Below are 144,179 nucleotides of genomic sequence, written 5' to 3' on the forward strand. Positions count from 1 at the left end.
TTGGAAAGATTAGAACATTTACATAGCACAACTCCCACTCAATCTAATTGGTCTGCTTTATGCCATGCCAGAGCCGAACTAAATCTTGATTACACCAATCATATTAAAAAATTATTGTTTCTTTCCAAACAAAACGATTATGAACATGCAAACAAGTCTGGTAGACTGTTAGCATATCAGATTTTAAAAAATCATGCTGAGAGAACAATTAAGTCCCTAAAGTTGTCGGATGGTATCACTACGTACGATCCTGCACTTATAAACAATGCTTTTGAATCCTATTATGAATCATTATATTGCTCACAAAACAGTGCTACACAAGTAGATTTCGAGACTTTTTTTTTAACAATATTTCTCTCTCAGTTATTTCAGATGAAGACCGAAATTACCTTAACTCGCCTATGACTTCAGAAGAGGCCATCTAACAAATCGCCAGGACCTGACGGTTTCCCCCAGGAATTTTATAAATCATTTTGGCCTGAACTTTCTAATATTTTTATGCCTGCTTTACAAGCTGTTTTAGATCAAAGTACAATACCTGAAACATGGAAAACGGCAAATATCTGCCTAATACTTAAGAAGGACAAAGACCCACAAGACTGTGCATCATACAGGCCAATAAGTCTTCTTAATGCAGACACTAAAATTAGGCTAAAGTTCTTGCATGTAGACTGGAGAGCATACTACCTAAGATAGTTAAACCAGACCAGACAGGGTTTGTGAAATCCCGTTACGGCACTGACAATATACGCAGACTCTTAACTGTTATTAATTTTGTTCAAAAGGAAAGGCACCCTGCACTTGTTCTCTCCCTTGATGCTGAAAAAGCTTTTGACTTTTTGTTTGCCACACTGAAGAAATTTAACTTGGGGGATAATTTTATCAGATTGGTGGAGTTGCTTTACTCTAATTCTAAAGCTGCAGTAGTTGCGAATGGTCTCACTTCGGCTCCGTTATGTATAGGGAGAGGCACAAGGCAGGGTTGTCCCCTTTCATCCTTGCTATTCGCTCTAGTTATTGAACCCCTAGCAGAACTTATTAGACAGAGCAAAAATTTCCATGGCATTACAGTGGGAGGAGAAGATCATCGAGCATCATTATATGCTGATGACGTATTGATATTTATGTCTAAACCAGATCAATCTATTCCTGTATTATTGGAATGTATTTCTTACTACAGTAGTCTCTCTGGCTATAAAATAAACCTTTCCAAATCCATTGCATTACCTTTAAATATCTCTTCTTTAGAACACCTAAAATTAATCTCCCCTTTTCAAATATCAAAGAATGGCTTCAGATATCTTGGCATTTTTATCACAGCTTCACTTGATGATCTTATAAACAATAATTATAGTCCTCTTATAGAAAAAATTAAGGTTAATTTGAAAACCTGGGGTTTACTTCCAATTTCGTTTCTAGGGAGAATAAATGTAATAAAAATGAATATCCTACCCAAGCTTTTATATTTATTTCAATCTATACCTAGTTATTTAGCAAGTTCTTTTTTCAAAGACTTCAATAAACACCTTTCAAAGTTTATATAATAAAATGCCTCAGATCAAAATTTCCAAATTAATGAATCCAACAGACAAAGGTGGAATCGCCTTGCCTTATCTCCAGTTATATTACTGGGCAGCCCAGATTAAAAGCATGATTAGCTGATGCAGTGAGAGGACCAACTCTATCTGGTATAATATGGAAGCAGAAGCTTGCTCTCCACTATCAATAAGATTTTTTACCATTTGTTAAGAACTATACAAAGCTAAAAAATATCTCAGAATCTTAAACCATATCAAACACTCTTCGGGCCTGGAGAGATATTAAATCCTATTTTAAAATATCCGCCTCTCTTTCCCTGTCCTTTCCACTATCTTTTAACCCAGATAACATTACAAAATATTGGTCTTTCGGTGTGGCTAAAACTGGGAATTTCTCAAATCTCTTGTCTATTTTCAGAGGGCACACTAAAGTCTTTCCAACAGATTGTGGAACAATATAAAGTCCCAAAGTCAATTTTTTACAAATATCTTCAGTTGCGACACTTTTTCAAACTAAAGATTGACAAAGGAGAGTTAAGAATGGTTATAACCGAGATAGAAGACCTATTACTAAACCCAGTCTGTTTAAAGGGATCAATATCAAGGACATATGACATATTGTCTAGCAATTGTACCTCTGCCTTGCCGGGAATGAAGGGTGTCTGGGAGAGAGACATTGGTCAAAACATTGAAGAGAATGACTGGGCTGTTGTATGTGATAACGTGTACCCTAAATGTACCTCTCTTGGGATCCATGAGCTCAATTTCAAATTCTTTAAAGCAGCACTAGGTAGGTTTTGCTCTCGGGGTCCCCCTACAGTTGGGAAACAGTATTGTCCTCTACTACTGTTGTAAACTCTGTCATTCTACATCAGGGGATGCATCGCACGTGCATTTGTTGACATGACAACCATGATAGCCCTGAACACTGCAGCAGGAGTTCGCATGCAGATGTTCTGCTTGCGTCGCGTGTGAAATGTCTTCATCCCAGGTACAGTGGCATATGTTTCAGCATGTCATATGAATATAATTTCATGGGTTTTATTTTTTTTTCAAACGCCAAATGATCGTGATGCTCACGTTTACAAGCCAGCGTCATTATAGTAGCCTAGTCTATTGGTTCCCGTTTTACAGAATCTATATGATACTTCAATTCAATGTTTGAGTGGTAGGTAATAACCATATATCGTCAATATTATAATATCAAGCTACCATAGATGAATCTGCAAATTTGAAAAATCGATTTGCATTATAGCTTGAGGCAAGACAAATATCACAGACATGTTAGGTATCCTAAAATATGATTTTGTACGTCATATGTAAGAATGTAGCCCCTCCTCCTTCAGCTCACGCCAACGAGCAAACGCTGGCCCAATGTTGATCCTCGTCCTGCCTTTAATCCGATCACTTTCTCGTTTCCTCTTTTTGCTTTCCTCCGACAAAACCTTTGCTTTCTTATTTGTCTGTGCTGCTTCGGCCATGACTAACATCCGGCAAACAAACGATAGTTGGGCTCGCACGCCAAATTTAAGGTGGTGGAAGTGACGTATATGCCGTAAAGCAGTCGAATTTTATAGTTCTTTTTGTTCTCGGGTTACTACCCGAAACACGAAGTTTAAAAGTACAATTCACGAGTTCACACTTACATCAAATTAAATAGAGTAAAGATTATGCGTATTTGGCGTGCTGTCCAGGGGAGGGCTCCGGGCTCGGAATTTTGGCCCGAACCCAGAGTATCCCCCCCGTGATAGAGATAGTCTATAACTAGACTGTATTTTATTTTGGATTGTGTTGATGTCTAATAACAGTTTATTAAAATCAAAGTGAGGAGATGGGGTGGTGGAGGGATGCTAAAATAAAAACGGTCAACGAAAGAAGGTAAATATGCTGTATATATACACACCTCTTATCGTTGATTAAAGCGATTAGCTTGATGTGCTCCACATGTGTTTAATTAGGTATAATTATCTGAGGGTGCTACACTTGTGTTTATTTAGTTTTAATTTTCTGAATGTGCTTCTCCCGAAATTTGTTTATAAAACATCCATTAAAAACGATACAGACCCCGTCAGGCTATGGCAGACGTGTCATTCAACCTATTGTAAGTCGATGTATCATCACAAGAGTCTTGAAAATATATTATAAAGGTTGAAAAGTTACCTAATGCTGCTTTAATAGGATATATCTTACACCGATGCGTATTAAGATGTTTATTAATGCTACAGGCCTGTGCTTCAGGTGTAATAAAGACAAAGGTACTTTCATGCATTGTTTTTGGCACTGTGATAAAATTTTGTCATCCTGAAAAAAAGTACATAGTGTAATGGAAGATCTTCTTGGACAACACTTCCATATGACCCCAGCTTTGTATTTACTGAATCTTAATGTGAACAGTTTGTTTAAAAAAGATGTAATACAACTATTTTTTTGTCCTGATATACTTAGCTAAAAAATGCATTCTGTTACTTTGGTCTGCATCACAGGCTCCATCCCTTAAAATGTGGACATCTCAGATCGCTACATGGTTACCACTTGAAAAGCTTATTTACGATCAAAAATCTGATCAATTTTGGCTGATATGGTCTACCCTTTGGGAATATATAAAGGGACTCCCTTAATTTGTATACCAAACTGCTGTTATCTCTGCTAATCCTTTTTTTTTATTTCCTTTTTAAAAGATGCTCTAAATCACTGCTACTGTTTAACTGTGGCTGTTATTGATTTATTATTTGTTTATTTTTTACTTCCTGTTTCACATGAAACCATGTAACATGAATAGAACTTTATGTTGTGTACTGTGATATTGTTAATGTTAATCTTATACTGTGGGCAAGTAATAATAAAAAATTAATAAATAAATAAAAAAGTCACATAACACAGTCTCATACGTTTCAATAATTTGTCTAGTTTTATGGTCTGTAAGAGGAAAAACTTAGATTACAAGAGAAATTGTTATTATTGTACATTTTTCTGACCTGCAATGAACAAATGTAATTTACACCACAGCTCAATATATAGCTGTTAATTAAAAATAGAATAACTTATGCCACTCAAGAATTCAATCATTTTTGTATCTAGTTTGACCAGTTTGTCCACAATGTACAATAATACATTTGGCATTGAGATAAATTAACTGCCCTAAGAACCAAATGCTGTAAACTGTACACCTGTCACACTCTGAAAGGTAATATTGGTTTGGGTAAGAGCTTATTAGAAAATAAATAACTTAAATTTTTATATTAAGTAGAGCATGATCTCATAAATTGTGGATACATTTTAATGTGTGATTAGAACATTTTAAGTATTTTTTTTAAATACTTTTTTGTGTTGTGGAAATGACAATGAATTAACGTGAATGTAGAGAAACAGTAGATAAATATGAAAAGTAATGTAATATATTATAATATAAAAATTATTACACAAATCTACTCTGACAATCCATATCAATTGTACTTTGTAATCATAAATCTAATTTCCACCACATGCTGTAATTTCAAACAAAGAGGGCAGTGTGGTGGAAATGACATTTCTGTAGTTTTTTGTGAAAAAATGGAAGATAGCTTCACTGATTAGCTTTGAATTAATACTTAGCATGCAAAATACTCTTATTTAACTTAAAATGTTTCGCTTTTTAAAAACACCCTTGAAGGTACAGCATGTTTGGAAATGACGTAGAATAAATAAATGAACTGTTCAAACCATATTTAGCTTGATTTTTCTTCATTTGTTGTTGATGAAAATGTGAATTCCCTCCATGTCCAACATGTGCTCCGATGTCACTGAATATTTCCATAGAATCACCTAAACAATCTTTCATACAAACTATTTAAAAGGTATTATTTACAGTGCTGTGGTGGAAATGACACCAATACTGTGCGACAGCTATATTTTGTATAAAAAGTAATATTGATAGTGGTTTCACATTAAATATTATAATGTATCTTAATTATTTTACTAGTGCTTAATTCAAGTGCATTAATAGTTACCAGATGAGTCATATTTTTAAACTGTATATTTGTTGTTGAAGTTAAAAAGTCTGGGTGTGCGACAAGGAGAAAACAGTGATTTTAACACCTATTAGGAGGTTAAAAAGTATGGGGGAAAACAAATCATAATAGAAAGGTAGTAAAAAACTATTTAAGGTGGTTTTATTGTTAGCTTGACAAAGAAAGAGGAATTTGTCCAAAATGATATGTATTTTTAAAAATAAAGAATGCACCCCACAATACAATAATACAAAATAGTAAAGCATGTGTGTGTGAAGCTATTAAAGTCTACTTGGGCCCTGCCCCTGTGTATACAGTTACCTGTCACTGAGTCCAAAGTAAATGAACTTGTAGAAGGGTTTCACCGAGCCCATGGCATCCCCCAATCATAGCGTGTTTTTGCGTTTTCATTTCGACAGCGATTTTTTTAAACCGTGCTTGTGTGGACACGATTGTTTTTTAAAACGAAAAGGAAAAACTTGTAAAATACCCGTGTATGTGTGGACTAGGCCTAATGCTGCCTTCACGTGCTCTCGGAATTATCGTAAATACGAGTTTCCTAGGTAAACATTGCACATGAACGCCCTCACATATTGAATCTTGAATGCAATGAGCTCGTAATCACGACTTAAGAAATCGGAATTATCAAATTTCCGATAGCACGTGAAGGCAGCATTAGCTACGCGTTTGAATGAGTGAGCTATTCATTTCCTCGCTAGATTTATTCAAAACAAGAGTTTTGGGGGGTTTTGGTTTCAAAATAAAGGTCTATAAAACTATGTTTTCAGGCATGTCCATCTAGGGCATTAGCTAGTTGGTATTTGATGCAGAAAATGGCCTCTGGTCTTCTTTGCAGTATGAACATTTAGGGTTGCAGAGCACTGCTTTCTTAACTGGGCCAAATCACAATTCATCAACAAGACATATTAAGATATTTTTGAATAAATGTATCAGTTTTAAAATAAAAAAACAGTTTAAAACTTTGCACATGCAGTGCACAATACGTTTTAAATAACTTTTTTTTAATTAAACATATTTAGTCATTTTACATTTAACATTGGTTTTATTGTGACATCACTTTAAGTCTCAACATAAAACATCCTTCAGTTTTCAGTCTCAATCATTTTTCAAATAAAACAGACTGGTTCCTAATTTTTACTCAAGAATCCCTTTGTTAAATTGTATTTATGTAACAGACCCATTTTCAATCATCATAGCCTACATCATATTTAACCATAAATGAACATACATCTAAATGTGTTAATGTTAAAAACATTTAATCGAAATGACATAATTAGCAAGGCATATAAATTAAATAATCTTGTTCAGATATTGTCTCAGTCCCACTTATCTCTATTGCTCTGCAGAAACCAAAATATTATATTAAATATTATATTATACTGTTTCAAAAGGTAATATATTTATATACTATTATATATATATATTAAGTGAGAAAACATTAGCCTGGTTAAAACCAGACCATTCTCAGTAGTAACTAATTCTCAATTTGCCGGAAGTTGTCCGGGTTTTCCCAGGCTAAAAAAACAAGGGAAAATGAAGAAAACGTACTTGGCCAGTACGGGGATCGAACCCGCGACCTTGGCGTTATTAGCACCACGCTCTAACCAACTGAGCTAACCGGCCACGTTCGCAAAAGCTTCCTATACATATTTTGTTCATTTCATTCAATGACATAACGTTCAATTTGTTGTGTCCAAGTGCATTATTTCCTTTTAAAATAATTTGGTAAATGCATAACATATATCACTTTATTCTATGAAACCTATTTAGTTCGAATACATTTTTAGTACATTTAAATTACATTACATACAAACATAAAAACATTACATATTTTGTTATTTTAAACCCTCAAAAATTCAGGTGGTGCGACAGTATGAACAAATGAACAGACAAAACTATTAAAAAAAAAGATTTTTAAAAACACATTTTTTAAGCTTTATTTGTCAATGACCCAAATATATTCCCAAGTATCTTTTATATGTCTTAAATTACATCTTAAAACATACCTACATATATATAAAAACTACATACGCTTACTTACTTGTATATATAGGTCATAGTCCAGTTACGGAAGCATCATTGCGACCGACCTCGTGGCGCAACGGTAGCGCGTCTGACTCCAGATCAGAAGGTTGCGTGTTCAAATCACGTCGGGGTCAATGATTTTTTTTTTAAATCTAAGAAACGAAAAGGAATAGAAAAACACTTGCTCATACTGATGAGACATAGAGAGCTGCAATACAAATTATTTACAAAATTCCAAATCACATGGATGGACCTTGCATGTTTTTTCAACACAAAGAGGCTTTGTAAATACATACGAGTGAGGATGATGACGACTCTGAAATGAGCGTTGAAGGAGCATCAATATGTTATTAAATCATTTTTTTAGAAAAGTAAAAGGAACACACTTCAATGCCGGAACGTGTGGTAAAGTGAAGAGTAAAAGAAAAAAGTAGGGCTCGTCCGGGATTTGAACCCGGGACCTCTCGCACCCTAAGCGAGAATCATACCCCTAGACCAACGAGCCGACATGCATACAGAATCAAAAAACAGACTAAGTCCTTCATATTTATGTAAAGTTCCTACGGAGAATTTGAAAGATGTTTTTACTGGTAGTCCGCAAAGGTGAGCACAAGTATGCTTTTGTAACCAGGGGCGTCGGACTGGGGGGGTAAAGGGTACCGAGTACCCAGGGCCCGAGGCAGAGGGGGGGCCCTTAGAAGTCAGTTTTCTATACATACATATACATACACTAACATTTGTATAGCATGTACGTATAAAAAATTTCCTGTGCAAAACGAAACTTGTAGTTAGGCACTGGTTTGGTTTTTTAAAAAAAAGTCATTTTCATGCTGTGCAGGGCCCCACCACCCCTCTCGAATCAATGTAAATGGTACGACCCGCAGGTCAGGTGCACCTGCGGTGAATCAGTTAATATAGGTGTGTTCGACATCGGCTGCGGCCGGATGCAACTGATCGGCGAGAGTAGCCGCGTGCAGGCGGAGAGGAGCGGCAAACGGAGACGTGAAGTCGGACACTTTCTGCTTCCCGCAGTGACGCTCGCGCTGTGTTTGCATACTTTATCAGCTGAAGTGAAATAAATGCAATATTTGGCTCCGTTTGCCTTGTCTCCGTTTCTCCGTTGTCTCCTCTTCTGCTGCAGTTCTCCCCAGAGTCAGAAGTTTACATGAAAACACTGTATATGTCCCTCCATTGTCAAAATCTAACACCCTCGAAAACACAGATCGTTACCGCACGCTCTTACATTAAGTACAGGATTGTTATATCTTAATGATTGAAAATTACTTATTTTATTTTACGGAACACACTTCAATCCTAGCTCCCACTCGAACATATAAAGTATTCAGTCCATTTCATCACGAAATTCAAACGATAAATGCTGTTTTGACGCTCTTTAATGTGACGACTGATCACTGTATAGGCGCGCGAGTGCGCGAGTGAACGCGATCATCTCTTCCAGAAGAATAAACATGAATTACTATCTTAAGGTATGTTGAGGATAACACTTACTGAAACGCATCATATGTCGTGTAATCTCAATCAGTGTCTCAATCGCGGAAAGACGTCAAACAGCTTGTAAACAATGTCACGCACGCAGCATCATTTACCTCAGAGTCAGTAGTCCTTCAGTGTCCACAGCTGTTAATTCACTAGAGAAATCAACAATCAACTCTTTCACTAAATATATGCACTATATTAGCCTATATATATATATATATATATATATATATATATATATATATATATATATATATATATATATATATATATATATATATATAATTAGATTTAGGAGTTAATGCAAAAACTAGCCTGATGTGAAGTTATTTGCACACAATGTGTTATTTGAGTGTTGCTTATTATTATATCTAAACATGAATATCAGCTGAATATAGGCTCATGGTTTGGGCTCTGTAGTTAACCTTTAATATTGTAGTAATAATGTGCAAGTAAGGGCTCCCTATATAGTTTACAGCATCTTTAAGAAACTTTTAGTTATAATTTAATTCATTTAAGGACAGACACAATTTTTTCAGTAAACCACTGTTTAATAAAAAATAAATAAAAAGCCATTTTTTAAAACTGCTGAACCGAACCCGTACCGAACTGTGACTTCAAAACCGAGGTACATACCGAACCGTCAGTTTTGTGTACCGTTACCCCTAGTAAGTAGTATTACTTTTGACAATAAAACAAAAATATATTAATTAGAGTGTGGCTTATTTTGTTTACATTTTAAGTGTTTTTATGATAAAAATGCAATACCCCATTGGTATATGGTATTTGGTACGGGGGCCCAGCAAGATGGTTTGTACCCAGGGCCCAAAATTTGGAGCTACGCCCCTGTTTGTAACATCCAATGTTTTTTCCTATTTCACTCAGCTACTTTATTTAACTGTGTGCCACAGACTCAAAATAAACGTCAGACATGGTGACAAACATTGTAACGTTATACAAACTAGATTTTCATTTTGTAATGTAATGCTTGGGAACTATCTATGTTAATGTAACGTTAGCTACTAGGCTACTTCTCCTCAGCATAACCTACTACTCTAATATCGGTCACATTTTACAATAAGGTCTCATTGGTTAACGTTAACTACATATTTGTTGCAGCATTTATTAATACTGTGATTATTCACCCTCGTGTCGTTGTAAATAAAGAGGCAACAACATGCTAAATAACTAATTATTTTGCATTATAACAAATTATTTCATAAAATTGGAAGCTTAAGTGAAAGAAACCACTCTTGGAGGAGGATTAAACATGGTCTTTTAATCTGTTCAGTGACCAATCACAAGGTGACACACAAAGGCATCAGTTTATTTATAAAAGTTCAGTTAAAACACTCACTCTCAAAGACTGCTTTGATTTCTCTCAACACACACACACACACACACACACACACACACACACACACACACACACACACACACACACACACACACACACACACACACACACACACACACACACACACACACACACACTTTATCTTAAACATGATCATTTTACAGAAATCAATGGCAAAAAAATGTATTGGAACTTGGTATGCATTAGAAAAACTGTGGGAAAAAACTGTTGCCCATGAATGGTAAACTATCTTAATATGTCACTAATATCAATAATTTTAACTTCTTTTGAAAATAAAACTACAATCTTTCAGTCTAAACCTAATTACAAGAGGATATCAACATTGATAATATGGTCACACAAAAAATGCACCCATAAGTTCTCTTGATTGCAAGTGCCCTTTTGTTCAGCCTCAGTCTGGTTTGCTTTGTCTTGAGTTTTCATCTTAAAAATAAAGGTTCCACAAGGAAGTTTTCACAGTGATGCCATAGAAGAACCATTTTAGGTTCCTCAAAGAACGTTTCAGTAAACAGTTCTTAAAAGAACCATTTTAATAATCTAAAGAACCTTTTGTGCAATGGAAAGGGTCCATGGATGGTTCTTCATGCCAACAATGACCCTTTATTTTTAAGAGTATACAGGAGAAAGAAACTACAAAACATGCCTCAGAGGAACAGTAAAGAGCAGCTGCAAACAACCATTTCATGAGGGACCTGCCACCAATGAGTTCAGATGGAGGAGAGGAAAAACAAGGAGAGCTAAGAGAAGAGATGAGACTGAGGAAGGGAGAAAATGAAAACACATAAATGTCCCTTCCTAAGAGGCAGTGAACTTTCTGAGCGTGATCACAATGAGAGCGAGAAGAACCGAGGCTCCGAGGAACACCGCGATGACGATAGCTGTGATGGCACCTGGCCCCAGCACAACTGAGAACAGAAATAATACAACTGTCAATCACACACCATAACATTCACTTAACAAAGACGTATACCATATTCAATGGAGAAGGATTAATAACCAAGCCATTTCTGAGCTAGTAAAAATATATAATATGCTCTATTACAGTAAGTGTGATTCAGTATGTGAACACATGTGGAATAACTTTACCGTCCTCATCCAGGGTTTCTGATTGTGTAATTTCATCATAGTCCATGGTGTTTTCCGGCGGGTCCTGGTAAGGGACTTTTGTTGTCGCGTCAATGGCTCCAGCACCGGATAGTGTGTCCTGGTTATCATTCTGCAGTGTAGGGGAGGAATCAGCCACTGTTTCTGATGGAAGGAAAAAACGAAGGCGAATCAAAATGGAATCAAAACAATATATTTAGTTGGAGAATGTTCTTTAAGCTATTTTCACGGAATCATTCCAAAACGGAAAGGAAAAGGACATGGAAACAACATAGTATCATACATCTAAATAATGAAATAATATACAAGTAAGAATACAAAATATATACACTATATTGCCAAAAGTTTTGCGACGCCTGCCTTTACATGAACATGAACTTTAATGACATCCCATTCTTAATCCATTCCGTAGGATTTAATATGGAGTTGGCCCACCCTTTGCAGCTGTAACAGCTTCAACTCTTCTGGGAAGGCTTTCCACAGGTTTAGGAGTGTGTTTATGGGAATTTTTGGCCATTCTTTTAGAAGCGCATTTGTGTGGTCAGGCACTGATGTTGGATGAGAAGGCCTGGCTCACAGTCTCCGCTTTAATTCATCCCAAAGGTGTTCTATCGGGTTGAGGTCAGAACTCTGTGCAGGCCTGTCAAGTTCCTCCACACCAAACTCGCTCATCCATGACTTTTTGGACCTTGCTTTGTGCACTGGTGTGCAGTTATGTTGGAACAGGAAGGGGTCATCCCCAAACTGTTCCCACAAAGTTGGGAGCATGAATTTGTCCAAAATGTCTTGGTATGCTGAAGCATTAAGAGTTCTTTTCACAGAAATTAAGGGGCCTAGCTCAACCCCTGAAAAACAACCCCACACCACAATCCCCCCTCCACCACACTTTACACTTGGCACAATTCAGTCCGGCAAGTACCGTTCTCCTGTTACCCACCAAACCCAGACTCGTTCTTCGGATTGCCAGAAAGAGAAGCGTGAATTTTCACTCCACAGAACACATCTCCACTGCTCTAGTGGCGGCGTGCTTTACGACACTGCATCCGACACTTTGCATAGCACTTGGTGATGTAAGGCTTGGATGCAGCTGCTCGGCCATGGAAACCCATTCCATGAATCTCTCTACGCACTGTTCTTGAGCTAATCTGAAGGCCACACAAAGTATGGAGGTCTGTAGCTATTGAAATATATATATAAGTATTGTCTACAGGTATGAAGGATAATACATAGATGGATGGATGTATGGAGAGATAGAGAAAGATGGACAGATGGACGGATGAATAGAGGGAGAGTGATGGATGGATGTATAAAGAGAGATGGATAGATGTAGAGAGAGATAATAGATATTATATGAATAATGATGGATGGATGGAAAGATGAATGGATGGATAGAACTTAAGGTGTTGCAGATACACTGAAGAACCTTTACGTTAAGAGTGTAAGAAAAGTCTTGTTATTGGCTAAAGTGAGATGGAAAATATTTTTTTCCCCTAAGCATTAAGTACAGGGAATCCATAGGTCTAGAAAGTGGCAAATGTTAGTCGCATTCTGTATGACTCAATGGGCGTCTTTATGGAGGATTAGCACTCGCTTCTCACTATGGCATCCTGTCCATGCGCGTTCCTCCCCTCTTCTCCTCACATCTCTCACTAACATTCCACATCTCCCACAGGCATGGAACAGCCATGCGACTTTTCTCACCAACACCATACTCACGGAGCACAAAGCCCATTTCCTATGTTACTGCTTGCCCACCGTTCCCAAAGGGCACCTTATGGACAAAGGTTCTGACCTCAAAATGAAGGGACAAAGACAGTGAACATGGAAAACGGTGGGATATCTTGACCGGCCCTGTTTGAACAATCTAATGGCACAGGTCAAAACTAATCCAACAAGCAAACACACATAACAGAGTGCTCATTTGTGCAGTGAAAGCACACTTAGGTTTCAAAAATGGAGGTAATGTACTAGCAGCGGACACTTATACAATTTTTCCATGCAATTAAACATAATTAAACATAAACAGAGAGTTGCGGGGATGGCCAACGTATGAGTATTTTTGATAAGTAAATAATAGCTACAAGGAAGAGTACTAAATAAATAAAAAACAAGTAAATAAAAAGATGTATTTAAATAACAAAATAACCAAAGCAACAAGTAAGAATACTAAACAATAAATAAATAAATATGTGATTTATAACTACAAGAAATAAAAAGCTACAAGAATACTAAATGAATAAAAAAAGTAACTGAATAAAAAGAACCCAGGATGATATATTTAACCTCTTAACAGTCACCCCCCTTTTTGAGAATAGTCACTATACAAACTTAAAGTGCTGCAATTCAAGAATGTTTTGGAATATATATACCTAAATTTGGTCTTGTTTTAAAGAAGATTATTATTGAAGCAGATTATTGCTGAAGTGAAAGCATTTCGAAATATGAAAGTATGAAAAAGTTATGGAAGTTTAAATATACTGTAAATTAAAATACTGTACTAAATGTTTTCTATTTTATATAAAATATATATTTTACAAAAAATGTTTTACTCTATCAAAGCCATATGTCTAACCAAGTTGTGTTCCAAATTTGAAGTTGATATCACAAAAATTTAAGTCCCCATGAGATTCTGTGTAGGCGCCATACCAAAAATAGCCACCGGGTGTCACAAATTCCATTGATCTTTTTTTTTAATGCATTTTCCTGTACATTTCTGTAAAAAATATCACTTCCATCACGAAACAGTCACCAAAAATGTAACCTTGAGACTCAGACCTTTCCGGCGATATGTGTTTTGCAAGATTAGAAAAGATTTTGATCATAAAGTAGTTAAAATACATTTTGTAATATGAATAATGACAGCCCGGTAGAAGAATTTAGAGTACCAGTTCCATGGTAACTCAACCTCTGATTTCAAAACGGATGAATTTTGAGTTCATAAGCTTTCGAATGATACCTAATTTATGATAATTACTGAAATATTTGATACGAAAAAAAGGCGATCAAAAAAAGAGCGCCAGGTGACAGTATAGCTACAAGTAACAATACTAAACAAATCATAATAAATAAAAAGAAACTATGAATATATTTAAATAAATAATAACAGCTAAGTAAGAATACTTAAAACATTTTAATAAGTAAATAAAAAGAACCAATGATATATTAAAATAATACAAGTAAGAATACTGAATAAAGTAATAAAGCCAATATATTTAAACAGCTAAATAAGAGCTAAAAGAACTAAACAATGTCAACAAACATAGAGCGCTCATTTTTGCATCGAAAACCCTATTAGGTGTCAAAAATAGACGTATTTACACGTAGCAGCCACTTATACCACCTTTTCATGCCATTAAACAAACTAAAATGCTCATGTTCCACCTTAAATCTTAAAATGAAAGGTTAATATTTGGAGTCATCAAGTTGGGGATGGCCAACGTATGAGTATTTTTAATAATAGTGTGTTTGCTCAGCGAGACACACACTTTCTGGACTTGAAGCAGGCTGTAGGTACGGCACACGGGGCGCTAGGCCAGCGATACATCAATGAGCCCTTCACTCGAGGGTACAAAAAGGTGCTTGTGTGGTCAGAGAGGACGGCTTGAGGCAGAGCAACCAACGGCCTAAACACAGCCAGTGTACTGCAAGTGAAACAAGCTTGTTTATGAAGCCAGTCTGTGGAAAAGCACGCACGTCGGCGTCAGCATGCGCGACCTGTTGATTTGAAAAAGTACACTTTTTTTTTGTGTGTGTGTTTGTCACTTCATGGCCTGCTTAAATATTTATTAAGCAGTGCTTAAACATTTGGCGATAGGAAAAGGCCAAGGACGTTGTCTGGTTTTTTTCTATTTTAACACACAGCAGAGAGATGACAACATTCAGACAGATGCGTGCGAATGACACAATCGTGCGCCACAGTGCGTGTGCCAGGGTGTTGCCTGTGCCCATGTCCTCATCTCACCGTGGTAAAAAAAATACAGAAACGCATTAGTAATGCTCATTTTATGGGGTTTAAGCCCAGCTAACAAAAAAATATTCTAAGGATGTTTTGCTTATGTTCACATTCAGTTATGAAAATGTTATTTCTGAATGTTCTCTGAACATTCAAAATGTCCATTATTTACCGCCATAATAAAAAAAAATTCTCAGCCACCCTCAGCATTTTTTGATAATTTAAAAAAAACTTGCATGGTCCCCAGGATATTTTTATTGTATCATTATCTGTACTCTACTTTTAAACAAAAAACGGTTTTATTCTAGCTTAATGTATGCTTTTTTTATCAACATGTGAATGTGGATATGTTTAATAAATAAAGTTCAGTTCAGTTCAGTTCAATTTTATTTATATAGCACGTTTAAAAACAACCATAGTTGACCAAAGTGCTTAACAAAATTCAAAATCAAAGAGGTAATATACACAAACAATACACAGTATACAATACAAAAGAACCAACAGCACAACAACAAAGTCAAGGTCAAGATATCAAAGCTCAACTTGATTTGAAAGCCAATGCATAGTAATGGGTCTTAAAAATAAAGCCACATTTTGAACAAAAAGCTGAGAAAATCAAGTTTTTTTTATGCTTTTATCGCTTGTTTCTGCTCCTTCGCCTGTTTGCAACCTCTCTCTTGAAGCCAACACGGAAGTGACTTAAACTGCAATTCATCGACTGGCCGCTAGAGACAGGCTCCAGAAGGGAGTCAATCCCATAGAACCCCCATGTTAAAATGCCCAACTTTACCGCAGAAAAAAAATATGTTTACAGCCTGGTCCAAAAAGTGGTTTTGGTCTATCTAATTTTGCCCTTCATGACAACTGTGAGGGGGTGATTTTTTTTTATAACTTTAAATTATAATAAGTTTAAAAGTTCTGCATAATTAAAGGTGCACTATGTAACATTTTTTCAGTAAAATATAAAAAAAAACACTTGGCCAGTGTTATATATTTTGTTCATTTGAGTACTTACAATATCCCGAATGTTTCCAACTATTTGTAAATCGTGAGAAAATTGCTATTTTAACCAAGGAACCGGGACGTGTGAGGGAGTCGCCTGTCAATTGCGTCATATCTGCGTTACCTTCGGGTTCTGGTTTTATTTTGCAGAAACGCTTTACTCTTACTGCAGTGTGAACAAGTGTCATAGCAGCCGCCGAGCGAACGCACAGAGTAACGTCATAACATAATTTTCAACACACTCAAATGTCTCTAATATGATAAACAGAGCTGCGTTACCTCATACTCATGACCGGAAAAGCGGCGCGACTGTGGCATAAAAAAAGTCCCGCCGGCGACTATGCCATAATAACAGTCCCGCTGCTCGCGAGGCGTGTGTTCCGCTCTTCTTTTTAACAATCGCTCCTGCGGCCATGCTCAGCTCCACAACACTCGGTCCTGCTCTGCTTCATACTACAGTAACGTTAATAATCGCATCCATGAACATGATTTCTGCCCGAGTCCTATCCCGATTCTTTTCCCGATTCCCCACCGGCTGTGAGGTGAAGACCACATGTCCCAAGATTCTGCGCTCACACTTGGCGTCATCAAACCATGCTTTTGTTTTGAATAGGCGACCTCAACTGGAGGGAAAACTTACATAGTGCAGCTTTAAGGGCGTGGCCACTTGAGCGATAGGTGGATAGCCGCTGCTGTTTGCAACCAGGCACCTCATCTCCACCCAGGTTCCGCCATTTTTAGTTATCCGTGAGTGACGTGCTGCCAAGATGGCGGTGGCTGGCACCGCCCACTTTGGGCTTCAAAAATACTCTTCAGAAACCTACGGGTGATGTCACAGACACTACATCCATTGTTTTATAAAGTCTATAGTTTTGACCCAGAGATTCTGTACTCTTTCAGAAGATGTGTAATAGCACCCCCTACCGTATAACACTGAAAACACGGAAAGCCTGAAAATTCTGTCAATGCCTGGGAAGAGTTGTCTCATAAATGACGTAAAATACCGTCAATGGCGGGGAAAGAGTAAAAATGTTTAAAACAAATGTTGTTTTCTTGTTTAAATGATTGTCACGGAATTGTTTTAGGAATGTTAACCTCCCTCAGCGGAAACCTCCCTCAGTCTCTCTTGAAGCCAATACGGAAGTGACTTAAACTGCAATTCATCGACTGGCCGCTAGGAACAGGCTCCAGAAGGGAGCAGAATCTCACTTTACAGCAGAAAAAAACATGTTTACAGCCTGGTACAAATTGTGGTTTTGGTCTATACGGCTAATTTTGCCCTTCTCGACAACTGTGAGGGGGTGAATGTTTTTATAACTCATTTGTTTACATTATATAAAGCTTTAAAGTCCTGCATAATTAAGGGCGTGGCCACTTTGAGTGACAGGTGGATTGCCGTTTGTCTGCTGTCTGTTAGTGGTCACATCAGCTCCACCCACGTCCCGCCTCTTTGCCCATTTTCAGTTACCCGGGTGTGACGCGCTGTGACGCGCAGGCAAGATGGCGACGGCCAGCTCGACCCTACTTTACGCTTTAAAGCGGCTCTTCAGAATCCTATGGGTGACGTCACGGACACTACGTCCGTATTTTTTTTACAGTCTATGGTTCTGAAACAAGACATTAAAAAAAACAAAACAACATTGAACGTTTAAACATTTCAGAAAAAACACTCTATGAACAGTGTATAAATGTTTTTGTGCTAACGTTATGAGAACATTATTAAAGACCAGATAACTTTGACCAAACGTTCTACTAACGTTATAGGAAGATATTTGTTCATTACTTTGAAAGAACCTTGCCAGAATGTCAGCTAAAGTTTCGGAGAATGTTCCCTGTTAGATGGTATTATTGATATTATTGATTTTGACTTCTCAGAGGAAAACAAAAATTAAACTGAACTGAGCTGGATGTCGATTATTGTTTTCATTAGAGCTGCTTTACAGCTGAATCAAATTTGTTTTTATAATTGATCAATTTAGCGACATTGACATTGTCATTGAATCAGCATCAACTGAACTGAATCAACATTGGATTGACTTGAGCTGAATAATGACAGTCCTGTCTTCTGTAGAGCTGCTTATAGCTAAAATGAACTAGTTTCTATTTTACAGTTACTGAACTGAATCAACACTGAACTGAATAATGATCGCTGTAGATCTGCTTTACAAATCTCAAATGTGAAGAAGTTTGCATCATTGATTCTGTTATTTTTCTGTTTTATCACTGTGAAGCTGCTTTGAAACAATCTGTACTTTACTCGACTTGATGAACACTGTTCAGCATTACAGAATAAAATATTTTTACTCAATAAAATATGTAAAATAAAGTACAAAATAGCCAATAACATGAAAGTAATGCAAATGAACAGTCGTTATGGTTGCGAGTAAGCATCATGCATTAAAAATTCAGAAACCAAAATTGGCAATTGCCAAAAGAGCAAATTATTATAATGGAAAAAAGACTATTAATATCTTCAATTAATTCAAAGACATATGAAAAGTTCTTCCTCCACAAATTCTGCTATGTACTGGGAATTTATCAAAACAGACAGTGACATCATGATCATCCAGACTTTTTGGAATAATTTCTGCTGCCATGACATCAATGCAAATAAGTTCACATAAAGAAACTGCTCCATCACCACTTGCTTTGGGTCTTGAATGTGTAACAAAACCGTATTAAATCATGTGTTCTGAGTGTCTTCAGCTTATTTTCTCCCAATTTATGAGCAGGTTTGTGATTTTGAATAGGTCTGTATCTTTTGGAAGGTCCTATTTTAGAGATGATGCTCGAAAAAGGCAAATTTTGGTTGTACAAAGAACTTTGTGCTCAGCTGTATATATACATGCCTTGGTTTTCCCCAAGAGTCTAACAAACGAACTCTTTGTCTTTGAACGTACTGAACCCAAGACTAAATTCAGGTTTGACACCTGGATGTGAAAAAGAAAAGGTCTGAGTCATTGAAGACAGTGTGACGTTTCAGTCTGCAAGAGTCTCGCACACTTACGCTGCTGTAAAGACTTGATCCTGCACGGGATTGGTTCAGTGAAACATTTCAATGTCATTTTTGACACTAATGAACCAACCGTTTTTGCCTTTTTTTCATTTAGTTGCCCATGGAAATGATCCTAGCATTTAGGAAAGTTAAGTAAATTTTCTATTCAGTTTTGAAGATCTCACTTTCATGCTCAGCAATGGCTATTGGAAAAGGGCCTTGAAAAACCAAGAGGGTCAACATGCGCCATATGCCCAATTAGAGATTTCAGAGATGAGGTTTTTCTGAACCTTCATAAACATGGGCTCAGTAAAACATTCATCTACACCTCAAGTCAAGAAGCAACACAATTCTCACTCACTTGTCAAAAACCCATTTAAGCTTTCCTAATAATTCAGCACATTTTTGAGAAGTCCATGATTGATTCGATGGGAAGATAGGGATGTTACCTGTCTGCACAAAAGCCATGCAGATGGCCAGAGCAATAAAGAAGGCGAGCCGAGATAAACCTCTTGAACTGCTGCTGACGCCCATGGTTCCTGGTCGGACACTTCTGTTCACCGCTCCTAGACTGGTGCGTTAATGAAAGGACACAGAGAGCAAGTGAGAGACTGAGTGAGAGATGTAGGGGTAGCTGGGTTTAGGTGGGAGGACTCTGTATGGACAGTGCAGACTTTTGTCAACTCTTCTGGTAACTGCCCACCTTATTCAAACCCAGTCTTTCCACTCCTGCAGCACGATGCAGACGGCCTTCATGTCCTAGGCTACTTTTCTGTGGGATCTCGGAGTAGGTATGGAGATGACCAGTGTTCGGGAAAGTTACTTTTCATGCATTACAATATTGTATTACTCAATAAAAAAGTAACTAATTCAGGCCCGGTTCCAGAATCAAATCACTGAGGGTGCTCTAGTAAAGTGCAAATGTAGGCTAAGCAACCATAGCAGTGTAGCCTACAGTGAGAAATGTATGATTATTTATTTACACGTCATCACTTTTACCAATAATTGGAATTTCAAAAATATTTTGCTACAAATGTTTGTCTATTAATCTGCCTTTACATTGCTTTAATGCAATTTGTTTTGTTTGGAGCATAAAAACAAATGTATATATATATATATAAAAAAAATTATATGCTCTGTAGAGGACACCAAAACTATTTATTGAGAAAATTAAAAGACATGAATTGACAAAAACAATGTGATTTTTTTTTTCATTCACCAATCAATTTTTATGCTTTAAGCTTTTTTTTAAAATCCAAACTTTGTATAAAGATGATTCTTAATGTTATGAAAGATAACAGTATAATTTGATATAGCCTACCATTTTACTTTGTGCAATAAGTGTGTAAACATGGCCATAAATGCCATTCCCATTCTATGAAATGTAACCCCTCCAGTTCGACCCGCCCACTCCAAGCGGGACTCGAACCCGGATTCGCCGACACTCTAACAAGGAGGCTAAAGGCTGCAACCTCTAGCTTCAGTCGCTAGATCGTCTCTTGAGATCAGAGGAGTGAGGTTTACTGGCCTCCGTTACAAATGCATCTGTATCTAATTTGCTTATTAATGTGTTTTGGGACAAAAAGAAAAAGACATCTGTTATAATATTTTCATAAAAATGTCTCATATATTTCATCCAGACTTAAAACTGTGTAGCCTATGTTGTCAGAGAAATTCGCTAAATAAGGTCCTCTACAGAGGCAAAACCTCTATTCTGGGTCCGGAGGATATTTCTGTCTCATACAGAGTGGCATTTATATTTAGATGTCACTTCCGAAACTTTGGCCGTCGGTCCTCTTAGCAACAATAGTTTTATTCAATGAATTTTATAGACTGTATTGCCTGGAAAGTGAGCCAAGATCGCTATACGAACACTAAAATGCTGTTGCTTTGTCAGTTCATCGCGATTTCACAAAGTTACGTTATAAAAATGTCAACAATAAATCTATTACTTACATCGCGTCTTGACTTTGTTTGATAATGAGAGGTTTCGCGAGCCTGCATTAACTCAGTAAATATGCATTTGACGCTCTCCAGAGCTCGGACACAAATGTGCAAATCTGCCAAAACTGTTTCGACAAATATTCTTACAGTATCAACTGAGGGTGCTTTTGCTTGCGTTTGAACCGTAGAACCGGGCCTGAACTAATTGTGTTACTTAGTTACTTTTTATGGATAGTAAGGGCTGTAAAGATTTGACCAAAAATAAAAATCTCGATTAATTGAACATTTTTCCTCGATTACGATTAATGAACAATTATTTTGCTCTTCTTTTTTTTGCTTTCCATATTTGCCCTCATAGTTCACTGATAAGGTTTGTACCCTCAATATTTTTTACTGGGATATTTTTTTCTAATGAAAAAGTGCATTTCTTTGTGATTTTAAAATACTTGAAGGAAATGGTTCACTTTCAGCAGTTATTGTCTATGGGGCAGATTTCTGTTTGTTGTACATCAGATACAGATCAATTAGCACAGTAGGCCTACATTACATTTATTTGAATGCATTAATGAGAGAGTTATTGTGTGTGTGAATTAGTCATACCGTCTCTATTAATTATGAAGCTGTGGTTTGTACTTCAAAGGAAGACAAATCTATGCTATAACGGTTGAGTTTCTAAGCTACTTTAGTGATAAATCACAGGGCAGCGTTGACAATGAGTTTCTGCGCGCAATCTTCACGTGATGTGCGAGCTACTGAGTGTTCGTGTGTCACAATATATCAGGCATTAGTTCAACATAATACACATCTGATGGTCTAAAATCGCTTCAATGTTTAAACTGGCAGACCATAAAACACATGACAAAGCTTCATGAGGACGCAAGTGAAAGTGATCTGGCTTAGGGGCTTGCACGCGCCGTGTGTGTATTAGCGCACATAAGAACGGCGATTAACTTACCTGTATAAACTGTGTAAAACATGCAATTACCATAGTAATTGTGAGCATCTATAAACTATATAACTGCACTTGATGTGACTGACGGGGCGGAGTCATGTGACTAAAACCGAAATAACCGGCATGGAAAAATAACGTTGCGGTTAAAGGTTCTACATTTCGGTTTCGATTACTTTTCGATTAATCGTCCAGCCCTATTACTTTTGCGTAACTTTTTCTCACCTGCATGGGCTGGGCTTGCTTTTCTTTTCTTTTTTATAGCATCAAAAAAGTTATATTTTTGGCAAACGTAAAGGCCCTTTTTTCACACAAAAGTGAAATGAGTAAGCCTCAGGCTGAAAGAAATGCAAATTCAAGCCTAGAGGCCGCAATTAAAAAATAAAATAAACTTTCAGCTGTACTGTCATTCTTAATTGAAGAAGAATAGGACACAGAAGAAGAAAGTTCAACACACTTACTTCAGAAATTAAAGATTTAAAAAAATGAAACAAAAATGTGATGTTCAGTATGATTGAAGTGAATCATCGAAGGTCAGCCGCAAAGACATTGGTTGATAAAGTGAGATCAAATACCTAAAGAATATTTGTGTAATTGAACATTTAATTATCGCAGGTTTGCGTAATATTTGCAAGTGAGATGAGTAAATGCCTGCTCACATTTATTCTAGAACTACAATAACCATCATATTCACACACACACACAACACAATTTCTCTCAACATGGGGACAGGAGAGCCGTCAGTCAATTAATGGAAAGCCATAAGTTGCAGTAACTTGCGTTACTTATTTGAAAAAGTAACTTGGGTATTTTGATGTAAATTTCTGAAGTAATGCATTACTTTACTAGTTACTTGAAAAAGTAATCTGATTATGTAACTCAAGTGACTTGTAATACGTTACCCCCAACACTGGAGGTGACAATTTGATTTTATTACAATTGATGTAATCAAACCGTGTTTGATCATGATTAAGTTTGATCATTTTGGCATGATTCATAATCAGGGACATTTTATGTAATAGTGGAATACTGACAAACAAGGTAACACTTCATGGTCCAATTCTAGTTGCTTATTAGCATGCATATTACTAGGATATTGGCTGATAAAACACATATTAGTGCCTTATTATGCATTACCATATTCTACATCCCTTAATCCTACCCAATATCTAAACTTAACACCTACATGCTAACTATTATAAGCAGTATGCTAATTAGGAGTTTATTGAGGCATAGTTAATAGTTAACAGTGAGAATTGGACCCTAAACTAAAGTGTGACCAAAAAAAGATTTACCGGGTCAAGAACTGTATTTTGAATATGCAAGTACATGTTTGGCATTACTATAGTTATTATAATCAATTATTACAAAGTACATAATTGGTGCTGAAAAACAAACAATATATTTATAGCTAGGACAATCTCATGGCATTTCGTAATAATAATAAAATAATAGTTTATGTTTTGGTGAATTGTTGGCTAATTCGTATCTCATTCATACATTTTCATGCGATCTTACTTCCCAGTGACGGTTATGTATAGGAGTAGACCTACATACTTACTTTTGGATGCTCTTTATTTTACAGTAGGCTATGTGTACTTACCTAAGAAAATAGCTACTGGGTAATAAAGTAACTACAGGGGTCAAGGACTCAAGGTTAGGGTATTGTAGTTATTGTATTGTAATACTGTAAAATAAAGTGGGTTACACTTTATTTTAAGGTGTCATTGTTATTGTGCAATTATATACAAAATATGATATCTCTCTATCTTAATAGCAATGTGCTAAATCATGTTAGAAATGTGTTGAATCATGCTAGCAATGTGCTAATCAAGCTAATAATGTGCTAAATCATGTTAGAAATGTGTTGAATCATGCTAGCAATGTGCTAATCAAGCTAATAATGTGCTAAATCATGTTAGAAATGTGTTGAATCATGCTAGCAATGTGCTAATCAAGCTAATAATGGGCTAATCAAGCTAATAATGTGCTAAATCATGTTAGAAATGTGTCGAATCATGCTAGCAATGTGCTAATCAAGCTAATAATGTGCTAAATCATGTTATCAATCCATCCATATCAATCTATCTATCTCTATATCTATCTATCTATCCTATCCTTTAAAACTAGAAAACTATTTAAAACTGAAAACCTTGAAACTTCCAGCTTTTAAAACTAATTCAAACTTTCTGGCTAGGCTTAGAGTCAAACGTAAAGTTTGTCTAAAAACTTTTTTTAATCTATATATTTAACTGAGTAATATTAATTAACAACATGTGGGTTTGGTTGAGGGTTAGTTGCATGTAATTATGCATAATTTACTGTTATTACTATGGTACGTACATGTAAAATATGTAAAATAAAGTGTTACCATAAAGTGCTACCTTACTTTTTATAGAAGTTTTATATTTTCATTGTGATTCACATCATACAAATTCATACGAAACCGCCACCTTGTAAAAGTTAAATTTTCTTGTGAGATCAGGTTGACTATGGCATGAAATAAAAGAAATCTTGTGAATTTGCTTAATGGAATGTTTTAATTAAAAATGCTGTCTTTATTATTATGTAGTAGCTGTTGATATTGTAAATAGAGTCAAGGCTGAAGGGCTTGCATAAGCCTCATAACGTTTTTTTGCTTTTTTAAAATCTGCGAGTTTTTCCTGCAAGGCTTTTTTCCACCCTGCCATCAAACTCCTCTACTGATGTTGTGCTATGGAGACATGAACTGAGTATATAGTACATATCAATATTAGTCTTAGATGCCGCGTCCCCCTCCATAAACACCAGATGGGAATAAACTGCTACAACACTGAACAGATTCTGAAGGGTCTCACTTTCTGCACACGACACTGTGGATTAACAACTTGTTGAATTTGCCTCCTTCATGCATCTCAGGGAATTAATTAAAGGAGTATTTCATGTTACATACAAGTTATGTTCTGTCACCAGAACCTCCTGTATGTCAATTAATAATAAAGTAATAATAATAATAATGCATTACATGCTTCTCTCTGCAATCAAAGCGCTTTACATAGAATGGGGGAATCTCCTCAACCACCACCGATGTGCAGCATCCACCTGGATGATGCGACGACAGCCATATTGTGCCAGAACGCCCATCACACACCAGCTTATTGGTAGAGAGGAGAGTGATAAAGCCAATCAGTATATGGGGATGATTAGGAGGCAAATGGTGGCCAGGGTTACATCCTGAGATTTTTAATCATCACAGAGTCAGGACCTCGGTTAAACGTCTTAACCGAACCAAGAATGGTGCTTTTTGACAGTATAGTGTCCCGTCAGTATATAGGGCGTTAGAACCCACAGGGTGAGCGCCCCCTGCTGGCCGCACTAACACCTCTTCCAGCAGCTACATAGTTTTTCCAGGTCTCCCATCCAGGGAATGACCAGGCTCAGCCCTGCTTAGGTTCAGTGGACAACTAGTCTTGGGCTACAAGGTGACATGGCTGCTAATAAATTAAACTAAACTCTGATCTTGGCTTGTAAAAACAAAAAAACAAAAGTCACATTCACAGCAATGTGTGAAAGGCATATATAGAGTGAAAGGCTTTCGTGGCAAGGCACTAAGGAGGATTAAAAGCAGAAAAGTGAAGTGACCATATATATATATATATATACACAGTATATATAGATTAATACCTTGGTACAAAACGGTCTCTTCAATGGTGGGACTACTGTTTATAAACTACAAATATGAACTTGTGTCAGGAGAGCATGATACAGATGAAATAAACTGACACTTTTATCATATTAACATACAACATTTAACTTGTAGCTATATATTTTTTTGCATTTTAACATGTATTCTGGTGCAGTGCCCCTTTGCCTTTATTTGTAAGTAAATTAGTCTAAACCATTTTCACTTCTTAAATGATAATGCACAAAAAAAGGGCTTAACCCTAGTCCCAGACTAAAATGCATATTTGAGCTGAAAGCAACTTGCACTGACGTCTTAAATTATGTCGGTGCCATTGTTTTGTCTCATGATTCACACCAGTAATGCTTTTTTTAAAAGGCACGTTTATAAAAGCTACTTCAATGTCCTAATAAAACTAAAGTCTAATCCTGACTGTGAAACCGGGCAATCAACTTTTTTGCAAGGGAAAAGGAAATTAAAGAGAAAGTATGTTAATTTAGGATGTAGGGTTTAAATTAAACTTTTCAAAAACAAATCTGACTGGGGAGCTATGAATTTATGATTTTTTTAGTAGGTCATAATTAATGGAATTTAAATAAAATAAAATAATTTGAACACAAGATACTGATAGCCAATTAAATACTTGAGTATCAAATATACTACGCCTGGAAACCACAACTTTAAAATTCCCTGAAATGTCCATGTTTTCCATAAATGTGTCTCATGCAAATTTGTAAATGGCAACTTGGGTAAACATTTGCAAGTCAACACTGCACAACCCTGCTTTGTGCATTAGGAGCAAAAGCGTGCAGAACAGCCCACACAAGAGACTGTTTGATTTATTTGTCGTACTGTAATAAAAAAAAAAATGACTCCACTGGTTCATCATTTCCATATATTATAATACAGATGCAGAATTGAAAGTTTATTCTTTAAACAGCCTAATATTTTACAAAGAAATGGATAAGTGTCTGGAACTTTCAAACATGTCCTTAAAACAGGACACTGTTGATGACATTTCCTCGAGTCCTACATTGTTTTCGATGTCCGTCAACATGGGGGCAGCAAAGCGGGAGAGGAGAGAAGGGAAGAAAATGGAAAACACTAAAAGAATAAGGGGAGGAACAAATAAATTAAAAAAGGAAGCTGTAATGGGGAGAATACATTATTTTTTTCCCTCTGCAATCCTTATATTCACGCTTAAAGACACATCGGTCTGGAGATGAGCATGATCGTGGGCAGACGTTCCATCTCCGTGGAAGGACACTGAAATCATTGACTCCTCTCCTGCAGAAGCAAGCCTCTCTCTTCCTTTACTCAGGGCTTTGTTTTTGGTTCTTTTCTTTTCATGGCCGTGGGGCAGCGCTGTTATTGCAACTGTAGTTTCCTCTAGATTAGGGAGGAAGAAAAACGTGCTGCCCCGAATCTACTCCAAATCAGAGAATTGACGATAAAAAAGAAGAAAAAAAAAAGAAAAAGAAAGGAGGAAACCGTTTGAGGGGAATATAAGGGCAGCTGTTCAGAAGGGAAGCAGTCGGTAGGGGGAGCCAGGTGATCAGCAGGCCTCAAAAGTCTTCCACGGTCTCAATCTCACCCATGTTGAGTCTCTCAGATGAGGCATTGACAGAAAAACCTGCAGAGACATTTGGAAAAGTATAAATAACCATTAGAGGGATTAAATCAAATATAGATACAGTGTGTGTGTGTGTGTGTGTGTGTGTGTGTTTATGTATGTGCTAGAAAAAAGTATATTTATTGCCTTTCATGAAAAGTATATACATTTCTTATATTTATTTGTGATGATTCATTATAAGTAAAAACATATACACATACACTCAAAAAAAAAAAGGTGCTATCATTGGCTCATAACCATAGGGCAGGGGTGTCCAAACTTTTTTAAAAGGGGGCCAGATTCGATGTTGTGGACATACCCTGGGGCCGGTCCCTTTTCTTATATATATATATATAAATAAATAAATGACATGTTTTGTTTCTTGGAAAAGCTTGAGCTGACAGTAGAGTAGCTTGAGTGAAATTTAAATATTAATTACTGAGTTAGAACTCTATTCTTATTTAAATTTAATAAGTGCTCTATTTAGATCACCACAGGTAAAACCACACTACAAAAAATACTTTTCTTACTTGGAATTTCTGTCTTTTTTCCAGTCCAAATATAAAAAAATTCTTAAATGAAGATGCTTTTACTAAGGAAAATTACATATTTTTTCTTGATTCCTGGGGGGAAAAAATCTAAATTAATTGAGTTTTTGCTTGAAACAAACTAAATTATTTGCCAATTGATTAGAAAAATAATCTTGTTTCTGTTTGGGACAGAAACAAGATTCCAAACAGAAACATTATTTTTCTTACCCCATTGGCAGATATATTTGCTTGTTTTAAGCAAAAACTCTTCAATTTCATTTTATTTTCCAGAAAACAAGAAAAAATATCTAATGTAACTTATCTAGAAAAATACATCTTGATTTAATGATTTTTAGATATATTTACACAAGAAACCAGACAAAAATACTAAAATGACAGCATTTTTTGCAGTGCACACAAGGCAAAAAGTAAAAAAAAAATATAGAAAAATGGCTTTAAGGTATTTAGTCTATAAACATATAAATACAAATGCACAAAACTGCAAGTTTATGACAAAAATAGTCTGCAATTTGGCCTTTATTACTCATTTAATACACATATACATTACAAATTAAATACAATTAGATATTAACCTACATTTCTGATAAATTACCACGGTTACAGTTAGTGTTACCACAGTAAATCCATGATAAATGTTGGTAAATTGTTGTTTGAAAAGTATTTTAACTGAATGGGCAAATTAAGTCAGTGCTATTTAACTGGATTTAAATCAAATCAATCACAGAGAGATTCGCAGCTCGTACCGGAGACCTCTCGCCAAACTCGAACTCGTGATCGAGACCCTCAGCAGGTAAACACATTTGTTCAGAGTCAGAGCTCGCAAGTTGCACAGAGCACAAGTAGCGCTGTTTCGTTCCGCTTTGGGCGCCGTTTCCCTGGCCTAAAATCTAGTACTGCCACCTTGCGTTGACATCGTGAACCTGCACGATTTGTAAATTATCTGTGGCGGGCCACATATAATATATTTTAATAGACACGCAGCGGGCCGTTTGAAATTCATCCCCGGGCCACATTTGGACACCCCTGCCATAGGGGAACCTCTTTAAGTGCTGTATAGCACCAATCTTGGTGCTTCAGTGGTTCTTCAGCCACCGGTAACCATATACAAAACATGTTAAGATATGTAGCTATATAGCACCAAAAGTGGTTCCCCTATGATTACGACGAAGAACCACTTTGAGTGCCATATAGCACCATTTTTTTTTTTTTGAGTGTACATGCTCTTATACCATGGTGTGTCTGAATACTCAATTCTGATTGGCTGTAAAGTGTATTAAAACCATATAATATACAGGTAATTCCAGTCAGATTAAATCACAATTCTATGTTAATGCAATTAATGTTATAATTCAATCAAATAGACGTTATCTTACACAACTATATGTGACCCTGTCTGTGAAAACCCAGCTAAAGTAATTTTTTTGTCATTCGCTGTTTTATACATAAAATCATCCTACATAATGTAAAGAACATTCTGTGAAAATATAACCTTGTTATCTTTAATATTGACTGAGTAAGATCATGTCAAAAGTTAGCTGAATTTCGGCCTCAGAAGATCATGATTTTGAGAAATTCCAATTTTAAAATCAAGCTTATTTTTGAAATTGTAAAACATTTTAACCATTATTATTCTGATAATGTGACATATACCACATTAAAGCTAAGATTCTCCCATTTTCAGTGATATAGGACACATTTATGGGAAAATTCTTAGTTTTGTAAAACAAGTCTATTTATTATGATGTGCATGTCCAAAAAGCGTGAAACATTGAAACGAATGGGGGCACCACAAGAGCTTGATTTACAAAGTCAGTTCACTCTAATGATTTGTAGGCTATAACTTTATTAGTAAAATGAAATCTCAGTAGAAAATGTCATTAATAGGCCTATATATCCATTAATATAACATTTGGAGTAAATCCAGGACTAGGCCTAATGCCCTACCAAGTTAACAGGTCAGTCTCAAACTTTGTGCAGATAGTTAGTCATAACTGTGAATCTTCACTTGTCTCACAATTCGATTAGATTATGATTCATTAGGATTTTTTAATGGCTAATTGTGCTTAACAACTCTTTTAGCCTACATAAAGTACGTCCTGCACTTTATGTTCTCATTCATACATGTTCTATTCGTATAGGTTTACAAACCGAAACCAAAACATCAGACGCAAGAGCTTTGCTTCCGAAGGACACACGCAACTTTTTATATTAATATATAATACGGGTTCTTTATTTAGCCTACAAAAAACAGTAGGCCTATATTAATCATTATTAATTAAACTATCAGCTGTTCTGTTCCTTGCGCTTCACTTGCCACGGCCGCCCTGTCAGAGAGCGAATTCATAAACTCAGCGCCTCAGCATCAAAAAAACTAACTATTTCGTCACTTAGCAGCCATTAAATGTCTTTAAAATAAGATGGATGTATAGGCAGAAGGTGGAGTTAGGAAACAAATAAACTGTTCCTGAAATGTCGGTGATGGCACAAAGAAATCCACACAGAAATCGGAACCCGGCTTAGGTCGCCGTTTTCTTGCCTTTCCCGACACTGATCTGATCCTTGGTCGTGCGGATTGATATTATGGTCTGTTTGCACTTTGTAATTGTAAAAAATACGTTTCTGAACCGAATGATATAAGAATCAGCAGTTGTTTCTGCGTCGAAAGTAAACATTAAATCAATATTTAAGAAGCCCACGACCGGTATTTTTTGGTGCAAAATAATAAAACGTAGCGTCAATAAAATCATTAATTTCAGTATTTATAATATTATAAATGAAAAATTGAGTACTGCATCTCAAAGCCCTTTAATATAATAGTATAATCTATCATTTACAGCAATAAACACAAATTGCCTGTTTTGGTCATTTTTATGGCCATGACTACTTTGACGCTCAATATCTCCTAATTAGATTATGCGACTTTAGCCGGGGTTTCACAGACGGGGTCACATGTGTGTACTGTGTCTGATGTAAAGTGGGCAGAATGTTAGATCTAATCAGCCATAACTGACAAAAATAACCACTATTTTCCTTTCAGTCAAATATTGCACTAATTAAAATCGTTTAATGCACAACTAGCTGTGGATTATCCCTTACATATACTGTAAATATAAATAAATGTGTAAATGTCAACAAGCAACTAATACGCTTTATTAAAATCTACTCATCAAATTTGAGTCACATCAAACGGTTCTGATACCATCATGATGAACTTATCTGGGGCTCAATAACACACTGTAAGGTTTCAATGAATTGAAGAACTTCAGTTCACAGGAATTCATACAACGCTGATGAGTAATTTCTCTGCAGATCATATCAATTTTTAAAATGACAACACAGTTTGTTTATGAATGACTTTGCCGACACTCACCTAGAAGGCTTGGGTCAGCCCGTACCATCTTCTGTTTCTTTTTCTTCTTGCCGGAAGTGACTGTCTCAAACCGCTGATGCTGCTGTTGTTGTTGTTGTTGTTGGTGGAGGACTGACACTTGGCTCATTCCCCACACGGAGTCCTGAGACACAAACATGGGGAGTTGAGCAGCTAATTGACACATGCACAACAGTGTTAATTTTGTTGACAAATAATGTTATAATAATTTTGCGCACACAGAAAGCCGCCTCTTGGACAGTGCACAAATACTTAATTGAGCTTTCTTTCGCGTCTTATTGTGCTTGAACAGACAAAATTGTCAAAATGTATGAGAGCATTCACACAAACACAGTCGGTTATGTCATTAGTAAACGTAAACAGTTGGAAGACTATTGAATGTGTACTAGTGTATTGTATCCATGCATTCGGCCTTAAAGTGACAGCAGCCTAATAAACCTGCTGCTGTCCGTCATTAATGTTAACCAACAATTCAATGCTCTTGACTGAATAACTTCAATGGCTTTAATAAGGATTCATCTAGATTTACTTTATACAAAATATGTCTGCTTGAAAGACTGAAGAATGCTAAATGCAAGTTGCTATAAAGAATGCATATATCATTAATTGAAAATAATAAAATGTTCTTGTTTCTTTATGAGAAGTGGTTTTATTTGCTTATAAGATAAATAAAGACATGCAATGGAGAGAGATTTAACTGCTGTGACAAATAACATGTTCAAATCTTAATATCATTGAAATGAACAGGTTTATAGAGGTTTTCTACACGTGTATATAACGAGCTTGGACATTTTAGAGAATTGCTTAACTGATGCATTACAATTTAACTAAACCCATTACATTTTAGTCTACTAAAATCTTGTGATATTTAAAATGAAAACATTCCAGTTGACTAAAATATGATTAAAACTAAATCAAAATTTGCCGTCAATTTGCTAGTGCGAAGACACACAAACGAACCTGCTGTTTTTGCTGCTGGACCTGCTGAGGTTTTTGCTGGTTAGCATTCTGTTTGGCACGCCGCTCCAGGAACTGCTTGGCGAAGTCCTTGGCCTGTGGAGTGTCGCCTAGGTAAGCTCGCACGTAGTCGTGCACCTCGTACGGCGAGTCCACTTCCTTCAGGAACGACGCAAAGGTGGGAACTGTGGCAAGAGAGGAAGACTTATGACTTTCAGAAAGCTACATTGTCTTTAAATCACTGATGCATCATTTTTTTGTATGCAATTTGCTTTTTCATTATCATATTACAGGCATTATTTCTGAACACACGCTGGTGGTTTTCACAGTAAAATGAACTCTTACGTCTCGACTTATGCTTTCTTTGGTGTGTAATGTTGCAGTTTGAGCATGAAAAAAGCCGGAAAAGTTACAAAAGCACAAAGTCACCCGAATATATACTCTATATCAGTGCGCATTGTTTCTGAATTCCCTGAAATGCCTCGATTGTAGTCTTGAGTCTTCTTAAGGGAACGTACACGTCACAATTTCCTCATTTAAATGATTCCCGGCAATGGCATGTGCAAAATAAAGGGGGCGAGGCCTGGTTGAGTAGTGTGTGGTCACGGTTTTGGTAAGGACTGTGGTCGTGTTTTTGGTAAGGACATTTTCCGAACACGCTTAAAGCGGCTGAACAAACACAATACAATACTAAAATATCTGAAACGGTATAAATACTCCTTTTTTGTCAGTATCGATACAAAGATACACCGCTGCATGTTCTTGCGCTCTTTTCTCTCACTCGTCTCATTCGCTCCAGTTGAATAATGCTTGTATTGTCCAACATTTTTGTCATTCCCGCAGGTTTCATGCTCATACTAAAAGCGTGTGCATCACTGATCTATACAAGTGGCGCTCTCATAAAGCCACCTCTCAAACAGCTTGTGTACCAAAATTTACTTTTTCATGGATTATTATGCTTAAACGGTCAAATATGTACAAAATTATTCCAAAATGCCTGTCTCGCAGTGTATTCCGGTAAATACAGTCAGTTTTGGAACTGTAAATAGTTGAGAAAACACACGCTAATCAAAGAACAAAAGACAAAAAAAAAAACACTCTGCTCTTGACTGAATTTCTGAAGTATTTCTTACCTTAATACTACTGTTAGACCCACTCGAAAAACTTGAAGCCATGTTTATTTCTTAGGTCTCTTATTCATTTGTCTCTTTATTCTATTGTATTTATTTGTACTATTGTTTGCAATTAGCTTATTTGCTCTGATTTTATTACTGACTGTTTACTTCTCTTCTTTGTAACCGATTCAAAAAAAGCCTCCCTGCGCTGTGTGTAAGCTGTTATGACAAAATGACCCAAATTAGCAAAAAAATTATAATGATAAATTATCTGTATGGCGGCAGGCAGTGGAATCATATCGAAGTTGGAAATTCCAGTATCGTGACAAAACTAATAAAGACATGAACATTTTAACGTCAGAAGCCACATTTGGTGTATACAATGACAACAAAACAAACATTCTCAAGAAAATGTGACGAGACAAGGAGGGAAGTGGCTTGTGGGAAGAATTATCTGTGCATCTTTTGCGCACTAAATAAATGCCAGGAAAGTATGCATCAGTTGACTCACCATCAAGGTTATTGGCTGTGTTGAGAGTGTGTAGAGTCTGTTCACACCACTGCATAAAGCCGTCCTGGTTCTTATTGGCTCCCTGGAACAGTTTCAGTAGCTTCTCTTCTTCCTCCACCTTTTTACTTGCTTTAGCACTGCTGCTATTACTGCAACAGATATTATTTGAGGTTTTATTGCACCTTTTAGAGTAACAGAAAGACAATTATATGTAGTGGTGGTTTACCTGAGGTTAGCGTTGCCCTTGTTTTTCTGATTGTGGCTCTTGCGTGTGGCCGGAGGCAGGGGGGCCTCCTTTGCTGCTTCATCCCAGAAGCCAAAATTAGAGTTCTGAGCATCTCCCCAGACACTGCTGGTGTCCATCATCCAATTTGAGCCGACATTATTGACAGAACCCCACACTGATGTATTGAGGGCCTAGATGGAGAAAGAGAGAGGTCATGCAATTTATTTTAGACTAATGTACTCAAGAGCAGATTTTCAGGGCTTCGGTAGAGTTTTTAAAATCAAATGTAAGACTTTAAGACCTTTTTAAAGATCTGCACAAAAAAGTAACACTGTATGACCGTAGAGAACAAACTCATAACATCTCAAAATAAATCATGCTTCTCAGATTCTTTTACTTGATTAAACAGGTACATATTCAACTACAAAACAGGGTAACTGCAAGTTTAAAATCTATATGCATATGTATAAAACATACGAATTAGAGCAATACTAGTAACATGTATACATTTTATATTCTTAGTATTTCCTTCCTGTGACAGGGCAGCCTAGAGAGAAGTCACAAGAGTTTACATTAAACCTCTTAACCTGCGCCAATATTTTTGAGAATTTTCTGAAAACGACATGCCCAAATAAAAATGTCTGCAGCTCTTAAACCCTATGGTCTATATTCATAAATCTGGTCTTATTTTAAACTAGACACTTGAAATTTTGTTACCCAAGAGTCATTATAACTCAAAGTAGTATAGGAACAGAGTAAAACATACATGTAAGTGACTTCACATAGGGAAAAATGTATGAGACTTTAATGTTAAGAGCCTGAAAATAACCTAAATATAAAACTGATTGTCTGATCATGTTTTGATTCAAATTCGAGGATGATTCTCTCAAAAATTTAGCTTCTGTAAGCTTTTATGTCAAGAAAAGTCTAGGCGTCCTTTCAAAATGGCCATTTATTTCAAGAACATTTGTAATTGTAAAGAGTAGTTTTCATTCAAATAAATCTGCAATAAACTGCTAATTATAATGGGTATACAGTTACTGAAAAACCAAAGCAACTATTTATAGAATATACAAAGTGTAAAAAACTAATTTAGTTGATAAGAAGTGTCAGTCAGAGTCTGCGCGCCCCAGTGCGTGTGTGCGTAAAAACTGGCAGGCGCGCACACGTGTGTCATGCAAACGTAAGCACGAGTAGTATTCACCAATAATGCTTACAAACACTGCGCAAGATGATGCCTTTTGATTGGTTACTACGTCCATCAATCAAACCTTTGCTGGCAAGGCATTGGCTGCCTTTATTCAACGAAAACCATGGGCGCTTTGACTGACACCTTCTGGAGCCAGTAATGCACTTCCTGTATATGATGACTCATCAGAAAGCCTGTGATTGAAGGACTGGTGGGATTCATATTATGCGGAAGAGACTAAGCTTGCAGGGGAGTTCGCCAGAATACTGATTAGAATCGATATTTCATTGATGGGATTGATTACTCTAACTAAAAACACTCATGCAAACAAAGGAGGATTTTTAGTTTTTCCCCTATTTTTTTCCCGTTGTTTTGGATTAAAAAGTGGGATGCATTTTGAAGAGTGGACCCTTACACTGACATGTATGCTGCTGTTTTTTGGTTTCGTCCGATCTGAACGACAGGAGATGAAAGATGAGTTATGCGTTTATTATGTTAACGTTTACATGGCCGGTCCTTTAGAATTTCATTTAACACTTTCCTCTCCGGTGTATTTATTGCAAAAAAATAAAAATAAAAATAAAAATTGCAGAACATGAATCTTGAGTGTTTTAGCTTTTAAATGATGCATAGTTTGTGATAGTTGATTAAATATTTTGTATAAAACAAAAGTAAATAAAAGTGCAGACACGCCCACTTCCATCAACCCCCTCGTGCTACAAACCACTGTGTTTACACTTTAAAAAAATATATATGATAACAAATACCAGTTTGCAACATCAAGCAGCATAACAGGACTGCTGTTGTATAACTAAAATAAAAGGAAGTGGGTGATACCAGAAGCCTACATTCAAGTTGCAACTGGCTGTACCCACACTTATATTAAAAACAAGGTGGATAACTGCATTAGAATGTGTGCAACTCACCACTCGGTTCTGCTGGGTGACGGTTGAGAGTTGCTGCTGCTGCTGCTGCTGTTGTTGTTGTTGTTGCTGCTGCTGCTGTAGCTGCTGCTGCTGCTGCTGCTGCTGTTGTTGTTGCTGCTGCTGTTGCTGCTGCTGCTGTTCTTTGCGCTGTGTCATCTGCTGCGCTTCCTCTCTCTGGATCTCCAGCAGGGACTTGGTAGCTGCTGGCTGCTTGGCCACGCTGCCCCAGCCAGAGAGCTTCGCCTGAGGTAGCTGCTGCTGCTGGACCTTTTGGAGCTCCTGCTGTTGTCGTCTTTGCTGCAGAAAAAAACGAAAACAGATAAATGTGAAAAAACGATTCTCTCTATGAAGGCCACATGGAAACCTGTTGAAAGCTTGGTCACATGAGAAAGCTTGAGTTGGGGAAGAAACCCTGGCATACCTCCTCTCGTGCTTGTCGTTCTCTCTCCTCCTCCAGTTTCTGGATCTCAGCAAGCGACAGGGCATTCTGAGACTGTGAGAGAGTGTTTGCTGTGGTTGACTGCTGGCCCCACTTGGAGGATGAAGGGAGCTGGAAACAAATACAATAATTGGGTCAGTCAAAAAAAACAACAACCTGTTTTAAGGTTATGTACCAAACATGTTACCATCATAAACCTATTTTCCCCATTCATAATAACTATACAATATAATAAAATAATAATAATACTTTTCATTACTTCTAATTACTACATTTATATTATATTTATACAGAATCATATTTTATTTCTTATTTAATAGATATTAAAATCAATAATTATATTGCAATTGCAATAATACAATTGCACTAAGAATTAAGTTATTAAGAAGTTATTTCTAATTACTATATTTGTAAATATATTTATATATTTACAACAGCATTTATAAATACTGAAAATCATGTTATTTAAATTATAAAAATTAAAAATCAATTGTGCAATAATACTATTGCGCTGTAAATACATTTAATAATAATTATTCTATTGTTTTATTTAACAAAAAAAGTTAAATTACATTAATATTATTTATGGTTGTCTTAATTCTTTTACTATTTTGGCAGAAAACCGCAGGGAGCCCATACAACTTCTCTTTTGTTGAGAGATTTATAAACAATTCTCCTTACAAATTTGGGAAGATGGTTGACGAGTAGTATACATGCATGAAATGCATGCATTCTAAATTTATTTGCTTAAATTTGAGGAGGCAAATGTTGCTTTTTCAATTCACATATGCCCAAATAATCCAAATAAATTCCGGAAAATCACTTCCCTGAATAATGGATTATCTATCAAACTATATCAAAATGACATCCTTTCAGGAAGTGAGACAAGTACAAAGACAAAATAAATATGTGCTCCACAGGATTCTTCACCTTCATCTGTGCGAGCTGCTGTTGTTGCTGCTGCTGCTGCAGTCGACGGAGCGCCTCCTGCTGCTGCTGCCGCTGCCTCTGTAGCTCCTGCTGCCTCTGCGCCTCCTGCTCTCTCCTTTTCTGCTCCTCCTGCTGTTGCCTTGCCAATGCGGCTGCTGCGGCTGCTGCCTCCTCTTCTAGCCTCTTCTCTTCCTCACGCCGCCTCTGAGCTTCCAGTTCTTCCTGTTTCCTCCGCTCTTCTTCCTGCTGGAGCAAAAATTATTAAAAGTTCAATAACAGCACTAAACCACACCAAAATGACATCTCAGCTATAATGCCAATCAGACCAATTCAAGTCATCTGTGGTAGACAGGCATGCATTAGTGATTTTACCATGGTTAATTGGTGGTCCAACCCTCTACCTACACCTTGGCAATAGAATCGCCATTGGCTAGTACATTATTTTTTTTTACTGACATACTATTTTATTTATATTTGTGCTTAAGATATTGTTGGTCATTCAGTGTTTCTGTAAAAAATTATAATAGTAATAGATAATAGTAATTGTTAATAAGATAATACTACTACTAATAACAATATACAACGCACTAAGGATTGATGAGCTGCTGGGTTCATGAATATTAAATCACGTTGTCTGCATTCACTCAAACTGATTTGCTGAAATCAAAAGAGTGAAGGTAATAGATGAACACCAGCCAATGAGATTGCTGTTTGCGCATTAGTCCCGCCAACTACCGGAAGAAACCGCTTACCTTCTGCTTGTTCTTAAAAGCTGATTAATTCCAAATGAACGGCGTTGTTTTGACAGGAAAATACAACAAAGAATATTGTTTACATGTAGCGCGTCGATTCCACGTGGTATTTAAGATTCTCTCTCTTTGCGTGTGTGTGTGTGTGTGTGTGTGAGAGAGTGAAACACAGCGCTCAGCAAAGCGACGGCGAGTTGTGCGCCTTCACAACTCGCGTAAACTTGAGTTTACGGTACGTCAAATACAGGAATGCTGTGCATCCATTGAGCTGAACTGAAATTGACAGATCGTTTGACGGAGAGCGAAACTATGGGCACATTCATAATCTTCTTACTAAGACAAACATAGTAACAGCAGTAGGCATGGATGAAGTTAAACTTTAATACTTTTTTGTAAATGTATTTTACAAATGCTTTGAACATGGCTATATCAATTACATTTTGGATCCATTTTACAATAAATGTTCATACACATGTAAGTCTTACCTGTTTGCGGAGGAATTCTTCCCTTTGTCTCCTCTCTTCCTCTTCCCTCCTCCTTTCCTCTAGCCGACGGAGTGCCTCCTCCTGAGCTAACCTTTCCTCCTCCTCTTTCTGCCTCCGCTGCGCCGCCTCCTGCTCCCGCTGCCTCTGGAGAGCCTCCTCCTACAGAAGACACAGCTTTTCTTATAATCAAAGCTTTTATATACAGTCTATTAGGGATGGGGGAAAAAATGGATTCACATGAACATGCAACAGCGTGTATATTTTAACTCCAAACAAATAAATCGGCCACTGATAAGCACTTTATTAAATAAATTCTGACTAGTGGTCGACAGATATATCGCCATGGCCAATATTTGCCATTTTTAAAATATAGATATCAGGCGACAAGTTCTGTTATGTATCAGTGGCGGGACTTTTATTTTGATGGCGCTGAGAACACCAGAGTCTGAGAACACAACGCTCCCATTCCCTTTTCATAAGTTTATGGTCTCTGTTTAACAGTCCTAACAACAAAAAGTCCTTAAAAACTATATTTCAGTCAGGTCCACTTAAGTCAAAAACACCATAGACAAACTTTTAGTCAACTTTTTATTGGCATATTTAGGCTAAATTTACATTTGCGAAATCCCCCATTTAGAACGGAGCATATATCAATGACAACAGAATGACATAGATTAAGTTTAACACAGTTTAAGGAGGAGCTGGGGTGGAGGTAGGTTGCAAAGCAGCGTGTAGTGGAAGCAGCCAAGTAGGCAGACTGAACTGAAGCTACGCTTAAGTAAGGCGCCCTGTTTGAGAGTTGCCAATTGAGTGCATAGGAATCGTATCAGCTGATATGGGCGGAGTTGGAATTTTTCCAATTAGCTGATAGCGGAGCTTGACTACGTGGCCTGCCTGAACTAACGCAGAATGCTTGATATAATAAGCAGACATGGCAAATATGTACATGGGGAAAAACTATAAATTGTATAACTAAGATTATCAATATCCTACATAATTAAAAAGGCAGGAATTGTAATTTATTACAAATAAAATAGTTCAATATATTTAATTTTTTAAATTGATTGATGAAGTAAAACAATAACATGAGATTAAAAAATAATTCAACAAAACTTCATCAATCGAGGACACAAGCACTGAACGTTTGCTTATTTTTTGGTTGAACTAATCCTTTAAATTAAACACATTTCATTACCTTTTTATTTTCAGTTTCTTTTTCATTGTAAAATAAATAAAATCAAATTCAACGTTTAGAATCAAATCTATTGTGAATCGATTTTGAATCGTGACATTCCAAAAGATTCCCAGCCCAAATATTAGGGGTGTCGAAATTAATCGTTTCTATGATGCATCGCAATGCAGATGAGGACGATTCGGTATCGGTTCAGTAATAGATCATAACCGATTATAATGTACTGATTCTTTTCTGACGTCATTTGTCGCGTACGTGCTTTGTCGCGGTAACATACAATGGCAGAGGGAGACGAGACGCGAGTGCGAGTAATTAAAATGCTCCAACTACTTTAAAAGCCGACATCTGGGCACATTTCAGCTTTTATGAACAACCTGGTAAGCACAACCTGGAAAACACAAGCGCTGTGTGTCAATCAAAGCTATCGGATTTATCAAAACTACATTTACACTTGTGCACATAAATGTATCTCCGCAAAACGGATATAAATCCGATCTTCAATTCCCGCACAATATGCAGATTTACTGGAGTTCACGTCACCGAAAACAACAGATATGAGCTGCATTTTATTAATCGTCAGCTAATTTCAAAATCAAAGACCGCAATAGGAGCAAGCGCAGCAACCGCACTGGTAAGTTCATTCAGTTTCTTTACTTTTAATGAATATGATTGCATGTTGAGCACCTACAACTTTACTTTAGTTTGTGCATTAGCTTGATAAAGAGATACGTGCTTGTCTGCGGCGATGCATGCTTCAGTAGTGTTGTCACTTCTGGCAATGCCATATAGCCCACACGTTAATTTTTTTGCATTGTTGCGAGGAGTAAAATTTACATATGTGGTTTCAACAACCAGATGCATTTAGAGTTTAGTTTTGACTAATGCGGCCCAGACCACCTTCTGAAGTGGCTTTTAGTATTTTGTGTATTTTTTCTAAATGCTCCTGTTGTCTTCTGTGCCCAGACTTGAGTTTTGTTTGATACATTCAAGAAGCATATTTTCTTTGAGCAGGTAAAATTAAAGGTTCAGTTCATGTAACTGACTGCCAAAATTGTAGAGCCCACATGAGGATGCAGTATATATATATATATATATATGTGTTACTGTATATATGAAGGCCCTCAATCACTAATGTCTCTATGAATACATTACAGTATAACTGAAAGCTCCCAATTTCAACATTTATTAGGCTTTAAAAAAACAACTTTTAATTTAAGTGAACATAAAACAATCCTTACATAAACCCATTGTAATAAATGTTATATTTACCCATGGCCTTCCCTGTTAGACATATACAGAAATGTAATGTTATCAAACACCTTTCTTAACTGCATAAATAATAAATGAAATATAGATTAATCATCATTAAAGCTACACTTTTCTCTGTTCCCGTTGTTCTTTGATGAACATTAATGACAGGCATCATCAGTGCTCCTGTCACTTTAAGAACGGCCACTGATGAACATGACGCGGATCTCACGCACTGTCCCACGCATCTCATTTCCTCAATACTCTTTAAGTTAATTTAAGACGTTTTATATATATATATATATATATATATATATATATATATATATATATATACATATACACATATATACATATACACATATATATACATATATATATATATATTTATTTTTTTTATTCACTAACTAGTTTAGGTTTGAGAATGTCAATGTGCTACTTTCTTTTTTAATGAAAGAACATAGAGCAGTGTTTAGGCTTGAACAGCAAACAAAAGTGCAATGTGAACATGCACAAGAAACATATGCTAATAGCAAAAATACTCTCAATTCAAATGGAAAGCTTTGTATTTGAATCTCGGCACAAATTTCCGTTCTCTACTGACCTGCTTGCGCCGTGCCAGCTCTTCTTCCTCCAAACGTTTCCGCTCCTCCTCTTGTCTAGCACGCAGCGCCTCTTCCAGTCGCTTCCTCTCCTCTTCTTCCCTTTTGGCCCGAAGCTCTGCCTCCCGTCTTTCCATCTCAAGCTTTAGCGCAGAAAAGACCAAAACATTTTTTTTATAAAATGAGACTCTTGCATCAGTCCAACTCTATCAGTAATTTTAGGTCACACAATATCTACTCGTATCTTTCTCACCTTCAAAGCTTTGGCTTTCTCCAGCTGCATCTGTTCAATGGAAGACGCTTGAGGCATGGAGTCTAGTGGCAGATCCCATACGCTACTCCCTTCCCATGCTAAAAAACACAAACAGACGAAGAATAAGCATAACATTTGATTTCTCGTGTTAGAGGATCAGCATATTTACAAACTTAATTATGGGTCAAGTGGAAATGATTATGAAAGTCAAGTAAAGCTCATGAATATTGTGAATGTAAATACAAAATCGCAAAAGCCAATGTTTCACTTAAAAGCAATAAAACGACTCTGTCAGATGCCACGTTTTTGTTCTGCTTAAGTGGAACCTAATTCAGCTGAGTCAAATCACTTGCAACAGGTTTACACCACGAGATGGGCATGAGTCATATCCAAAACTAAACGAGTGGCGCGTTACTGTAAGTGAAAGTAGAAAACAAGCACACCTGACTGACACGATACAAGAGCTGCAAGAGAACCGCAGCACTTTTTTCCATTTGAAACTACTGTGGCACTCTGACTCAACTGCTGATCTAATGACTTGAGAAATTCTAGACAACAAACAAGATGAAGTAAATAACCACCACCATCCTTTCTAAAACATCTAAAAGAAGTGAGACACAGATGAATGCATAAACTGACTCTGATTTTCAAGAATTTCCCTCTGGAAATGTACATTTCCCGTTCTAAATATGTCCTTGTTTTGATCTTATAATGCGCAGCAGAGCAGATCTCGTGTTGACGTACTGCTGGGAGTGGTGGGCTGCATGTTTGGAGAACAGGATGCCTGAGTGGAAGGGTTCTGCATTTCCCAAACAGATCCCGAGTCTGGAACGGACATGGAACGTGTAACGGGAGGTAAGAGGCTCTGTTGCGGCTCTGGCGTTCTGCAAGGGCACAACAAATCAAACTGTGAGATAGTGCCACAGATGCTCAACCACAATACCAATGCAGTGCATCACACCTCCCACGCTTTGCATTAATATGCTACTGTCCTTTGGTTGCCCTGAGGGAATGTGTAATTCTGACAGGGTTGCTGAAATGGAAGTAAATGAATCTCACCTGATCTTGAGTGCCTGATGGAGAAGAAGATTGAGCTGCTGCTGTTGTGGAGGAGGAGGAGGAGGAGGGGCAGAGCTTAAAACTTTCTGCTGAGCCAGAGCATACTGTTGCCTAAAGGACGAGAGAGAATCTTAACTTTTGTTCTGATTTAATGTCATTCAAAAAAGGTCATGTTTTTTCATGTTATAGACTTTTTTGAAAGAAATGCATTTTATTCAGCAAGGATGCGTTAAATTGATCTAATGTGACAGTAAAGACATTTATAATATTATAACAGTCTGATTTGATCTAAATGCCATTCACAGAATTTTCTATTCCAACTGTATTCAACATTGATAATGATAAGAAAAAGCAGCAAATCAGCATTGTAGAATGATTTCTGAAGGATTATGTGACATTGAAGACTGGAGTAATGATGCTGAAAATTCAGCTTTGCAATAATGAGTTAATAATTACATTTTAAAATAAAACAGGGCTGAAAATAACATTGGTTCAACAAATGCTGCGAGTTTAGGGCAGAACTACCTGTTTTTCCAAACAACGGATAACAGAAGAGTGGAATTAAGAAGTTTTTAGCCAATTCATTTTTGATGTTCTTGAAGCTTCTGCTTCAGACTAAATTACACATTGTCTGCCGTCGTACCTGAGTAAGTACTGATATTGCATCTGCTGTAGCTGATACATATTTAGAGCATTAATCTCATGTTGTCTCTTCATCCTCTCTTGATCTGCATCTCCCTATACACAGACAAATGCACACACATCAAAACGTTTAGGATGCTGAACAACAAGGGAAGTCATCTTGGGTTAGGCATTTCACACTCTTATTACCAGTATGGGAGGTAGTGTGGGGCCGGGTGTGAAGGGCACTCGCCCCCACAACTTCATCATCTCTCCCAGGGGCTGGAACATCTCGTCACATCCTCGCTTCACCTGCAAGGTCATGGTGAAATAGCCCGCCTGAAACCACTCAGACATCTCCTGGTTATTAAATGGTCCTGTGAGAAGACAGACAGACTGGGGTCACTGAATGTGGCTATTGAGAGCAACACGGTAACATTTTGAATTCTCTGAAGTTGAGAGGTTTCATCACAGGAATGGAGAAAAAGTTGTATGCTCTTTGAAAAGTATTCTTAAAGCTACACTGTGTGATATTTTCCCCCATCTAACGGTGAAAAGGTATATGACCATCCAGTGAATTTTAGTTTCTGTTCCTCTCAATTCCGATTTCATTTCAACTCCTACGGTGGCCGATTTAGTCCAAGATTAACATGGCTTCCAGTTCGACCTCGTCCACATTCGACACGGTGCCTGTGGGATATTCTGTGCGCAGTGGGATGGTTGGAACTCAACTGGCCTAATTATTCAGCTAGAAAGAACTGCAGCTAATCCAGAGTGAACTTTGATGATAGTAATGTTTATTCAGTCATCCAATTGCAAGGCATAAACAGGTTTGCGTGGATATGTACATAAATGTGGTTTCTGTGAGAGAAATAAGGATGGTAAATATACATACACAGTTAAGAACTGTATAACTATACTTATAAGTTACATTTGTATAATGTAACCGTAAACCAGAGCTTATTGTACCATATATAGGCGCTAAATGCAGCTGCATTAAAAGGAGTGGAGCTGCCGCTGCTGCTGCTAACAAGCGGTGTCGGGTTACAAAAGTGTGCGCGCCGCTTTAACGTTAGCACTGAAGTGCGCTCTGTATAACAATAGTTAATATGCCGATCAGACCTGATGCATATTTCCATCAACATACATTACAAGCAAATATTTTCTATAAACGAATAAACATTGTTGATAACAAAATAACTGAATGATTGTTCAAATAGGTGAGCATTATGCTATTGTATGTTGACACAAAAATACTTCTGAGGTGACATCAACTGAATTACGCGATGACACACTCTGAAACACATCTACAATGACAATAACTATTATTACTTACGGAGTTATTAACGCACAGAAATACCACACAAGGACTTTTGAGGAATAAACAAGCCAGGAAAACTCCGTATAACTCTGTTACTGGACGCTGCTGAGATAAACTCTCTGCACCTGCACCAGACAAGTCTGAACAAGTTGACGCGCACATGCGCGAGGCAGGGAATTTTGTACAGTGCCATCGAGTATTAAAACCGGTTAAAACGCGAAAGGCGAAGCTTGAATTTACGGGTATGTCCCTCTTTGGCTAATGTACTTTCAAGATGGAGGGGCAACATGGCGACCACCGTTAGATCCCATTACCTTATGTATTTTCAATGGCATATTATAAACTTACGAGAATACTTTATTACTTGAAAGAAGTAAATATACATTAATGAGCACATATATTTTTGAAAGAACTAAGTGTTTTTAGCTAAGAATAGACTAAAAAAGTTACACAGTGTAGCTTTAAGGTACAGGTTAACATACACGGCACAGATTTAGGCATTGAGTAATTTTGTCGTTGACGTAATAGATTAGGTCTAGTTGAAAATAAAAATGTTTAGAATGATGTACATGATATTAGGGATGTGGGACTCAAGACTGGAGTAATGCAGCTTTTTTTATTACAATATTTCATAATAAATAAAAATAAGCCTTGTTGAACATAAGAGAATTCTTTCAGCAACATTTAACATTAAAATTCTTAACAACTGCATTTATAATGCAGTGGTAAAATTTGTTTGGATCCTGATTTGCCTACCTTGGATCTCTCCCTGCGGATCTTTGTAAAACCATTTGAATGCAGCCTCATGGGTAATAGCAAGAGCTGTGGGTTTGGGACCAATCTTGCTGGCCAAACGCTCATCGTCCACACCGCCGTCCTGCAGGTATGCCACCATTTTCTCAGCTTCCTGTTTCAGTTAGGAAAAAGTCTTGTTCAAACATTCAATCTTCATTATAATGTGACTGACAGACCTCAAGTAGCTCTGATACCTTTAGTAGCATTTCATATCTATAACTTACACCATGTCTACACCAGACATTGTAATCAGTGACGCTGTCTACAACGGATGCGGTGCACTGCAACAACACATTAATCTATTTCGGACGTACTTCAAGTGCTCGTGCTACTTCTGACACAAAGAACAAATCGATTTGCAACAGTTGCTTTATCGCGTCCGATGTAGAGACAATGTTAGGCACCAATTTAATATTTATAAGCAATCACTGCTGTACAGTAAACAGCCATTCACACCTGCTCAAAGTGCTTGAGTCCCTCATCCTCATCCATATCAGAGGGCAGTGCAGAGGGCCGGCTGATAGGACCCACAATGCCCGTGGAGTGGGGGAGAACAGGAGCCACAGACACTGGCATCTCCAGAGGCTTGACCTGCTTGGTTTGAGTGGGCATTGACTGAACAGGGAGCACAGAAGGAGTAGAGAGCGGAAGATCTGGAAGCAGAGACAGGTTTAATTCAGCATTCCCTAAATAAAGGCTACAGGCTTTATTTCCCAAAATATCTTTAAGAGGAACTATTTTTGCATAAGTATTTGCATACGTTTTTACTCATTTGATTACTACCTGGGAGTGCGTTTGTGACATGTGGTATGGAAATGGCCTCCACAATGCTGTTTGGTAGGGTTGTGTGTAGTGGTGCTTTACTGAGTTCAGGTCTGTGTTCTGGTACTGTCGTTCTCCCCAATGGTCTCTCACTTTCTTCAGTCTGTTCCAGGTTAACAGATGGTAGAGGTGCGGGAGTCGCAGCCTTGGGAGGCGTTACTACTGCTTTAAACGGTACAGCAACCGGCGATGGCTCTTCCGATTTACTGCCTTCTGTACCAAAACCAAAAATAAAGCTTGATTAAAAACGATGAATTTGTTCAGATGTGAACTGATAACGTACAAGATTGAAGAATTAAAAATGGTACAATTACAATACCGTTAAAAATTTGGGGTCAGTAATTTTAAGATAAATGCTATTCTCATAAACTTTCTATTCATCAAAGAATCTTGGGAGAAAAAATCAGTTTCCACAAAAATGTTAAGCAGCACAACTGTTTTCAACATTGATAATAACAAATGTTTCTTGAGCAGAAAATCAGCATATAAGAATGATTTCTGAAGGATCATGTGACACTGAAGGCTGGAGTAATGATGCTGAAAATTCAGATTTGCCATCTCAGGAATAAATTACATTTTAAAATATATTAATATAGAAAACAGTTATTTGAATTGTAATAATAATCACAATATCAGTTGTACAGTATATTTGAACAAATAAATGAAGCCTTTGTGAGAGAGTTGCCTGCCTGTAACTAAACTGATTAATTTGATTAATTCCATTAACTTGAAATGGAGTACCCGATGGGATGTTTTACTGTCTTCTTACCTTCATTTCGATCACTCGCACATCTAATTTCTGTGTCAGTTTCTTTGGTTTGTTCTGATTCACTGTCATCCTTTTCTGTGTATTCTTCATTCTCCTCCAGTGGCCGGAAGTCCAGCTCCGCCTCTTCCAGGATCGGCTCCTTAGGAGCTTTCTAAGTGAGCAATGAGGAAAACATCATGATCAAATATACATTAATCTAAACAGACATTTTTATTAACTAAATAAAATGGAATAAAAGAGCAAAGATAAAGAACTCACTTCCCACGCCCTCACCTTAAGTGAGAGGAAGGCCCCTGAGGAGTCAAATGTCCCCGTCTCCTCCTCTGCATCTTCCAGACACCATTCTGGCAAACTGTCCCTCTCCTCCTCTACGCTACCGCTGCCCGAACGAGGTCTACGGTAACCGGCACGCTCTTCATCCCTTGAGTCAAAAGGAAAGCGCCGACGTTGATCCGGGTGTTCCCGCCACCCTGCTGATCGTGGGCCATCTGTAAATAAAGAATTTGTTTGGATCCCAACATTCTTAAATTAGGTATACAAAGTTCCTGAGGGAAAAAAGGGCATGCAACACACCTGGACTTGGAGGACACCACCGTTCACTCCCCCGAGAACCTGCAATCCTCCAGCCTCCATCATCCTCCTCTCCATTTTGCTCATCTCGAGTCGTGCGCCAGTTGTCACTCCCTGAGCGAACAAACTCATGTTTCCGAGTTCCGATGTTCCCTGGAGCAGCAGCAGCAGCAGCAGCATCCTCATAGTTTGCCCGTACTTTTGGGAAGAAAAAAAAGTCCATGAAAAAAAGATCCAAAGAGTACATGTTGAGCAATTGAAGCAATTGCCTTGCATCTATAACACACTACCACACAAAGATTTTTTTTTTTAAAAGTTTAAAAAGCTGCATTTATTTGATAAAATATACATTAAAAGCAGTAATATTGTGAGACAATACAATTTCAAATCACTTTTTTTCTATTTTAAATGTTAAAATGTCATTTATTTCGGTGATGGCAAAGCTGAATTTTCAGCATCATTACTCCAGTCTTCAGAAATCATTGTAATATGCTGATTTTGTGTTTAAGAAACATTTTGATCAATGCTGAAAACAGTTATGCTGCTTAAGCATTTTTTGTGGAAACCGAGATACATTTTTTTAGAATTCTTTGATGAACAGAAAGTTAAAAGATCAACATTTGTTTATAATCAAAATGCTGTCAAAAACAATGTCGCTCGCTTTTGATCAATTTAACACATCCATGCTCAATAAAAGTATTTTCTTAAAAAAAATATCTTACTGATAACGGTAATGGAAGAGTACATTTTATAGGTCAGTTAGCAAAGAGAACTTACTGTGATTGACTGGAAAATGGGCTGGTGCTCCATCTATGGACAGAGATTCAGTTGTTTCAGTATTGACATGTAGTGACATTACATCAGGTCACACTTTGCAGGAAAGAGTGGGGTCATCTGTGCCACATTTTATCCCACAAAAACCCATAACTTTAAAAATCAGCAGAATTCCCCCTTTTCTTTTCAATTGCTTATGAATGAATGGTGTGGTCTGGTGGGGAGGGGGTGTTAATCTTACTATTGTTATGTTTATCCTATAAACACTGATGTATTCTTTTTTTCTGGGTGAGATTCTCTGAGATTGTTTAAGAACTCTCCCAGCCGATTAAAGCATTTAGAAGGCATTTACTGGAGTCTGTTTGGTTCATTGCTGGAGCACTAGAAATCTTATTTCCCAAGTTTATAGTGTTCCTAGGGGTCAAAACATTGACCGACTCAGCCGACGTCGATTAGTAGATGCGCTAGAGATTAAATGTTATTAAACGTCAATCAGGAGTCGTTTAGGGATGTCGATTAGGAGACGACTCAGTCAGACTTAATTCAGGTGCGTAGGGAAAAATAAAAAAACATTTCACATATATTGACAGGGCTCAACGCTAAGGATTTTTAGGTGGGCAAGTGATGTAATCAGTGTGTGGCTGAACACCTGGTAACATGACTATCCAGCAAGCCTACAACAAATAAGGAAGTTTGCAAAATGCTTTTCACATGTACACACACAGAACTACGTTGAACACCACATTGAGTTTAATAACACTCACAGCGTGTACATATCCAGACCCGAGTGAGTGTGTTTCAAGTCATGATGGACATATTTCATATACTCTCATATAAGTAAATGAAGAAATTAAAAAGTAAATTTAAGTATTGAAATTTTACATTTATACTATAAAGTACATTACTTTTATTAAATACAAAATTTCTGTCATATAAAACTTTTGATTGAAGATTATGTTTACAGTAATGTCAATAGTTTTTGGTGGGTCTTGAGATTATGTGCGTCTTGGTGGGACCTGGAATTGAAAAAGTTTACATAACTAGATTATGCGGGACACATCTGATCCCACTCTCATTTATGTCTTTAAAAGCTACCATACTAACCTGGATCTTTTCGACCTGGCTTTTCAAACCTTCTGTCTCCCCTGGGTGGGACAGGGGGAAAAAAAGTGTTATCAGAGTAACCTAAAACAAATTTACAAAAACACAGGCACCCAATACACTTAATTTGTCCTTTCTCATGGTTTATTTTAGATAACATATCTGGGCCACAAAACTGTTTGGCTTTCACACCTGAGCACTTGTTTCAGAACCCAATGCATTTTCTCCCCCTTCTCTTCGATTAGTTTAGGCATATGTGAACACGGCTATCGGCGCTCAGATCCACACCAAAACAATTGCTCCACGAGGTGGTCACTGCCCGATTGCAAACGAACTCTGGGACGGTTCGCTTGAGGTGTGAAAGCAATCCAACCCAACAGACCAACAAACTAAATGGTATTATAATTCATAACAGGAAACATGCTATATAAAAAGCAGTAGCGTTTGATTGTGTGTGTGAGCACATTAGTTCTCACAGTTGAAAACCAAAAGAGCACCTCAATCTTAAAATGTTGTGTAATTGCACTTCTTCGGGTGAGAATGCTGTCCCGATGAAGTCTTGATTCCTGCTAAAGCAGTATTATAACATTCGTATAGTGTTTGCGTGTGTCTTGAGACAGTTAACCTCTAGACAGCGCTGGGAAAACCAGAGAGAGTGTGCTTGAATTTGCTACAGTATTAATACAAATGTATTATATAATTTAACAGAGGGAATGATGACTACATTCGTATAGTGTTTGTGTGTGTCTCGACAGTTACAAATACAGCCACAATAAGCTAATGGAGTGAACTTGTCAATCATCTAAATGGATGATGCAGAGGAAACTGACCAATAAGAGGACAGTTGCACTCGCATGTGACTTGCGTGAACACATTATGGTACGCTTTGAAAGGTTGCCTTGTGAAAGCGAACCAAATCAAGAAGAAAACGCAACATTGTAACAAATTAAGTTTCTGTTTAGGTGTGAAAACACCCTTAGTCTGCATAATCTGCCATAGATATTGCAATTGCTTACAGACAGTTTGTGCTGCAGGTGCAATTCATTTTGAATACCTCTCCTCCCAACTCTGGGAGCGATGCATCTCTCTTCCTCCACGGCCAAAACCTCCCTCCACTTCATCAAAACTTCTTTGGTAAAATCCTCCATCTCCTCTGCCCCTCCCTGTCAAGCAAACAAAAAACGGCTCATGAGCATATGCACAAGTTTAGTTTAGAGAGACGACAACTACTTAAGGAAGGACAATGTTGCGCAAGGTGACAGAAGTCTGCACTCTGCTCTGGTTTAACTGAAAGTGCAGGATTTCCGCTGCTATAAATGTATTCACTTATTAAGTTACTGCACTTCTTTTGGAGAGAAGAAAAAGGAAAGTCTGTGGTTGCAACATAGCTCACCTCGTCCCCGTGAAGAACTTCGGCCTCTGGGTGCCCCTGCCACCGTCCCCCCACCCCTTCCTGTCAGACGGAGTACTGCTGCACTGTTTACAGACATGGAGAAATTTCTCTGTGGAGACAGACACACACACAGCAACGTAAAGGCCACTCCATACATAGATAAGAGCTTGGCAAATGGGTTGCGTGACAGCGAGACTGTGAGTAGGCTATCAGTTTCGACCACAGCGTGTGCCAAAACGAGAAAATGACATATGCAAAAAAAGAAAGAAATGCCACTACTTGAATACGTAGGCACAGCTTTTTATTGAAGTTCCACCGACTTCAGTTTCATAGAGAATAGAGCTGCTGCAGGAAGCACTTTGCTTCTTTGACATTTCTCATTCATGTGCATGTGTAAATAGGTCAAATTCTCACCTGTTCCTCCTCTGTAAATGGGACTAATGCCAATGGTGGCAGGGGCTCCTCTTGTAAAATAGGTAGAAATTCCTTATCATGAAGATCTACCGGAATCTAAAGGAGAAAAAAGTTGGGAAATATTTTAAACATGAATATTACAAAAACAATAAAACATTTTAAAATTAAAAAATCAGGAAGATAAATGGAGTTAAGAACATGACAAAAAAAATTTAAAGTCAGCAAAAGCTGACCGGCATCCTTACCATGTTATCCTTTACATAAAGTGCTAGCATCTCTTCTCTCCCGTAGCGATAGTCTGCAAGTTTATACTTTGGCAATGCGGGTGAGAGTGGAGGGGAGGCCACACTGCTGCTACCCACTCCACCAGACAGGGCGCGGAGCCTGGGACACAGCACAGAGAAAACATGCTACGTCATCATATCATTTGTCAGTAGACACCAAAACAAACTGTATACGGCTCACAAAAAGAACATAAAAAAAATTATATATACAAATATACATATTTGTGTCATATAAATCTCATTCTGAATTTTGTAAAAATGATTCAAAAGCACTTTGGTAATTGAGCAGAAGGAGGGTTTAAAAGCAGAAGAAAGTATAGAATACATTTGTTTTATGTATATTTATATTTTATATGTACTTATAAATCACATATTTCTGTTAAAACATTTGCATAAACTCTTAAATCATGGTGTGTTGACACATTTTGTGTTCAGACTTCAGATAAGTGAAATGCCAAAATAAAATGCAACAAAAACATACTACATTTACATTTATGCATTTGGCAGACGCTTTTATCCAAAGCCACTTACATTGCATTCAAGGTACACATTTTACCTTTTTTGTCAGATTTATATCATATCCTGATACGTTAAATAAGTCAGCAACACTTTACAATAAGGATTCATTCATTAACATTAGGTAATGCATTAGCTAACATGAACTAACAATGAGCAATATCTGTTTTAAAGCAATATAGTTAGCAAAATTATAATAGTTCATAGTTTATTGTTTGTTAGTGCTAGTTTACAGTGCATTAATGTTAACAAATGTAACTTTTGATTGTAATAATGTATTAGTAAATATTGAAAGGAATTTAAATAAAATGCTGTACAAGTATTGTTCATTTTAGTTCATTTTAACTTATGTAGATAACTAATGTTAACTAAAGAAACCTTATTATAGTGTTACCAATAAAGTCTAATATGTCAAATAATTCCGATATCATTATCAATCTTAAATACTTTTTTCACACATTGGGTGAGATCTTCCACTTTTAATGTGCGAAACCCCTGAACTAACAAAATGCTTTACTCGTGAATCAATCAATTGAAAAATCAGCGGCAATACCCTGTATGCATGTTTTCTGAGAGAATTTTTTTTTTCTGTGTAATTGACAGCACACCACAGATGACGTCCATCTGTGAAATGGACAATTTAAGAGTTTAAAGTTAAGTTTCATTTTGTATAATCACTAAACTTCCAATAACTCACAAGACTTGGAAGCGATCCTGACTAAGGCTGTACATACATAATTAGCCTGAACATTTATGGCGTGTCATTAAAAAACAATTCAAAATGCAGCTTCAGACGCTGATTCTTCAGCAACAACACTCACCATTCTGGTCCGAAGTTAAGCGTCTGGGTTTCTGCCATTTTCCTTGAAAGTCTAAAGAAAATTAAAATGATTTGATTAATAGCTCCGCAAACAAATATAAGTTGACTTAAATGAGAAAATACTGAACATTCAGAAAATAAGGAGCCGTTCACACTAAAAACAGAAAACTTTTCATGTTCAATTACGCGGCAGTGGCATGTATACTACAAAAACGTGAATTTGTGAAAAGGGTGACGTCACGTGCATGAGCATTACTTCTTCAGACTATAGGCGCGTAGTAGAGCTGCATGATTAATCTTTAAAAGACTGCAATCTTGATTCAAATACCCACGCAATCTTATTCCTAAATTAAACCGTTGACAAAATCACCCCAGAACATTCTGATCTGTGTCAGCGCTGCCACTGAGCCAGAGGGAGCAGTTGTCATTTTCAGGTTTAAATTGATTTTATTTATTTTTTTAATTTATTTGTCTCATGTGGATGAAAGACAACAACACCCAGAATGCACTTGCTTCGCTGCTCAACGAGGCCACTCCCAAAGCCACTGGTTATCACTTGCCCACCATGACAACCATCGTTTTGATATTAATAGTAATAAAATCATTTCGTTCAGTTAGAAAACAGACACTAGAATTAAAAACTGAACGTGTCTTTTCAATAAAGTGTGAGTGAGCCGAACGAAAGTCACAGCACAAACACAGCAGGAGTCAGATTTCATTCATCACGAGATTGAAGAGCTGAGCAGAGCTGAGGTAAGCGCGGCAGTCATTCACGACGCGCATCCACAGGGTTCTTGCAGGTTTCAGAAAGTCAAATTTAAGACTTTTTTTAAGACATTTTAAGACCATAAAGATTGAAATTTAAAACCTATACGACGCATTACCAAAATTATTTAAATCAAAGAAATAATAAAAAAAACAAATGACATTAGTAACCCTCCACAGCCAACAACGTGCCAAATGCCCAAAACCTTAGGCCCAAAATGAAAATAGGCTAAAACAAACTTGCCCTCAAATAGAATAGATTACAAAACAGCATATTAATAGCCTAATAGAGACTGAACAGGGGATGCACTAGGGAGATAGGATAAACTAGGGATGCACGATTTGGGGAAGATTTCTAATTGCAATTATTCTGGTTAAAATGCAATTTTTTTTTTTTAATGAAAAGTGTATGCATATAACATTTTATATATTAATGTTTATATATTAACGAGACTAATAATAATGATTATATTCAATAAATACAAATATTTAACAAAATTAGAAATATTACTATTACAATAACATTTTAATTATTAAAAAATTAAAAATAGAGAATTTAAGAATAAATATAACAATATAATAATATTACTAATAAAATAACATTTATATTTTACAGAAAACTTATTTTACAAAAAAACCCTGCTGGGTTACCTGTTAATATGCAGACAGCCTATGACTAAAAATCATTAGAAAGGTCTAAAGATGTATTGTAAAAAATAAAATAAAAAAATAAAGAAATTCTGTGCTTTTTATCTGTGATATAAATTTCTTAAAGTCTATGTATTTAATATGAAATATGAGCCTCTTATGCATCCACTGTGGGGGAAAAACTGTACATTGGAGAAAAACATATGGATTGTCATATAAATTTATTTAGAGAGAAGTATTATTTTTCATATTTGTTACCCAAACTTTCATTCATACTGGAAGCCAGAGGGCGCCCTCGAGCAGAAACTCCACATTTCCCTCAGAGAAGTAATCCTTAGCCCTAATGTGAAGCTAGCGATGTAGGATAAACTGAAGATAGAAACGCTTTGACTGAAGAAACAAAGACAATAAACACGACTGCATCAAGCTATAGTGTATTTGAGTTCTTCAAGCCTTCACTATTGTCATAATAATAAGGTATGCAGTGCTGATTGAGTGCAGACTTTATCACTGTTTAGAATAATATAAAACAATGCATGTCTGCCTCATTCTGTCCAGAAAAATACAACGTTATTAAATGTAGACGTATTTTGCGGGCAGGTAATTGCATTTATCACGGGATTTGTAGTTTTATCACCGAGTACGTGTACCAACACCCCCAGAAAGAACTACAACACACCGAACGAACGCTCTGAGGGCGGCGCAGCAAAGACTCTAGAGCTCCGCTTTCGCGATTCGATACTTTTTTGCTACAGTGTAACGTTAGTAATAGGGGTGCACCGATCCGACTTTTTCAGTCCCGATACCGATACCGATGCCTGGGCTTTGTGTATCTGTCGATACCCGATACCGATCCGATATATTGTTGAATTAATAATAAACTGTATATCTTCCACCTTATACCTTCCTTGAAGAGACTAAAGGCACCAGACTTTACTAACTAAACATAACTAAGACAAAATAACAGATGTATGTAAGGTGTTGAATTCTTATTTATTTAAAAAACAATTGTGCATTCAAATCTAAAATAGAATGTAATCTAACTTCTTTAAATAAATAAAATGTAGCAGTGGAAACAAAAAACAGTGTATTGGTCAAACATACAATAGTAATCTGACAGTTACCAAACATTTTTTACACTACAGATAATTGTTTTGGTATATAATCATATCAATATTAAAAAGTAGCATTACAAATTAACAAATAGTCTAATTTTCTACCATATGCAATTTAATACAAATTTTCAGCTAGCTAATAACAACTTTGTTCTGGTTTCACCTCACTCCAGATTAAATGATTGTAGGCTAGGCCTATTTATTTTACTACACATTGTCAACAGAAATAAGATGAAATACTGTTGATAATTAAAAATAATTCTTACTACCCACTCTTGCTAAAATGGGTAAGCACACTTGTGTTCTCATTTCAGTTGCGTTCTGAGTAAATTAATAAACTGAGTTCATGAGTTCAGTCAGAGCCCGTCTACGGAGAGCCTGCCCACTAGGGCTGTGCAATTAATCGAATTTCGATTTCGATTTCGATTTTGCCTCCCAACGATCACCAAAATAGTACAATCGAGAAAAAACGATTATTTTGCCTTGCGTTCTGAATGAAACGCGCACGCGCTCATCCGCCCCTCCCGAACCCACAAATCTCTCTCAGTTCGTGAGTCTCGTGACTCGTGTGCATATCATCCGCTGGAATTTAAAAACCCGGCGCGAGTAAAGATGGCAGAAGGAGGGCAGTTACAGCAGCGTTTGGTGAGCAAAAAAGGCAAAACCAACTCCGTTGTCTGGGAACAGTTTGGCTCCGAGGAATCAGACGACGAGCAGAAACATGCTACGTGCAAGATTTGCTACATGGTAGTGGCTGCAACTCAAGGAACACCACGAATTTGCTTAACCACTTGAAAATTAAACAGAGTGACCTATGACAATCTAATGAAGAAACAAAAACTGACGAGAGCAGGGGTGCCACGTAAACGTCCTTTTTTTCCTTCATATTTTTCAAATAATTCTCTCTTTGTAAACTTTGTTCAATGCATGCGAGATTGCGAGTGCTGCCATATTTTCGAATATGACCAGTCGTTTTCACCGTCATCACCCGGGTTTAGTGCTTTAGGGTTTAGGTTTAGAATGAGAAGCCGCGCGCGCTGTGAGAAAATGTGTCTCTGTGCGTTCATCCGAGAGCGCGCACACGTCTCTCAGCGCGCAAATATTGAGTTCTCTTTCAAGTCTTGCTCTTGAACGGACAAACTCACACAAAACGTATGTCAACATGTCCATCTTGATGAGTATCTTAGCAGACATAGTCTGTATATGCCTTAAGTGAACTTAATGCAGTCGAGAAAGAAGACGCGAGGTCTTAAAGGGGCAGTAGCCTTTACTGCTGTCTGTTTAATGTCAAACAACAAAAGACAAGGACATCACTCACCGCTCTTGATTGAATAGCTTTTGTAAGTTTAATAGGATTAATCTTTAATTTATGCACTCAAATATGCAATGTTATTTTACATTTGATACATTTCTGTACCTGAAAACTAATGTTAGACGTACCTGAAAAGCATAGCCGAACCATATTGTTGATCTTATTTGTGGTTATCATTTTTACGTGAATACTTTTATACTTTGATTCGAATATATGTTATATTATTTATTTTAATAGTTCAAAAAGTACAACAAATGTTACAATTTCAATTGAATTGTTGAAAGGTGTATTTTTAATAAATACAACACATTCCCAAAGTCATGTGAAATAATCGTGTTACATAATCGTGATTTCAATATTGACCAAAATAATCGTGATTATGATTTTTTCCATAATCGAGCAGCCCTACTGCCCACTCCCTATTAAGCCCTGTTGTACAGAATTTTGGTTGTAGTACCACCAGAGTTCCACTGGGGGCGATCGCCATGAGTGCAAAATGAATGGAAGTCAATGGGGCTTGACGGCTAAATTTGTCTCTTTCACCCGATTGCCGTTGAGAAATCTCAGAAATGATTGTAGATTTTGCAAGTTCAACATGGGTTTTAGGTCGAAAGTTGAATGAACGAGTACTTATGTCCTTTTGATTTCTTACAGGTTGAGTTGTTGTTGTCCATAACACGCTAGCATTCTGCTAATGAACGCTGATTGGTCAGTGAAGGACTGATTACGACCAGAGATCCCGCTTGATGGCATCGTGTCATCTGAAGCGGGACCAGAAACAAACAAAACAAAAACTCTTCTAGCACGTGTATTTACCTGTGTCAGCTGTGTTGTCGATGCCTCGAGAGAAAAGAAAGTGCAGAGCGCGAAAGCACCAGAGCGACTGAAGGATTGCCGTTAAGCAGTATCTCTGGTCGTACATGTGTATGACGTCATTGACACTTTAAAAGACTTTTTAAAGCAAATAAGTGACTCTAAAAAATCTAACACCCAGCAATGTGTAATTTATTTGCATTTCCTTTCGAATACAACATTCAAATTACTAGATAAAAAATTATATCCTGAGAAAAGTGGATTTTTATTGGTATAGCGCCATAGACCTCCATTCATTCTGCACTCGTCCTGTGAGCGCCCTCATATGGAATCAGAGAGGAACTGCAACCAGTTCAGAAGCCGGAAGTTCAGTGAGAGTGAAACTTCTCGCCATATTAGACATTCTCTGGTTCAGTGTTGGACAGATCAGTTGTTCTGGCCAGTCGTTAAAATGATTCGGTTCAAAGGAGTCATTAGGTCACGAATCGGACATTAGCAGACGCGTTGTGTGCGAATCCCGTCTGTTAGAACATCGCGAAAGATGTCAACACACAGAAAACACTTCATAACTGGATATAATTTGTCTCCCGCTTATTGAAAGTATGCTTTATGTCAGCTGGTCAGAGAAGAGTCAATGTTTTTTGAGCGCAATTCACACCCAGTGATAATTCAAGGACAAAATTGTCCGAATGTGTCACGTGCAACATGGTTTCGGTCTTCCGAGCTTTTGATTTGGATTAATATGTGAAATATGAGAGCGAACACTGATTATTTTGAAGACCCAGAGAGCGCGCGCGGGGGAGGAGCTCTCAGATCGGTCTCTCTGTCACTCAGTCACAAGCGCAGCATCTGTTCTACATCACTCGTAAATCCTAATAACTCATCAAATTAGGCTTTGGCCGTCAAAAAAATGTCAATGCAGGAAAGACCCTGACTTTGCAGTAATACCCTCGAAACAGCGACGAACTAGTTGGCGTGGCAAGCGTGAAATATCTCCTCCACACAGCCGACTCTCTGGCTGTTTCCCTTCTAGCATGCGACACACGTGAAGCTGACGAATGACGTAGGTTCTGCTGCGACGGAAAAAAACACCTGGATCGGCTTGTGGATCTGTTAATTTTTCCGATCCCCGATCCAGCTATTTTGTCAGTATCGCGGCCGATATCCGATCCTAATATCGGATCGGTGCACCCCTAGTTAGTAACTTTCTGCAGCCAACATTTCTGGAAATGAACGAGGATAACACTTTTTTTAAGACCTAATTAAATTAAATTTAAGACCTCGGGTGAAAATCTGGCCGTTTTTAAGACGTTTTAAGGCCTTAAATTTAAAAAAATTAATTTTAGACATTAAGACTTTTTAAGAAAAGTACGATAATTCGATAATAAGTACGATAATTCGAATATACTATCGGGTTTCTACTGATACAAAGCTTAATGCTAATCGCTGAAGTAACCCTTTAAGGTGACTTTTACCTTCTGTTGAAAGATCCGTAAAAAATTACCTCAGGTAATACTAATCTGGTCAACATGCGAATAGACCAGCTGTAAATATGTACGTAAACATTCTGTCACTTCCTGTTTTTTCCAAGTATGGAGGCATGTGAAGAAGCATTCAGTTGCGTTCTGGATGGTGGGACAAGTCTGTGGCAAGTCTTTTAGCTTTAGGTAAGTACCCATTACCAACAGAATCCAAACTGAATTTAATTCATTTAAATAATAAATCGTTCAACCATACCTAAGTGTTATATGCTATATATGATATGATATCAGGAAGCAACGTAATACGCACATGACGACAGGAAGGTCACAGCAGTGCGTAAATCAAGTTACCCCTCCCACTTCTGCTAGTTTTACTGAGATATTTATCCTGTGCAAATTGGCCATTAATATTAGATGTCCTGTTGTAAAATTACATTACCACCCATCCGAATAGCGCTTGAAATAACTTTACATTGTTACATTGTTACAACCTTACATTGTTAAACCACTAAGTGGCAACAAGGGACTGTACACATTTTTTTTATTCGATTTAAATTAAGTTGTTTTGTACAGAGCCCCGCACATGAAAAAAAAAGAAAGAAAAAAAAGTAAAGCTTGCGCACAATTTACTCATTCGTTCCCTTGACTTTCTAAACCGTCCACGCGATTTACTACTTGAGGGAATGAATTGGTAAATCGTGTGCACACTAGGGCTGGGCGATATGTGAATTTTTTGGGAGGGATAATCGCCTTCAAAAATATCGCGATATCTGATAATATCGTCTACTCCGCACTGACCACGCCCACTCGCGCCATTGCTCATGTCTGTGTCAAAATTTTCCAGACATAAAATGGAGGACAACGGCTTAATATCCAAGAAAAGATGCACACCGGTAATTTGGCAGTATTATGGATTTAAAACCAAATGCAAATGGTGAACCAGCGGATCCAACAGAGGCTATCTGCAGGCTGTGCAAAAAAAAAAGTAAAGGTTAAAGATGCGCAGACCACTAATCTCCGCTGCCATATCCACATACACCATCCAGTGTAGCGGCCTCATTTGAGCCCCGCTCTGCAGCCGCTTCTCAAAGCAGGAAAAGTTCTTGTTTAACTCAGATTGCTTCTGCGTTCGCTTGTGGAAAGAAGTACGATAAATCCAGTTTAAAATGGAGACAGTGCACTCTAGCTGTGACCCGTTTTCTGGTTAAAGATATGATGCCTCTTAGTCTTGTGGACCAGGCAGAATTCCGGTCCATGCTTCAAACTTTTGACCGGCAGTATGAAGTACCCAGTCGGAATTATTTCTCAAGAACAGCTATTCCAGAGCTGTATAATACAGAGAAAACTGAGGTTATGACTAACATCAGTAGCGCGGATTACGTCGCTCTTACGACGGATATGTGGTCGAGCAGCAATACGATGACACCTTACATGTCAATTACTGCTCATTGCATAGACAAAAACTGGGTACTACAATCAAACTGCCTCGGAATGATTTATGTGCCTGAGAGCCACACAGCAGATTATTTGGCAGATAGTCTCTTGGAGAGTGTAGGTTGTTTTCACACCTGTAAGTCCGCACCAAGGTCCGAACCGAAGTTCATGTTTTGATACATTTTATACATTCGGTTAGTTTCGGTTTGGTTTCACATAGCCATCATGCGAGCGGACTAAAAAACTTTACATGACACACTTACGTCCACTCGTCTTCATCTATGTGTGCGGCATCTGGACATTGATTGGTTTGTAAGCGTCAGCGTCTTTGACAAGAGTGAATGAACGGGCGCATATCGTTGCCACTATTGAAAGGTGCGCATTGCTGGACTATTTTCTTTTCGTTACGTTTAAAAGTGGACATTTCAAGCTTTATATACACATATTTCTCATGTTTGTGAGACGAGTAGCTGCTGAGTTTGGGTTTATTTGAGACGCGCTCAAGTTCATGTGCAAAGCATGTGATCGCTCCCGCAATTATTGTCTGCTATAGACTATTTGCTTCTTATTTATTAAATCCAGGCAATTATCTGATTAAACGTTGATTAAAATTAAGATACAATTTATACAAAACGAAATTCACATTAAAGAAATGCTTTATAAGCAAAATCATGCAAAATTTTGTGTCTAGAAACCTGTTAGATTGTTGCGTTAATGTTTTATAAATGCATAGGTTCAATTAAATAACGTGGTGTTTAGATTATGTTTTATTTCTGAGAACTAGCCTAATGTATTTTTAAAAAATGAAATTATATTTGTTTTAATTTTGAATGATAATTTAGATTTTTGATGATTTTAAAAAAAAATGCATGGCAACTGCTAAGACATGCATGCAAACCACAGTTAGCCTACGTTTTATAGGTTCAATTAAATAACGAGGTGTTTGGATTATATTTTATTTTTAAGGTGTCTAATTAAAAAAAAAAAAAATCAATTGTTTTAATTTTGAATGATGATTTAGTTTTTTGAAGATTTTACTGATGATTTTAAAAAATGCATTTATGATTTTCATACGCAACTGTTAAGACATGCAACATGCAACATGCTGGGTAAACCACATTTACGGTGTTTTACAGATCACCTGCATAAAGTTATTGATGTTTGTTTACCCATATTTTGATTTAAAAAAAAAAAAAAACGTTTTGAATATGTTACTGATAAAAGCAATTTGTCTAAATTATTGAATATCGTTCGCATTGTGTCCTGAACAAAATATTTTTTTTTCAAAGGTTTCTCTCTCGTTTTATTCTTAGCGTTAGTATTTTAAATGTTTTCCAGGTTTACATGTTTGATTAATATTTGTATTATTAATAGGCGATTCTATTTATAATTTAATAGCCAATAATATTTTTAGAGCTGTTTAAAACATTTAGCCAAGCCAACCTATGTCTCGTTAATTTGTAACGTGCTTCTCTTTGCGCATGTATAATAAGAACAGACACAACCAACGTCTTATCCATATACTTCAATGTTTTGCTTTAACACATAAAAGCTACTGTAGCTATGCATCAAAAACACTAAAAGGGTAAGTGTATGGTAACTACTAAGCTATTTATAATGTATTTGGCAACGCAATGTCCTGTGAGTTTATCAGGCGTCATTTTTACGATACTGTCGATTATCGTCTGATAACACTGACTGTTATCGATATCGACATATTTGCGAGACATCGTCGATATACCATAATATCGTCATATCGCCCAGCCCTAGTGCACACTTTATAAATCGAGGGAACTAATTCATAAATCGTGCGCACGATTTAGCCAACTAGTTTTTTCCTGCATGTCATGTGCATGTAATTTTGTAATGTTGTTTGATCAGAATCGTGATCTCTATTTGAAATTTACAAAGTAAATTTCCTTTACAAAGTCATCATCAACTACTGGCCTGGCAGAATAATATAGTCGTTTTGACTCGTTTTCGTGGACCCATGTGAAAGGGGATCATTTTGACAACGTTGTCGTCTACACGCGAAAAAACAAAGGAAAACTTTTACATTTTCAGTACATTGTTGTTGTGTAAATGTACTGCAAGTCAATACATCAAAAACTAGGAGTGAAAATTTAATTCGATAAAGCATAGTATCGCAATATTTTGTGTGGTGATATTGTATTGATACAAAGACGGCAAGTATTGTTATTTTCAGGAACTGAATCTCAGCTCGTATTGTGCAAAGTTTTACCGTAAGCTCCGTGCTTATAACACAGGAAATAATAACAATTTAAAATATTTCTTTCAGAGTGTATGCGTAAAAATCACAAACAGCACATCACTTTCACTCACACACGTGCGTAGGGAGCTGTGTGTGCGGGAAGCGCATCCTCGAATATTTCTGTCCATTTTAACGTGTTACGTGACGATTTGTCATGCAAGTGCAAGCCAGCTGTGCACTGCAATGCAACAGAACTTCACTCGCAATTACAACCAAAGAAGCTTGTCGGTAACATCACTTGCCTACCGCGGCACCGCCCCCACTCTTGTTTTGATATTTTATAGTAGTAAAAATTATTTAGTTCAGTTAGAGATCAGATTAACCACAGTTAAAAACTGAACGTGCAGCGTGAGCCAAACAAGAGTCGCAGTACAGACCAGCAGCAGGAGTCAGATTTTAGTCATCACAAGAGTGAGGAGCTGACTGACAAGACGACAGTGCAAGATTTGATTTCAATGTATCGCCTATTTAAGTGAGTTTGTCATTGTACCGTTTTGTTGTTGTGTTTTTCATTTCGAACATTCAAGCAATTGCTGCCCCTGAAATGGCACTAAAGGTTACGTTTTAAACGCACAGTTACCTGACACATATTTTTAAAGTAAACCTGACTCTCCATTTTCTTCCACTCCAGATAGGGGTTAAACTATTTTTTTTTTTTTTTTTATTCACTTAAGAATATTTTAATTCCATTTCTGTGTAAAGCACTTTGAATTGCCACTGTGTATGAAATGTGCTATACAAATAAACTTGCCGTGCTAATTTTAAAGTGAAAGTAAAATGTGCATATCGTATCGTGGCTTAAGTATCGCAATAATATTGAATCACAACATATCTGAAAATGCCATCATTCATAGTTTATGTGTGTAAGGACGCATAGACAAATAGGATTATACATTTATCTATTGGTGCATGTTTAAAAAGTGAAAATGTCAATTAAAACAAATGACTTTACAGGTTTTGCAGTGCACCATCAAATGCATGCCCTTTACTAAAAATCTCCATATACTTCAGACATATTTGCAATAAAAATACAAAAACAATCTTTGTGAGTTGAGTGTGAGAGGATTCGTGACATGAAACCTACACCTACACGCACTGAAAAAGAGGACAACAGATCAGAAATGGTGAACTCTGCACTGGGACGTCTCAAGGTATATGAAAATATCTATTTTTGGGGTATCCCCTTTGGTTGCATTTGCAAATACAGATGCACAACAAAAAACTCGCCTACGCACTGCATATGAATACACACAGGTGGATAAATTCTGTTGTAGTGACATCCTTTGCTGTAAAATAAATGAAGTGCATTTTATTCAGTTTTAAAGTCTAGATAGGTATAATAACGTATATAAAGGGTGATAAGTACGCCAAAAATGTTTTCATACGGCATTCGCAGTGAGCAGTAAAACATTTTTTCCCCAGCATTTTCTTGAGGTGACCCCCATTAATTCGGCAACTTAGTGTACCCCCCTTACTGTAGCAAGAGCTATTTTAAGAACTCTCCCAATTAGGAAGGGCATTCTCAGACATCTGTGCAACCCATGGCTTCCCTTGACCACTACGTAGTGCAACTAACTTTTTTTTTAACTTGATTTGAACTGATCACATTGCAGTGGCACCTTGGCAGACCTGTCAAACCACTCATTTAACCTCAGGGCAAAAGGAGAAAACTTGTTTGAATTTTACTTTCAGCTTAATATAATATATGTATACATCAGTAATATTATATATCAGTATGTACTTCTACACAGCCAAATAATGTAGATGACATAAGGTCAATGCAAAATAAACAGTAGTGACTTGCTGCTGCGGGGATTTAAACCACGTGTACAACCCAATGAGGCAATCCTATTCAGAGCACACATCCACACGAAATCTGACCAAGCACACACACTAAAATAAATATATATATATATATATATATATATACACACACACATACATACCAGACGATTACATCAGATCCCAAACAGACATGCATAGTTCTTGTATTTGTTTAACACCAGTCAGGGGGAGGGAAAGACAACAGCTGAACACAAAAAGTCAGTCAATAAAGGTAGTTTAGGTTGAAAACAGATGGTCAACAGCTTTTCGCCCAGTTAAAACTTAAATTAAAAAAGCGTATAAAACAGAAAACTACTATGCGTGGGAAGTCATATTCAGTCTTTTAGAGGCTGATAAAAGGTAAAGAACTTCGGTAAATTTTAAATCCTATACGTAGCTTGACCAGTCATTAAGGCTTGTACAAGTGATCGTGTGTCACTGATCTGTATCAAGACATAACACGTTTTTATTTCCACAAAACCTCAAAAGGAAAGACCGATAAATGTCAGTTTAAGGTTTCAACGATCGCGTCCCTTTCGGTTCATGCCTTCATACACCCTGTAAGCACTGCAGTCCACAAGCTAGTTCAAGAAAACACCAATAAATCCATTTAAGCCCGATTAGATGTAATGTGAACTATTGAATTGACAGTTAGGATGCAATGTAACCGTTCAAAGAGGCGTTTTAATAAGGTGAATATTCTAGTCTGGCTATCGCTGGACATTTAACTTTGACTTCCAACTCCAACCAACTTTAAATCAGTCCCACGCACCACGGCGAAGTGTACGAGCTGTCAAATACTGCCGTAATAAATGCCGATAGGAGCACAGAAGCACGTCGTACGGCCGACCGGTGTAAATGTGTAAGTGAGTTGACACGAGTTTTAATCCGTGCGGCCTGTGCTTAGTTTCCTGCCACATCGCATTCCACTACAGCTACCTATGGATAGCTGATAGCATCATTAGCGGTAGGCCGGTCAAATCGAGCACGGTGCTTCCAGGCCTAACAACCATGCGGGCTAGAATAGCGTCGGTCCGCTAAGTTGGGGCGGGTCTATGTCACTGAGAGTTCGCGTAGGAATAGTAAAATTTTATTTTAGAGCAAAACCATGTACGCCGGGCCCGCTGTCTTACCTCTGCTTTTACTGACAGCGCTGAGTTTGTGTGCGAGTGGCGTCTCTCGTTTCGTATCCACAAGATGGCTGAATGTAGGTCACATGACAACACGTATGCTGAAAATTGCCCGGATGAGAGTGAGCGTGCTGACAGCAGCAGTTCCCTAGCTCATTCGCACGCTACGTTGGCTTTCCATGTTTTATGGGGACTTTCCAAACAGTATATTCTATCCCCATAACCATAGCCATTACAGAAAACTGATTAAACATGTACATCTTAAACATGATTTAAGATGGGGACCAAATCAACAACAATGCCAACCATGGCAAAATATTTAGCGTTCTATTAATGGTGTTGACTTTTAATCAACCTTTTTAATCACAAATTACTGGTCAGGAAATTAGCAAGATTTGCACAAATTTTGTAGATAACGTAACTTAGCACGAAATAGCCTTCTTCTTTGTTTTCTTTTAATGTATAAGCCTGGGTAAACTTGCAGATAGCCTTTTACAGGAAGGAGAGTCAGTGTTGTTCCACTCAGTGTTAATGGCTTCAAACAGTTCATGAGTAAAAATGTCTCCCAGTTCTTTTAAATTTAACGTGAGACCAAATATTCTCTAAAATCTGGACTCTGATCAGGCTAAAACATGAGCCTTGTTGTCTTTGCAATTTGGGCAGGATTGTCTTACTGCAAAAGAGCATCTAATTAATCCTCTTTCAACTTCTCATTTGTGGAAAGCAAGCTATTCTGCAATATTCTCCTGTTCTCCAAAGCATTTATTGACTTTTCACTGTGAAGCAGCTCACAAATACCAGCTAAAAAGGCTCCACACAAAATGACACTCTTCCTGAATGCTTCACTGTGAGGAGATGCATTTATTATTATAGTTCCCGTCAGATTTAGGAAGACACTGCTCTGTAGCATCACCCTGCAACTTGTGTTTCACTGTGATTCTTCACTTCACACACAACTTCCCATATTCAAAAAAACTTAATTCTGTTTTTTCATTCTTCATTCTGCATTTGCTTGAATTTTGCTAATTTCCTGACCAATAATTTGTGGTTAAGACCATTCAAAACTTAGTGTTTTGCCATTTTGGAGTGTGCATGTGTATACTTTATAACTTCTTTTGAGTTGTGTACTTAAAAAGTCACAATACAATACAATACAATACAAGTAGAAGTTGTCTTGTGCACTGGTGCTTTTCTTCTTCTACACTGGAACCGAGTTTTGTTCTAAATGAGTGAAAAATGCTGAAATGCAATTTACAAAGCAAATCAACAGTAATTTCTTTGATCATTGTAATCATTAGTTAGACTTAAAACACATAATACAAATATTTTATTTGTATGCTATTCTATGCATTTAAAGGAACACTCCACTTTTTTGGATATAGGCTCATTTTCTGTCTCCCCTAGAGTTAAAATCCATTCAGCCGATCTCCGGGTCTGGCAGAAGCACTTTTAGCATAGCTTAGCATAGATCACTGAATCAAAATCAAAATTTTTGAACCAAAACTCAAAAAAGACCAACGACTTTAGATATTTTTCCTATTTAAAACTTGACTCTTCTGAAAAGTTGTGATTTTCTAGGCCGATTATATGGCTAGGAACTATTCTCTCATTCCTGCGTAATAATCAAGGAACTATGAGCCGTCACACGAGTGCAGCGGCGCAATGATATTACACAGTGCCTGAAAATAGTCCCCAGCATGCCCAGCAACTTTTCATTTTCCGTCAGTCTTAGTACACAATGTAACTACAGAAGAGTCAAGTTTTAAATAGGAAAAATATCGAAAGTCTTTGATCATTTTTAGGCGAGATGCTAACGTTCTAATCAGATTCAATGATCTATGCTAAGCTAAGCTAAAAGTGCTACCGCCAGACCCAGAGATCGACTGAATGGATTCGAAAATGGTAAAACTCAACTTTTTAACTCTTGGGGAGATGGAAAATGAGCCTATTTTCAAAAATAGCGGAGTGTTCCTTTAAGATGTTAAACACAATTTTTTTAGTCTGCAAATCAAGAAAAAACTTAATATTAAATCATGATTGATTATTTAATCAGTGAACATCTCTCTCTCTCTCTCTCTCTCTCTCTCTCTCTCTCTCTCTCTCTCTCTCTCTCTCTCTCTCTCTCTCTCTCTCTCTCTCTCTCTCTCTCTCTCTCTCTCCCACTCTATGGAAACTCCTCTATCTAATCTACCTGCTATTATAGATCTGAAACCAAGCAACATTTAAATGTGTTGTGTCAGCCAACACAATTCTGAGAAAATGGCAAATATTGCACTTTAAAGTAATGTCCATGTGGGTTATGGATGTCTGAATTGTAATGTGATTCTCTTTGCCTCCCATAGAGCGATGACTTACGTACATAATACTATATGACTAATTCATTTATTTTGCTTGATAATTGCCTGTAAATATGCTTTTCAACCTTTTCGGTCCTTCAGTGAACTTACTTTAACATAACATTATGAATCATTGTCCATCAGTGATCATTAGTCAGTAAAGAAAATAATTTTCTTTTAAGGAAGTTGTGATTCATTTGCGGTTTAATAAGCTTTCACATGTTCATTTTAAATGCTCTTGTTGTGTGATATGGATTTCAAAAGAATAGTCTTACATGAGCTCACAGAAGCCGCATACATTATACTTGTAGTGAGCAGGCCTATATATTTCACACCGCAGGGCATGTTAACTTCCCAAATGCATTTTACGTCAACTATACCCAGATATGATCAATTATACTGACTAAGAGAAAATGAAGTAGCCAGGCTAACAGGAAGATATCAGAAAAGTACCAAAACTATGTTTCTGTTAGCAAGGATGTGGTCACAGGCAAAACCTCTGAAAACAGAAGTGCTACTAACTACATTTTTCTTGACAGCATTTAGGGGAACGTATCATCCTGGTAAGCACAGACACTCCATGTTTAATTCAACGCTATTATTATTTGTGCGTGCCGTGCGTGTGTGTGTTCATTTCATAGCAAACTCTTTTCATGAAGTCAGTTTAGATATTGCACAGAGGCATAGTTTCAGTAAATGCATTCTCTCTTCCAGTAATTTTTTTTAAATTGCTTCCAGGTTCAACAGTGTGTGGAAAAATATTATTACAGCTGTATGACAAATTATAAGTAATAACTAGTATGTAAATAACAGTTATTCGGTGTAGGGTACAGGTGGAACAAAACCAGTCCTGACTTCATTCACGGGACTGTTACTTAGTAAAGGTGATTCTGTGTACCAGACATGATTTCGTGAGAGATGCAGCCCACATGTCTGAAAAGGGGAAAGACTGTGGTTTATCGGCATGCGTTTCAGACTCAGATGTAGAAGCATATGAAATGTCAAAAAGGTTTAACGCTTTAGAGACATATTTACACGCGTGCGAGGGAAGCTTCCATATTATATGGCTGTACTTCATAGATAATGCAGGAAGAAAAAAAGACATCCGTCAGTTTGTCCTGCTTAGGTCAAGTTCAACGGATTTTGTTCTTGTGGTTTATTGCTGTAAGAAAATATTGCTGATCTTTGGCAGCAGAGGTACGTCCAACAACTGCACTAATCTGCAAGGGTGTTGTGAGATTAATGCAGGTTTTCTCTGTGTGTGTGTGTGTGTGTGTGTTTGGCAGCATGTGTTTAAAATTGGGGGTATTTGGTAATTTCATTGTTACACATTCACCATTTCCTTTCCAATTTTTTGTAACGGTCATATTTTGTTTCTTAACAAAGATTTCCTTCATGAGTGTATACAGAACGGAAAACTACCTCGAGTTTCACTCTAGAAGAAATGATACTTTGAAGTCATCAGCTAAGGTAAGAAAATCTACTCATGTACTAAAGAACAGCAAAAATTATATGCAGAACAACTATATAGCACAAAAATGCCAATCGTTACATTTGCCATTTGCTCAGGTTTTTTTAATTTATTTTTTATAACAAATTAATATTAAAACCTGTCTGCTGAAGAAAATGGACATGAAATTGTATTATATACAATTTGTCAATCAACCAATGATGACATTTAGACTATATTAATATTTATTCGTTTTAATCGTCAATGCAGCAAGTTACATTTATTAATCTTGCTCATTTTTGAGTTCTTATGAAACAAGAGTGCATGAGAGTCAGATCAGAATTTTTATTTGCAATAAATTTCATCATCAAGAATTTTTACAATAAAGCGAAGGGTTTATCATTTAAAGCAAGCACATTGACGTCATGTTATTGTTGTTTTTTGTGGAAACTTGCTCAAAGTGAAAAGAAGAATCGAAACTTAGAGCCCTTCAAAATGTTTAATGTGTCCATCATTATAATTAGACATAAGTTACTTTTCACACTTTTAAAAGTTGCAACAACTTTGTAAAAGTTTGAGCAAGGCAGTTTTAAAAACTACATTTTGCATTCACAAAATTCACCTTTCAAATGAGAGCAGAGTTGAAAAGACATTAGCATATTCTGAAATCTAAAATAAATACATAAACTTTTGCATCGACAAGTGAAAAAAGAAAGCATGCCATTGATGAGTCAGCCTGTTACTAGTTGTGAATTCTCACTAAGACGTATGTGATATTTTTCGAACCTCTCTCCTGCCAGTTTCACTATGGCGAACTGCTCGACTAAAGATGTGGACACTTTGACGCAGAAGCTGGACTTGGTGATATATGTGCCCGTCTTGGTGTTCGGCTTGCCGTTAAACATTACGGCATTGGTGGTGTTCTGTCGGCTGCTCAGAAAATGGACAGAGTCCTCCATCTACATGACCAACCTGGCCCTGATGGACCTGCTGTTGCTGCTGCAGCTGCCCTTCAAAATGCACGCGGCATACAACACGTGGGAAGAAAACAAGATGCTCCTTTGCTCTTTCCTGGAAAGCCTTTACTTTGTTGCTATGTACGGCAGCATCTACACAATTGCATGCATAGCCATAGACCGATACATTGCCATAAACCACCCGTTTCGCGCCAAGCAGGTGCGTTCGAGAAAAAACGCCTTAATTTTTTGTGTTTTAATCTGGGTGTTTGTTATGGCAACGACTTCACCCATCTACACCTTCCGGGATAAGGAAAAGGGTAATTTCACTTGTTTCCACGGGTTCTCTAAGAAGGGTTGGAGCACTGCAATAATCGTGTGCCTGGAGCTCTTTGGTTTCCTGTTGCCCGCCACAATACTGGTGGTTTGTTCCATTAAAAGCATCCGTACTCTCAAAGCCTCAAAAAGCAGCAACCCCAAGAGGCAAGCTGGCGTGAGAATCATCTACAGCAGCCTAGCAGCCTTCCTAGTGCCCTTCACCCCCTGTCACATAGCCATATTCCTGCAGTATCTGGTCCGTAACGGCTTGATTTCAGACTGCATACAGCAAAAGAACATCGCCCTCTTCATACAGGTGTCGATGAACATTGCAAATGTGACCTGCTGCTTGGACGCGCTATGTTACTACTTCATCGCGAAGGAGGTCCGATCCACCAAGGACACAGTTAAACTGTCCATCAGCAGAGCGAGAACCACCAGCAGCTCAGATGTTTGAGAAGTCAAATTCAGTTTATTAGACTTTCAGAATGTGCGTTGATGGCTTTCCAGCGGGAGTAAGAGTCAAAATCTTGGACTGATGTTAAAGGTCCTTGAGGTTTAATGCACGTTTCATGGACGTAAATGGACAAAATATGACTAATTCCAGTTGAAAGGATCATTTAAATAATTTAATCATCATTTACTCACACTCATGTGATTTTAAAACAGTATGACTTTGTTTATTGTTCTTTTTTGAGCATCATCATGAAATCAATTCTTATTTTTTATAGAATATTGCAGCATAGAAACCTAAACAACAAAGAAAACCACAGAGATCGAATCAATTCTCAATGAACAAGCATCATCATGAAAATAAATTCTTATTTTTTTAATAGAATATTGCAGCATAGAAACCTAGACAACATAGAAAACCACAGAGATCGAATCAATTCCCGATTAACAAAATCAAGTCCCGCCCTACATTTTTCTTGTTCGAGAAGCCGTTTCACTTGGATATACGTCACAATAGTGAAGACAAGTCTAAGTCTTCCATTTCATGGTGACTTTAAACATAAAAAGGGTATTTTGAGATGAATCCATGCAAAGAAAGTCAGTGGACTACAATCTTCTTTTGTGTTTCGCATTAAACAAGTCATACAGGTTTGGAATGTCATGAGGGTGAATAAATAATGACCATTTTTTTTTTATATGTTTGGGTGGACAATTTTACCAAGTGTGTCAAACAAACAGGAATAGAACAGAAACTTTACTCTGATCTTCAGAATTGCACAGTCACAAAATAGGGTATCAGGTCAGATCAGCATCTCCCAAATCCATTCCGTTTGTGAAATCGAAGTCTGACTTCCACAAAACTAAATTATACAACTATCATTCCTTGAACCACATCCAGGAAACCCCGTCCTCCAAAGCCATGGTAACAAACGAACCCACACTGAATGATTGTCAGTCTGAGATCATGTCTGATAAAGCTTCCGCTCCCCTGACCCCTTTTTGCTGTTTTTGAGTCTAGGGCTGTCATAGAGATATGATTTCTCAAGACACTTATTTAGAGATTACGGTGCAGGGCCGTGCAGAGAGTTCTTCAGAGGCAGGGGCTCAAATGTAAAAAAAGGGGCAATATGTAAATATATATATTTTAGGGGTGTAACGGTACACAAAACTGACGGTTCGATACGTAGCCTACCTCGGTTTTGAAGTCACGGTTCGGTACGGATTCGGTACAGCAGTTTTACAAAATTGCTTTTTATTCAACAGTGGTTTAATGAAAAAAATTGTGTCTGTCCTTAAATGAATTCAGTTATAACTAAAAGTTTCTTAAAGATAATGCTGTAAACTATATAGGGAGCCCTTACATATTGCTATTAAAGATTAACAATAGAGCCCACACTATTAGCCTAAATTCATTTGCTATTTATTTTTAGATATAATAATCAACACTCACAAGCTTCACATAAGGCAGTTTTTGCATTAATATCTAAATCGAATTATTATAATTTTTTCTCCAATTCGTTGTTGAAATATAATAATTTAGTGGCTGTAATTTTCATGACAGGTTTATTTAAACATACATTAAATAAACAAGACATCACTACAGGCTAAGTGGTAATGAATATATATATAGGCTAATATAACGAATAGGCTAATATAGTGCATGTATTCAGTAAAAGAGTTAATCTCTCTAGTGAACTCACAGCTGTGGACACTGAATGACTTCTGAGGTAAATGTGATTCTACATGACATTGTTTACAAGCTGTTTTATTGTCTTTTCGCGGTTGAAAAACCGATGGAGCGATTACACAACATATGATACGTTTCAGTAAGTTGTAATGTATCCTCAACATACCTTTAGATATTAATTTCTTTAGGAAGAGATGATCGCGTTCACTCGCGCGCTGCCGCTTGAAGTTGAACTGATACGCGTCAATCTGTCACGTCACATAATAGAGCGTTAAAACGGCATTTATCGTTTGAATTTCGTGATAAAATGGACTGAATACTTAATATGTTCGTGTGGGAACTCGGATTGAAGTGTGTTCCGCGCTTTAAACAAGCCGACTGTTAACTGTTGTAGATTGCATTCATAACCGTTCGGTGCACGCGCGCACCATACCGAAAGCCCGAAACGTTAGTTCGTCTGTCCATGTAATTTTCAACCGATTTATGAATAAGAACAGAAAATTACCGCTCCACTTCACATGCCCAATGGAATTTGAACTTGCTTTGCCAGATCACGATTGGTTGGTGCCGATGACATGTTGACAAACGGGCATTGGTGAATTGTGTAATACTTTAGAATATATAATATATAGATTTGTAATTCAACACATTAGCTCTGATTATGGATGAAAAAAAATATTGGTTTACTTTTTTTCCCGTAAGGCCACACACTCTCTGAAAGGACCATATTTGGCTCGAGAGCCGCGAACAGAGGAAAATCAGCAATCAGTCAAAACGCACGCAACCCATAGCAACGCGTTATGGCAACGCCTCAACAGAAATTGTCCGACTTTTGAGCCGTTCGTTACTATTGTATACATTGTCATCAATGTCATGTTATAATAATCACATTTGTTTAGTTTTATTGGCCACGATATTATCATTGATGTGTCTGAGAGGGGCACTTTTGATTCATTTTGAAAAAGGGCAGGGGCTCGAGCACCCAAAGCCCCCCCCTCTGCACGTGCCTGTTACGGTGGCATGTGTGGTACAGCAAACTGCCTTTTACAGAGCGCTGCAAGGATGATGGGATGCAGGAATGACGTATTTTCTAGGCCAAACCTTTTGTACGTTTTAGCACTCCTGTTCCCACACTCTAAAAAATAATGCGTTGTCTCAACCACAACAAAATAAAACGCAACAGTTTGCATCAATTTGTTCGATCCATGACAACTTTGAGTGAATTTACGTTCAACCAACAAGCTACATTGAGTTAGAACTTAATCATTTGTAGCATAAACACACATTTTTAAGTTGATAACTCAAAGAAATTAAGTCCAGTTGTAGCCCTGGAACCAATTAATCTTATCTACAGTTCAAATCAACAGCTAAGCTAAGTTTTTTAACGTGTATATTTAGCAAGATATTACTTGTCACTGGCATTAGTAGTCATTGCTTATAGTCAATGTAGTGTTTACCTTCATGTCTCTACTCTCCAGCACAATGGTAACCACAAAAAATTCAGCATTACAGAAACTCTTTTAACTGTCAAACATAACAGCATTAAACACTAACAAGTCTTATACTTCACTAAAAGCAAATAAATTAACAATTAATTGAAACATTTGTGACACTGGACCACAAAACCAGTCATAATGGTACATTTTCTGAAATTTTGATTTATACATCATATGAAAGCTGAATAAATAAGCTTTCCATTGATGTATGTTATGACAGGACATTATTTTACCGAGATGCAACTATTCTAAAATCTGGAATCTGAGGGTGCAAAAAAAAAAATCGAAATATTGATAAAATCGCCTTTTAAGTTGTCCAAATGAAGTCCTTAGAATTGCATATTACTACTAATAATATATTTTTGAAATACTTATGGTAGAACATGTACAAAATATGATCTTTACTTAATATCCTAATAATTTTTGGCATAAAAGAAAAATCGATAATTTTTACCCATTCAATGTTTCCACAAATATATCTGTGCGACTTGTGACTGGTTTTTTGGTCCAGGGTTACATTTATTCTCCTATTACCTAATTTAAAAAAAAGCCAATTAACGCATACATTTGAGTTTAAATTACATAAAATATTAAGTTGATGTAATGATCAACATTATTATGTCAACAGAACTCTACAAAATAATGTTTGCAACTTAAAAGGTTTAATTAAAACAACAAATTTGAATTTTTTACTTGCAACCATGCATTTATTTAAATTGTGGTAACAGGTCCCCTGAATTAATTTTTAGAGTGCATAGTCCTTAAGTCAATCGTGTTTTTTCATGGTTTTATGGTTAGATCTCTGAAATAACATCATGCAGAAAAGGTCCGTATTAACAGCCTCACTGTGTGTATAACGCTTGCAAACTAACTCAAACTTTCAGGGAAAATGTTTCTAAATAAAGACTGAAAGAGTTGTCGTTTGATGCTGAATCATGAATCATAAGCTTATTTTCTGCAATAGTCCAAAAGAAAAATTCTATTCGTTTTTTTTTTTTTTGTTGCTAACTTCCAGGTTGGCCTACAAAAATATGCCATCACTGCAGTGCTCCAATTAATTTTATTTTAATTCTAGGCCTAAATTAAATTGTGTCTCTCGGTTTGCGATGCGATCAGTATTTTTCACCAAAGACTCTGTATTTGTCTTTATCTAACAGCTCACACTCAACACGATAAACTTGAGGTGTTCCTGCTCACACGCGATGGTTGTCTGGCAAACCATCTTGAAACCTACACAATGACTCACAAACATTTCTGATGCAACACTGGAAACGGCATTACATTCTTCAAAATTACCTCTTTTGTTCCATAATCAGAACATTTAACTATTTGTGCAGACTTGTTTCACAAGAATCACCTGTTTCATTAGCGTTGTGTTAGTGTGAAACAGGTTCCCATTGAGAGTTTTGTCATTGATTTACACAAGTTGTGGATATGTGTGGGTACATAACCATATGCCACTAGTTTCACCTAGTCAGACAGTGAGTGTCTTATAAACACAGCTGAGTTCCAGATATGATATATGAAGTGTGGCAGAGCGCATGTGAAAACGCGTTCTATATGCATCCTTACGCCAGGTTCACTCTGTTTGCAATGCATTTTTTAAAAAAAAATTTATTATGGTCTTTGAGTTATTGTTCTTACAAGACCAAAAACATTAGAAAACACATTTGGATGTAGAATGAAATTGTTTAGAAATTGAATTTATGCAGTTTCTAGTCACTATGGAGCCTTGAAAGCATGTGACCTAAAATGTGCTAATGTCTCCTTCACTTCCTTGTTGCCAAAAAATGCAAGCACATGGCAAGTAGATTTTAATTATATTGGCTGAAGGGGATGTCATATGATAGCTATTGCTAAAATGTTTGTGTCATTTATAAATGTCCCATAGTTCAAATGTTTGTGATTTTAACGTAAGAAAAGCGTATGTTTTAATGTTTGGCCACTTGCTTAAAGGAATAGTTCACCCAAAAACGATTTTTTTTTGTTTATCTGCTTACCCCCAGTGTCTTTTTTTCTTCAGTAGAACTTCAATCGTTGCGGTGTGATAGTCGTATAATGCATGTCAATGGGGATATTTTAGAGTATGAGAGCAATGAGAGTAAAAACACATAGACATACGAATCCTTATTAAACCCGTGCGGCTCGTGGCGACACATTGATGTCTCGCAGAAACGATCGGTTTCTGCGAGAAACCGAACAGTATTTATGTTATTTTTTACCTCTTATCAGACGAATGTCATCTAGTATTCCCAGCGCCATAACTTCCGGCGAATAAGGTCAAAATACTGGCGCGATCAAAGATATATATACGTAGACGCCTCATTCGACCGATCTGCGCACTAATGAGGTATCTATGTGTATATCTATGATCGCGCCGGTATTTTGCATGCATTTTGACCTTATTCGCCGGAAGTGATGGTGCTGGGAGGGCTGATGCAGAGCCATAGAAAAAAAAAAAATGGATATTTTTCTTACACAAACGCATCGATTCGCTTCAGAAGACCTTTATTAACACCCCGGAGCCGCGTGGAGCACGTTATTTGACGGACAGATGCAGTTTTTATGGACTTCAAAAACAGAGCAACTATTACTGCTATTATAATGCTTGGATTAGCCAGAACATTTTTAATAAAACTCAGATTGTATTCGTCTGAAAAAGAATGTCATATACACCTCGGATGACTTGAGGGTGAGTAAATCATGGGCTAATTTTCATTTTTGGGTGAACTATCCCTTTAAGCAACTTGGTGCTGTCAAAAAAAAAAAAAATTACGCAATTAACACAGAATCCGTTTTTCCATGTCATCCTTTGGCTTGCGTAACAATATGATCATGCTCTTATTCATGCCAATGCTTTTAAACCATTCACATGTGATAAGACAAAAGAGAAGGCAGTGTCTGTGATCTCCTGTCAGTGTGACACTGAGACACACACACACACACACACACACACACACACACACACACACACACACACACACACACACACACACACACACACACACACACACACACACACACACACACACACACACACACACTTGTGTGCACAGAAAGCTGCTTCAGACAGCGCTTGAATGGACAAAAACACACAAAATTATGCCAAAATGCCCATTTTGTCGAGTATCCTCGCAACCACAGTTAAATTAAGTCTTAAATGAACGTAACGATTTGTAAGAAAATTGGATGCGTGTACAATCCGCGTCAGGTCTTAAAGTGACAGCAGCCTGATAAACCTGCTGCTGTCCGTCATTAATGTTAATCAAAGAACATAAGACAGAGAAAAGCACTCACTGCTCTTGACTGAATAACATTTGTAGCTTGAAGAAAAATGTATCTATATTTAATTTATTTATGCAGTGAAGAGTTTGGTACAGTTATTCAATTTCTGTATATATTCTACCTGTTAGACCTACCAGAAAATCTTAAGGCACTGTTTACAAGGTTACATGGATCAAAAACATTGAAAACAATAACCTTTTGTGAATTTTGACAGGGCAAGTATACATCTGAATTGGTCTGACTGGGCCAATAGAAAAAAAATCGAGGTAAATGTGACATTTATTATAATGGGTTTATGTGAAGATGTTGTTCCATGTAAATGTTGTTGTATTATCTAAAGCCTAATAAATGTTTAAAATGATAGATAAAATGATAAAAATGATAGCTTTCAATTATACTGTAATGCTGAATGTCTATAATTAATGGCTAAAATTGAGAAAAGAAAATCAATTTCATAGACATCAGTAGCAGTATTGGTTTGAAAACATAGGCTACTGTCTTTATGTTGTTTCTATTGTTAGGTTTTTATTAATCGATTAATTAGAGAAAAATGCGATTAATTTGTAATTTTTTTAATCGATTGACAGCACTAATATAAATTAGGGCTGTCAAAAGATTAATCGCGATTAATCGCATCCAAAATAAAAGTTTGTGTTTACATAAAATATGTGTGTGTACTCTGTTAATTATTATTTATATATAAATACACACACAAGCATGTATATATTTAAGAAAAAAATATTATTTTTATATATAAAACATTTATATTTATATATATTATAGATTATATAAATGTATATACAGTATATACATGCAAATATTTCTTAAATATATACATGAATGTGTGTGTATTTATATATAAATAATAATTAACAGAGTACACACACATATATTATGTAAACACAAACTTTTATTTTGGATGCGATTAATCACGATTAATCTTTTGACAGCCCTTATATAAATACATTTAGAAGTAATTAATTAAATAATATGTCGTTTAGATTTAGTGCGCTCATATGTCTATGAAAGATTGTATAACTACTGTGTACAAAGAGAATCACAATGCTGAACGACTTATGGATTTGACATTAAAATAATGAATACATGTGTTTGTGGTATACAGCCTCGGATCGGTTGCGCACTGCAAATGTGTGAAATGTGAAAGCGCAATGAGCTCGTGCTGCTTCTATACAGTATACGTAGGCTAAAGTACACACAGCAAATGGCGTATGTGTGAAAGTAACCTTTTCAGGCTAATCGGAAACACAACATTCTGCACATGCATAGAGTAAAATAGAGGTTAAAAATACCTAACTTTGTTTTGAACCAACAGAAAAACTCTGGAGATCACAACAACACCTGCCTGTGGTTACACCAGGGCATGCTGCGGTATATGTTGTTGTTTAGTGATACTGCCAGCTACTAAAATGATTACTTCTACCCCTGGTAGTCAGTCACAATTTATAGGCCTACATTAAAAAATTGTGATAATGATAAAGACAAAAATAACACTGTAGTCCTTGATGAAGCCGCATAGTTTAAACAAAACTACAGAAGTCTGTGTGTTTGTTTTGTATCCACCGTGTTTCCTTTGTCTTTTTAAAACAGTGGCTCATACTATAGTACCCCCTTGACCACACGCTCTTAATGCATTTTAACCTGCTTTACTGCTCGAACAAAACTAGTAGTAGAATGAGAAGCTTGAAAGGGCCATTTTATTGAAGGTTTATATGAATTATTGTGCTATATTTTATTTCAATTTTGTAAAATCTTTTAGTTGTTCTCATGTTTGCCATGTGTTTGTAGGCTGTGCTAGTTCCTGCTTTTATAATCTAGAATTGAAAGTGTTCTTCCTTATATGACCAGCAGATGGCGCCGGAATAACATTGTATATATGTGAGCAAAACCATAAAAACAAACAAATAATTTAGAGAGGATAAACTTGGAAGCGTAATGATAAATGTCAATAATAATAATAATAATAACAACTGAATGAATAAAAATGATAGATAAAATAAGGTTAAATATGTATATATAGGCTATATTTATATATAATATTGCATATCATATATTATAATACATATATTATTTATATTACACTCACCTAAAGGATTATAAGGAACACTATACTAATACTGTGTTTGACCCCCTTTCGCCTTCAGAACTGCCTTAATTCTACGTGGCATTGATTCAACAAGGTGCTGAAAGCATTCTTTAGAAATGTTGGCCCATATTGATAGGATAGCATCTTGCAGTTGATGGAGATTTGTGGGATGCACATCCAGGGCACGAAGCTCCCGTTCCACCACATCCCAAAGATGCTCTATTGGGTTGAGATCTGGTGACTGTGGGGGCCATTTTAGTACAGTGAACTCATTGTCATGTTCAAGAAACCAATTTGAAATGATTGGAGCTTTGTGACATGGTGCATTATCCTGCTGGAAGTAGCCATCAGAGGATGGGTACATGATGGTCATAAAGGGATGGAAATGGTCAGAAACAATGCTCAGGTAGGCCGTGGCATTTAAACGATGCCCGATTGGCACTAAGGGGCCTAAAGTGTGCCAAGAAAACATCCCCCACACCATTACATATATATATATATATATATATATATATATATATATATATATATATATATATATATATATATATATATATATATATATATATATATATATATATATATATATATATATATATATATATACACTCACCTAAAGGATTATTAGGAACACCTGTTCAATTTCTCATTAATGCAATTATCTAATCAACCAATCACATGGCAGTTGCTTCAATGCATTTAGGGGTGTGGTCCTGGTCAAGACAATCTCCTGAACTCCAAACTGAATGTCAGAATGGGAAAGAAAGGTGATTTAAGCAATTTTGAGCGTGGCATGGTTGTTGGTGCCAGACGGGCCCGTCTGAGTATTTCACAATCTGCTCAGTTACTGGGATTTTTACGCACAACCATTTCTAGGGTTTACAAAGAATGGTGTGAAAAGGGAAAAACATCCAGTATGCGGCAGTCCTGTGGGCGAAAATGCCTTGTCGATGCTAGAGGTCAGAGGAGAATGGGCCGACTGATTCAAGCTGATAAAAGAGCAACTTTGACTGAAATAACCACTCGTTACAACCGAGGTATGCAGCAAAGCATTTGTGAAGCCACAACACGCACAACCTTGAGGCGGATGGGCTACAACAGCAGAAGACCCCACCGGGTACCACTCATCTCCACTACAAATAGGAAAAAGAGGCTACAATTTGCACGAGCTCACCAAAATTGGACAGTTGAAGACTGGAAAAATGTTGCTTGGTCTGATGAGTCTCGATTTCTGTTGAGACATTCAGATGGTAGAGTCAGAATTTGGCGTAAACAGAATGAGAACATGGATCCATCATGCCTTGTTACCACTGTGCAGGCTGGTGGTGGTGGTGTAATGGTGTGGGGGATGTTTTTTTTGGCACACTTTAGGCCCCTTAGTGCCAATTGGGCATCGTTTAAATGCCACGGCCTACCTGAGCATAGTTTCTGACCATGTCCATCCCTTTATGACCACCATGTACCCATCCTCTGATGGCTACTTCCAGCAGGATAATGCACCATGTCACAAAGCTTGAATCATTTCAAATTGGTTTCTTGAACATGACAATGAGTTCACTAGTGGTGTCAACAATAATCGATTCGGCAATGCATCGCAATGCGGGGCATGCATGATTCAGCATCGATGCGACTAAGTGCCATAATCGATTATGTCATCGTTTATTTTCTGGCCTTGAGTTGGACAATAAAGTTGTGAAGTTTCAATTACTTCCGAGGTCATAACAACAACAACAATCAAGATGGCTGAGGCGGAGGGAGATTACTGATTAATTAAAACACTTATGTTCACTGCTGGAAAAAGTTGGCTGTTATTATTGCTCTATTTAATTTCAAATGGTTTGAAAAACATTTCTCATTCAAAGCACTGAAAGCAGTGATTTGTTTTCTTTTTCAGGTTTAAAAATGCCATATCCAATACCCTGTACCATTCAATTTTATTTTATTTAATGACATTTATGTCAAAGATACAGGAGAGTGATAATACACATAGCAGCCAATAAAATCTGTTGTTCAATATCTGGCTGCTTGTATTGCCTCATGACTGATTAAAAATTTGCCTTGTTGTGTGCAGTAGAATTTTGATGCATCGTAGAATCGAATCGTTACCTGGTGAATAATCGAATCGAATTGTGAGGGCAGTCCCAATGCACACCCCTAGAGTTCACTGTACTAAAATGTCCCCCACAGTCACCAGATCTCAACCCAATAGAGCATCTTTGGGATGTGGTGGAACGGAGCTTTGTGCCCTGGATGTGCATCCCACAAATCTCCATCAACTGCAAGACGCTATCCTATCAATTTGGGCAACATTTCTAAAGAATGCTTTACACACCTTGTTGAATCAATGCCACAGGAAGTTCTGAAGGCAAAAGGGGGTCAAACACAGTATTAGTATGGTGTTCCTAATAATCCTTTAGGTGAGTGTAGTCCAATTGTGAACATTTTAATTATTTAAATAAATTATTAATAAATATTAAAAGTAGGCAAACCAAAATCGTATCTAATATAATGTTCGCTCATCAATGTTTAAATGTGAATAAAAGCCTAAATTAAATCTGTTCATCATATAAAGCAATCGTCTCTCTTCAGAAAATGTTGGACTAAACCGCTCAATTCATACACTGTAAAAAATGATTGTGATTTTAACGGTATTTTACTGTAAAAATGCTACGGTGAAAAACAGTTAATTGGTTAACAGAAAGTTTCCGTACTATATACGGGGAATAACTGTAATAGATCTAACCTTACATTTCATCTAATTTTACAGTAAAATACCATTAAATTTACAGTTTTTGGAAGTGAAAAAGAACAAGTCATTGTGTAATTTACAGTGAAAACCCGTAAATTGACATTCCCAGAATTCCCTGCATGACACTTCGCATTTGATGTATTTTCATTGCAATAACAGTTATAACCACAGCTGCCGTTTTTTTACCGTAAATTTTACGGGGATTTTTTTTACAGTGTAGTTTTACGATCTCTTTATGAAATTTTTGAAGCCTCAAAGTGGTATTTTCGTAGCTGTCAATGGAGGGACAGAAAGCTCTCAACTTTCATCAAAAAGATCTTCATTTGTGTACTGAAGATGAACGAAAGTCTTACGGGGTTGGAACGACATGAGGGTGAGAAATGAATTGACATGAATTTTCTTTTTTGGGTGAACAACACCTTTAAAGGATTAGTTCACTTCATGAAATGAAAATGAATGAAAATGTAAATTTACTCACCCCCTTGTCATCCAAGATGTTCATGTCTTTCTTTGGACTTCAACGCAGGGCCGGCCTAAAGCTTGGTATACATACTCTGCAAGAACAAAGAAATTTGTTTGTTTTCTCGAGGTGGCAGGCAAGAACAAGAACAAATTTCGTTCTGGCCAGGAGATTCATACTTCACGAGAAAAGCTGGTACTGAACATCTCCGTTTCTCCGCATTAACCCCGCCCACTTTAAAATTCTGACCAATCCCACAATAGTTCTCGGACACCCACAAGAAAAAAGTTCTGCTCTTTTGGGGAGCACGCCCCGGGACCCCCCAGTCTCACAAAATCCTGTGGGAAACAAAAATAATATATTTATAATGTAATATAAATATGAATAAACACTGCTACAGCTTCTTGTTGAGCTCAAAAGCCTTTCTACTGTTGTCAATTATGTTGCTCCATCTTGTTTAAAGCCTACAACTATGATGGAAAAAATCTTGCTTGCATTGCGTTTACGACAGCCCATGTGCTTCTACTACTGTTGAGTTATATGTCATTTCATATAACATTTGAAGTTGCTCATTTTAAATTGGGGGGCTGGGCTGGGCAGGACCTATAAAAGGGTTTTCTTCTCTATAGGCATGGGTTCGACAACCTAAGTGCCAGAGAAATATTTGCTGATTATTTCTGAAATATGTAGGCTACGTACCTCGCATCTGCACCCCCACATTACCCACCAGCCTACTTTTTTGGCACACCACACTGGTTCTATTTAGTTGTCCAGTCCAACTATCAAAAGCTGTGTGGCTGCGTGACCCACTTGACAGCGCACAGATGCAGTTACATTGTAGCGAAGCACAGACCAGTATCGATTTAAGTGTAAATATGCTGCAGTCATAACTTTTATTTTAGACAGCACGCTGAGTTTTGAACAAGGGATGAAGCTGAAATATGATAGATATGAAAATATATAAATGACATTATTTTGTATAAATGTCAGTTTACTATAACAGCACATCTATTGTTTTGGTTGTTATTTGATTAGTTGAAAAATATATATATATTATCTTTTTATTTGGAAAGGCAAATGCCCATCACATACATTAATTACAACTTTAGTTGTTCAAGTAGCTACATAGGTAGGGATGGATTCAGATATTTTAGATGAGTTTATCCATATTGCCCTTCTGAGATATTCTTTTACGGACCACTACTTATTCCAGTTGAGAACATTAACAAAGCAAAACAGAACCGGGATGCGCACCACTTCAAGTGATTAAAACCTCACATAAAAAAGAGGGCAGGTCTACACAAAGCACAAGTACAGTCAAATTAAATCAGATCTAATTTTGGTTTTACATATTCAGTCTATTTAGTCTAAATTTTATCACGTTTTTCTTTTTCAACTTCGAGGGAAAAGGATATCTTTTCCATAACATAAATCTCATAGACAATTTCAAACCATTCATCAATGGTGGGTGGTTCTATTTTTAACCATTTCCTAACAGATATCTTACTGGCTGCCAGTAGTATCGCCAGCAGTTTTTTATCATTAATGTGCCATGTTTGCCCAAATACACAGTTTCACATTTAACATTAAATATATTGTTTATATATTTATGGATCTCTTCCCAGTAAGGTCTTATCGTCTGGCAGTCCCATAAAATATGGAAGTCATTTGCAATATTATATATAAATATAGCCTATATATACATTTTAAACATTATTTTATCATTTTTATTCATTCAGTTGTTATTATTATTATTATTATTATTATTGACATTTATCATTACCCTTCCAAGTTTATCCTCTCTAAATTATTTGTTTGATTCCATTAGATCCACAAAGTCTCCAACAGGCATCTCCACTGCCTTGATATCGTTTCTGAATGGGTGTAATAAAAAAATATTACGTTTTTCCAGCAGAACTCCCTCCATGTGTTTGACCCGGTTGATAACCATTGTAACTGGCATATTTTCCCCCAGCTCTCCTGTGTGATCTTCACGTTTACCTCCCTTTCCCATTTTTTCTTTATGTATTTTGTATTTTCTTTTTTTAGATAATTGTATAGCATTATATAATTTGGAGATCATTTTGTTGCTTGGTCTGGGTTTAGTTATTGATAAAAAATACTTCCAGGAACCCTGAATCAGTTGTTCCTCACACCCCTTTAAGATTTTCATTAAAGTAATGTCTCACTTGCAGGTACCTAAAAAAAATCTTAATTTCCCTGTCCGTAATCTTTCTAGGGTTTCAAAACTCTGGAATGCCCCTTTGTGAATAAATGAACGATAAGTAGTTAAACCTTTTGAGATCCATATCTTAAATCTGCCATCGATTCTGAGTGTCAGAGTAGGTTGTGTTGTACTTATCAATAAATCGTCAGCAAATAGGGCCAGTTTTTGCTGCATTGTTACCCCTTTTATATCCGGCCTTTGCCTAATCTGTTGACTCATGGGTTCTTTAAACAGGGCAAAGAGGAGTGCCGATGCACAACACCCTTGTCTCGTTCCTCTTTCCAGAATAAATGAATGGTAAGATCTCCATTGATTTTGATTCAAGCCATTGGTTTATTGTATAGAGCTGCAAATGTGTATCGAAGCCAAATTTTGAAAGGACTTTATATAAAAATGACCACCTCACAGAGTCGAATGCTTTCTCTGCATCCAAACTTAATATCAGTGTCTCCGGTTTTTGTTGTGTGATTTGTCTCATAACGTGTAGTGTTTTCCTGATGTTATCTTGGGTCTGTCTTATAACAAAGCCAGTCTGGTCCTTATGTATTAATACAGGTAATATCAGTTATATTCTTTTAGATAATATGGAGGTGAATAGTTTATATTCATTATTTAAAATACAGAACGGTCATTCCCACAGTCCAATTTGTCCCCTCTTTAGGTAGGACCGAGATTATTGGGATATTTTTATTTTCCAAAACCCAATTCAATGTTTTTAGTTATGTTAGAATTAGTTGGTCTTGCATTTCTTTGTACCATTCTGTGGGAAAACCGTCAGTCCCTGGAGACCCCCCCCCAATCAGATCGTCCTATGCAAATACCCTAGACCAGACGCTAGCCAATTGCGTTCATGCAACCCTAGAGCAGACGCGGCAAGTAATGTGATTGGCTGTTGTCACTATGACGGTCGCATCAGCTGCCAAGATGGCCTTTGTGGCTTCAGAACTGCTCTTCAGAACCCTATGGGTGACGTCACGGACACTACGTCCATATTTTTGTACAGTCTATGGTTCACACCAACGCGCAAAACGCTAGAAAGTGTCATTAAAATAAAAACGCCTCGGGTTGGTTTTTTTGGTTTGGCACCACGTTAAAAACTGGTCGACCAATGAGATTGCCGCTTTTATTCACGTGCCACGTGAATTTATTTTGCATTAATTAATTTGATTTCAGCTTCATCCCTTGTTAACACTTTAAGAATCCGTCCAGCAGCGGAGGACTGTTATTCTGCACGGAACTGCGGATGAACTGAAAGCGGCTCGGGTTGATCTTTGGTTGAGTGGGGCGTTTCATGCCCGCCCACATGTGGAAATCGAATATTCAAGCTGTTCATCAATTCTCTACCCCTGAACCTAAAGATATAAAATCAAGCCGAATTCTCGTTTTCTCATTTTTCAGTGGTCAATTTTAAATCGAAAAACGAATGAACACAACATACGGACCTTTATTCAAATGTTATACTGTGTGGACACCCGGACTCGTTGTTAAAAATGGCATGAAACGACATGTATAGAAAATGCATGAAACAAAAACAATGGGTTTTTTTTTTCATTCACCCAATCAATTTTCAGGTTTCAGGATTTTTTTTAATCAAACTTTGTTTAAAGATAATTCTCAATTATGCTATGAAAGATATTACAGAATTAATTGATATACCATTTTACTTTATGCAGTATGTGGGTAAAATGGCCACACATGGGTTTTCCCATTTAATGCAATGTATCTAAACACTGTATCTAATTTGCATATTAATGTGTTCTTGGCGAGAACACATTAATTAAGTTTCTTTTAAACGGCCTCCTTGCCTTCATAGTTACCTGTAATTATTACATAATTCATTAATATATAATATATTGTCACTAAAAACCTTAGTACATTATCCTATTCATTTCCTGAATCCACAGCTTCCGGTGCTGTCCCCACCAAATTTCAAAATCAAACCTACGCCCTTGAGAGAAATTCACTCAAATAGCATAATGTCCTCGTACGAGCACCCAGGAGGTTAAGATATAAAGTCTTTGGCACAGCATACAGACCTTTCGCTGCAAACGATACGATACATTTGCAGTTTATTTGAATGTAAGTAAAACCCTATAAGGGCTCGGGCGCTGCGTTGCATTCTAAGACGTGGCGGCCATGTTGATGGCCTCGCGAATGTAAACATACAGCAAATCGAACAAGGAGAAGCAGAGTTGGGAGAAAGAAAAACTATGTTAAAATCCCGAAAAGGATGTGGAATTTACCGGGATACGTTAAATAGGGAAGCCAGGGACCGGTATATGGACAAAATTGGAACTATTAACGGTTTGGATTCATATGAAATTTGCAGTTCACAAATGGATGGGTTCAGGAGCTGCAGATCATGAAGCCTATGTAACGTTAACCTTTTACCTTGAAGCATTCTGCACCGTTCTGTGTTCTCAGGTTGCACTACTTGCAAATAAACACTGAAAAATTTCTGATTGTGTGACACTTCTTGCTTTTGCACATTATACGGTTATTGCGATTGTGTGACACTTCTTGCTTTTGCACATTATACGTTATTGCGATTGTGTGACACTTCTTGCTTTTGCACATTATACGGTTATTGCGATTGTGTGACACTTCTTGCTTTTGCACATTATACGGTTATTGCGATTGTGTGACACTTCTTGCTTTTGCACATTATACTGATTTAAGTATATTTATTGTGAAGATTGTGGGTATGGATGCAACAGACACTTATGGCTGTAACTTATTTAATGCACATTTATTTCAGCACAACGCTAGGGCTCATGTTTGTCAGAGCACAACATACAGACACAATCTTATTGAGGAATGTCATGTCTTCGTCCTTGCTTGGCAACACCATGTGAATCGTTACTTTATCTGACAAAATAGTGTACTTGTTGCGGACGGTTCCAATCACCCTTTACACGTGAATTCGGAGGTGGGCATTTTTTCTTGTGCTCCCCACATCTCTTGCATCCAGCTGACAGCGTCCTTTTGTGAAAGCCGACGACTCTTTGTTACCTCGGATACTTGGTCTCCGTGGTTGCGCCTCCAAGCTAGCCTGGATGCCAGCCGAACTTAGCCCCGCCCACAACATTTTTACTCGGGCAGTTCGGTCTGGAATTGATCGGTAGAGAAGTAATTATGCCCGAACAGAAACTGTTCGGACCAATGAAATCATCAGGGCGGGCTTTAGACGATGATGGACAGATCATAAACAGTAACGTAATCATCCACGTCATCAAAAGCTGCTTGGGTTGAATTTGTTCTAATCCTAAAAGGAGAACTTGTTCGTATATGCATTCACCTTTACTATTTCTCTCAGAAATGATGATCGTGTTGGTAAGTAAGTTACTCTGTGTATCCTTAAATTATTTTTTTACAACACCGGCAAAGATCGTTTACACTAATCTTGTTCTTCTAACGTTAGGCTACTTATTCCAGCATGCGTGCAGACAGGGTTGCCAAGTTTTTACAACAAAACCCGCCCAATTGCTAACAATCCTCAAAACTAGCCAAAAACAAGCCCAATAGCTTTCCAGGGGGGGTTCTCCGGGAAAAAGGGCATTTGGGGGGTAAAATATGTGTTATTTTGGCAGGGCTGGCAGCTAAAAATCGCATTCATGGGTTTGTATATCACATAATTGGGGTCGCTTCAACCCGCGGACATGGCAACACTGTGTTCAGTTGAGTTCTGATGACATTTGACAACTAACGTTATGCGTCGCTCCGTTGCTCTGATTGGTTGTAGGTCTATCCAATTGAGGTCTTTCCTGGTTCGGTTGAAACACGCCCCATAATCACAGCCCAACGGAGCGGTCTCAGACTCATATTCTGACTAGAATTGAGTATGACGACGTCAGGCTAGGCTATATGCCTCTCGTGTGCGCTTTTGTCTCAGTGGTGCTATTTAACAAAGGCTATTTAATTTAACAAAGTGTCGCTGCTCACACTAGCCTACCGTGATTGTATATTACTTATTATATATATTTATGTTATATATGTTTACATATTCATATTAATTTATCTTGTGAGCGCTTTTGTCTCAGTGGTTCAAATATTTAACGAAGGCTATTTAATGTAACAAAGTGTCGCACACTACTGTGATTGTAAGCCTGCCAGACGGATATCTTTTTCGATAGCCTTTTAATGAAATTGGAATTTCAGAATCACATAGCCAACTTATATTTAATTGCCTACAATAGATTATTTATTGATTATATTGAATGAAATTTCGCAGGCACAGCTTATTTGTAGTCAATCTTTCCCAAACAGAGTTGGAAGAGAGTTAAAACTTACCAGTAGCCTACTAAGGCAGGTCCAGCTCAGTTTGCTCTTTCTGAAGCCGTGTTTTTTTTTTTTTCCGCCAGCTATGGGAGAAATCGGTCACCAGCGGTCGACGCAAATGCGTTCTTCTTCTGCTTTCATGACTTCTATCTCCCTACCCGCTATTGTCAGCTGCGCAACCATGTGAGAGAATTGTGTTAAGCACGTGCAATTAAAACGTGCACGTCCTGCTTATGCGCCTGTATTTTATGCTTTAGTAAAATGAAATTCAAATTATAGGCTAAAAGACATTACACAGGTACAAATGGAATGTTATAATGGAACATTGCGCTCCCTAACTCGCGAAAGGTCGGAATTGCGGTAATGCGGTAACCGGCCCAGCCCTAGTCGTGTGTCTTAATTTGATTAATTTGGCGTCGAAAATGGATTAACTTCCCACCGCTTTCCTGCTTGGAGGTAGCCTGACGTCGTCATACTCAATTCTAGTCAGAATATGAGTCTGAGACCGCTCCGTTGGGCTGTGATTATGGGGCGTGTTTCAACCGAACCAGGAAAGACCTCAATTGGATAGACCTACAACCAATCAGAGCAACGGAGCGACGCATAACGTTAGTTGTCAAATGTCATCAGAACTCAACTGAACACAGTGTTGCCATGTCCGCGGGTTGAAGCGACCCCAATTATGTGATATACAGACCCAGGAATGCGATTTTTAGCTGCCAGCCCTGCCAAAATAACACATATTTTACCCCGCAAATGCCCTTTTTCCCGGAGAACCCCCCCTGGAAAGCTATTGGGCTTGTTTTTGGCTAGTTTTGAGGAACGTTAGCAATTGGGCGGGTTTTGTTGTAAAAACTTGGCAACCCTGTCTGCACGCACGCTGGAATAAGTAGCCTAACGTTAGAAGAACAAGATTAGTGTAAACGATCTTTGCCGGTGTTGTAAAAAAATAATTTAAGGATACACAGAGTAACTTACTTACCAACACGATCATCATTTCTGAGAGAAATAGTAAAGGTGAATGCATATACGAACAAGTTCTTCTTTTAGGATTAGAACAAATTCAACCCAAGCGGCTTTTGATGACGTGGATGATTACGTTACTGTTTATGATCTGTCCATCATCGTCTAAAGCCCGCCCTGACAATTTCATTGGTCCGAACAGTTTCTGTTCGGGCATAATTACTTCTCTACCGATCAATTCCAGACCGAACTGCCCGAGTAAAAATGTTGTGGGCGGGGCTAAGTTCGGCTGGCATCCAGGCTACATATAGCCTATATATAAATTAATATAAATATGTAAAATATGCCTAATATAATAATATAATATGTAAAAATTATTTATGTAATATAAATAACAAATATAAATAATTATATATATATAGCCTATATAATTATTTATGTAATATAAATAACATATATAAGCCTATATATATATATATGTATGTATGTACAATCATTAGCCTAAATAGTATTCGTTAAATAGCCTTGAACCACTGAGACAAAAGCACACACCACACGAGATACGTAAAATAATATATGTAAATGTTATAAAATATAAAAAATAAATATAAATAATAAAAGTAGCATAATATACAATCAAGGTAGTCTGAGCAGCGAGTGACTACACTTTGTTAAATTAAATAGCCTTGAGCCTTCGTTATTCTTCATTAACCACTGAGACAAAAGCGCACACAAGATGTAAATTGTAAATGTAAATTAATAGCCTGAATATTTAAAAATATGTAATATAAAAATATAAATAGGCCTACTATAAATATAAATAATATATTATATTATATGGGCGGGTGTGCGCGAAAGTCATTGTAGTTTAAGTGATTGTTTGATGACGACGACTGTAATCTGAAATTAAAAATATTGGAAATAAATAAACAAATAAATATATAGGCTATTACTGATCAATACCAATAAATAAAAATGTGTTTGTTTGTCTTTGTTTATGCTGTTCCATCTTCAGATCTGTCAGTCGTGATCTGATCTGCTCTCTCAGCAAAATATGAAGGCTGGGATGTAAACCATGGTCTAGTATAGATTTCGTTTTGCCAGCACTTTTTTTTCAGATATCATTCCATTTCTGTTCTAATTGTTCCTGTTCTAAACGTGAAAAAATAAATGTAAAATAAACATTTTCCGCCTGCGCTGGTGTGTGCGGCTGTGCGCGAAAGTCGAGCGGGAGCCCTTTAAAGCGGTTTACCGCTGAACCGCGGGAATTTCTTGCTTTTCAACCGCGGTAAGAAAAAATCCATACCGTCCCAGCCCTACACACGACTGAGAGGGAGTACGTCTATAAACAGTGCGTAGTAGTCCGAGTAGAAGTAAAGGAGGCCATCAACATGGCCGCCACGCCAAGTAATGACGTCAGACGCCCAAGTCCTATTCATGGTAAATGGACTGCTTTAAAGCAAGAAAGACTTGTTATATTCTTAATGAATATACTCTTTTTGATTAATTTATCAAAGGTTTGTACACTCTGGCATTTTTTGTTCCTTGTTCTTTTTTATTTTATTTTATATATGTTTTAATATGTAATCCTTGTTGTCTATTTCAAGTTTCTTCTGGCAACAAATAAATAAATTGATCTTCATAATAATACAATAATTTTGTTCAGTTAGAGAATAAACATTAAAATTAAAAAAAAAAAAAAGGACTGCTTTAGGTTAGGTGTCTTGCTCATGGACACGCTCGACACTTGACTTGGTCAGTTGGAACCGGGGATTGAACCACCAACCTTCCGGTTTGTAGACAACCTACATGAGCCACTGCCGCCAGAGGTGTCATATATTACATATACTATATTAGCACTGTTTATGTTCTCCGTCTTCAAAGTATCTCGTCTGTTTTACTGAGGAGAAACCGCGCCAAACGATTCAGTGCGCATGTGCGCATGTCCTAATGAGGATCGACAACATACCTGTGCAACACGGACCTTTAGGTGGCGCCACGACAACAAAAGTCTGCAGTGCAAAGCCTTTCTGCAATAAGACATCTCTGGTGGATGACAAGTATAATAAGACATCTCTCTCATGACAAGTAGTGACAGCAGTATGTGACATGCTATAAATATTCTAATAAATAAAATATGTGTAGGCCTATAGATATTATCCTTAGAATAAATTATATAAATATTAATGTCATAGGCTACATGTAGCTTTCATGCTCTAATGTTAATTGAGTACATTCAACTTTTAAATTAAATAAAAATAAACTGTTGGAAAGCTAAAATGTGATTAAATCAAATGAAAATAATTAAAATACACGTGTGTTTATATAGCCTAATATCTATGTTTTGCAGTGACATCCTGTTTGCATTGAGCCCTTCTCGCCCACAAGACTTTCAAAAAGCTCTCACGTCTGTGCTTGCATTGCCTAATTGCCCTTTACCCGATTGCTTATTGCGGTTAGGAAAGCCACCTAGTTGTTTTTCTCTGCTCTAAAATCAGATGCAAGATTGTGAGACGGTAGCCTCATAATGTAGAAATGATACATTCATAAATAATTTGTACATACAATTGTATCATGCATTGTATGTTGTTTGTTGTTGTGTGTATGTTCTGTATATGGCACCACAGCTAAACAACTGAATTAAATAGTTCATTCATTCCGACTCTATCAAGCACGCAACAGTCGTTTTGTTGCTTTGAGTGTGTGATTGTGCTAATACTATCAGCTGTTATCTACAGCACAATCACTGCTGACGTGCAGAGATGTTTTACTCGTGTTTGAAAGGTTAAGATTTTATTCATTTTAGCTTTTGAATGTACATGCTGAATGTTAATCTCTGTGTCTAAAATGTGTTTTTCCCCACCGGGCTGTAGTAAAAAAGAGCAATCTTTAAAGTTAGCATCCGACACAACCTAATTTTCAACATGCATCAGAACATCTTCAACACCCCCCAACACACACCCAAAACAGTTGACTCCTTCTCAATTTTTGCATGCTAACATGCTAACGCCTCCCACAGTTTCCTGTTGCTACCAAGTGGAACTTAAAAAAAGGTACCACACAGGAAAAAAATCGTTACAGAGTCGTTGCACACTTCGGCACAGCACTTCTCTTAAATCCGCGCGTCTCTTTGGAAAATGCCACACAACGACACAGACTGTAATATGACACATTTTAGGTATCCACTTTTCACCTCCACCTACAGCATTGTGCTGCTGCTCGGTTTCCCTCTGAACTCCGTGTCTCTTTGGATACTGCTATGTCGAAATGGCTTGAAGAAATCCGTTCCAGTGATCTACATGGCCAACCTGGCCTTATCGGACCTTCTTTTCACGCTCTCCCTGCCCTTTCGGATCCTCTACTTTGCCACAGGTCGATGGACGCTGGGAAATGCTCTGTGCATGATTCCAGGGACACTCTTTGCCGTCAACATCTATTCAAGCTCTTTGTTCATCACGCTCATCAGCGTGGACCGGATGCTGGCCGTGGTGTATCCCATAAGATCTCGGTCGGTCCGGACGGCTCCTGTGGCCTGGGCGCTGTGCGTGACCGTGTGGATGCTCATCGCTGGATTGGCAGTGCCAACTGCCCTAAACCACCCCGAAAATAAGGACGTCAAGTGTAACGTTATGCGTTGTTTTGAGAATTACACAAGTGATGAATGGAAAAAAGGCTTCATCATCCTCTGCTGTACCACTTTCTTTGGTATCGTAGTACCTTTCGGCATCATTATGGGCTGTACGGTGGCAGTCGTGCGGCAGTTGAGAGGCTACAGCATGGCGGCTTCCTCGAGCAACACCGAGCTGAGCAAAAGCAAGATTGTGAATCTCTTTCTGTCCAACTTGCTCATCTATGCCATTTGTTTTATCCCCTTTCACAGTGCTTTCATCCTATTTGGCCTGAGCAAATTGGAAATCTTGCCGGGAGATAAATCTTTCGAATTTTACTTTAACCTGCAAACTGTTACCATGTGCATGGCCAGCACGAACAGCTGTCTGGACCCCCTGATCTACTACTTCAGCTCAAAGAGATTAAAAGGTAGGAGCAGATGCGATTCTTCGTCAAAAAGCGTCGGTCTCGGCCTGGTCCAGAGTATGAGTTGGACAGGACAGTGAAGCAACAAATTATCACAATAACATGTGTTGTTGGGGTAAACAAGAGGAAATGATTATGCAAAAAAACCAGAGCCTAAAACCAAGAGCTGACTCACGCAAGACAATGTTGCACATCTCCGCTCATGTGTATCGCGTGGAAAAAGTTGCAAATCTGATTTGTTCGCTCTGGCGCCCTTAAGCTCGGCGGGTGAAAAGAGAAGAAAAGGGAAGAAAATGACGAACGTTGAGCTGAGGTGGTACTTTTACAGAAATCAGTACCTACCAATTTGACATGAATACTTTAATGTGTTTTCGGGAAACATGTAGCAAATCCACAAAGCTGTATAATTGCTTATCACTGAGAGCCAAAGGTTGTAGCTAGACTTTTTGACCCCTCTGTTCATATTTTGCTTCCTTTTGTACCGCATTAGCTGTCATTTCTACCAGCATTATCATTTGAGACTTTTCATAATTGTGTTTTTGTGTCATTGAGGTGTACTTTTTACTTGTCATGCATTATGTTAGCAGAAATAAACCAAACATACTTCTGCAAGCTTAATCCACGACTTTGATATCTTCTCAGATGATGGCATCAATATAATGGTGACTCGCTTTTTGATCGGACTTCTACTGAGATGCACGAGTGAATGTGTGAGAAACAGTTCACATGGTTGCATGAAACTCGCAGGCTGGCAAAAGGAAGTGAAAGTTAAATTTTTGAGTCAACAACAGTGTTGAACGGCACACCCTCTCCTGTTGTTTCACATGAGGGCTCTTTATTTCTGTGGCTTGTGGGGCAAGTGCACTGAAAGGTCTCTTGCACACAGTCGCTTCAGGTAGCTGTAAAGATGGACAGAACGCGAGTAGGGTTTCAACAGTTTATTGATGGATTTTACAAGCGATTATTATTTACAAAGCGAGAGCAGCAGAATAGAGTGCATCGAATCAAGCGCCTCAGACAAAACTTGCTACACCAGTATGTGGAAGAGGAACAAAATACATATAAATGGTACGATTAGAAAAAGTGCAAGCATTATGAAACGAGTCCACCTCAGACAATGTCTAAGGATCATAGGTGAATCTTACATAAAAGGAATACATTTTTGCACACCTGTGCCTAAGAAGATTCACCTTTAATTTCAGTCGAAACAATATGAAACAGCCCATTCTGATCGGTATGGACGCACTCCGTTTAGAGATAAAGAAACATTTCAAACCAACATCCGGTGGCTAGTTTTTTCACATTTTTCTACAAACTTTATTCACACGTATTAAAGAGCAACACACGGTATTTGAACATGATAAACCGCTCAGTTAAATAAACATTAATACAAAGAAATGGATGTCAAGTCAGGAAATCCAAGATAAGAAAACTAATATTGCTTAGATCACGTTCAAAAAAACCCACGCTATGACTTAAATTACAGGCTTAAAGTCATACATTTCTAAAATATGAGGTATACATCTTTTGGCATTGAAGACGATTTTCTAATACTGGATTTCTTCTATAATGCAGGAGGAAATGAACGACATGTTTGGACCAATGAAACAAACCACAGGAACAGCCTTCAGTTTACACAGACTGAGGCTTTACAAGAGAACAACGCAAATCATTCGTCAGTGCATGCCAGACTACAGATAACGTCTGAGAGTAATCTCACAGTTATATTTGAGGAAACTTCCCCAATGAAAAAAAAAACATAAACCTGAGAGTGAAATAAAACGACAAACTCCAGACAATGCCAATCAAAACAACATACTTGGGTGAAAAAAGTAAATTACAGCTTATCCTTGAAAACAAAAAAAGAACCAACAAATACATAAAGATGGCATTATGTAACATCATGTACAGGTTTATCACGCTGATAAAGTGCTGTTAAGCTGGACAGATGGGGAAGGGTCGCTTTTGGGTTTTGCTCAGTAGAGTTGAGAAGAAAGGAGGGGAAACTACAGCAGGAGTCGGTCGCAAATCATCGTCTCAACGACAAACGTGTTCTCGAAGTGCCGGATGCTGTGGCAGTTCCTGGTCTCTCGCTTATCGATGTCTGAGGAAGAAGCAGATTCGAGTTGGATTAAACAGACGCCTTCTTATAGGACTCGCATGTGGTGTGTGAACAATGTGTTAGGACGGGTTTTTGTGCTGCCCAGTTTGGGAAGTATTTTACATTACCATTGAAAAGTTTGGGTCTTATTTTAATGTTATTTTGAAAGAAGTCTCTTATTCTCACCAAAGCTGCATTTGTTTGATAAGACAAAATACAGTAAATACAGTAATATTGTGAAATATTACAATTTAAAATAACTGCTTTCTTTTTTAATTCATTTGAAAATGTACTTTACTCCTGTGATGGTAAAGCTGAATTTTCAGCATCATTACTCCAGTCTTCAGTGTCACATGATCCTTCAGAAATCATTCTACAATGCTGATTAGCATTTCTTATTATCAATGTTGAAAACAGTACTCTGTTTGTTTCAGGGATTCTTTGATGTTTAACAGTTCAAAATGTCAATGACTTTACTGTCACTTTTCATCATTGTAATGAATCTTTGCTGAGATATATATATATATATATATATATAAAAAAAAAAAACTTTAATGACCCCACACTGTGAACCCTAATGGGCCCCACTTTATATTAGGTGGCCTTAAGTACCATGTACTTACATCAAAAAATAAGTACAATGTACTTACTGTGTTCAAATTGTATTGCAAAACACCTTTGCTGATATTGAGGTGGGATACAGGTAGGGTTAGGGACAGGTGTGGTGGTATGGGTACGTTTAGGTGTAAGGGAAGTGTCAACTGTGTAATTACAAATGTAACTACAGAAATTACAGACGTAAATTACATGCAGGTATTTTTTTAAATGCAAGTAAAGTACAATGTAAAAACATGTACACAATAAATGCATTGTATCAAATTATTTATTAAAATGTTAGTACATAGTAGTTAAGGCCACCTAATATAAAGTGGGTCCCCCTAATGCCCAAAATGAATTTGTTTGGTTTGAGTAGAGCAAACTCAACTCAAATTAAACAAATGGAGTTCAATCAAATTAACTTTTATGAGTATTTAGAACTTTTGTTTCATGGTTAAGTTGTTTTTTGTAAATCTAGACAAACTTTCTGTGATTTCCCAGCATGTTTTGCCATGACACGCAAAAGTGAGAGTAAATTAAAAAAAGTGTTATGTTTTGTGCAAGATCAATGTTAAGGGGGATATTTAGTAGCATTTAATGTTTTATGCAATTTTAGTAGAGTTTCTGTTGTGTTTTTTTCTAGGGTTACCATCATGGTGACGAGTGGAACGAACTGTTATACGTTTAATGTTTTATATTGCCATTAAAACATTGTGTTACCAATTAGCAAGGTAGCATTAATTGAAGTAGCTAGTTAAAAGCTAGACAAGTATCCGCTACTAAAAATATTTAAGTTGACATGATAATTCAACGTTAAATGTACTTAAATATCTCAAGTTGAGCAAATTAAAATGCACAAGCACAAAATAAAAATGTGCAAGTTCTGCTTACTTAAACGTTACATTTCTTAACTTAAATTTGATGCAACAGATTACCACAAATTTGAGTTGCGCCAACTTATTCGGGTTTACAGCAGGGGCGATTTCTTCATTAGGGCGAGAGGGGCGATCCTTCTGCAAGTACAAACTTCTGTGAACGAGCACAGTGCGCATGCGCAGCAAACAGACGGAGCCCAACCTACAAGTGTATTTTTATGATAGCAGAAACTGTAATGTGACTATTGTAGGGTAATCAAAACAGCATAATTAGTCTGTGCTTTTGTTTTCATTTTTAGTTCAGTGAATTTAACTTCTGCTTTGAAAAGCATTCTTTTGTTTGTTAAATTGTAATGTTACAATGTTAGCACGTAATGTGACTTGACCCCTTTTTTTAATACATAGCATAGATGGCGAATGTAACCGTGCAGTCCATGTTTGTTTTCCATAGCCTTCAATATGAACATTGTTTGTAGGACAATATTGGTCAAGATGTGAAATCTTTTTAAATGAAATACAGATTTAACAAAAAAATTAAATAAAAAATAGTAGAAAATGGTTATTTAACAATACATTCAGACCTGCACTAATAATTCAGTTAGTTTGCGCCCCCTAAATTGTTTTAGCACCAGCCACCACTAGTTTATAGTGCAAACTTTTGAGTTGTTGTTTTTTTTCCATATGGAAAAATTTATAAACAATTCAAAACAGGCTTCCATGACTTGTCAAACAATAGTAACCACTACTAACTACTCCCAAAGAATTCCTAGACTACCCACAATCCTGCAGAGAGATCCACTAAATGCAATTAGTTTCAATGCAAATGGGACTTCTAGAAAGAAAAGGTTGTAGTAGTTTCTGCAGATAAATGTCACCCAACAGCAACCCACCTAATGTTAGATGATTCTGCCACTTTAGACTATTAAAATCATATTTAAAAAAGAAAAAACAATATTAAAAACATTAAAAGACAAAACATTTTTTTGTTGCTTCAAAATCACAAATGGTTTTCTTTAAGGGCTGGTCATTTGCGACACGAATAATTGTGAAATGTCTGTGAAAAATGCTTATTTTGAGAGTGCAAACTCAGTTGTCATTCTTGGTGTGGCACTAATGTTGCAAGGCACCGCATTTCTATTTCCTGTGGCTTGCCAGACACCATCTGCGTATAGATGAGTGAGAGGAAGTCCTTATGGAGCCAAACTACAGCTCCCACGTCGCATCACTACCCACACCTCAGCCTCTGCATCACACGAGAGAGATGCCGCTTTGATGCAAACGACAACTCCCACAATGCATCAGTGCCTGACGTGCATCACATCCCCCTCTGTGTGGTTTCCTAAGACGTTCTGTGTACTATACAAACATGAGTCACGCTCACACACCCACATTCACACGCATTAATCAGGATGAAGATCAGTGTCAGCTTGCCACACGCACCAGACTGAAAAGAACACAGCACATGCCCATATCTGTCTGAATGCAATGCTTCCTATTAGGCCAAAGTACTCTGAATCACAAAAAGAAGATGTTGCTGTTACTATCAGCAACAGTTAATGTGGTTGATTTCGCAAGATAACTGGGCATACAGAAAAAAAAAAAAAAAACAGGAACAAAATGAGCAGCTGCGTGCGCGTGTGTGTGTGCGCAGTTGCGTGTGCAGGTGCCAATTACAAATAATGTATGAAACGTATGCATGCAATGAAAAAAAAAGCAAGACTTTAATTAAAGCAAGCCTTGTGGATTACTTTTTTCACTCTCTATTTGGCAAAAATCTGATGTTTTTACTTAAGTCATTAACATCTTTTTTTGCTCTTCTGCTCAACAAAGTTACATTTAATAGACCGAAAATATAGAAAAACTGAAATAATTACAATTTGACATTATTTTCTATCTGAATATATTTTAAAAAGCTATTTATTCCTCTAATGCATCTGAATATATTTTAAAAAGCAATTTATTCCTCTAATGCAAAGCTGAATTTGTGGATCACCGTTCTAATATGCTGATTTGCTGCTCAAAAAACATTTCTTATTATTATCAATGTTAAAAACAGGTGTACTGCTTAATATTTTTGTGGAAACTGATACACATATACATACATACACATTATATATATATATATATATATATATATATATATATAGTAAAGACATTTATAGTGTTACAAAAGATTTCCATTTGAAATAAATGCTGTTCATTGAACTTTCTATTCAAAGAATCCCCCAAAAATATATTGTGGTTTTCAGCCTTGATGAGCATAAGGAATTTTCAATTATGTTAATTATTGCTAAATATGTGTGCAATACTGCCAGTTAAACACCATAGTTTAATACTTAGTGTTAAGGGTTTGCTCAAATCACTAACCCAAAGTATAAGCAATGGTAATAATGATAAATATAGCTGCGAGCAGCCATTAACGGGGCCAAGCGCAAATAAGCCAATATAACATGCCAACACGGCTGGGAGGGTGAGACCAACTGCAACAATGAGCAATTAAAGGCATTTGAAGATGATTTTAGGCATTAATGGCTGAAAAATCATATATACAGTCACTAATAATATGATTTAATGGTTTGTCACTTTTGACCAATAGGTGGCGCAGTAACGAAATTGATGTGGTGTGGTCAGAGTGAGATGACGATGACAACGGCAAAGTTTGGTGTCATTATATCAAAGCATTGCAGAGATACAGCCTCAAGAGTCATTTTGGCATCATGGCTCAACTTTGTCGCTGCAGTATACGAAAACGGTTTTGTCTGTTGACACGAAATTAATAACTTTTTGCTGTAATAGTCTGAAGATGTTACGATTCGATTTTGGTGAAAATCAGGCAAATAGTCTAGGAGGAGTTCGAAAAAGTAGGTTTCTGAAGGAAATCAAAATGGCGAACAGAATGTTTGGCCAAATATGGCAAAATTGGAATCTATGTTTTTGGCATGACCCAAGGAATATAGGAAAACCATTTTTATGACAATAGTCAAATTTAATCAAAAGTTAATAGCATTATTGGAAAATTCACTATAACTTTTGTCCACAAGGTGGCGCTGCCTTGAAACTTTTTGTGTACTTTCAGGGCTTGGTGACAAAGACACACACCGAGTTTCGTAACGATACGCCAATGCGTTTGTAAAACATAGCACTTTGTGACAAAATTCAAAATGGCCGACACCCAAAATGGTTGATATGGGAAAATTGGGTATGGCATGGCTCGGCGTGATGCCCCGACTCTAAAAAGACCAGTTTTGTGATATTTGGCTAAAGCGTTCTTAAGTTATAATCAAAAATATCAAATTTTTGTATCTCTGGACCACTAGGTGGCACTGCGCCGAAACGCTGCAGGCAGCCTCAGGTCATGGCTGGCATAACACACACCAAGTTTGGTTAGAATATGCTAAAGCGTTGCGGAGATAGGGCCTGACTTTCATTTTTGTGGGCACTTTGTCGATTTCGTTCGAGCGTTATTCAATAAGAATTTGACTAATCATCTCGAGTCTAATACGGTTTGGTCAGCATAGTCTGAAGATGATTTGGTTCAATTTTCGTGCAAATTGGAGCAACGGCCTAGGAGGAGTTCGCAAAAGTAGGTTATTCGGTTAAATAAAAATGGCGGGAAAATTATTATGACGGAAAATGACGTCATAGGGTGCAATCGAATTGGCTTGAGCCAAGGAATCAGAGGAAAAAATAATTTTGTTTCTAGCCCTTATGGTTCAAAAGTTATTAGCACAAATATGAGTCAAATTTTGGACAGGTGGTGGCGCTAGAGGGATTGTTTTAGAGATTCCAAAATTGGTGTGGTTAATGCTGGGACTGTCCTCTATCTGTGTGCCAAATTTCACAACTTTTCCGCAAGCGGTTCTATGGGCTGCCATAGACTTCATGGCGGAATAATAATAATAAGAAATCTAACGATTACAATAGGTGCCTGCACCTTCGGTGCTTGGCCCCTAATAATTGCAGTGATGTTTGACTTGGCAAACACCAATAATAAATAAAGCAGTCATGAAACTCACGTCTTTGGCTACTACGGCGTCTCAGCCTGTAAGTCTCTTTTCCGTAACAGAGCCGGTGGATGAAGGGTCCCAGCTGACGCATGTTCCTAACGCGTCCCGTCACCACCATCTCTTCCTGAATGATGTAGGTCTGGGGCAAATACATCCCCCGCTGCAGAAACACAAATGCATACAAACGGTCACATGGGATTCCACCAACATTGACACATTGGCCATGACGAATCCAACATTAGAAATCTGTGTCGCCTCTGCAAGGGAAGCGACAAGTTCTATTTAAGGGTTGCGCACATTTTGAAAAATGAAATTCCATGATTATTTTCCTTCAACTTTTTGGATTAAATAAATCAATTCTACAAGAAAAAAGAAAATAAGATTTAAATATATGAAATGTCTATTTATATATAGACACGTCCATGCATTTATCATTATTTTAAAAAGAATCCCAGAGTTTTCCAGGTTTTCCATGACCATGGGATCCGTCCTTGTGGATTCAAAATATATACATTTTAACAATTATTTTCTGAAGGTACATTTTTACCATTTCATATTTTATATTTCACTTATAAATGCTGCACATCCAATGTGTGACTCACGAACGGAGACCATTTGTGCAAGAGTTACATAAAACTTTATGCAATCTGTTACCTTGACATTGGCAAGCAGCTCCCACAGGCTCCTGGGCGGCATGACGATTGTCGTGTTGAGCTCGATGACGTAGCACTTATCCAACGCAATGTCGTAGTAAGCTGTGAGTCCCTGTGTTAATGAGAAACACCTCCGTTAAAAACGACTCTAGAACTCGCTAAATTATTTTAGACATTTATGTTTAAGTTTAATACACTTACTCAGCAAGGACACATTAAAATGATCAAAAGTGACCATATAGATATTCATGATGTCAATAAGATTTGCATTTCCACAAAAATACTAACTGTTTTCAACATGATAACAACATGTACTGTTTCTTGAGCAGCAAATGTGCATATTAGAATGATTTCTGAAGGATCATGTGACACTGAAGACTGTTACAGAATTTCATTTGAAAATATATTCATTAGCTATTTTGAATAGTAATAATTTTTCACAATATTAATGTTTTTACTGAGTATTTGATCAATTAAACCCATACGGGAGAACAAAATGTTCTGCTTTCTACCAGACTGACAGTCTCATAGAGTCTTATAGCTGCAGGGGAACTTGGGAACGTGGCGTTCACAGAAACATTTGCGTGTACTTCTGTGCCTGGCACATTGCACTGCATATTAAACAATGATTTCAGCAGACAAAAGGTTTCCTTAGAGATGGTTCACAGTCCATCTGGGGGAGCAGCGATGACTAACGTCGTCTTTTGTACAGCCAAAGAACTCGAAGAAACTGTACCAGAGCTAAATGGGCAGAACTTCACTTCAAGCGCTTCTCAGAAAGATCCTCACCCTGTGAAAGTCGTGAATGATGTCAGCCGGGTCACTGCTTCCAAAGTCGGGCACAGGCACGCTGATCTGCTCGTAGTTATCATCCAGGTAGATGCCCACGTTTTCCTCGATCTCCTGCCGTCCGAGTAACGGGGCGAACAGGGGGTCCTCGTACATCACCCGACAGTGAAACAAGCTGTCCTCTGGGATCTGGGGAAAGAAAGCGGAGAGGTTTAATAGAGGGAACTTGAACTAGTTTAGAGAACTGAAGACGGAGTAAAAGATCTAGCAAGGTGTTGCTATGGTGATCGCTATGGCAATGAACTTTAATAGGCTCGTTCGTGAATAAAAGATGATAAACAGATCCAATGACGTCTCTCACCTGAGGGCTGAAGTAGTATCGGTACAGGCATACAGACGCCATGATCAAGCCTGACAGGAAGATCACAAGGCCGAGCACGACGCACCAAAGGCCACTAAAGGGAGACTTCTTGGATCTTACCGGAAGCACCAACTCATCCTTCTGGAAAACACAAAACAACTTCAATTAGCACTTGGGATGCTTTTCATAGGCTTTTTGGGTCTGGACTGGTATGCATTTCACAAAACAAGTCAAATATACCATGCATGATAACTGAATGTTTCCTTTTAAAATTACAGGCACTGATAAGGCTTCTCATCATATCGTATCTATAACTTTTTTTTAATATACAAAATCTGTACGTGCATGCTGCCACAAATCACTCTGCAAAAGATGATTTTCTTACTCAGTATTTTTACCTAATAACTATCTAAACATTCTTATGTCATGATACATTTACTAGAGATGCAAAATTATTAAGATAATAGAAGGGACGGTCCACCAAAAAGTGTACAGTTGTGCCTTTTTTGGCTGCAACCATCATGTCGTTCAAGCCCATAAGACTTTGTTTAATCTACGAAACACAAATGAAGATATTTTTAATAAAACCGTCCCTCCATTGAAAGTCCAGGTAACCCAAACTGACAAGATAATAATAATACATTTTATTTGTACTGCACTTTACATTTGGAACAAATCTCAAAGTGCTACAGTTAAGATCATTTAAGAAGGATAAAATACTAATAGATTGAATAGTTAAAAGTCATAAGTTCTCCTAAAAAGAAATGTTTTTATGTGATATGTGAAGTATTTGTGTTTATATGAGAATAAAACAAAATAGCATCATATGAAAATGAAATCTATTTATTATCTAAAGAGATCACAAGGCTTGGATTAAAATTTACACTTTTAATTTGCGTTTCAAAGATTAACCCAAGTCTTATGGTTTTGGAATGACGTGGGTGAGTAACTGATGACAATTTTCATTTTTGGGTGAACTCAAAAGTATCAAAATGAAATGGGTTTATGCTTAAAAGAAAAAAAATTAGGTAAGAAAAACAAAACAAGGTTATTTTTCTGACCCGATTGAGCATTCCTTTTTTTAAGCATAAACACTTTTTTCCCTGAAGAATATATGAAGTCAACAAAAAAATCTTGATCAAATCTTGTTTTAAGAATACACGCGGTGTTCCAAATTATTATGCAAGTGACATATCAATTAGCCTGGCTCCGCCCTCCTACATACTTCTGCTCAATTTTCATTTTCCTTCAGTCCTCCGTCTGGGTTTGCGGTATATTCTCTGGTTTTCTCCAGTCAAATTTTAACCGGTCCAATCAGCGAACAGAAGGAGTGGCTGAGAACGATGACGTTGATGTCGAGCGCTAGTTTGAGATGACAAACGTTAGCGATTGGTTATGGCAGATCCAGAGTGGCTCTGGGTAGATCTAATAGTTTTAAACTTCAACAGAGGGCCCGCCTTCAAGGAAGTAAACGCTTGTCAGTCGAGAGGTACGGGAGTCTGGTCCAAGCTACATATCAGTAGGATTTCAGTAAAATAAACATTCAGATTTTAGTTTTTCAAAAAAAAAAAAAAAGTGTTTGATTTATTAGTCATCTCTTTTGTTTTTTGATAACTATCAATCTCAGACAGGTTCACCCAAAAATAAAAATTGTGTCATGATTTACTCACTCTCAAATCGTTACAAACCTGTATACATTTCTTTGTTCTGCTGGACACAAAGGAAGATATTTTGAAAAATGTTGGTACCCAAACATATATCGGACCCCATTGACTACCACAGTAGGAAAAAAAATAAAATACTATGGTAGTCAATGGGGCTTTCATTGAAAAACTAAAATCTGAATGTTAATTGAAATGAGAGCCTACTGATATGTGCATAATAACTTCGAAGACGGCGTATATTTGTAAAGAAAAAGCTAGACAAAAGTACGTTAGGAAACTATTTTTTGCAGGGCTTCACTTTCAGCACCCAACTGCGCCACAAAAATTAGTCACGGCAGCGTCTCAAGACGTCAGGTGGCGTGAGCAATCCATCCGCCTCCAGTCTCTCAGAGACGATGGTGCCGAGGACACCAGCTCGGATCGGCCCACGCAAGCTCTGGATCATCGTGAATCAAACAGACTGCTGACAGAGCTACTATCTCCGCCTGGCAGAGAGATATTTTTAGGGATGTACTGTACTTCCACGCTCCTTATTTGTACAGGAGTTCCTCTCTACGTAGGGAAGCCACACAGTAGCAGCGGGTAGGAGACAGTGTGTGGGTACCAGGCTGAAAATAACAGCACTAGTATCAGATTAGATGAATCCACGTCATTTACACTCTAGTAGAGAAAATTAATGCAGGCACATGAGGTCAAACTGAAAATGTGACGCACTAGAGCCTCAAGAAGAGAACGTTCTGCCTCGCCCACAAATGTCCCAGTTTATTAATGCATTTACATTTCGGTTACTCTGAACTGAATTCTAATAAATGCCACTTTATTTTGGGTAGAAGCTTTTTAGTTACAACCCCGAAGATTTGATGCACATTAACAGCCTGCAATTGATGCGGTCTCAGAAATGAGAAAACAGTGAAATCTGCTGCAAGCGTCATATTCCTATGAGCCTCGGACTAAAAAGAAAAGGATGTCAGGCATCCATTTTGTGATAGCAAAGATCCTACTTGCAGGATCAAGAGTGTGCCTATCCGGGTTGGAGCGAGTACTGAGTGTTCCAGGCACGTAAAAACAAACGGCTGCGGTCATCTGCACTGTTACAGCTCAGGTCGAGTGGTGATAAAAGGATTTGCAGTTGAATAACTACGATCATGGGAACAAACAGTGAAGAACACACACACAAATGTAGCTCAAGCCGATTTGTTCGGCACTAATCTGCAGTGGCGGCCACACGGCGAAGGATGATGTAATATCACCCTGTTGTGCATCTCAATACTGGCTCGCATCCATCAGCTGTAAACCAATGCAGAACTGCATGTCTGAGCCTGTCAAAGTGTTTAATAATGTATACTTTTATATTAATATATTCATGAAACTCAGAGCTGTTCAGTTAAAAATAAGACATCTGATACTTTTAATAGAATAAATGACAGAAAATTCTGGAATCTGCTTTCAGCATCATTGTCCTTTTTCCAGGTTTTCCTGTGCATCTCAATACTGGCTCACATCTATCAAGTGCAGTAAATTACATTACATCATATTCTTGCTTTAAACATGCACAAGCCTGACAAAGTAAAAATGTTTTATATAATTGCATTAATTTGATCATAATAATTAGTGTTATTATTGTCATTAACAACAACACTAATAATTGTATATTATACACCATTACAATTTAGTCGACGAATCGTCTAATTGGATTAAAGACATAATGAAGTCATAATAAAAGGCAATAACAAAGCACAATTATACACATTACATGTTTTGTTTTTTTTCCTTTAAGCATAGGTACAAATAAATTAAAATAAATATAAATGTTTGCTGCAGTTTTTATTGCGTTTTGCTGTGAGGAACATGACAAAACAAAGGATGGTTTCACGGCAGACCACAAAACAAAGACAATAATGTGTATTTAAATGGGAAGCTACAACTCACGTGAGAGTATGGCATATGAATTTCCTCTTTGTCTTTGTCATCGTTCTCCTTTTCCGGCTTCTGTACAGTAACTTGTTGAAACGATATCTTCACCATTTTGACGTTTCTTCCTGGTTTTCTGCGGTTAGGACGTCCAGTGATTGAACCACCAAGGACGGTTCTGAGCTGTGAATGAAACGCTCGACAGAGGGCGAACTTAAAGAGGATTCCCTCGCTTCCGGTACACTACAAATTAAGAGTCCACCAATCGGTGTCTATTTTCTAAAATTAGTATCACTCACAATAACCACATAAAAAAAAAAACAGGTCTCGTCTATTAACCCTTTTAGATCCGAATTATGCAACAAGGGACAAAATGTTGTTTTATTTATTTGACTCTAAATGCAACCATAAATCATAATCATTGGGGGGGGGGGGGGGGGGGCAGTTTATGTTAATGGTTATTTCTAATGTCTATTACAAAAAACACTGGTTAAAAAGCCAGATTATTATACACATGAATATGTTGTGTTAATTCAAGAAAACTTCAAGGTTTTATCTTGCAACCTGTTAAATCACAGTTTTTCCATCTATACATCCCTCCTTTCTTTTAAGATTTTCATTCTTCATTTATTCCCATAATATTTTTACTGGGATCACATATATCAAGTTTTCTGTATTAGGCTATACAGAATACCCATTTGTGCTTAAAAATGTAATAATAATAATAATAATAAATATAACTCTTCAATATGATATTATTGGTACAGTTTAAAGATGTATTGTATTATTATGTATTAATGTAGCATACTTATATATTATGTTGATACATTTTTGAGAGATAAGTTTCCTCTGTAATGTGCATAATTAACAGAGAAAGTGAGAAATCTTAATGTACCACGTTTATTTGGCAAATTAATAACCTTGAATAATTTATATAGCAAAAAGATTATTTCACCATGAATGTAATCATGTTTTAACAACGAAATGTAAAAAAAAAATGTTTTTGATAATTTACACAGATTTAAAATGAAAGGAAAAGCACTACCTGGAATAATAATAAATAATAAAAAAATAAAAAAAAGATCCAGCCCGCCTGGTCACGTCTTGGACTTTTATTGTGAAAAAGTTCCACAAATGGATGTCCATTCCGGTTCTATTTTAGCCGTTTACGGTGCTCTACTACGCGCTGTGATTTGCATCAGACTGCCGGAAGTTAATAAATAACTTGACACTGCTTAATATGGCTATGATGCAGGTTATAATCTATAAATTATAATCTACAAACAGCGCAAATGAAAAGTATTATCAAGCAATGAATGAGAATCATTTTGAATATCATGTTTTACCATAGCACTTTGTAGTTATCATTTTAAAAGATTTATTTAGTGGCATTAAACGGGATTCTGTAGAATATCCGCTGAATTTACAAATTAAGACAACTGTATGCATGCTGTCAAATATAAATGTAATATAAAATATAGCTAATGATATTTTTTAATCACTAAATAAATGGGATTTGCTGTCTGCATGGGGTAAATATATATCATATTATGTCAATATGATATTGACATATATGTAGTTTAGTTTTCAGTAGTCTTACATGACTGTTACATTTCAACACAACAGTATGCTTTGCATTGTGTAGCTTCATAGATGGCCTCATAATAAACAAGTAGGCGACGCATTGACGGTGTCCCACATACGCACACTGGTGCTGGCAGGACGTCGTGAATTAAATTAACTGAATTCCAGTAGAGGGCGCACTTTTGTTCTGTTCAGCAAATTGGTTTTGATCCTGAAGCTGTCACATTCAGTTTTATGTAATACATAAAAAGCCATTTAGATGATGTATTTACCATTTAGGCTATTTGATTAGGCCTGTTAGCAAGTTCTAGTGTTCAGATAAACAATAGGAAGTCAGTTGATAGTAGGCTAGATAGGTAGCCTACCCAATACAAATATGCCAACTAAGACAGATGAAGTTGCTTCAGGGAATTACTTGTACCATTTGCTTTCCTCTTCTCATTTAGGTCAGTTCTCAATTCTCATTCCATGTCCCTTTAGTTATCTGTCATTTCCAAGATAGCATTAGCCTAAGTTTCAACCCTCTAGGTTTAATTATTAGTTTGTTGGTGTGAAAATAAATAGGCCTAAATAAAATGGTTACACTGCAGTGAGATCATTGCCGTTTTACTTTGAACTTAATAGACTCTTTTCACAGACTGTGATGTTTTAACGGTCATCAATATCGTAAATCCTACAACGTTTTTTGTATTTTAATTTTAAAAAAAATTAATAAAAAATAATATATATATATATATATATATATATATATATATATATATATATATATATATATATATATATATATATATATATATATATATATATATATATATATATATATATATATATATACATTTATAACACTAATACTTTGTATTTTCTAATACAGCGTTTATGGGAGTGATGGTAAAAATTTACATATTTCTCTTTTTTGACAGCCGTTATCAATCTCACTCTATTTTTTCCCTCTTTTTGAAAGTTCTGAAATCACTATTGTGGTGTTTTTCTTTTGCTATTTGAGCAAATGCACAATATGTTGTTTTTTTTTTTTTACGTATTCTCTCATTCACAGCTATAATATTTAACCCAACTATGACGACTTCCACTCTGAGAAACCCGGAAATGTGAAAAGGGTCTATTTGTAGAAAATTTAGTTGAAAAACGATAATATGCTGTTGAAGTTTCACCACTTTTTTCTCAGTTGACAGGAATAAATCGTTTAATCAGACACAATTTACTGAACTATGATATGCATAATTATATTACTTACTACTAATATTATATTTGCAGTTGCTTCATTTATCTATCTATCTATCTTTAATTTAATTCTAAATATAAAGTAATTATAGCCTATATGTAATTTAAATCTATCTTTAAGTGTAATTCCATCTGTAATTTCAAAGATAGCATCACGTTTCAACCATCTAAACTTGAAAACCTAAGTTTAATTGTTAGATTTCTATCTATCTATCTATCTATCTATCTATCTATCTATCTATCTATCTATCTATCTATCTATCTATCTATCTATCTATCTATCTATCTATCTATCTATCTATCTATCTATCTAGGGGTAGTAGTTGAGCTTAATTTAATTCAGTAAATTGTCCTTTGGTCCATCTACAGGTTCACAGGGTGGGTTGGTTTACAGTGCACAGACAAAGGCACGGCTGTTGATTGGTTGCCAGTCAGTCCATTCACATGTAAATCAGACTTCATAAATGTCCCTCTTCAGTCACCCACTTTGCACAGCATATGTAGTGCTTGTTAGCACAGACTTTTGTCTCGAATTGAACCCGCCGACCATCTGCCCCCCATTCAGGCGTCCTCTCAGCGGTCTCTACTGCAGCAATATGGCCCCTGCGTCCCGCAGCAACAGCCACGAGGAGGATTATTACGGAATAAAAGACAGAAAGGTACGCAACATGTCTCTTTAATAGCACAAGGCAAAGTTTATCGACGTTTTCCCTCAACTTAAAGGCATTTCTCTCCCTCTTCAGACGAGGAAACCGCTGGTGGAGAAAAAGAGACGCGCCCGCATTAATGAAAGTTTACAGGAGCTGAGGCTACTGCTAGCCGACCCGGATGTAAGTTCAAGTATCACTCCTTAAAGCATCTGTAGCTATCCACCGCCAACATACAGTGCAGGGGGAGTCTTAACAATCATTTTTGTTTAGGCGCAGGTCAAAATGGAGAATGCCGAGGTGTTGGAAATGACCGTGAAGCGCGTGGAAAGTATTCTACAAAACAAAGCGAAGGGTAAGAGCTCTGTTTCAAGATCAAGTTTCACACAGGCCGCATTTAAAATGATTCCGAGCCGCTTGTAGCTTATTTGGGTCGTGACGTCATACTGCTTTTCTCCTCCGCAGAGGCTGACAGCGTGAACCGCGAAGCTAACGAGCGATTCGCCGCGGGCTACATCCAGTGCATGCATGAGGTGCACACCTTCGTGTCCAGCTGTCCGGGAATCGACGCGACCATAGCCGCCGACCTGCTCAACCACCTCCTGGAGTGCATGCCTCTGAACGACGAGGATCGCTTTCAGGACATCCTGTCAGATCTCATGACGGACTCTTGCAACGGTGGCACTTGGCCTGGCGAGGCGACGTACGCCGTCAGCAGCGCGGTCAGCAGCGCCTTGTCCCCGTCCCCTTCAACCACCTCCAGCGATGACCTTTGCTCTGACCTGGATGACACGGACACGGAGCACAGCCGCATCTCGGTGGAGGCAAGGGATCAAGCGCCAAGCATGCCAACCATGTACCCCTCCAAGTCCGTTTGGAGACCGTGGTAGACAGATGCGCACCCCTGTCGATTCATGAACATTTGAGTGTATTTTTTTTTAGTTTAGAGCTATTAAAAACCTGCATTAGTCCAGGATTGAGCACCTTTGTGATAGACAGTTCCACAGCTGGAATGGGCCAGCTGCAACGTTGCTTTTTTGTCATTTGTCATCGACCTGTGGATACCCCTCAGTAAGCTCTTCTTGGTGCAACAATGTGCATTTCAATCCAGTTCCACACAGTTAGAAGTATTTGTATTTAATTGTTTTCTTTTGTATAAGCTAAGTTAAAACAACACTGTAAGGATAAATAATATTTCTAGGGAAATCTTCCCATCTCTAATTATTGTAGCCTACACTCTAAAAAATAAAGGTTCTTTATTGGCATTAATGGTTCCATTAAGAACCGTTTAACGTCCATTGCACAAGAGGTTCTTTATATATATATTTTAGATTATTAAAATGTTCTTCACACTAAAAAATGGTTCTTGAACTTCACTGAAATGTTCTTTGGGAAACCCAAAAATGGTTTTTCTATGGCATCACTGTGAAAACCTTTATTTTTGAGAGTGTGTAGGGTAGGATGTAAATATTTCAATGTCGTGGCTGTAGATATAGATCTCTGACATTTAAATGTGTATGTAATCGTTGTGATAAAGGAATTTAAAATAAATAAAAGTCAGATGTAATGACAATTAATGTGTTTTATATGTGATTGTGACTTCACCCTTCATTAAAAAAATCATTTTGATTGTACTGTAAAGAGTGTCATGTTATTTCTTAGGCCTAAAGTGAATTTGAGGCTTTCTTGAGCAGATGTTAAAGAGTTTTCAGGCAGCTGCAGTTGCTTTGATGAAATAACCAGAGTATGTAATCTGCTTTCACACCTCCTCTACAAGTCTGAAAGTGTGAATAGGAACTTTGGGTATTTTGAGGCTTAAGACGTGTTAAACTTAACACTCCATTGCCGATCAGCCATTGCAGCCAGAGAGACGAGCTAAAATGTATCGTGCTGCAGATCATGTCTTCTGTAGACTGTGTTGCTGGCAAAGTATGTCATCAAAAATAGCGAATTAATGCAAAAATAGCTGTCTGCAACCATAAATAGACCCTAATTCAGAGCAGCGCCATGACAGCTAGCTAGCGAGGCTGGGAGGAATAAACTTGCCGTGTTTTCAATGGATCCGCAGTAAAAAGCTGTATTGAGCTCCTATATCGTTTATTTTCCCATTTTTTGTCTACTGAAATTTTTCCATTTTTTGTCTACTTTCTTGGAAATCTATTTGTTCAGTGTTTCGTCGGCAGAACAATCCATAAAATAACAGTTCAACCCATGAAGAGATGTGTCTAACCCTCACGCGCCTAACTTTCATTGGCGTCCGTAAAAAAAAAAATGGCGCTCGATCGCCAAACCACGTAGATTTCCCGTAACTTTTACTCGATGTTACGGCTTTTTATTTCGCCCCTGATTAACAGAAGATGTAGACTATATTAGGTTATTATTGAAAAGCATGAAATCTAGAGCTGAGCAGAAACATTCACTATAAATTTCCATGATCTTTTAAAATGTTCGTTTCTGTGACTTTTCCATGGGTTGGGGGCTTTGAACGTCTCCAAATTAAGTCGAAAATAGAGGCTATACGTTATAAACATTTTTCTAAAAACGGGTTATAGCTACCAAAGCAAAACTAGCCACCAAAGGGTTAACAGTGCTTATCATTTGCACGTAAACCAAACAAATTCGTGCTGGGGAACCTGCAGCACAGACACTCGCGAAGTCGCTTCACCTGAATATCAACTCTCGCGGTTTCTCAGACGTCGACAAAACAGAAGTGACTCTTTAGAGATTTACAGATCACAAATAGGCCTATTGCCTGCCACAAACCCACGTTGTTTTATTTAAAACGTGTGGAGAATAGCTATGAGAATCCGCGTGACTAAACCGCGACTGGAATAGCCATGCGGCTGTAAAACTGACAGAATAATTAGACGCTGCTAAACCAATGAATTAAAGAATAGCCTAACAGACTGAGTACTAGTCCAAATGAATGACCTATGAAGGTCAGTCTTAGTTTATATAAACCATTAACTGCAGTTTCCCACAACCCAAGATTTACGCACGTTTGATGTAAATACGTATTAACTCTTTTAAATCCACATAGGGTTCACAGACTGTTGACAGGTTGTATTAGCACTGCTTTCATCGGATCAGAGCCGGATTTTCGGCGTCTGAAGGTTGTTGTCTTGGTAGGAGGCCTGGAGGAGCCATTCACACCTTGTCCTCAAATTGGCGCAGGTGTGAAAGAGAGAGGAACTAGCGCGCCTTTCATGTGCGGTGGCACAAACCCCTGTCTGGGCGCACAGTGAGGAGAGTCTGATCACATGAAGGGAAGCTGTGCGTCGGATGTGCGCTGTATAATAATAAAAACCGTTTTAACGGTCGTCTGACTTTGAACATATGGCGCAGAATGAGGCCCCTCTGTTCCAACGGTCCGTTTGCGCAGGACTGGGCTGTACTGTACACTGAAAAGCAAAGACGTCTTATGGTCAGCTAAACAAATGACTGGAAATAGGCATTTTATACACACAAGTTGCTATGACGTGTTTCAAAGTGACACGTTATATCCTCCCGAGACCCAGACAAAAAGTTTATTTATTTATTTTTTAATTTAGGCTATTTTTTAAAATGTCATTATTGTTTGGAGCATAAGAAACTAATTAAGAAATTATTTATTCATATTTGCTAAGTCCACTGTAGTGGAGACCAGGTTGTTTTGTGGAAAATAAAATAAAATACATGTAGGCTATATGCAAAAACAATGTTTTTTTTTTCATAGTTTTTTTCCCAGCTTTTTTTCTTTCAGTTTTGTCCCATTCAATACAATGTATAAAGTGTATCTAATTTTCATATTAATGTGTTCTTAGTGGCAACATGTAATGAAAAGAGAAGTGTAATAATGGGAGTAATATTTGACAACATTTTCATAATAATAGCCTATCTAATATTTCATAGGAATATTGATATGTGATTTCTTTCCCTATTCACTGCTTGTGTCTCACAAAATGCCCGACAAACACGATTTAAGTCCTAGGGCTAAATTCGAACACTAAATTAATGTCATTTTTTAAAGACCAAGGAGAAGTTCTTGTCGTTTTCTCCTAAGACCCGGGGAAAAAGTTTTATTTGTATTTTTTAAATCTAGTATTTTTTCATGTCATTGCATTATTTAGAGCATAAGAAAGAAATTTGTGAAAAATTATGTTTTATTTGTTTGCTGTGTTCTCGTAAGTGGACTGAGGACTGAGTTGTTTAAAAAATAAAATGACATGAAATGACATGTATAGGCAAAAACAATGGGAATTTTTCTTTCAATCACCAATACATTTTTAGGTTTGCAATTTTTTTTAACTAAAATTTGTTTAAAAAGGATTCTCAACTATGTTATGAAAGATATAACGGAATGAATTGATATAGGCCTACGATTTTACTTTATGCAATATGTGGGTAAAATGGCCATACAGTTTGTTTGTTTTTTGTTGTTCAGTTTGTTCTTGGGGCAACATGTACTAAAAAAAGAAGTGTAATAACGGGAGTAATAATTGACAGCATTTTCATAATAATATCTAATATTTCATAGGAATATTGATATGATTTCTTTGCCTATTCACTTCTTTGTCTCCCAAAATGCCTGATAAACAGTGTCCTCTACAGTGGACATGTATGAAATCAATGCCCTGTATTGTAACAGAAAATCATATTTTGATTAGAAATAACATTTCCCTGAGATGTTGGTTTATGACAAACAATTTAACAATTAGTCCAATTTAAATAATTATAAAATATTGGCCTGGTTTCACAGACAGGGCTTAGATTAAGCCAGTATTGGGCTTTCAATGTAAGTAGCTTTTATAAACCGTGCCGTTGACAAAAAAAAAGAACATTAATGGTGTGCACCTTGAGACAAAACAATGGCAATGGCATATTTTAAGATATGCCAGTGCATGTTTCTTTCAGCTCAAAAATGCATTTTAATCCAGGATTAGTCTTAACCCATTGTGCCCAATAGTTTCATGTATATAGACATGTTAATAGTGTCCTATGTGAACCTGTTCTGCATTTATTTTCCCCAGGTTTTTTTTTTTCTTTTTATTGAAAATCGTTCCCCTTCTATGTCAAATTTGAATAGGAGGAGAACTTTTGGCGTCTAACTCAAAATAACTACTTTCAACAGATCAATCTTTATTACCAAGTCGAAGAACATTCGATGGAAACTCAAAAAAGCTGCATCTATCTTGTAATCTTTTGAACATGAAAACACAACAAACAACAAATGAAGTCTTAAAGTGGTGGAACATAGCGCAGAACAAAGTGCAGCCATTAAGTTGCCCCAACAGGGCATTGTGTATCAAAAAGTTAAATGAAAATAAATAAATAGAATGACGAAATTACATCTATATAACAACAACAACACAATAAAAATAGTCCCATAGTATTCAATGGCTGACTGTAGTAGGTGATTTCATATAATAATGTAAATGTAAACTCATTACTTGTCTGAATTTCAACATTATAATGGAAATATAAGCTATAATGAAAATAATTAAGGTCCTTGACCGATTAGAATGAAACGCAACCAAACTGGATGAAGGGGCTTCAATATTTTGGCCCTTACAAGACATAATATCATAAAAGGGAGAAAAAGACCATCTATAGCAATTATTCCCATGCTTTAACTCTTTATCTTTCCATTCTTCCTTTTGTGTGACTGACTGAAGCTTGAAAACTGGAAGGCCCATCCACCCCTGGACAGCAGACACAGGGGTGGGAGTCGTGGGACAGTAGAGCTGTTGAAAGATCGCTCTCTCCTCTCCTCCTTTTGACAGATTTTCTCCCTATCGAATAAAGATCTACAGTACAGATGTCAGTTAAAGGGTTAAGCTATGTTTTAGGTGGGCTATTGTGAAAGCAGAAAGCACTAAACAAGACCAAAAATCTTGATTTATTAACCTATTAACACATTATACCCCATTTCCCCATTATATAAGTAATTTGCCCACCGGCAACTACACTCACCTAAAGGATTATTAGGAACACTATACTAATACTGTGTTTGACCCCCTTTCGCCTTCAGAACTGCCTTAATTCTACGTGGCATTGATTCAACAAGGTGCTGAAAGCATTCTTTAGAAATGTTGGCCCATATTGATAGGATAGCATCTTGCAGTTGATGGAGATTTGTGGGATGCACATCCAGGGCACAAAGCTCCCGTTCCACCACATCCCAAAGATGCTCTATTGGGTTGAGATCTGGTGACTGTGGGGGCCATTTTAGTACAGTGAACTCATTGTCATGTTCAAGAAACCAATTTGAAATGATTGGAGCTTTGTGACATGGTGCATTATCCTGCTGGAAGTAGCCATCAGAGGATGGGTACATGCTGGTCATAAAGGGATGGACATGGTCAGAAACAATGCTCAGGTAGGCCGTGGCATTTAAACGATGCCCAATTGGCACTAAGGGGCCTAAAGTGTGCCAAGAAAACATCCCCCACACCATTACACCACCACCACCAGCCTGCACAGTGGTAACAAGGCATGATGGATCCATGTTCTCATTCTGTTTACACCAAATTCTACCATCTGAATGTCTCAACAGAATTCGAGACTCATCAGACAAGGCAACATTTTTCCAGTCTTCAACTGTCCAATTTTGGTGAGCTTGTGCAAATTGTAGCCCCTTTTTCCTATTTGTAGTGGAGATGAGTGGTACCCGGTGGGGTCTTCTGCTGTTGTAGCCCATCCGCCTCAAGGTTGTGCGTGTTGTGGCTTCACAAATGCTTTGCTGCATACCTCGGTTGTAACGAGTGGTTATTTCAGTCAAAGTTGCTCTTTTATCAGCTTGAATCAGTCGGCCCATTCTCCTCTGACCTCTAGCATCAACAAGGCATTTTCGCCCACAGGACTGCCGCATACCGGATGTTTTTCCCTTTTCACACCATTCTTTGTAAATCCTAGAAATGGTTGTGCGTGAAAATCCCAGTAACTGAGCAGAATGTGAAATTCTCAGACCGGCCCGTCATGGCACCAACAACCATGCCACGCTCAAAATTGCTTAAATCACCTTTCTTTCCCATTCTGACATTCAGTTTGGAGTTCAGGAGATTGTCTTGACCAGGACCACACCCCTAAATGCATTGAAGCAACTTCCTTGTTATTGGTTGATTAGATAATTGCATTAATGAGAAATTGAACAGGTGTTCCTAATAACCATTTAGGTGAGTGTATAGTTGACGCTTGGACTTTTGTCTAAGTATGCAAACAACTATAGATCACTTGTAAGATTTGTTTTGTTTGGATGATTATAAAGACCTTCATGGTTATGTAGATGTATATATGTGAATAAAAAATACTTATTAGTAACATGAAAATGACCTTTCTTTGGGAGGGTTTGCCTTCACCTGGCTTCCTGGAAGTAGGGGTAGGAAGTTGGCAGCCTCATGTTACAGGGAGGAAGTGAATACATCCCATGAGAAAGCGCCAGACTGGACACGCGCTGAGAATGACTGCCGCGCTTACCTCAGCTCTGTGCTCTCGTGATGACTGAAATCTGACTCCTGTTCCTGCTGCGTTTGTCTCGTGACTTTTGCTCGGCTCACTCACGCGTTATTGAAAAGACACATTCAGTTTTTAATTGTAGTGTTTATTCTCTAGCTGAACGAAATTATTGTACTATACAATAATTGATATATACTATAAAAATGAAACCGACGTTGGGGTGGAGCCGCGGTGGGCAGCTAAGCAAGTGCATTCTGGGAGTTGTTGTCTTTCATCCCCATGAGACAAAAATACATTTTCTGTCTTTTCACAGCCTAGAAGAATAATTTCACATTTCTACTACATAAATGACCCAGTTTAAATACAAAGCTTATTGCTAAATCACTGAAGTAACCCTTTAACAGGACATCCAGACTTAAAAAGTCTATTCCTGGATATCAGGAGGATCTAAAGAATATATATTTGACCAGAGAAAAAAAATCTCACCATTCATTTAATTCCACGTAAGACTTTGACTTATGTGGAATCTCTGAAAAATGTGGTCCGATTTATCCTGTACACTGTATTTTAAATCTTGATAATCTTGAACATGAACAAAGACGCAGCCACTCGTAATTCATTTCTAAAAAATAGACTTTATTTCAAATTATTAAACAACAAAAAGGGACAACATAAAAGAACACCACAAGTATGAAAGTGACCGAATGCAAGGACATTTATTTACAAAGTGGGCTAAATGTTGTGAAATAGATCCCTCAATAATAAAAGCTTGCCAAGTTGACCTCCACGTGGACTTTTGAATTTGATATTTAAACCTCATTCTGCCCATTTGTCCCGTGTTTTTGAGCTGTAATTAGAGATTTAGTGGTTGTACAGCAGGATTAGGTGGAGACAGTCAGAGAGATCAGAGTTAGACCTCAGTCTCAACTTGTGTTTGAGCTTATAAAAGTGTAGAAATGTAACACAGAGGTTCTATATAGCAACAGACCATCAGACAGACAAGAAGTCTGAACAAAACAATAGCACCTAAACTCTTTAGTCGGAAACTTCTCACAGAATGCTACTAATTCATTGCACTTGAGCTCTTACATTCACTGTCTGATCAAATAAGTGCTAAAGTTGAGTTATTGTGGTTCGTGCCAAACATGTGGAGCACCTTTCGACTGCGCTAGTTCAATAAATAATATTTCAGCTCATAAACTTTAAGTCCTCAGTGTAGAATTGTGAATTTGAAAGGATATCAGAAATATATCCCACAACACAACCATCAAACACCAGAAGAACTGTGTCAAGTGCTTATACGTCTATTCAGAAAAAACTAACTATGTTTATAGAAAAAGAAGAAAATAAGTTAGTCTGTATATATACACAGGGGAAAAATACTGAAAAGGAATCACGATTCCTTTGAGTCCAACAGTAATGGTCACTGAACAGCACAGACTCTGGCTTTAAAGACAGTTTAGACTGTCTGGAAATAATCGGTTTACTTTGATATGCTCTCACTCACTCTCTCACTCATGTATTTACACATCTGTACACACTCACACAAACCAGTCTTCTAGCGAGTCTTCTTGGCGGTCCGTGGCTGCGGCAGAAGCATTTTCTCAATGCTGAAACGTCCGCATTTTCCGATCAGACGAGGTCTGTAGTCATACAGGTAGAAAAAGTTCTGAGAAATATGGTTTAGGTGACAGGACCCGGACAGCCATGTGCTTCTGAGTGTGCAGGGTCTTCACTGCTATTGGCCGAGGGCGCCGTGACATCACTGCTTTCTGATTCCCCCATGTGCAGATCTGGCCGATCTTCCTCTGGGAGGGTTTCACTGACTTCTTCACAGCTGACACACGCCTGCAAGTAAACACTTTTATTAGTCTACATGGATTTTGCAAGCCATTTTACTTCCTTAATGTGATATAGACTCTATTCTTCAATTAAACAAGGTAGCACTTGATTTTATCCATCTGGAATGAACTAGATGTGGTATAAGTTATTCAAGTTACAAAGACAAACGGTACCAGTCAAAAGTTTGGAAACATTAAGCTTTTTTAATGTTTCTGAAAGAAGTCTCTTCTGCTCACTAAGGCTGCATTTATTTGACCCAAAATACACCGAACACTAGCTTCGAAATCTATAAATTTGCAGCCAGGGTCGTCTAGCAACTCTCCGTTGGCTTGTGAGCTGGAAAAACCAAACTCTGGTCAGGCCAATCACATCGTGTATAGAGTCAGTGGGCGGGCTTAACATAATGACGGCAGAGTTGCCGTGGTTCCGCGTGCTACTTGTAAACAAAGAAGCTGGGGAACAGCGGTCTTTCGAATCGGCTTTGGCCGCGACTCTGGAAGACTTGGAGTTAAGCTTTTCTTTGAGAAAAGAACAAAAAACGGCACTGAAGTCATTCTTAAGAAAGGAAGATGTGTTCAGAGATTTTTGCCGACCGGATATGGCAGAAGTTTAATCTATCAACTAGCTCTGCTTCACTTTCTTCATTGCTCTGGTTGGTTGTAGCGCTATCCTATTGCATGCAGAGGGAATTTGAAAGACAACTGTTTATCTCGCCCCTCGGATTGAGCCCTGCCAATGGTGAGTTCCCAGACCCAACATCTTGATGTGGGTCCGACTTGTCAGGCTAAGTGAATACGGTGATATTGTGAAATATTATTGCAATTTAAAATAACTGTTTTATGATTTAATGTTTAGTGTTTTAAAATGTAATATATTTTTATGATGGTTAAGCTGAATTTTCAGCATCATTACTCCAGTCTTCAGTGTCACATGATCCTTCAGAAATCATTGTAATATGCTGATTTGATTTACATTCCTCATTATTATCAATGTTGAAAACAGCGGTGCTGCTTAACATTTTTCTTTTTCTTTGTGGAAACCATGATACCCCAAAACTTTGACTGGTAGTGTGTGTGTGTAGCCTGGATGCCAGCCGAACTTAGCCCAGTTCGTTTACACTCATCTTTATCTTCTAACGTTAGGCTACTTATTCCAGCGTGCGTGCAGGTACAGGGTTGCCAAGTTTTTACAACAAAACCCGCCCAATTGCTAACATTCCTCAAAACTAGCCAAAAACAAGCCCAATAGCTTTCCAGGGGGGTTTTCCGGGGAAAAAAGGCTTTTGGGGGGTAAAATATGTGTTATTTTGGAAGGACTGCCTGCTAAAATTCGCATTCCTGGGTCTGTATATCACATAATTGGGGTCGCTTCAACCCGTGGACTTGGCAACACAGTGCAGTTGAGTTCTGTTGACATTTGACTACTAACGTTATGCGTCGCTCCGTTGCTCTAATTGGTTGTAGGTCTATCCAATTGAGGTCTTTCCTGGTTCGGTTGAAACACGCCCCATAATCACAGCCCAACGGAGCAGTATCAGACTCATATTCTGACTAGAATTGAGTATGACGACGTCAGGCTAGTGTGTGTGTGTATGTAAAATATATATATATATATATTACATACATATATATGCATACATACATACATATACACACACACTACCAGTCAAAAGCTTGGAATCATTAAGATTTTTTAAGTCTCTTCTGCTCACCAAGGCTGCATTTATTTGATCCAAAATACAGCAAAAACAGTAATATTCTGAAATATTTTTACAATTTAAAATAACTGTTTTCTATTCAAATATATTTTAATATGCATTTAATTTCTGTGATTCAAAGCTGAATTTTCAGCATCATTACTCTGGTCATCAGTGTCACATGATCCTTCAGAAATCATTCTAATATGCTGATTTGCTGCTCAAGAAACATTTATTATAATTATCAATGTTGAAAACAGTTGTGTACAATTTTTTTCAGGATTATTTAATGAATCGAAAGTTCAAAAGAACAGCATTTACCTGAAATATAAAGCTTTTGCAACATTATAAATGTCTATACTGTCACTTGGTCAATTAATGCATCCTTGCTGAATAAATGTATTAATTTCTTTAAGTTCTTTCCCCATTAAAAAAATACAAATTCTTACCAAAACCAAAACTTTTGAAATGTAGTACAATGTAACAAAAGCTGAAATAGATAAATACTGTTCTTTTGAAGTTTCTTTTCACCAAAGAATCCTAAAAAAAAAAAACCTTCAACATTGATAATAATAAGAAATGTCTCTTGAGCAGCAAATCATCGTATTAGAATGATTTCTGAAGGATCATGTGACACTGAAGGCAGGAGTAGTGATGCTGAAAATTCAGCTTTGCATCACAGGAATAAATGACATTTTAAAATATATTCAAATAGAAAACAGTTATTACACATTTTAATAATATTTCACAATATTACAGCTTTTTTTGTATTTTTAATAACATAAATGCAGCCTTGCTGAGCAGAAGAGACTTATTTAAAAACATAAAAAAACGTATATATATATATATATATATATATATATATATATATATATATATATATATATATATATGGTTTTCAACATCCATAAAAATAAAAACCATTATTAATAACTGAGTGCTGAAAATCCAGTTGACATCACCGAAATAAATTACATTTTAAATAATATTAAAACAGAAAACAGCTATTTTAAAGTGTAATAATATTTCACAATTTTACTGTATACATTTTTACTGTATTTTTGATCAAATAATTACAGCCTTGGTGAGCCGAAGAGACTTCTTTTAAAAACATTTAAAAATCGTAATGTTTCCAAACATGACCGATACTGTATCTAAAAATAATTTTGAACTTTTTTTTTGTTAAACTGTATTTCACATTACATTTGACCACTTTAATATTTTCTTTTTTTAAATGCCTTATACTGCCTTATTAAATGCCTTATTGATTAGCCCCCCACCAAAAAAAATTAAATAATAATAATAACCACTACCATTCAAAAGTTTGGCGTCAATAAGTAATTAATACTTTTATTCAGCAAGGATGCATTCAATTGATCAAATGTGACACTAAAGCTACAATTTCTAAATTCTAATTCTAATTTCATATCTATTTCAAAGAAATATCAGTTTCCACAAAAAGCAGCACAGCTGTTTTCATCATTATTAATACAAAATAAATGTTTCTTGAGCAGCAAATCAGCATATAGGAAAAGAAGCATGTGACACTGACGACACTGAAAATTCAGCTGTCATCACAGGAATAAATTATATTTTTAAAAATGTGTTACAATAGAAAACCATTATTATATATATTGTACTACTATTTTACTGTATTTTTGATCAAATAAATGCAGTCTTGGTGAGCATAGAAGATTTTCAAAAACATAAAATAAAATCTTACTGACCCCAAACTTTTGAATGTATATCCTCCATGCAACAAAATATGCATTAAAAACGTACATGAGTAGATATTAGATAAAATATCAATGTATACAGACCTTGACGTCGATGGCTTTGGGCAGTCCGCCTCTTCTCATCCAGGGATGCACTTCCGCCAGCTCTCTCTTCTGGTCTTCAGTAAATCGCGGCTGACTTTTCTGCATCTGCCGCAACTTCTCCCTGTCCTCTCTCAGAACCTTCTGGATGTCACTGCAAAAGGGAAGAATTTGTTTGTGATTTAATGCCATTGTTATTTTCAAGGCAAAAAACAATACAAGATTAAAACCTATCCACCTTTGTCCTAACGGGGCAACTGCATTTTAGATTATGGGAGGCACTTCCAGTTTTGGGATGTTCCACTCAAAAATACTGAACATTTCAAATCATAAGGCTGCGCTACAAATAATCCGTCAGTTTGACTGCGTGTTCTATTTTCAGACGTCAGGAGAATAACATAACGCTTGGTATTTTAATGTGACAAGAATATCTCTGGCAAGAGCTCTTTCAGACACTGCGTTTCCTCCTGATTATATTATTCCACTGTAACAGTATGAAACATTACAACGTATACTGCCCATTTGTGGTCTGCTCTCCCGATTTAATTGACCAAATATACCATGAATAATAATTTATCCCCAAATCCTCACGTCTCTTTCCAGGTTTGTTTTCACACGGATGCTTTAAAATGGTATTTAACGTTTAATCCCTATTAGCAGTGTTTACTGGAAAGTTTCTAAAGCAGGTAAACACAATATTTATTGTCTATCAAAATGACAAAAAATCACTTTGAAATATGATTGCTTAATATTCCAGTTATACAGACATATACTGTATTATATATATTCATGGTCTTTTGTAGTAATTTCTTAATGCTTTTACTCTTTTAGACTTCCTTTTAATGTTTGATGGTTGAAGGGTGAGTAGAATAAAGTCATCTTATAGTCATCCCCGTTTTTGAAAATGCTAATTATGGCGTTCATAGAGTGAACCTTTCACTGATTGTTTACAGTATAACAGAAGTTACTCCCATAATTCTATAACTCAATACATTCCCATGTAGGAAAAAAGGTGGATACAAGCTTGAAAATTGTGGTCTGACTTTGTAAAAGTGAAAGCTGAATAAAACCATTTCAAAAGGGAAGTAAAAAATACAAACACACACACTCAAACAATGGCCAAGTGCACACAAAGAACATTTATGTAGCGCCCTCTAATGGGCATTTCTATAAAAAAAGACTTCACTTCACTTCCCTAATATGATGTAGTTTGGAACAAAAATTTTTGGTCAGCTGAGTGACATTTCACCAGGTTAGACACAATATGGACTCTGGATATCAACTGACAAGACTTGAGCTCTAAAGGCCCCGATATACTTGAAGCGAAAACGAAAAACAAACTGATGTGACGTCATTTTAAACTAAATCAGGCCACAACAAAGTTCGTTTGGAGTTTGTTTCAGGAGTTCAAAACAGCCTGTCAAAGCAAACTTTTCCTTTGAACTACCATTGGTCCGTGGCGATAATAAGTGGGTGTGGCACTGAGGCTCCGCCTTCTTTGGAAATCTTTTCTGGTTAATTTCTTCTGTCAAGGTCAGACGGCAGTTAAAACATAACCACACTGGAGAGCTGCTTTATAGTAGAAACTGAAGTTGTAATTCTAATTATAAATCACTGACACGGTTTGTCATGTTTAATACTAAGGGCCCTATTTTAACGATCTAAGCACATGGTCTAAAGCGCACCGGTGAAAGTGCACTTAGTGAGTAATGGGTATGTTTTGGGTGTAACGTGCAATAAACCGATTTAGAGTCTCATCTCCCATTCCCTTTAAAAGCCAGTTGCGCTCGCGCCATGGCTGATTCGCTATTTACATGTTGGAATTTGCAAAGCAGAAAAACTGAAGGCTTCTCTAGCGAGGAAACGGATCTGCTCGTCCAATGACGCCTGCTTGCTCGGCATTATGCAAACAGGTCATTGACTTTAGACCAGGTTTCAGATCGTCAATGGCGCAGTCGTTTTCAGTCGCCTCAAAATAGCAATGCGCCAACAATGCACCTGAACACACCTCGTTTTCAGACCAGCACTCCCATGGGCAAACAGATGGGCGCAAACGCATTTGCCATTTAAACAACATGGCGCAGGACGTGAAAATAATAACTGTGTCGGGCTGAAACTAGCAAAAAACTAGCTTGCTTTAAAGCATTCTATTGTATAAAGTGCTATATAAATACACGTGACTTGACTGGAGTGCCGAATTGCAGAGCTTGTGCAAACACATCCGCATTGCTACGATCACATGCTTTCTTAACTGCTGTTTTCTCATCGCTGACATTTTTGCTGTGTATATTTTGTTATTGAGAGGAAAGCGTGCAGCAGATATTTAAATATTCATCTAAACATTGCTCACAGCTGATGTTCGCTAACAGTATACGCTGAAAAGGTATTTCGAACTTCTTTTTAACGCTAAGCGCAGAATGATAAAGAACTTCGCTGTGAGTATATCGGTGCCTTAAAGGTCTAAAGATGAAGGGCAGGAAGGGGGGGACGGGTTAACTGGTAAGCCGGCATAACTGGTAGTAGTGGTGATGGGAGGGGGTGGGGGGGTCTATTTCTCTTTTCTCCACCCACTCACCGAGATGGTAACTGGTATGACATCATAACATCTTCCTCTACGTTAGCCATGAGCAGCCACGGTGGGTCCTGAAGTACATACTTGTTCAGGTTTGCACTCCCATCCAGCACCACAGAGTGCGAACCAGAGCCTTGCCCCTTGGCCTTATGGGATTTCTGGGAGGAATCCACACTGCCGAAGTAGTTACTGCTGTTGTTGCTTGTGTTGCTGCTTCCTGAGGAAGAAAACAAAACAGCAGAAAGGGGTGGTGAGAGACATTCTGAAAAGCACCATTTTATAATGGAAAGTGTGTATTGGAGAAACCAAACATAATCCAAAAATAATTTAAAGGAAGTGGGAAAATGTTGATTGTTGTGGGCTTAGAATATGAGATTCTTCCTCTTTTAGGAGTGCTTTCACATGCTTGTTTATAAGGTGGTCAAAAATGGTTAATTTAATCGTTTTAATTTACTTAAAATTATGCTCATAAAGGCTGCATTTATTTGATCAAAATAGAGTAAAACAGTACATTTGTGAAACATTATTAAAATTTAAATAAATTGTTTTCTATTTAAATATAGTTTAAAATGCAATTTTATTCCTGTGATGGCAAAGCTGAATTTTCAGCATCAGGCGTGACATGATCCTTCAGAAATCATTCTAATATGCTGATTTGGTGCTATACATTTCTTCTTATTAACAATGTTGAAAACAGTTGTGCTGCTTCACATTTTGTGGAAACAGACTTTTTTTTCAGGATTTGTAATATAACTTTTTGGTAGCATTATAAATATCTTTACTGTCACTTTAGATCAATTTAATTATAGAAGGATTTTCTTTTCCAAAGAATCGAACTGGCCCCAAACTTTTGAATAGCAGTGTATATCAGTGTTTAATGTTTTAAGGGGTGTATTCAATAGCATATTAGTTTTGGCTGCAGCATCAAAATTACCATCACAAATCATTACATTTCTCTGATATGGCATAGTGGCAACCCTGCACTACAATCTGCACACTGCAAAGGACACTGCAGATCAGCAATTAACAGGACACAAGTGTCATATCAGATCGACCACTGTAAACTCCGATTCTCACCAGTTCTGCTGGCAGATCCGCCACTGGCAGACGTTCCACAGCCGTTAGAACCAGAGCGCATGGAGCCTGAGGTGGCGGAGCCGGTGCCGGAGCGTGAGTCCTCTGGGAGAATGTCCAGCATGTCACTAGATGATGAGAACTCATCGCTATGTTGGCTGTCGACAGGTGACCCTTCATCCTAGAAAAACAACAAAAACAGAGTATAATGTTAACATTAGCAGATTTCTACACAACGTTATGTAAAGCATCTAGTTTGCTAAATACTGTACATATGTAAGCACCATGGCAACTCCTCACTATTCACACATTCAAAACTATAACTGCACAGTTGTCTAATTGCTCATTTATATCCAGAAATGATATACTTATGATATATCTAAAATTCCAAGAATGACCTCTGGCCTCAACGTGAAGAAAACAAACTTTTATTCCTGCATCATTACAGGAAAGTGGAGATTGTAAATTTAAATGTATTATGAATTAATTATTTTATAAATGTATTTCTTTTTTAATAAAGAGGCACTTAGGCCTTGCTTAATTAAAAAAAAAAATACTGCCACCTGTTGGTCAATCCAAAGTCTTGCATGTGAGATTTTCTGGGGGATTTGTTGTTGTTTTGTGTATGTCGTTTGAGAAGAAACGAATTTGGAAAGAGCACCATGGTATTATCATGTAACCGTGTGCAAAACGGCACTGTAATATGACGATACTTGTAAGTCAAAGAAAGTGAGAAAAAGAGTCCCAACCTGTGGCACTTCCTTCTCAGGTTTGGTTGGCCCGGTTGCACTCTCTGCTTTCTCCACACTACTGCTGCAGTTCCCATGTGGTACAACAGAGGGCGCTGAGCTCTCCTGCCTCTCAGCAGCGCGTTGGGTCTCCTCTAACTGCAGCAGGTTGAGCTGCAAAGGCGAGCTGCAGCGCGACTGGAACAAAGGCGGGGAGGGAGGGCCGCTTCCCCCTATAGACTGTGGAGTGTGGCTTCGCAGCAGCTCCTCCCTCAGTTCAGGCACGGGTGCTTTTGGGGGTTCCTCAGGGCTAACGAACTGGAATGGCTGTGGCTGAAATGGAGCCTGTGGGGTAAAGGGGTTCTGGGAGGTGAACTGAGTCTGTATGGTAAAGGTCGACTGCGGAGGGAATGGTGCCTGTGTGGTGAAACTAGGCTGAGGTTGAAAGGAAGGAGGCTGCGGAGGGCTGCCCATCTGTGGGAACATGTAATTGGGCAGTACAAGTGCCACCATGGGCGTGACCAGAGGAGCCGAGTACGGCGTTTGGATGGGCTGCATCGGGATGCGTGGATCCTGGCTGCACTGACTCCCCCTGAAGCCTGACATCTGAGGCTCCACCCTGGGCTGCATGCCACCGGCTCCCGGGTACATCTGCAGTGGGTACGCGGGCATCACAGCTGGATAGGCGATGGGGAAGGTGGATTGGGATGTGTCAGAGGGAGACCAGGAGGTCTGGTTGAGGCCCTGTAACTGAGGCCTGTGAGGCGCCCTATGACCTGAAGGAGTACTGTCGGAGGACTCATTCGGCTTGATCCGCTTGGACTTGGTCTTCTTGTTGCGACCCCGGCGGGTTCCGGTGGTGTCTGGTGCACCGCCTCCACCGTGCTTACATGAGCGAAGAGCAGGAACAGCTGGAGAGAAAGATGGGAATCTGTTACCGACTTAAAAAAAGATTTTGGTTGTTAATAAAAGTAGCTAAGGTAAAATGTTTTCTTCATGTGGATGTTACGGACTGCATGTAGTAAGGAACACAATGGATACAAGATTTGGGGAAATATCTAAATGCAATTTTTCTGATAAAAATTGCAATTACATTTAAAAAAAAAAACTATTTCAGGTTTGCAGGGCTGCACAATTTGGGTGAAAGTTAAATATAACTATATAACTAATATAGACTATGTCAATATAACTATAAAATAATAATAATAATATACTTACTATACTAGTAATACCAGTAAATTATACATAATTACATAACTAACCAAACTCTAATCCTGGCCTATACCTCCATATTGAGTACATGTTAATATTACTCAGTACTTAAATGTATAATTACAAATAATTACATTGTAAAGTGTAAAGGACACCTTAAAATAACCATATTAATAATAATAATAACTAAATAAAAATATTAAACAAAATAAGAAGTATTATAATTGTAAATCACAAGCTGTTCGCATGTAAAGAACTCTGAAATATATTTATGGAATTAAATCGCAGGCCTTTGTGATTTTATAATTCAAGTGCAAGAAGACGTGAAAGAGTAATTAGTATTTGCGTGCTGTCAGACAGCTTTCTGGGCACACTCTTTGGATGTGCGAGTTATTTTCGCATCCTCTTTCGCTTGAATGTTTAAATTGGCAAGGCTTAAAATTTCATGACAACGCAGCACTGGCCCTATTGGAACAGTGACAGTTCTGTCTACTCTTGGCAATCGGGCAGTCCATATTGTTAAGCCCCGCATTTAGATCCATCACGTCAATTCTCTTTACATTGGCATTTGTAAACCTCTCTCTTTCTCTTATATTGAGAAAGCTACAGAGGGCACTACAGACTGTGCGTAAAGCTTAGCAGGCAATGAAATTATATCTGCGCTAAACTTATTTTTTGCCTCTAACTCAATCCCAGGCGACTGAAATCGTACAATTTACAAGACATTGGCTAATGCCATGAAATTTGGTCACATATGTGAGTGATTTACTCACATTGTAGAGGGTTGTGATGTTATACACTATATTAATTACACAAGCAAATGGAAAATTTAGTGAACACAAGAACCTTCCTTACCCTCAGATGCAACTTGTCCTTTCTGTCTCTCCAGATAGAGGGAGCAGTCGGCTTTAAAAGCATGCACGCCTCGCAGCTCTCTGAAACGGCTGAGGAACGTCTGCTCTTCCTTCTGGGTGTGTGCCGCCAGAACCTGCTTGGTCAGGCCCAGTTTCTTGTAAAACTCTCGCTCTGGGTTGTGCGGTGAGAGTGCGGCCGGAGGGATAGAGAGACCCAGACCTTCAGTGCCTTCAGCGCTGGGGACGTCTTCAATGATCTCTACAAAGAACAAAAAAAAAAAAAGACGTTTAACTCAACAATGAGTGCAGTGTTCTCTCACAAGTGACACGACCAGCACTTGTTTACGTGCTGCATTAAAGACTTCTCAAGTGTATCTCATGCATGGTGGGATGGGAACCAGGGGAAAATGCAAGTAGGATCCACCAATTTTTGGAGTCCTGCACGGCTGATTTGCTCCTTATTTTACTCATCAGCTCAATCAAAAGTCTTTCCAATCAATTTTTTTCCCCCATGTTGTAAGATTTTACTAACTTTGCAAGTGAAGTTTGGAAGAGAATTCTTGGTTTGGAGAGATGTGTCTTGTTGAAGATACGACTAAAACAAAAAAGGTGTTTTACCAAGGAACATAGAAAACACATACAGCTCTAATACAGATAAGCGTATCCAAAATCTAGTGAGCTGCATCATAATATATGCAATTTTCTACGTAGGCAGCAGACATCAAGGCAGCTCACTAGATTTTGGAATAGAAACATTATTTTTAAGAATAGATAGACAAGGAAGACAGGGCAGACAGAGAGACACAGACAGGCTAGACAGACAGAGACAGACAGACAGTCAGGCCAGACATACAGCAACAACAAAAAAAATCAATTTACCTTTCTTGTCTCCCACGTGTACAATTGTGCTGCTGTAGCTGCACTGGCTGGTAATGGACACGACACTTTCAGGTTTACTGGGCAGTGGGAGTGGGGTCAGAGACGGAGTCACCACACCGGAGCCTGGAGGCTTCTTAGATACATCTAATGACGAAAGACCTGGTTGGTCCTTTAGTTGGCCTGTCGCTGAATACAGAGAAAATGCAGAATAAACAGAAGGTTAGCGGCCACTCAACAACCCTCACACAGAATTGTTGTATATAAAGGATTAACACCAAAAAAGGCCTAATAATGCATTGTATATTCATTTTATATGTGTTATTATTGTTTAATTGTTTAATTATTGTTTATTGCAAACTTCAACATTTTGTTTAGTGTGATGGTCAGAACATGCCAAAATTGCAAAATATGCTGATTTAAATATGTCAGCAGAATAATGATATCAGTTTTGTTGAAATTGTTCGATACATTAAAATGCCATTGTTTTCCAGCAAAATCGAGTTTATGAATTTATAACTGTCAAGGCATAACATAGCAGTATTATTGCAAAATTAAAAAGCAAATACATTTTTTAAGGACAATCTCCAATTAAAGAATAAATAAAATACAGTAAATTAATATTTAAATATATATATATTTTTTATATATACATTTTTGGTTTAACTACTTTAAAATCTCAAAGATCATGGTAGGTCTGTTTTAAACGTTTTATGTTATTGTTAAAAATGATCTCTGGAGAAAATATTTTTACTTTGTGAACCTGCTCAGTTCATCTTCTTCGCGCAAACTGGACTTTTCCATTACCTTCAGACACTTGCATGGAGCTCTCGACACCTCTCTGCTTGTCCTCGTCTGAGTTTGAGGATGTTGTGTTTGAGGAGGATTGGCACTTTCTCTTCACTGTTATGGGCACGTTGCAGCTCTCCAAATATCTGGCGGAGAAAGAAAGACATAATCGATGGAAACAAGGTTTTAAGAATGACTAACCAAGATGAATGTAAAACAAAATCTGCTCCGTTTTGCCTTTATAACATTTTTTGTACTATTAAGCCCCTAAAATAATTTGTTTATTGTGGTTTACGTGTACAACACACGTGCAGTAATCCTATAACTTTTACTCTAATCTCTTTGAAACCCCTCATTGAAAATAAAGGTCTTCGATTACCCTACAGTAGGCAGAAGCCCTATTTACACCAAGATGGACAAATCGCCAATGAAAATCTCAGGTGTATATTTGTAGTAAATATTTGACTTTGATATACTATATAAAACACAACATAGCCGAATGCATTAGAACTGAGCATGTTTTTTTTAATGCTGACGTGAAAGTGTTAATGAGATTCCACATCCTGCTAAACCTAATGTTCTCTGCCATCTAAAGAAAACAAGTTCTCATTCTTCCTCACAGCGTGCTTAATTCAGTTGCTCATAGTCTCTTTGCATCACAAGATCAATACGTTGATTCAATTTGTCGAGACCATGCCCCATCAGTTCTCACAGTGTCGTGACTTAACGTCTTTGTACCTGATTACGCTGTCCAGGCAACTAATCTGCTGATAGGAGTAGACGGTCTGGTCTTTGAAGGCCAGCTCCTCTTGCACAGCGGCACGCTGCTCCTCAGGAGACTCTCTACAGGTGGCGAGACACGCTGAGTCTTTGGGTCGAACAACTGGACTTTTCTGTTGAAACTCTGCGGGAAAGAATGTAGGGTTTAAAACATTGCTCTATGGCCTAGAGTAATTATGAACGATTGCAATTTAATTCAACAAATGTTATATTATATTAAAGAGAATAAATGAAATAATATAAGAAAGATACGCTTGAATTCAAAATTTGTGGGCAGAAAGATTTTAAAATCATTAAAATGCTGTATGTGACAACATGTTGAAGGCTTTTCACTCATTTTTGGGTCAACTGAAGATTGGATTTTTTTTAAGGGGAAAAAGTATGGAAGGTTTTACCATACAGTACGCAGTTTTAATGTGATTTGATGCATTTTTGTTCCACAGTTCAAATCACAATTGCAATGCTTGTTGATATAAACTCACTATAATTCTTTGATATCATATCGTGGAACCATAGTCTTCAGACACATTTCGGTTGCAAAAAGATACACAGACGGAGGTGGATATTGGTACATACTTGTAGGGCTCTTCTTCAACTGCTGCTCTTGGTTTTTCTGCATGTGAACTCCTTTGCAGATCTCCTGAAAGCTCCTCTGAGAAAACACATGCATACAAACATAAATAAATCCACCAGAGCCCCTTTTGATTCTCATTGCATAAATAAAAAACAAAAACTTTTGCTAAATACCGTTGGGTGACTGTGAAAGCATTTGGTTAGGAACCACTTATTTAGAATTCATCATGTGACTCACCGGCTTGGCTTTCCTGCCGTCCTCTTCCTCTTGTCGCTGACGCTTTCCGTTACCATTGCTTTCACTAGATGATGCCACACTCATCAGATGATCGTTACTGCCCAGACTCCCATAGCCACTAGAGCTGTTGTTGTGCACCGGCTACAACACACAAAACAAGATTCAACCGGTGACTTTCATTTCTCTCATTTTAAAGGGAATACACAACACAAGGAGATTTTAAAACACTCGGCATCATAAACTTGTTAACTTTCTAGATAGTTACAAAGAAAAACTGGGCATCATACACAAAATTACACACACTACCAGATTTTCAAGTAGTTCCGGACACAACAAACTCATGTCCAAACATGCATATCTTATAAAACTCTTTATTTCCCAGTCTGTTAAACCGTCTATTCTAGTCCTTTTTTACGTGGAAGGATGTTAAACCAATTGAACCCATTCAATTGGATTGAGACCATTTTGTCAATTGAATCCATTAATCTGCCTGTGAATGAGTTTCCGCACCTGCACCAGGAGTCTGTGAATTTGCTCAGTGATTTCCTGGATGTCTGAGTCTATGGATTTGCCCTCAGCTGTGGCCGGAGCTGCAAACACATCTTCATTCACTGGACCCCTGTAAGTATGGGGAAAAAAATACAGTTACACTACTGTTCAAAAGTTTGGGGTCGGTAAGATTTTTTCATGTTTTTGAGAGAAGTCTCTTCTGCTCACCAAGGTTGCATTTGTTTTCTATTTAGATATATTTTAAAATACAATTTATTCCTGTCATAAAGCTTCAATATCAGTGTCAAATCATTCTTATATGCCGATTTGCTGCTCAAGAAACATTTCTTCTTATTATCAATGTTAAACACAGTTGTACTGCTTATACTTTGCTGAATAGAAAAAAAAGAACTGTATTTATTTGAAATTGAAATATTTTGTAACATTATAAATGTCTTTACTGGAACTTTTAATAAATTTAATGCATTCTTATTGAATAAAAGTACTAATTTCTTCCCCTGAAAAAATCTTACAAATACATCTGCAATTCTGAAGAAAGTGATACAATATTCTGGCACCTTAAATTTCAGCATTACATTTTATAAAATATTAAGCTTATCTTGGGACATTCAGACACATTCCCCTATTCACCCTGTGCACTCACATGCGAACTTTGTGTCTGCCGATGACAAAGGACATTTTGCGGCTCCAGGGATTGACAAAGCTAGACCAGCTGGTGTCTGTGGTGATGTACTCTCCATTACGAGCACAGAAGCGGATCGAGTGATCAAACGGCTGGCCAACATACTGCAGGACTGATGAGATAAAAAAAAAGAAGATTTTATTCGCAAATAAGATATTTAAAGGTACACAATGTAACTTATTTGTTCAAAATGTATATAACGAGGAATCCATCTTCCAAACTGTGTTCTGTCTTATCCTGAATCACTACGGTACGCCTATAATAAGTGTTTGTATTCAGACTTTAGGGACAAAACCACTGCGGAGTAGCTCAGTACCTCCGTGACTCGCCATATACATAAACAGAGAGAAGTAGCTCCGGCTACAACGTTCTTCCACAAGAAGCATGCCGTTTTTTTTTTTTTTATCAACTGCCAAAAGTTACATAGTGTACCTTTAAAACCCATTTTACTAATAAACAAATGGATCTGCCCCAATTTGTTCCAAAGAATTGGATTAAGATGCATTAGGAGGAAGTACCTTCCAATAAACATATCATCACCTTCAGTGGACTGAATGGGGCCATATTTGGTTTCATGACTTTAAAAGCTGTCTCTGCCTTTTCGTGTTGTATATAAAAAAGAAGAAATTCACGCTTTGCAGTCAAAAATAGCAGCCAAAAAAAGCACTCACTCTTCCTGTGGATGCCAAGCATGGCTTGTCGATCATTGGGATGCAGGTGCAGAAGGACAGGTGTGCCAATCAAATCCTGTGGAAGATATCCTAGTAATGGAACAGCCCTACAGGAAAAAACACACACCACATAATCAATTCCGAGTAGTCTGCACAACAACAGTTATTGCCTTTAATATGCATGATTATGAGAAACGGAAAAAAGCAGGTGCGCAGGTACAGCTGTTGCATGAAACACCCAGCGCTTAAAATTTCCAGCTAATCTTCATCTAGTTCGTCAACAGCGCATTAACACACGTACCTCTCATCTACATCCTGAAACACACAGCTGGGTGTGTGTGTTGTGGTGAAGATTCGTTTGTCCGTGGGGATCCTGGGAGCTGAGGAATGAACAAAGTTTTAGCCTATTTTTATATATATATATATATATATATATACATACATACACACACACACATGCGGAGGAAGCTACTTTAAAACTGAGACTTGCCAATTTAAAAGCTAATCAGATTTGTTTTGGAAAGCAGTTAAATATACAATAAGTAAACAAAATGTAGCTGACATTGAATCTATTCGGCTGTATCTTTGTATCTATTTGATTATACACTGTCATTCAAAACGTTGGGGTCAGACATATTTTTCTTGTTTTGTTTATGAAAGAAATGAATACTTTTATTCAACAAAATGCAGAATGCAATTGATCAAAAGTGGCAGTAAAGTTATTTAGAACGTTAAAAAAGATTTCAATTTGAAATAAAAGCTGTTTTTTTTAAACATTCTATTTATCATACAGTAGAATCCTGAAAAATATGAATCATTGTTTCGACAAAAATATATCAGGCAGCACCACTGTTTTGATAATAATAAGAAATGTTTCTTGAGCAGCAAATCAGCATATTACAATGATTTTTGAAGGAAATGCTGAAAATCCAGCTTTTCCATTACCCGAATAAATAACATTTTAAAACATATTAAAATAAACAAAACATTTGGAAGTGTAATCATATTTCAGAGTTTTACAGTTTTGATTAAAAGACCCCTTTCAAAAACATAAAAAAAAATATTACTAAACTTTTGAATGATGATATAAAAAACTTAGTTAATGTGAGAATCAAACATAAAATGTATAATCAATACAACTAATAAAAATAAACACCTTTATTTAAATAACTACATTAAACTACATTTGTAATGTGTCAAGAAGATGCACTTCTTGACACATTACAGCACAAATAAGCGTACATAATCAATAAATTAATAATTTTTTAACTTTTGTTCAAATGAATCAATTTACTAAAATGATTGTTATATTGTAAGCCTGCATGTGCATTATAATATGATATGAATAAAAATGCACCACTACCTACTTGAAAATATATGTTCTACATAAGAAGAATGTGTAAAAGAACTGACCTTCGTAGCCGGAGTGCACTCTCTCGGCCAGCAGGAGGCAGCAGAACTGATCTTCAGAGTGCTCTGTATCCTGAACCTTCATCAGATAAGGAGTCATTCTGAAGGGATAGTACTGAAGGTCTCCTTCACACTCTTTACCACCACTGGAGAAGAGGACGAGCGAGTTATGCACACATTCAGCAAAAACCTGCTAATAAACATTGGCTTAGTCTTGAAGAAAAAAATGTCTTTCCCTGTCCTTTCCAATATACAGTATATATATTTTCTTGCTTTTTGAAAAACATAGGCAAAAAATACATAGGCACATTTTATATGTATATGAAACAAATTTCAACCATTTAAGCATACAACTTTAAGTCAAATTTTCTTTTAAGGGTGTGTTCACGCTTGTAGTTTGGTTCTTTCAGACGTAATTTTTAACACCGAACCCTAAAGATACAAAACAAAAATCGTCTTTTATGACATTTATTTTGCGACAGAATGACGCAATGAATGCTCTTACCGAACATCCAAAACAATGCTCTGTGCTTGTTGTATGTGCGTACATGTATTTTTACCAGCTGAGAAAATGTGAAGAGCTTATAATTGTGTAAAAGAGTCAAAACAGCGGCAGGAATCCCTCCGTTACACACACAAACACAAACGAAGATCTGCTGCGAAAAGACATGGTTCTGATGCCTGTACTGAACTGTTATGGCCAACATCGTGACTATGACGAGAAAAAACATGTATGCTTGAGCATTCTGTCCTTTTTAGGGTCGCACCTGTTTTTGGTTCATTTGGATGTCTTTGGTCCGTGTTGCATTCAGTCGAACTGCATCAGAACCACCTTTTCAGGGCGGTCTGCTTGTTTGGTGCGCACTAGGGTTCGGATGCCAGTGTTAACTCTTATTCAAATGAACCACACTAACAGAGCAATCAAACCAAACCTGCCAAGTGTGAACACACCCTAAGAAGCACAAATGGTGCGCGATGGTTTTGACTGGTTTTTACTATACTTTACTTTGCACATTTCATTTGCATATTGTTTAGGATCTGGCCTGCATTTAAAAGTTGTAGATTTCACAGGTAACGGGTGAAGAAAGAATCGGAAAGTTACAGAAATCCTGATAACACTTTACAATAAGGTCCCATTTGTTACTGTTGGTTAATGCATTAAGTAATAAAAACAAACAATGCGCAATAAATTGTTAACGTTAACTGTTCATTGTTAGTTCATGTTAGCTTAGGTCCATTAAGTACTATAAAAGTTGTCTGTTTGATTTTAATAATCTATAAAGTAAATGCTAAATTAAATCCTGTTTTATCGCCCAGGTTTCATTTAATAATTAACTGCACTATGATGCTTAACAGTTGTGTACTGAATGCATGTTTTCCATGGTAATGTCCAAACGCATTAGTAATCAAATCTTCCTATTTACAGGGAACAAAAGTTCACCAGAATTAATTTCACCGGACTGATTCAAAAAAGGAAAATCTATGAATAAAATCATGCTGAGCAGATGGTGTACAGGATGCAGTCAGTATAAATTTACTTCTAAGTCTCCAACACACACACACAAACTCACCTAATACGACAGAAGAAGGATTTCTCCTGCATGCAGTCTGACGGTGAAGACTCTTTAAGGACGGAAAAATAAGAGTGAGATGAGTTCAGGTTTAATTCAACAGCGTGTTGTATTTCAGACGTGACAAGATCAGCTGTCGATTTGAGCTAATGCTGGTTGTCGCATCAGGGATTCAAGAACCACAAAGAACCCTCATTAATTAACACTGGTTTTGTTAATGAATAAGAAACAGAATGTCTATTTCAGCCTGGTTTGTCTATTTATTAAGATAATTCTGAGAATGTCCTTGGCACATCAGAGGACTGTACTGTATTTTGTATACAGTTTAAATGGTCAATTCAGTTGTTTGTAGCCATTGACTTCCATAGTATTTTTTTCCTACTATGGAAGTCAATAGGGACCATCAACTGTCTGGTGACCAACATTCTTTAAAATATCTTCTTTTGTGTTCAGCAGAAGAAAGAAACTCATACAGGTTTGGAACAACATAGGGTGAGTTAATGACGACAGAATTTTCATTTTGGGTGAACTATCCATTTAAGGCTATTTGTTCAGATCAAATTGGTTGGTGTGACAGTGTTTTTAAAGATGCTTAACTTCTCTGTAGATATTGCTACTCATCGTGTGAATGTATGTCATACCTGCGCCAGTGCACATGCTCCAGGACGGCAGTCTGTACGGTGTGGTGAAGCTATAAAACACGCTAACGTCCTGCGGTGTAAGAAACTCCACAAACTTAGCGTTCTTGAACACATCCCGTTTGCAATTTAAGATGGAGGCGGCCTGGTCTGAAATATAGACAATCTTCCCAGTGATGAGGGACACCGCCACAGCAAAGATATCCTGCACAACAAAGGAAAAAAAACGGTAGATATAAAAGACCCACGATAAACATTTAACTACTTAAATATCCAATCAAGCAAATGTTTCTACAAAATAACTCAATATACATATTGTAAGTGATCAAAGCAAATGAACTGGAACACAAGAAATACATTAATGGACCTAAATGAAATAAATAAAATGGATGAATAAAACGGATACATACATGCGTACATACATACATACACAAACAAACAAACTTACTGTATTTTTGAGGGTGTATTCAGAGGTGATGCTGTCTATCTCCTCTATGGTATATGATGAGACGTCAAGCCCTGATGGCTGACTGTCATTAATCATAAGCAGCTGATAGTATTCTTCATTTGCTGAAATAGAAATGCAGAAAACCCCCCAAGATAAATCTACTGTGCAAATCCAATTCACGCATCTTGTGTAATGTAGCACAGATTCAGATTCATTCTCATATTACACTAATAATAAGCCAACATGGATATGAATATGCATTGTCCTTTGTAATAATTGATTATTATTAATTGAGATATATAGGAACAAACTAAAAATGAGCAGACACTATATAAAATGCATCAGCATATTAATCACATGACGTGATGTTCACCCAGTCGTTCTACTCAATTTGCTGAAATACTGCTTGCACTGCTTTCATTCGTTGCAATGCATTTGTTGTTTTATATGCCTGGCTGCATTTTCATTGTAGCCAAGCGAAATAAAACGAATAAAATATATTGATAATTTACCAGAAAGTAGGACTATGTCTCTGTGGCCAGGCAAGTGCAAGTGCATTATGGATGACTAAGGTAATGATAATTTAAAGGCATTTCTCACCCTCCACCTGCCTGACGCAGCGCAGGGCATATTTCAGAGTGTTGAGCGTTGTCGACTTGCTGCCCTTGTTCCGCTTCTCTTGCGGCAAATGAAGCTTCAGCTCCTTCAACGTTTTGATCAACTCTTTCTGCGTCTTTGCCTTGGCAGACTCTTCGCTGCTGCAGGTGGGCAAAACACACACATGCACACAAATGATTCATAAAATACATAACTCCTCATTCTACCAATCCACCATCTACACATGATTCTGCTCCACTGTTATATATAGCTGGGTTTTATAATATGAAATGTACAATACACATCAAGTTTAAATAAAAATCTGATCTACTGCAGTCACAAGGGCTGTTTGGTGTGCTCGTGTCTAACCTGCAGCCGCTGGTAGATGGGTTGTCTTGCTCTGAGCTGGCACTTAGAAGGCTGAAGGCGTTCGTGCTGCTGGGGGGTGAGGGACTGTGAGAGTTGGAGCTGTAAAAAGAGTACACACACAAGAATCCATCATAAAGCAAGTCATAAACTACAGACAGACACTTTATGACTAGTAATCAGGCAGATGTTAGTTTAACAGGCATGTCTACCTTTGATTGCTTTCTTTACTATTGCGATTAAGCAAGGTATAAAGTTCATTGTGCGGCCCTCAAACCAATGAGGAATCGCACACTGAATATCTATGAAGGGGAATATTAATTGCAAACTGTTCAACATCATATCCAGCACTTGGAAACCCTGTGTGCCATTGCAACAAACATGATGATTCATTCAGTATACCAGCTGAAGCTAGTCAGGACCGGCTGTTGCAGGAGAATTAAGTGACAAGAAAAATCAAGCAGTAGCTTCAGGTCAAAACCTCATTCACACACAACATTTTCAATCACTGTGGACAATCAAACCAGAATTGGGTGCTCCTCTTTCACATGGAGGTCACTTGGACGTTGACGTCCATCTAGGTTACATAATCTTCAACTGTCTTCACTTTGCCTCAAAAACACCATGCGCCATTCCCAGCCACGCCACGCCACCATTAGCACGGCTAAGAATGGCTTGTATTGCAGGTTTCTAGTAACTGAGACAGATCGAGATGGATTAAATCGCTCAATTTAGCGCGCTGATACTATTGTAAGTCCAAAGTCCAGCTGCAGGTGACATGCCGAGGGGCATGAATACACAAGGAGTGATTACAAATAGCCCACTAAGTAGCTTAGAATAGAAACAAGCTTCACATGTTGCAGCTATTAGTTGTAGGTGAGCTAATTATATAAAGCACATCTGTGTTAATCTAGCAGGGCAATGTGTTTCGATGCTATTGATACGGTCAGTCATTTCAGGACACTAATGTGATCGGAGAATTTGGAAGATTATTTATACAACAGCACATGCAGGGAAGCGTGGCATAATTAAATGCTGACTTTGAATTGAAATAAGCCTAAATGTATCTCACAATTGCATTGTGACTTTATATCTTAAATTCTATTTTAAACTTTATCGCACAACAATACGTTTTATTTTTTACTCAGGCTTCAGTATTTGTCAACCAATAACCATTTACTTCAATCCGAGTCTTATTTTCATTTCACTTGTATAGTTTTGTTCATGGTTTTTTTTAAAGACGAGGGCATGTCATGCAACCTGCCCATGTTGGCATTTAGTTTTGACGCACAGTCTTTGACATCACCAACAAAAGATACAGGAAATGTTTTCTTCACCATGGTGACGGTATTATCCTTCATTGTTGTTATTATCCAAATAAATCTCATATAAATATATGATATATAAAATAACATTTTATGACACATTACAAATGTCATAAATCTTCATCATAATCACTTATTTTAAATATTTATTTGCCTTACACTTTCAAAACTATGAAAAATGCACTCTATGAAGATCTTTTGCTGGCCAATAATTTGCCAATAATCTATAATCTCAAAATGGCCAATTAATTGTCTTAGCAAATATATATTTGAAATAATATATACATTTATATGCGCGCGCGCGTGTGTAAAACATAAAAAAATACATTATAAATGAAAATAAATTATATTCAAGAATATAAAATATAATCTGTGTTCTCTAAATACAATGAGAGAGAGAGGGATTGTAACAGGGAAAACAGGATAGTTCTGAATGAGAAAGAAAATGAGACAAAGAAAGAGAACAAACAGTGCCAGGCTTCTCACAAAGCCTCACCCATCCAGTGTACAGATACAAAGCACAGGTCGTCATAAGAAATGTATTACATCGCAGAGTGACTAAGTGTGAGGAGCACTTCTATTGACGAAGTGAAGCTCTTCTGTGACTTCTAGCCAATTGGAAAAAAGTAATAGAATGACGAAAGGGCAGACACTCTTAACTGTTCCAGACCAGATCTCTCATTTGGCCGCACCCGTCCTGTGCACAGGGAAAACAGGGAGAACACAGTGTGCTGTTGTCAATGGAAACCGGCATTGCGTAAATGTCTGGAAAATACATTTTACATCAGACCAGACTCTCCCCTTGTCTTCCTATTCCAAACGAATAGAACTATACTAGATGTCTGAAAAAACATGATGATAATATGCCAAGGAAAGGAAAATATGCTATAAAGGATTGTGAGATTATTAGCTTCATAGATGCCAACTTGAATGCCAGCAATAGTAGTGCAAGAGCTATAAAGCTTCTGTGAAAGTTTATAGATTTCTAGGTCAATTTATATCCTCTGTGAAAATGATAATATATTATTATTATAATTATTATATTATATTATCTAAGAATAGAGCAAGATTTAGCAGGGTGCTGTTTACAGAATTTCTTTTTATTATTGTTTTGTTTCAATCATTTCTTGAACTGAATGAGCTCTACAAAACAGCACTCATATTTGAAGTATCCCCACTATCCAATCATAATGACTCTTCACACTATCCCGAGAGTCCTTACACTATTCTGACGCATAATGCTGCCTGAACAAAAACAGAATTCTGCCATTTTGGCTCATGAGAAGGAAATACCTAATATTTCAGTCATTGTGACACTTTTTGCCAAGAAATGAAAGACTGATGCTGTAATGCCACGTGAAACAGATTCAACAACCACAGTCTCTCATCTCCATGTTTAATCGCAGTTAACACGTTTTTTTTTATATTAGTGGATTCAAAATCAAATCAAATATAGCTAGATTCGGCCCCGCCAGATAAACAACACAATCCAATGAAAATACCACAGAATAGTGTTGGCCATTTAATGTCCTGAAGCATTCTACCAGTGCGGCAACCTCCCCCAGTTTATCTTGAAGAAGCCAATACGGAAGTGACTTAAACTGCAATTCATCGACTGGCCGCTAGAGACAGGCTCCGAAAGGGAGCAGAATCTCATTGGGGCCCATGTTAAAATGCCCAACTTTACAGCCTGGTACAAATTGTGGTTTTGTTCTATACATCTAATTTTGCCCTTCATGACAACTGTGAGGGGGGTTATTTTTTTTTTTATAA

At 37.3% G+C, this 144,179-nt stretch overlaps 7 protein-coding genes across 15 annotated transcripts in view; 3 read left to right on the plus strand and 4 right to left on the minus strand.

The window, feature by feature from the left end:
- Positions 1–10,326: 10,326 nt before the first annotated feature.
- On the minus strand, positions 10,327–20,103 carry snorc (secondary ossification center associated regulator of chondrocyte maturation). The gene is made up of 3 exons (XM_079819993.1): positions 19,948–20,103; positions 11,532–11,693; positions 10,327–11,350 (listed from the first exon to the last, which is right to left on the minus strand). Exons 1-3 carry the CDS (start codon positions 20,030–20,032, stop codon positions 11,241–11,243), a joined length of 357 nt encoding a protein of 118 aa, XP_079676119.1. The 5' UTR covers positions 20,033–20,103; the 3' UTR covers positions 10,327–11,240.
- A 5,967-nt stretch (positions 20,104–26,070) lies between these two features.
- Positions 26,071–66,573, minus strand: gigyf2 (GRB10 interacting GYF protein 2). 4 transcript variants are annotated; one of them, XM_079819979.1, is made up of 29 exons: positions 66,482–66,573; positions 53,686–53,736; positions 52,310–52,448; positions 52,065–52,160; positions 51,651–51,759; positions 51,312–51,420; positions 50,261–50,301; positions 49,160–49,192; positions 48,386–48,580; positions 48,086–48,300; positions 47,813–47,963; positions 47,005–47,256; positions 46,678–46,874; positions 46,183–46,333; positions 44,316–44,482; positions 44,128–44,222; positions 43,485–43,595; positions 43,170–43,309; positions 42,426–42,523; positions 42,175–42,315; positions 39,131–39,289; positions 37,897–38,142; positions 36,949–37,077; positions 36,528–36,824; positions 34,413–34,603; positions 34,187–34,335; positions 32,564–32,745; positions 31,586–31,727; positions 26,071–27,685 (listed from the first exon to the last, which is right to left on the minus strand). In XM_079819979.1, exons 2-29 carry the CDS (start codon positions 53,721–53,723, stop codon positions 27,618–27,620), a joined length of 4,041 nt encoding a protein of 1,346 aa, XP_079676105.1. In that variant the 5' UTR covers positions 53,724–53,736; positions 66,482–66,573; the 3' UTR covers positions 26,071–27,617. The 4 variants fall into 4 exon arrangements, with proteins under 4 accessions (XP_079676105.1, XP_079676103.1, XP_079676104.1 ...); XM_079819977.1 differs by having other exon boundaries at positions 48,071–48,300; positions 66,482–66,569; XM_079819978.1 differs by having other exon boundaries at positions 37,897–38,139; positions 48,071–48,300; positions 66,482–66,562.
- A 4,498-nt stretch (positions 66,574–71,071) lies between these two features.
- Positions 71,072–71,995, plus strand: LOC307128264 (G-protein coupled receptor 55; the record flags this gene model as incomplete). Its single annotated transcript, XM_079819989.1, has 1 exon — positions 71,072–71,995. The coding sequence occupies one exon, from the start codon at positions 71,072–71,074 to the stop codon at positions 71,993–71,995; it is 924 nt and encodes a 307-aa protein (XP_079676115.1).
- A 22,273-nt stretch (positions 71,996–94,268) lies between these two features.
- lpar5a (lysophosphatidic acid receptor 5a) lies at positions 94,269–98,698 on the plus strand. The gene is made up of 2 exons (XM_079819987.1): positions 94,269–95,278; positions 96,851–98,698. The coding sequence occupies exons 1-2, from the start codon at positions 94,378–94,380 to the stop codon at positions 97,036–97,038; spliced, it is 1,089 nt and encodes a 362-aa protein (XP_079676113.1). The 5' UTR covers positions 94,269–94,377; the 3' UTR covers positions 97,039–98,698.
- itm2cb (integral membrane protein 2Cb) lies at positions 96,200–108,888 on the minus strand. Its single transcript, XM_079819992.1, has 6 exons — positions 108,252–108,888; positions 104,659–104,799; positions 104,298–104,486; positions 103,510–103,620; positions 102,865–103,015; positions 96,200–97,379 (listed from the first exon to the last, which is right to left on the minus strand). Exons 1-6 carry the CDS (start codon positions 108,345–108,347, stop codon positions 97,282–97,284), a joined length of 786 nt encoding a protein of 261 aa, XP_079676118.1. The 5' UTR covers positions 108,348–108,888; the 3' UTR covers positions 96,200–97,281.
- Positions 108,889–110,857: 1,969 nt separating this feature from the next.
- hes6 (hes family bHLH transcription factor 6) lies at positions 110,858–113,341 on the plus strand. 2 transcript variants are annotated; one of them, XM_079819990.1, is made up of 4 exons: positions 110,858–111,715; positions 111,800–111,886; positions 111,977–112,058; positions 112,169–113,341. In XM_079819990.1, exons 1-4 carry the CDS (start codon positions 111,521–111,523, stop codon positions 112,591–112,593), a joined length of 789 nt encoding a protein of 262 aa, XP_079676116.1. In that variant the 5' UTR covers positions 110,858–111,520; the 3' UTR covers positions 112,594–113,341. The 2 variants fall into 2 exon arrangements, with proteins under 2 accessions (XP_079676116.1, XP_079676117.1); XM_079819991.1 differs by having other exon boundaries at positions 111,983–112,058.
- A 6,413-nt stretch (positions 113,342–119,754) lies between these two features.
- per2 (period circadian clock 2) overlaps positions 119,755–144,179 on the minus strand; it is a 37,448-nt gene continuing 13,023 nt past the window's right edge. For 2 of the 5 annotated variants that reach the window (XM_079819973.1, XM_079819976.1), the window contains 21 exons: positions 141,085–141,183; positions 140,719–140,876; positions 140,119–140,240; positions 139,674–139,875; positions 139,033–139,084; positions 137,465–137,607; positions 136,353–136,431; positions 136,052–136,158; positions 135,342–135,492; positions 134,699–134,807; positions 134,189–134,329; positions 133,954–134,029; positions 133,336–133,501; positions 132,616–132,743; positions 131,812–131,997; positions 130,934–131,191; positions 128,888–129,777; positions 128,142–128,319; positions 127,068–127,281; positions 124,496–124,646; positions 119,755–120,985 (listed from right to left, as the gene is read on the minus strand). In XM_079819973.1, coding sequence (XP_079676099.1) covers positions 120,821–120,985; positions 124,496–124,646; positions 127,068–127,281; positions 128,142–128,319; positions 128,888–129,777; positions 130,934–131,191; positions 131,812–131,997; positions 132,616–132,743; positions 133,336–133,501; positions 133,954–134,029; positions 134,189–134,329; positions 134,699–134,807; positions 135,342–135,492; positions 136,052–136,158; positions 136,353–136,431; positions 137,465–137,607; positions 139,033–139,084; positions 139,674–139,875; positions 140,119–140,240; positions 140,719–140,876; positions 141,085–141,183 — 3,775 coding nt within the window. In that variant the 3' untranslated portion in view covers positions 119,755–120,820. Of the gene's footprint in view, positions 120,986–124,495; positions 124,647–127,067; positions 127,282–128,141; positions 128,320–128,887; positions 129,778–130,933; positions 131,192–131,464; positions 131,528–131,811; positions 131,998–132,615; positions 132,744–133,335; positions 133,502–133,953; positions 134,030–134,188; positions 134,330–134,698; positions 134,808–135,341; positions 135,493–136,051; positions 136,159–136,352; positions 136,432–137,464; positions 137,608–139,032; positions 139,085–139,673; positions 139,876–140,118; positions 140,241–140,718; positions 140,877–141,084; positions 141,184–144,179 lie in introns of all 5 variants that reach the window. The other 3 variants (XM_079819974.1, XM_079819972.1, XM_079819975.1) reach the window with 3 other exon arrangements.

The sequence above is a fragment of the Gobio gobio genome (genome assembly GCF_949357685.1).
Source record: "Gobio gobio genome assembly, chromosome: 6".
Taxonomy (NCBI): Eukaryota; Metazoa; Chordata; class Actinopteri; order Cypriniformes; family Gobionidae; genus Gobio; species Gobio gobio.

Coding starts and splice junctions, on each gene's coding strand:
- snorc (XM_079819993.1), bottom strand. CDS start 20,032: ATGGGCGTCAGCAGCAGTTCAAGAGGTTTATCTCGGCTCGCCTTCTTT. Junction 11,694..19,947: donor CATGGCTTTTGTGCAGACAG/GTAACATCCCTA, acceptor TCCTTCCATCAG/AAACAGTGGCTGATTCCTCC. Junction 11,351..11,531: donor AGAAACCCTGGATGAGGACG/GTAAAGTTATTC, acceptor TTCTGTTCTCAG/TTGTGCTGGGGCCAGGTGCC.
- gigyf2 (XM_079819977.1), bottom strand. CDS start 53,723: ATGGCAGAAACCCAGACGCTTAACTTCGGACCAGAATG. Junction 48,581..49,159: donor CCATTTTCCAGTCAATCACA/GTAAGTTCTCTT, acceptor TCTTCCCAAAAG/TACGGGCAAACTATGAGGAT. Junction 46,875..47,004: donor TGTCACAAACGCACTCCCAG/GTAGTAATCAAA, acceptor CTCTGCTTCCAG/ATCTTCCGCTCTCTACTCCT.
- lpar5a (XM_079819987.1), top strand. CDS start 94,378: ATGCCACACAACGACACAGACTGTAATATGACACATTTTAGGTATCCA. Junction 95,279..96,850: donor CAGCTCAAAGAGATTAAAAG/GTAGGAGCAGAT, acceptor TCTATAATGCAG/GAGGAAATGAACGACATGTT.
- itm2cb (XM_079819992.1), bottom strand. CDS start 108,347: ATGGTGAAGATATCGTTTCAACAAGTTACTGTACAGAAGCCGGAAAAG. Junction 104,487..104,658: donor GATACTACTTCAGCCCTCAG/GTGAGAGACGTC, acceptor TTCTTTCCCCAG/ATCCCAGAGGACAGCTTGTT. Junction 103,621..104,297: donor TCATTCACGACTTTCACAGG/GTGAGGATCTTT, acceptor TCATTAACACAG/GGACTCACAGCTTACTACGA.
- hes6 (XM_079819990.1), top strand. CDS start 111,521: ATGTCCCTCTTCAGTCACCCACTTTGCACAGCATATGTAGTGCTTGTT. Junction 111,716..111,799: donor ACGGAATAAAAGACAGAAAG/GTACGCAACATG, acceptor CTCCCTCTTCAG/ACGAGGAAACCGCTGGTGGA. Junction 111,887..111,976: donor TACTGCTAGCCGACCCGGAT/GTAAGTTCAAGT, acceptor ATTTTTGTTTAG/GCGCAGGTCAAAATGGAGAA.